Below are 125,334 nucleotides of genomic sequence, written 5' to 3'. Positions count from 1 at the left end.
GAAAGAAAGAAAGAAAGAAAGAAAGAAAGAAAGAAAGAAAGAAAGAAAGAAAGAAAGAAAGAAAGAAAGAAAAGATACACTCCAACTCCTGAAATAATGAACAGATGAGGACTTCCTGTGTTGTTTATAAAAATTCTAGCTGATTTGACTCATGCATGGCATGGTATTTATCGGTAGTTTAAATAATAACAATTGTTTTTACAAATATTTATTAAACTTTTTCTGTGTCCTAGGCCCTGCTGTAAGAAACTTATACACACTGACTGATTTAATCCTCGCTACAACCCTATGACCAGGTACCTGGTTATCTCATTTTACATACAAGGATGCTGAAGCACAGAGAGGTTACATCACTTAACCAAGCTCGCAGAGCTATTAGGTGGTGCAACAGTTTGGCTTGGGAACCACTGTGGTCTACTATTTTACTCAACTTATTTTGTGACATTGGCATATTTTGAAATCTCAGTTAACTCCTGAGATTCATAAGCTCCTTGAAGGTAGGCACCAAGTCTTATTCATTTTTATTTCTCTCACAGTGTCTACTCCTAGCAGTTTCTCAAGAGAATTGTTGACAACTAAGCTAGTTGGGGATACCTTTCTCCATTGGTTATTATTGTCCATCATACACAAGGTTTCTAAGTTCCCAGAATGCCCCCGAGGGACAATTTTTAGCGAATGTGAAAAATATCAGCACTATAAATGCCGATTTAACCAAAAGAACAGAAGAGTGGCCGGGAGCACTGGTACTGGGGAGTCCTTTTAGCTTACCTGCAGCCTGTAGCAGGTCTTGGCCCCACTCAAGGGATACCTTATATATCTGAGGCACTTTCTTTGTTCTGATCCCACCCATTCAACTAGCAGCCTTGTCTCTGCTCTAAACTACCTGCCAATCACTGCAAATTATAGTGGGGCCAGGGACACCGTGTGGGATATGGCTTTTCCTTTCCTTGGAGTCTTTTGCCGCAGGGTAGGTTGGGAGCAGGTGAGGAGGTTGATGCTTGGACGCTGCCTTTAATGTGTGGGGGTCAGCTCGTTTCCTCCCTGGCCCTGCTACTAATGTTCAAGGCATCATTTGTTGAAGCCAGCAGCTGCCCAAGGAGGCTGTTAGAGGGGAGCAATGTTGACAAAACTAGATACTAATGATGGAAAAGGAAATGGAGAGGCAGGAAAGTGCAAGGAACCTGTGTTGGAATCCAGGTTCTGCCACTGCCAGGCCTTCATGAATTTAGGCAAGTTTCTTAAGCCATTTGCCCTCAGTTTCCATAAACTGTATTAAAACAGAATAATAATCTACCTCACAAGGTTGTTATGAGAAGTAAATGAGGTAAAGATTCTGCCACACAGTCATGCTCAATAAATATTATTTTATTTTCCTCCTGTACTTCTGGCACATGAAAAAATAGGTAGAAATAGGCTGAGTGCAGGAGGAGAAAATAACCCAAGCTTCCTGGATGACATTTGTATGTGGATAAAGATCTTTGCCTCTGCAAATACAAGCAGCACTTAGTACCTTCTAGATATTAATGATATTTTTCTCTGAAGTTTTTTCAGTTCCTGAGGGTCACTGTGGGCTGAGGGGACAGACTTTGTGACGTGCCTCATGAGCCCCCCTCTCAAAAGCAGATACGACCCGATAGGCAGGACTCTAGCGACGGGTGATCTTCAGGTGTTGTAGAAAAAATAGAGTGCTAGTGTGGTTGACATGGATATTTCTTTTCCATTCTAGAACTAAGCATCGGTTTCCTCTCCTGAACAGGTTGTCATACAGGTTACGTTAAATACTTCATGCAAAGGACGTGAAACGTAGTATAGTCCTGTGCCATACGATGAAGTTCCAGTCAACAATGAACCGCATAAACAACAGTGGTCCCATAAAAATAATGGAGCCGAAAAATTTCTATCACCTGATGACATCGTAGCCATCATGACATCACAGCTCACTGGCATTACTCGCAGATATCAATATAGAATATGGATATAAAGAAATAATATTTTTGTATGGCTGTACATTGTGTTTGTGTTTTAAGCTAAGTATTATTGCAAGAGTTGAGAAGTTAAAAAAATTCAAAAGAAGTTGTAGTAAGCTAAGATTCACTTACTGAAGAAAATATTTTCAATGAATCTAGTGTAGCCTAAGCATTCAGTGTTTACAAAGTCTACAGCTGTGCACAGTGATGTCTTAGGCCTTCGTATTCACTCACTGCTCAGCCAGAGCAACTTCAGGTCCTGCAAGCTCCATCACAGTGGATCCTATACAGGTGTACTACTTTTTTAATCTTTTAAACCATAGTATTTTTACTGTACTTTTCCATGTTTTGCTATGTTTAGACACACAAATAATTACCATTATGTTACAATTACCTACAGTATTCAGTACAGCGACATGCTGTACGGGATTGTAGCCTAGGAGCAACAGGCTCTACCGTAGAGGCTAGGCGTGTAGCAGGCGAAACCACAAAGCTTTGTGTCGGTGTACTCTACGATGTTCACACAGTGACAAAAGTGCCTAACAATGCATTTCACAGAATGTGTCCCTGTTGTTAGGCAGCACGTGACCGTACACGGATGATACCAGGTCATGATTGCATCATCACTATTAACAATGGCTAATTATTAATTTGGATATCTAAATCTGTCTGATGGAGACAGGGAAAGTTGGTGAGGATGACTGGGCTATCTTTCCATCTTTTCAAAATGCATAAGAAAATCCAAAGTAGTTTCAGCTTGGTGATGAAAAAGTTTTTCTTACCAATATTTTACAAAATTTACTTTTGCTCCCAATGTTCCTTACTTTCTGTACTTTATCTTCAGAGGCCGTGAACATGTTGAGAGCCACTGAGCTGTGGTTTTTTATTTGTTCCTCCTCTGACCACACATCTATGATGACTCCCAATTAAAATTTCTAGTGGAATCCAAGTCTCTAAGCCTGGTAATTGAGACCCCCAACCAGCTGGTACCACCCTATCTGTCTCCCACTCCCTGGCACCTGCGAATGTTCCTCTCTAGCCAGACTGGGCTCTTTATCCTCTCCGGAATGAACCTGTGAATGTTTGCCTTTCTTCTGTGCTTGAAATATCTTTCTCCTTTCTCATTACTGAGTCTAAATCCTTAAAGGCTAAGGGAATATAGCCTGGTCTTAACATGCACAGCTCTGGAACCAGACTGCCTGGGTTTGTCATCTCAGCTCCACTCTGGATTATTTATGAGACCTTGAGCATATTACTTGACCTCCCTGTGCCTCCATTTCCTTACCCGTAAAGCAGAAGTCATAATAGCACCTACATTCTAGACTTATTTTGAAGCTTAAAAGAGACAGTTTATGGAAAGTATTTAGAACAGTAGCTCGTGGGTAATATGTGATCAATAGATGTCAGTCGTTGTTGCTAATGTCGCATTCTTTGATTGGAGCCTTTTCTGACCATCCAGTTTCACAGTAATGATTCTTTTTTCTAAATTCATGTATCGTCTCTGCTACTTCTTTGCCACAAATTCATTTATATCACAGATATTTGTTGAATACCTATTATGTGCCATGCAAGTTTCTCAGTGCTGTAAAGAAAGTGAAGTTCCTGTCCCCATGGAGCTTATATTCTAGTGGGGGAAGACAAGCAGTGGACAATTAAATAAGCAAGACACGAGTATGTCAGATGACACTAAGCGGAACAGAAAAAAAATAGGCAGGGGATTGAGAATGCTGGGATGGGCATGGCAGTGTTTTCATCTTATATAAAGTGAACAAGGTGTCATGTGAACAGAGACATGAGAGGAAGCAAGGTAGAGCCTTAGATGTCTGGGGGAAACGTGAAAGAGCCGTGTAAGCGCTTTCTTGGCTTATGGGAAAAGCAGCAAGAAAGCCAGGGTGACTAAATCCTCAAGAGGGCAAGGGGAAGAGTGTCGGGGATAAGATCGAAATGGTAGTGAGGGCCTTGAAGTCTATAATAAGGATTTTGGCTCTTTTTTCTGAGAGGAAAACCATTTGCACATACGCATCTTCCCCCCCAACGCCCTGCGAGTACTTTCTTCATCAATTATTCCCTGTATCTGTAGCTTCTCCCTCTTTATTGTGTTGTTGTTGTTGTTGTTTTTGTTTTGTTTTGTTTTGTTTGTTTGTTTTACTTTTTATCAGTGTCATGAAGAATTTAAGGATCTTGTCCTCTGGTTCGTATTCCTCATCCAGGCGCTGCACTGTTTCTCACCCTCCGCTTCCACAGCAAGCTCCTTGAGAAGTTATATGATATGTGCTTTCTCAGCCTTCCTGCAGCAGGATGGCTTTCCCCAACATGGCTTAGCTAAAACTGCCTGGTCAAGATCACCACTAGACATGAAAACATTTGTCCTCCTTGGCCTCTGTGCAGCGTTTGCAACTACGGGCTCTCCTTCTCCTTAGTTTCTAGGACACGACTCTTTCTGGTTTTCTGACCACTTTTTTCTCTTTCCTTTTTCCAGCTTTGTATCAGCTAGGATGGGTTGGCCGCTTTGAGAGGCCATCAAGGATCTGGGCTCTTTCAGGCATGGTTCAGAGGCTTCTCCCTCTGTGGTCACCAGGTGGTGCTGAAACCCTTCCCTGACCTCTCTCTATAAAATATTATTGTACCTCAGCCCATTTTTCTCTATTCCTTTTATTCTGATTAGGAATAATGAATAGCTGACATGTCTTTAATTCTTCATTATCTTATCTCTTCCTACTATAAAGTAGTCTCCACAAGGGCAAGGAATTTGTTCTCATTGTATCTTTTCAGTGTTGGCACCTGGTAGGCAATCAGTCACTGTTTGCTGAAGAAATGAACGAATCTCATTTTCCAGAGTTGGGTCACATGTCCACCCTCAGACCCATCACTGGCAGAGGGGGAAAGGATTGCTGTGATTGGCTCGGACAAGTCACGGTTCACCCTCAAAGCTGAGTCCATTGCTGCCCAGAATAAAAGAAGGGAGAACGGCTACTGGGTGAGCAACCGACAGTGCCATACAACTTCGGCCAGTTTTTTGTTTCTCCACCTTTTCATTCAATGTTAGTATTTCTTAATACTATTTCTCAAAACTTTTCATTGAATGTTAGCATTCCTCAGATTTTTTCTTTGGCAGCATTCTCTGTACACCACATTCTTCTTGGGTGATTCCATCCACTTCCTGATTATCACTTATAGGTCAAATGTATATTTTTAACTCAAGTCTCTCTCTTGGATCCCAGACCTGTACTAGGGTGACCAGCTGTCCTGCTCTGTCTGGGACTCTCCTGGTTTTAGCATTGAAAGCCCCATACCCCAGGACGCTCCTCAGTCCCAGGCAAACCAGAATAGTTGCTCACCTACAGACTGTCTACACAATATCTAATCCAGAACTCTTTTGAACTCCAGGAGTACATCCTAGTGCCTCTAGAACTTCCCATAATGCCAGAGTTCCTTAGTTCACACAAACTCAATGTAAACTCAGATAACTCAAATTTATATCTTCTATCCAAAATATATTCTTTTTCTCATGCTTCTCTAACTAGGGGAGTATTACCACTATGTATACAATTCTTCACGTCAGAAAGCTGGGTGTTATCATCAAAGGAAAGTGTCTACAGTACATTTGCCTTAGTTCTCTGTAAAATTTCTGTTTTTTATGAAAATCTGAGAAGATTCATTAAAGTGTGTTGCTCAGGTAGCAAAGCAGCTGAGTGTAAAGTCTCTGTGTCTCCTGAATCTGTCCTCCTCCATTCCTGCTGCAATCTTAATTAAGATCGTCCTACTTGCCGAATTAAGTAAGGTGTATGAATTAAGTAACTGTCTGTTGAGTGGTCTCTTTGATCTTTCTCTGCCACAATCCATTCTGCATACACCTTCCCCACAATCCATTCTGCATACTTTCTAAATCTTATATTAGCTCGTGATGCTTAAAATCTTCAATGGTTCTTTTTCATCATATAAATCCTATCTACCCCTTCCTCCTCTTTTCCAACATTTTCTCCCTTTACCCTCTAATCCAGACATCCTTCAGTTTCCGGAGCACATCCTGTATTCTCGCCCTGACTGCTTTGACTTGAAGCTTCCCTTTCCCATTGCAGCCTAGTGAACTACTAGTCATCTCTCACGCTGCACAGTGGTTATGAGTGTTGGTGTTTATGAATATGAGTGGTTAAAACTCATTATGCCTGATTATGACTGCTCAGCTTTAGTACTTCGAAAGTATATAAACTTTGGCAACTTACTGAAATTCACTGAAGCTCAGTTTCCTCATCTGTAAAATGGGGATAATAGTTGTACCTACCATGTAGGGTTATAGAGATGATTAAATGAGATAGTAATCTGTTAAGTATTTTCACTATCAAAAATTAGGCTCCTTTCAGAAGACTTTACTGAGCACCCTTCTTCCCTGGCCCTGAGTTTGGATGAGGAAGACCTACCTGCTCTGAGTGCCTGCAGAACTCTATGATTAGCACTAATATTGGTCAAACTGTAATATAATGGTCCTCCTATTAATTTTCTCCATGAAATGACCTTTCCCAAGGACCTTGACTTATTTATCATTGACTTTTAGGGAACACCTTATGGCCTAAACACAATAGGAACTCCCTTTTGCTCAATTTATCTTCCCTGTCACTTTCCTGAAAATAAGAACATTTCATACTTCTTTGTATCCTTCATGGGGCTTTGATACATCATACCTCTCCATGCATGGCCTTATCTAGATCTACCATCCATTTCACTTAATGGAAAATATGTTCCCTGACAGCTCCTAGGAGTCAGTTTCTTTCTTGGTTCCAAGTCCACATTCAGACTACTAGCTCTCATAGGCCATTTGAATCAGGGGACAGAGTCACAAAGTGTAGACCAGCTGGTGAGAGACCAGCACTCTAGATCAGATTGGGATCCCCTTTGTGGCCTGAGGGAAGGGTGGATTGTGAGGGGCCATATCACAATTTACAATGCTTTGCATAAATATTATCTCTTGATTGGGAAATCTCCCATACAGAAGAATTTCAAATAATTTATGGAGATACTCTGCCCTTGAGAAGGGGCAGCAGAGCTCCCCACTCCTTAAGTATGGGCTATGTATAGTGACTTCCTTCCAAAAAGTACAGATTAAAAGGAGAAAAATAGTAACTTTCCTGTTTCCAGTTTCCAAATATTACCTCAGCCACATGATCAAGGTCAACATTAACAGTCAAAAATAATTTTGCTAGAAGATGACACTTTAATTCTATGGTCTTCCTTATCCAAACCCATAACTCCAATCATATCATGAGAAAAACATTAGATAAAATCTAACAGAGGGCACCCTGCAAAATACCTAACCAGTATTCTTTAAAACTATCAAGGTCAACAAAAACAGGAAGTCTGAGAAACTGCCACAGCTAAAAGGAGACATAACAACTAAATGTAATGCTGTATCATGGAACAGAAAATAATATTAAGTAGAAACTAAGGAAGTCTGAATAAAAATGGACTTTAATAAATAATAATAATGCTTCAATATTGGTTCATAAATTGCAACAAGTATACCATACTAATATAAGATGTTAATAGTTGGAGAAACTGGACACAGGGTATATGGATACTATCTTCTCAATTTTTCTGTAAATTTAAAACTGTTCTAGGAAAATAAAGAATATTTAAAAAGCAAAGGAGAAATTAAGACATTTTTAGATAAAAAAGCCCAGAAAATTTGTCAATAGCAGACAAATAATAAAAGGTATCTTTCAGGTTGAAATGGACACTGGAAATGTATTTTTTGTTTGTAACATTTTTTATCCTATGTGATTTAAAAGGCAACTACATAAAGCAGTAATTATAAATCTGTGTGAATGAGATAGTAATCTGTTAAGTATTAGGCCTACTATGTATAAAGATGTAATAAGTATGACATTAATAGCACAAAGCAGAGGGGGGAAATGAAGTTATATGGAAGCAAAGTTTTACTATGCTATTGAAATTAAGTATTAATCTGAACTAGGTTTTTATAAATTAATATATTAATTATAATTTCCAGGGCAACCACTAAGAAAATAACTCAGAAAAAAATACTAAAACAAATGACAAGGTAATTAAAATAGTACCAGAAAACATCTACTTTACACAAAGGGGGCAACAATGGAAAAATAAGAAAACAAAAAAGACATGAGACATATAAGAAATAAGTAACGAAATGGTGGAAGTCTCTCCTTATCAGTATACACTTAATGTAAATGGGTTAAAACTTTAATTAAAAGGCAGAGATTATGAGAATGGATTATAAAAAATGATCTTGTAGATATATGCTATCTACAAGAGACTCACTTTATTCTTTCTCTCCTTTTTTCTTTCTTTCTATTAAGTTTATTGGGGTAACATTGGTTAACACAATTATATAATTTTCAAGTGTACATTATAATTTAACATCTGTATATTCTATTGTGTGTTTACCACCCAAAGTCCAGTTTCCAGCTACCATATATTTGATCTCCTTTACTCACTTTACCCTACCCCTACTCCCCTATATTTGACCCCCTTTACTCCATCTACCTCCCTCCTCCTCCCCCACCCCCTACCCTCTGGTAACCACTAGTCTATAGTCCATGTCCATGAGTCTCTGTTTGTTTGTCCTGTTCATTTGTTGTTTTTAGGTTTACATCCCGCATATAAGTGATATCATGTGATTTTCAACTTTCTGTCTGGCTTATTTTGCTTAGCATGATTATCTCAAGATCCATCCATGTTGTCACAAATGGCAATATCTCATCTCTTCTCATGGCTGAGTAATATTCTATTGTATATGTGTACCACAGCTTCTTTATCCAATCATCTATCATAGGACACTTTTGTTGCTTCCATGTCCTGGCCACCGTGAATAATGCTGCTATGAACATTGGTGTGCAAATATCTTTTCACGCCCATATGAGTTTTCAAGTCTTTGGGGTAAATACCCAGAATAGGGGTTGCTGGATCATATGGTAGATCAATTCTTAGTTTTTTGAGGAATCTCCATACAGTTTTCCATAGTGGCTGTACCAATTTGCAGTTCCGCCAGCAGTGTATGAGAGTTCCTTTTTCTCTGCACTCGCAAGAGACTCACTTTAGATTCAAAGACATAAATATGTTGAAAGGAAAAGAAGAAAAGATATTCCATGAAGAAAGAAAGCAAAGGACAGCTGGGTAGATATAACAAAATTAGACAAAATAGACAATTAAGATGAAAATATAGTTATGAGAGACAAAGAAGGCCATTATATAATGATAAAAGGGCCAATCCATCAAGAAAATATTACAACTGTAAACATATGTACACCTAACAATGAAGCCCCAAAATATGTGAAGCAAAAACTGTGACAGAATTGAAAGAAGTAGAAAATTCAATATAAGTGGAGATTTCAAGACCTACTTTCAATAACAGACAGAACAACTAGAGAGATCAACAAGGAAATAGAAAACTTAAACTACACTACAAAACGACTAGGCCTAACAGATATCAATAGAACGCTACATCCAATGACAGAAGATAATGTGTTCTTCTCAAGTGCACATGGAACATTCTCCGGCATACATAATATACTAGGTGAAAAACAAGTCTCAATAAGTTTAAAAGTATTAAAATCATACAAAGTATGTTCTCTAATCACAGTGGAATGAAACTAAAACTCGATAATAGAATAAAATTTGGGAAATTCAGAAACGTGAAAATTAACACAGAAAAAAACTTTAAAATTCATCTTTCTGCCTTCTCCAATTCTCTGTACACTATCTAGGTGTTCAACAATTTAATTCTATTCTGACACTAACTACCTGGAGTTAGCATTGGACTGCACAGGTTTAAGGGCTCAGTCCCACAAGACAGCCGTAGCTTCAGACATCAGTCACAAGTACCTCAGGTTATTCACTCTTCTGTCTAACTTAACTATAAAATTGGGGGTTCCTACAGTCCCCCTCCCAGGTTTAGTAATCACTAGAATGACTCACAGAACTCAGGAAAGTGCTTTACTTACTGTCCTTGGTTTATTATAAAGACTACGTTGCAGGAATAGTCAAATAGTGAGATGCATAGGGAAGGGATGGGGCAGGGAGGGAAACGCAGAGCTTCCATACCCTCTCCAGACATGCTACCCTCCCAGCATCCTGGAAAGTCTCAGAACGCCATTGTCAAGGAGTTTTGATGGTGGTTTCATTAGGTAGGCATGATTAATTAAATCATTAGCCATAGGTGATTGAACTTGATTCCAGCCTCTCTCCCTTCCTCTGAGTTCTGGGGGTGGAACTGAAAATTCCAGTCCTTGAATTACATGATTGTTTTTTTCTGACAACACGCCCCTACCCCAGCTAGATGATCTAGGGGTCCATCAAAAGCCACCTCACTCAGGAATGGTTGAAAAGGACTTGTTATAAATAACAAAAGATGCACCTATCACTCAGGGAATTACAAATGTTTTAAAAGTTTTGTTCCAGGACATGGGGACAAAGACCAAATATATATTTTTAAATATACCACAAGTTTGAGGATCCTAGCTGTTAAAAGAAACCGGCACATTACTAAGGTCCCATTTAGTCATTAATAATTAGTCCAGCCTGTCACCCTTATTCTATGAAAATACCTCCCAGAGAGAGCATACTCAGGTTTGCAGGCTTCTGTTCAATCTTGTCAGATTCCAAAAGCAAGACTGGTCTCAGATATTTATGGCTTCACCATTTCAGGCATCTAATAAACTGAGCAAAGAGAAAATATAATCTCTAGCTCTAACCTCTTTTGAGGTATCAGTGTAATACTGGATTTCTTTTATTCTGTAACTTATTCATTCATTCCTTTACCCTTAACTACTAGTCCTCCTTCTCTTTATTTATACTCATACTTTTCCACTTTTGGAAGGGACATTAGGTTTGGCTACTGTGCTAGTTTAGATGACAGGCAGCAATCCTGGCCTAGCAAGTACCTCCCTTCAGGGCACACAGATTCATGGGGGGTAAGGTTATAGAACTAGTGGGCTACATCCATCACTAAGGAATACAGCAGCTTCACTGTTTGCTCCAATTTTAACAGATAGGGTGAAGGCACAACCTGAACCAGGGACAAAGACCAAATAAATAGTTTTTAAAAAAATTATTATTGTTATTATGTCACAGCCTTTGTGAAAAATCTCCCGTAAGATTTCAGAGGATATCTCTGGAATATGATCCATCTGTCTGTAAAGAATATCGATAGGAGCCAAAATCTTCATGCCCTTTTAAGCCTCTATAAATTGGTTTAATTGAGTTTCTTCCTTGTGGTGTTGTAAATATGTTCCTACCACTCTGTCTCTGTTTTCTGGTTGGGTAGAAGCCTCCTCTGGGTGTGAAACAACTGCTCCAATAGCAAGCAAAGAAACTTAGTTTTAATGTTTCCCACTTGCGGAAAACCCACTTAATTTGTGTAGCGATAAAGGAACCCGATTCGCTAAAATAGATAATTAAGGAACTCTCTTAGGCACTGTTACCTGCAAGCTTTGCTGTCCTAACCATCCACAGTCCTCACAGAAAATCGGATGAATGAATGGTAACTTACGAAACTATCAGAGATGCTTCAGTTGCAGTTGCCTGAGGTCCTTTCGGAGTCACCATCTGAAAGTCTGATTAAGGTAAAGATAAAGAAACAGAGCAGTTTACCAAGACCTGGGGGAGATCATTCAAAAGTTAACACTGATGAAAAAATGAAAAAATGAAGAAATCTTAGATCTGGAATGCAGAATAGAATCGCTTTCAAATTGTATTTGAGGATCACTGTCTGCCAAACTTTTGGACAGCTCGTCATTTGTGTTCCTTGCAAAATAGATTCCAGGGTTCCATCCCAAACCTACTAAATCAGCCTCTCCCAGTGAGAGCCTGGGAAATTGGAACTAATCGAGCGTCTTATGTGGTTCTTATCAGGGAAGTTTGGAATAATACATCGTTCTAGAAGTCTGTAGACAGAACTGGCACTAGGAGATTTAAAACGACAGCTCCCAGATTCCACTCTGAGGACTCTGCACCTAAACATAAAGTGAGGGATGTGCTTGTGTGATTTAAAAACTCTTTTCAGGTGATACCTACGGATGCCACTGCCTTCCCTGGGAGCTCGTTAGAAATGCAGACTCTCAGGCACCACCATGACCTGGACCAGAATCTGACCTTTATCAAGATTCCTAGGTGATCAGTATGCATACGAAGGTTTGAGAACCACTGTTCTGGGGCACTGGGAGGTACAGGTATTTTGATTCCAGTTCCCTTCAGAGGGGAGGCACAAGGTGCCTGTGAAGAAGAGCCCACTGTGCCCTCTTGGTTTCTGGATAATGCATTTGAAAAAGTTTTTTTCTGATGAGAAAATGGAAAGTAGGCAAAGGCAAAGTGCTGCTTTGGAAAGAAAACTGAATTAAGAGTAAACAAGGTTTGGAGTTCAGAACTGAGGGGCTATAATATGCCTAGAAGGATTGTTGGAGACATGCCTTGAAACTGTATTTGCACACTGTTTCTCCTTAAGGTGTGTGCTTATTTGAGGCTGATAGAAGGGGTTTATGGCCAAGACACTCAGGCTATCCTTGGAGTCCCCACAGGCTGTTAGGCAGATCATTTTTTCTCCCTAGATCTTAATCTTCTATAAACAATGAGAACTTTGGCCAGGCACATGTCCCTTTCAGCTTTAAGACTGGGAAACTGGGGACAAAGGACATTTTTCCTGTACTGAAAATTAAAAACATGTTCATATAAAAGTTTCATTTGTAATACTACATTTATTTAAAACAAAAATGATCGGCCTTATAATTCAACTCTCTCATTTGCTGTCCTAGAACTTTTCTGTATGATTTTATATTAGTAATCTAGGTAAGGAATTTCTAATCCCTTTCTGATCTCTCCAAAGAACAAAGGAATCTGTCGTTTTCTGAGTGCTTCCTCTGGGCCAACAATAAACTCTTCAAATAAATTTCATAATTCTCTAGTGAATAAATGTGTATATTGTGAAAATAAATGAAGAGCACCCAAATAAAAACAAATAAGCTATGTATTCTATGTATTTAGAGTTTGCTATATACCAAGAGAGTCAGCCAGCATCACTTATATTTGGCAGAAACTCACAGGGAAGTGGGAAGTCTCCAGGTGTGCTGTGATTGGAAGTTGCTGGCCTGGAGCAGGAGGTAAACTAACGAGAAGTAGGGCATCTTATGAGGTTGTTTGGAGAGCATATTTGGCTTTCTCTGGTTGGTCCTGAGTTGGAAGTTGGGCAAATATTAGGGAAGCTGACAGTCATTAACCTAGTCTGAGTGTTTGGGGTTAACTGGTTCGGATTCTGGGACTGGTTGCTGCAAATGTGGGTCAGAGTTCTATCATCAAACAGGCTGGCTACTGTCCGTTTATATATTCAGTCTCTCACTATGAAATTGTTGGAAAAAGTTAACAATTTTTTTTTTTGTTTCTAAGAATAGCTCCTATCTGTCACGAGCCACATTTAAAATATATTTTGGAGCATAGAAAATATATTCTAGAGCTAGTCAATTCTAGACAACTTTTGCTTTTAAAGAAACCATGCCTACTGACTAAATTTCTAATCAAATTGCACCTTAATTATCTGTTCATAATCTGATCAGCTGGATCAATGGGTAAGTGTGGGAAGGAAAAACCCAACAAAACTAATTCTGGTTACACTAAGCCAGACACCAGCTACTAAACACCCTTTCTTTGTTAATGATGCACTAGGCATACCAGACTCCCAAATTTAGAACTCATTTAATAAGCCTTCTTGTGCAGTTAACTAATTCTTTCACTGATTGACCAATTACTTAATTAAAGGATAATTTTCCTAAAAAGTGTAAAATCATTACTGTCATACAGGTATAAAATGAACATGTGTGAAAGATTTATTTAGGTATTTTTTATTATAGTTGACATACAGTATTGTATTAGTTTCAGGTGTACGACATGGTGGTTCTATATTTATAAATCATTCAAAGTGATAACTACAATATATCTAGTACCCATCTCTCACTAAACAAAGTTATTACAATATTATTGACTACATTCTCTATGCTGTACATTACATCCCCGTGACTTATTTTATAGCTAGAAGTTTGTACCTCTTATTCCCTTCACCTTTTCTTTTTTCTTTTTTTATGTATATCTTTATTTATTTTTTATTTATCATGGTGATATTAGTTAACGAAATCTAGTAAATTTCAAGTGTATAATTCAACAGTAAGTCATATTTATGTTGCATTGTATGTTTGTCTCCCATAATTAGATTTCTTTCTGTCACCACATATTTGACCCTTTTTCTACCATCTACCTCCTCCCTCCCCCCAGCTTCTGGTAATTTTTAAAAAACGCATTAATGAGGAAACTGTTGTTAAAGAAAAAATAAAATGGAGGCCACAATTTGAGCATATCCTTAAGCCAGTCATTTGTAGCCACCAAACTTCAGCTGTCCTGATTTTTTTGAAATGCTCACTCTGACCTTAAATTAAAAAAAAAACCAAGCTTTTCTTCAAGTCAGCATGACTGTGCAGCTTCTGAGACAATCGGCCAGCCACAAACAAGTAAGCTTATGCAATGGTAGTACTCTAAAAGGAATGTAAGTTTCTAGAAACCAGTCACGATAGAAAATGATGTACTTCCTCATTCTTGCTTTATAAACAGAGCTGTAACTGCTGAAAGCTGAGGTTCTTACCGCTTGTGATTTTGAAGTCTCCCAGTTTGTGAAGTTTGTTTCTTGCTCAATAAAATATTCCTATCAAGTAAAGCTCTCTGAATTTTCTTTTGACATTGGTAAGGAGGTACAACCAGCTATAAAGAAGATGCTAACAGATTCTATTATTATAGATCAGGAATACTGAGAAGAATCTGCAAATGGAGGCAGAAGTAGCTTATTTCTCTACGGAGCAGGAGAGAAGGCCTTTGGACAGGACAGAATTCGCATGTTTACAGTCAGGATTTATTTAAGATTGCTATTAGCTATCTATAATTTACAAAATTGTAAAATAGCTCTCAGAGAGTCAGAATCAGATGACCCAGAGAGTGTATGTGAAGCAATGAATAGTTTTGCACTGAAATATAAAATTTTCCTTACAGTCATTAGACAGAAATTCTAATCACAGAGATTCTTATAGTTAATACCTCTATTCACAGCTTAATTTTTCTTTACTAAATAGTGGTTTATGTGAAAGCTCATGCACATGTCAGTCATTATACGGTAAGACTTCTGAGCATATAAATAAGTGCTCATGGAGAAAATAAAAACCCAAGGATAATTTCCAATTAGTTACATAAATTTTATTAAAACTTGTCACATTTTTTTTTTTCCTACCCAAGCTATAAAAGACCAGTGATGTTTGAATGTACCACACAGCCCTATGGGCATAAAAATTTTTGGAAAATTATAAACAAATTTTTAGGGAAGTAAAGTATTATGGTAAGTTCTAATTACTACGACTATCAGCGTGATATCAGTTCAGAACGAGAAAATCTGAACTGAGTTTAATATCATTCCTAATCAGGAAGGCTAGGATAACTGTTTTTTCTCGCTTAAGAAAGATTTCAAAATTCAAATCAGAGAGCATGTTCTCTGTCTTATTATCAAGAGATAATCTTGAATCTACTCTAATTTGTTTATTTCTTACAGTAAATTATTTACTAATTCATTTAAAAATACTATTTGTTGTCTTAGTTTGAGTGTCACCTTGTTCTAACATGCAGGAAATAAAGCAATAAATAAAATAGACAAAACTCCAGCTTTCAGTAAGCATTTGGAAGTAAGTCATAGGGAAACGCGAATTTAAAACCACAGGGACCTGCATTTATAAGTTTGCCTGATGACTAACTGAAGGAGCATCAACTGCAAACAGTAGATAAGAAACCAAAAGGAGGAAACCTACAAATTCACACAGATGTGCATTGATTTGCTGCAAGGGCAGTTTGGTGCAGAGAGAAGCTAGAAGGAAGCTGAAGCTCTAGAAAACTCAAAACTTCAAACTTCATTCAAAAATCTGAGAACACATTCTGGGACTGCAGAGGCAAATCACACTTGCTTGGGTACAATTTATTTGTTGTTTGCCTCTCAAGGTTGACTTTAAAACTAATTGAAATGGTACAATTTATTTGTTGTTTTTTTCTCAAGGCTGACTTTAAAACTAACTGAAGTGGTAATATTTTATTAGAAATATATTTACAAATTTATTTAGAATTTATATTTATAAACATTTATAAATTACGTTATGTTAATAAATAATATTCTCCAAAAGTGTCAAGGGAAGTTATTTTTTTCTCATCATTCCAGATAGTTCCATTAGCTTTATTGAATTATTCTCCCAGTACTTAGGAAAAACATAGATACAAAGCCCTTAGTTTTAATGTACTTAAATTATGTAAGATCGGAAAAATAATGCAGCAATTTGGATTTAAAATGAGATACAATTTGAATAGAAGATGAAAGGATGGCAAATAGGCCCATGAAAAGATGCTTAAACATTGTTAGTCATTGGAGAAATGCAAATTAAAACCACGATGAGATAACTCAGATATATAGCTTCACACCTACTAAGATGGCTATAATCAGAAAAGACAGACAATAACAAGTGTTGGTGAGGATGTGGAGGAACTGGAATTCTCTTACTCTGATGGTGAGAATGTAAAATGACAACTGTTTTGGGTTTGCAATTGATCGCACCGCCATATAATCTTGCCATTCCACTCCTAAGTATTTGCCCACTGGAAAAGAAAGCATAGGTCCATAGAAAGACTGTACACAAATGTTCATATCAACTTTATTTGTAATAGCAAAAAACCCTCTAAAACAAAATAAAAAAAACCCCGGCCCTAAATGCCCATCAATAGATAAATAGTAAATAATTATACACACACACACACACAATATCACACACACACACACACAATGGAAATACTATTTAGCAATAAAAGGAGTGAACTATTAATGCCAAACTACATAGATAGATCTCAAAATAATCATGTTGAGTGAAAGAAAAGACAAAAAATACCTACTGTATGGTTGCATTTACATAAAAATGTAGAAAATGCAAACTAATCTATGGTGACAGAAAACAAATCAGTGGCTGCTTGGGGTTGGGGGGATGTGGGAAAGGACATGATGGAGTGGTAACACGCAACATTAAATACGTTCATTATCTTGATACTGATGATGGTTTCATGAGTGTACACATATATCAAAACATAAATTTAAATTTATGAAGTTTATTGTATGTCAGTTATACTTCAATAAAACCGTTAAAATTTAATGAGACACCGGTGTGATATTTGTGAATTTACTCATTTGCTTTTCTTTCATTTAACAGAATTTGTTGAGTGTCCAACTGTGCCAGAAGATAAAAGAGGAATGAGATGGTTTGCTTTAAAGTCCAGTCCAGAGGCCAGATAATGATAGTTCTGTGAGATAGTCTTGTTAGATATATCCATAGGAAGCTAAGAAAATGTCAAGATCAGTGTGTGTGCCGGGGAAGGCTTTTCAGAAGACCTTAAGCCTGAGCTTTGTTCTGAAGTCTATAGAGGTGGTTAGGGACAGTGAGGAGGGGTTGTATGTTTGTCTTTAGCAAGGCCTAGGGTGAGAGAACAGGTCCTGCGCAAGAAAAGCAAATTATAGAGGAGAGGAAGAAGGTTTTGAAACAAGACAGGATAGTAACTAGACACTGATCACTAATAGCCGGGGACGCTGTGATCAGGAATTTGGGTCTGATATTGAAGGCCTGGGGGCCACAGAGGATTTTAAACAAGGGAGAACATGATCAGATCGCATGGTGACTAAGAGCACAGGTATGTTGAGTTGAGAAAGAAAAACTGACATTTTACTCTTAAGTTGTCTATAATTATGGTTAAGTAAGCATAGTTAGTCTTTAAGTTCTGCTAATAGCTTTTCCTGTCATTTTCAGATGTGTATAATTCTTTCCATCCCTGCTGCAATTGCCCTAGCTCTGATCCTCATTATTGCTTACTTGGTTTACCACAATATCCTTGAACTGGTGCTTCCCCTGTCTTCAGTCCTGCCTCTCTCTAAACCATTTGCTACCGGCAGCTTAAAACATTTTTCTAAAATTCAAATCTGATCCTCTCATTCATAACTGAAAACCTGATCTTCAGCCTCCAGTCTTGCTCCTTAATCAACACAATCTCCATATTCCCAATAATAATCACAGTCATAGTGCACTTAAAAAGCATCCACTATATGCCAGGAACTGTGCTAAGCTCTTTACTTTTACCTCATTAAATTCTCTCCATACATTATTATTATTATTATCATCATTATTTTATAGACAAGATAACTGATTCCTAGTATAAAAGAGGAGAAATTTTCCCCTATCCTCTTATATTCAGTGTTTGGGGCATGTGAATTAAATCGACAAAAGATTAATGAGGGAAAAAAACAGAATTTACACATGCAGCACACATATATGCAGGAGAATTCAGTGATGAGTAACTCGATGGTGGAGTTTATATACCTAACTTCTTAGGTAATGGGGAATAAGAGAAAGGGCACTTTTTGAAAAGATAAATGAAGAATAAGATAAATTCTCCCTTAGGAGAATACATGGGCGATATGATAGATATCTGTTCGGGTGTGCTGTCTACTTAAGTCAAGAAGATAAGAGTTGCTCCTGAATAGGGGGTTATGACAGTTGAGCTCTTTTGGAAGGCCCTGCTTTAGGCAGATAAGGGATTTCAGGACCTCAAATGCCTTGAGCTCAAAATAATTCTTATGCAAAAGTGGCATATTTGGAGGTAGCATAGCCTGATCTCCTTCATTATAAAAGTTTAATAATGTATCTGAGTTCATACAGCTAATAAGTATAATTGATTAACCTGTCTAAAAAAAAATTAAAGAAAAAACCTTTAAATTTGTCTTTAAAGATAAATTTTGTATGGAATAGTTTTTTTTTTTTACTTACACTTGCAAGATAGACCAGTTATTAGAGGACTGGCTTTCTGAACAAAAATGCAGACAGATATTTAAAGGCAAAAATCGCAAGGTCAGAATACTTCAAATTGTTATCAGTTGATAAGTCTGCTTGGTTGCATTTAGGTCAGTTTTGATAAAAGCAATTTAAAAATTTCTCTCAATTAAAAAATAACACGTCAACACCAAACAACAACAGAAAAGAAAATCCAGGTGTCTGTTTTTCATGGCTTATGTGGTACTATAGGAATGTAAGGCCTTTTCTGAACTATGAAAATGTAAATTAGGAAAAAACTAAGCTGCAGTATAAAGAATAGGTTAGAGGAAGGCATATTTGGAGAGGGAAACCAGTTACAGCAATTCAGGCAAGCGATCTTAAGGCCGGACTAAGGCAATGGCAGAAGGGATGGAAAGAAGTGGATCAATTTTAAAACTATAAATGAGAGGAAAGGACATGTAGCAATTGCTTTAGCCTAGTTCCGAGTTTTGGATAAGGTGTCTTCACATAATTAAATGCATCTTTAATGATGAGCATCAAGATTTTCAACAAAAACCCTCTTTCGTAGAAATGTTAGACTTGCCTCCTCTCTCTGGTTTCTTGGGCAATAATTGGGATGTTTTTGCCATTCACTGGGATAGAACACAGAAGCTGGTCAAAAACAACAATTCTTAGACAAATTGATTTAAACATGTATTACGGTTTATTGCTAGCAAGAGAATGGTGAGTGTATAGAAATGAGGAGTTATAGTTGAGAAAACAAAAGTTTACACTGGCAGCTAATTTTTGGAAAGCAGCTAGTAACTTAATGAACACAGCTTTATTCACAGTCATAAAAACACCATTTTGGTTATTATAGAGGAAATCTAGGGCAGAATATTGAAATGCCAGGTGTATTGCCTATCAGAAATAAATACACCATTCATCTAAGAAGCAAATGATAAGGATACATCTTGGGCTGTTAATTGGAATGACAAAGTTTCATTCCCCTATAGTAGTTCCTAGAAGTTCCAGTGTACGGGGAAAGCAGGAACCCCACTTAAAGAAGGAAGAAGCAGAGACCCCAAGCAACAAGTTCTAATTTTGAACAGGTGGCTTCCAGTTTATTTCTCAAACTACCAAGTCAGAAGCAGAAACAAGGTTTGCCTAGTTCTTGGTTTAGGGCAACTTCCCCCCACCCCCCTTTGTTGTGCAGGTTCAGGTTTTAATTGTCGTCAGGTGAGATGGTGAGTTAATTTTGGAATGTGTTGAGTTGAGGGACTGGCGAGATGTCTGAAGTCTAGTTGGAAGATGGACATATGAGTCCAGAACTTGACTGACTTAGGTTGCAAATCGATTTAGATTGTACATTTACTAAAATTATTATGAAAAGAAGGGCTTACGTTATGGTCTAATCGCAGTTCGACGTAGCGTCATAAAGGGCGTATACACTATTTTGCAAAGCACTCTATGCCTAGTGTCTAGAAATGTGATTGGCACAGTGTCATAAACAGTTCCATAATGACTATTTTAGAAATCAGAACCTGACGTTCCCTTCTTTCGCACCTCTTGCCCCTTTAAGAAAGACTAGGAAAGGGAAGAGAATGCGCTGCTGGGAAGGAAGGCGGGGCCTGCCGCCCGGGGTCCCGCTGCCGCCGTCCTGCCCGCGGCGAGCCTCAGGCTCTAGAAGCGGGACCCACTTGTTCTAAAGAATGCACGAAAAGACGAGCAAAGCAAGTGACAGACGTGCCCTGTGCTTTAGCTTCCCAGGGTGGTGTAAGCAAAGCCAGGTAAGGCGCAAAAGGCTGGCTGTGCCTGTCCCTTTAAGACCGACTCCTGTCCTTAGAGGGAAATAACACGGTCACAAACACGTTTGGAACTTACCCATCTGAATCTGTCTTCTTATCATTTAATGCATATACTAAGTGTCCACTACAGAAGCACATATTCATACCCGATTGGTGCTGGGGTGGTAAGGGCAGGCGCTGGTGTAGATGACATGGTGTTTAAAACCAAAATCTTAACATTTGTCTTGCTGTTGTTTTTACACCTTAGGCATGTGAGATTCAAGGGCTCTAGTGCTTCCTAACAGAATTAGTCCAAATGAGTTGTCAGGCCATTAGCGACCCCTGAGATTCCCCAGGACATAAACGTGGGGGTAACTAACACTCACTGAAGTCTTCTTGAATTCGCACACAAGTGGCCTGACAGGCATTTTGGCCTGCCTGGTGTTTTGCTATTTTAGTCACCAACGTTTAAAGGTGGGAGCTTATGTGTAAATAGCTGGCTTACTTTGAGAAATTGGAAGATCTGGCAAGGCGGGCATTCCTGCCTGGCAGCATTTTGCTGGCCCCTTTGAGCCAGTGTTTAGAAGCAGTCTCGTTTGCCACAGCCCCTCTGTTAATCTACAGTCAGCTTGCATCACTCATTTGTCACCAGTTTGGCTCATGGTAGGCATTTGGGTTTTGGGTCCCTACTCTAAATGCTTAGGCAGATAAGACAATTTGAAACTTTTATGCAGAACAGACCAGAAGTCCCAAACAACTGGGTGTATGGATTTGTTTAATCTGCTGTTCCTCATTCCCACTTTCTTTTCAAGGTGTTTTTTCTTTTGAAACAAGTGTTTTCAGCCCAGGCTTGATAAAGATGAATCATCAGAGATATTTACAGAAAGAGATTTGGAAGTCGCTACTCTTTTATTACAATTAAATCCATAGATTAAGAAAAACATCTGAATCTTGTTTACATTGTTTAATGCTATAACAATTGTTATTGGAGTATAGTCAGTGTAATTTGTATACCTCTGCCCACAATTATAGTTTGTAATCTCCACAACTCTTGACTAGACTTCATAAAGGCAAGAACTGTGTTTGCGTGTTAACAGTTCTGTTCCACTACTAGAATCTACTCCCTGGAGACAGGGACTTTTATTTTGTTCACAGTTGCCAAGTACAGTGCCTGCTTAAAGGTGAGTGATTAAATTATGAAAGAACTTTAAAAGATACACCTTATTTTATGTAACAGGCATTGTTCCTGAAGATTTCTCTCAAAATCAAATGCTTTTATATTTGTTCGAAATTGAAAGGATTGTTGTGAAAAGGCATCCTTTTAAAAGATTGATTGTCCTAAATTGATGACCAATGTTTTCATCTAAAATGAACTTGTATTTGTGAATTATCTGCTACAGAGCTTACATCGCAATACTTTCTTACTTCATAACAGGATTTGGAAGTCTGGGTGAGCCTTGGGATTTTCGGTATTATTTCTGTTTTTAGAGATCTAGAGATTCCAGTTGAGATCAAGTTGGCAGCCAGATCCTTATTCTTTGCCCACGAGAAGCTACTCTTATCAACAGCAACACTGAAGGAACCTGTGTTTTGGAAAAGGACTGATGGCCTTGAGCCTTGGTTGGAGAGCATTTGCACTGTTTCCCATGAACCACTGTGGTGTCTTTGTGAAGGCTATGAGAAGCAGTGGCCTTCCCTTGTTTCCCTGGGGCCATGGTCCCCGGAGGGGAGTTAGAAGCCTTTTGGAACCTGAGATGAAAGCTTTCCTGGAGGAGAACACTGAAGTCACCAACAGTGGCAGCCTGACCCCCGAAATCTGGTTGCGGCTTTTGACCCCCAAATGCAAGTTCTGGTGGGAAAGAGCTGACCTGTGGCCCCACAGCGATCCTTACTGGGCAATCTACTGGCCAGGAGGCCAAGCTCTGTCTAGGTACTACCCTAAATAAAATGGGAACCTTTAAGGTTGCTACAGATCCTTTCTCTTTTCAGCTCCTTCCAACTCCACAGTCGTCATGTCCCTCACAAAAAAAAGAGAAAAACCCGGCATTCTTTTCTTAATTTAGAGTAGTTTAAGCATAATTTTTGGTTGCTTTGTTGCATAGTTTTACCTTCTACTCCATGCCTATCAAGGTATTTCCCCAATATATTTCTTTCCTCAAGAGAAATCCTAGGGTCAGCTGCTGTCAAGACCCAAGATAGCTGTAAATGATCCAGATTTCACACTGTTCTCAGGTTCATGGTTTCTTATGGTCAGTGCAGAGATCCTACATGGAACCTAAAGCCCCTGTCCTTAAGCTCTTCTAGTTTAATCCTGTAAATGTTACTCCTTAAGTCTCACACCCCCTCCATCATTACCTTTTCTCAATTTCCCAAAGAACAAAAAATGTCAGTGAATGAATGGGCTGTGCAGATTCCCTCTTCTCTAGTGGTTTATTGACGTCCCAGGTGCACGTGCAACTTGAACCTGCATTCTTAAGGTCCCTCCTTCCAGTTCCCCACACTGCAAAGGTCTTTAGGACATTTTCTTACACATTCACACTATGCTTTTTATTAAACTACAGCTGCTGAAACAAAGGCAAGAACTTTCAGCTTTCAATCTAGTCTTTGCTTTTCAACTGGTAAATGATTTCATCTGTTTGTGCCTCAAGATTGCAGAGCTGTGAAACAAAGGGGATGATTTCTTTTTCACATGAATGATATGGCCTAACAAAATTAATGTTGTATATAGTTGTAAATGCAAAATAAATGCACACCTAGAGCTTTTGAGAGAATCCCGAGAACTGGAAAACTTTTCAGGTAGAATCAAACAATTCCAATTTTCTGGTTGTACTGCCAAATTTTCAAACTTTATTGTTTACACCATTTAAAAATATACTGACATTTTAAGTGACTATTACCTATTAAGTTATTATTTATCAACTCCAAATGTACAATCAAATTCCTTAAGAGACTGTCTGAATCAGAGTACTCCAAAGATTGGTGTCCTACGGATGTGTTTTGCGTGGCCTTGTGATTGTTTTTCTGAGTTAATCCCTAGGCATTTTACAGTGTGATAGGGAACCATCCTAACACCCAGCGTCTGGGCATTTTTACAAGGACTTGAGTTTAGGATGCCCGCCCTAAGTACCCTCTTTGCTTTTACCAGGGTTATTTTAAAATAACTACTTAGAGTTAAGCCCTTGAAAAGTTAGTGACCTGTGCCCCCAGTCACCTTCTAAGTAATAGGTGCTTGTACTCTGCTTTCTATCCCCTGCTTCTGACCTGAGAAGGACGGCTCTTCCTCCAACGCATGGTGCCTCTTTGCTTCTGGGATCTGGAAGTAATAAATCTTGTGACTCTATTTCCTGTGTTGGTGCATTGAAACTGCGCCTTCATCAAAATGACCCCGTGGTTTTTACCTCCCCCAAGTGGGAGCTCACACATGGAGGGAGGTACCTGATGCCCCAGTGTGGGTGGCTTGTACCTCTTTATTTGGCAGGCTCTAATCTGCACATTCTTAAATCAGCTCCTGCTGCTCAACACAGTTGTAAACTTTTTTAAAAAATCAGTTGCTAACATTTAAAACTTGAGGGATTTCATGTAAAATCTACATTGATTTGAAAAACAGGAACAATCTCTTGTAACAGGATTTCTGTGTGGCAACAATTAGCTGAAGATGGGTAGCAGCTGTCCCTTCTAACAGGGCATTACACCCCTACTTTGACACAGTCTCTGCTATTTATTATTCCAGTGTTAAGATCAAGTGTCAGTTGACTTTCATTATTTTAGGATTTTCTCATTCATCTTCACGTTTGGTAACTACTTAGCCTTGAGCCAAATTCTTTGATTGAACTAGACTTTGATCATACCTTATCAGAGAGGCCACTGTAATGGAATTCAAGGAGTGGGCACTACTCTATAATGAACATTCAAAGGAGATGGTGGATTTTGGATCTGGCATATTGGGTCCTGATTATGGTGCTATTTTGTCTGTCTATATTGTTGATGTTTGGTAGTTTGTAGATCATAGTAAGCGCTCAATGTTTTTTAAACGGTGACTTTAAGAGCACAATTAGTTTTATGGAACTGCTCTCCACACCTGCTGAAGAGTAAGGTCAAATGACTAGGTCCTTTCTCTGCCACCTCTGTCCATCTCTTAAGATTTACATTTTGTCTCTAGTCAGGCCAAACTTGCCATGGTTGGACCAAGTTCCTCTGCTACATTCCACTATTTCTTTGTCTAGTCAACCCAGAGAAATTTTTCTTGGTTACCTCTTACTGAGTTTCTTCCATCTCTTAGATGTTTTTTCACTTTCTTTCTAATTTAGGTATCTTTTGGATAATCCTGATGTCGTCAGAGGAAAATCTGTGTTAGACCTTGGGAGTGGATGTGGAGCTACAGCTATTGCTGCTAAGATGAGTGGGGCATCAAGGATCTTGGCCACCGACATAGACCCTAGTAAGGATTTCATATTTAAAAGTATTTATAGCTCATCTTTTAATTTTTTTTCTAGGACAAATATCTACAGATGCCTCCACATGATAGTTTATTTCCATGTGTATAACATATCATGAACTATGTTCAGTGGCACATTATTTGTGGGGAATCCTGTGTGGCCTGAGTTGACAGTACATTTCCCCCAAGAGGATTTGTATTTGTGTCTGTCAGATATGTCCAAGTGATACCAACCTGAGAACTTACTGTTGATTTCTGGGCTAGGAACTTCCTGAAATATATAGGTAGTGTTTATTTGACTCAAAACCCAAGTGAGGATAGGCCTGTGTCTTTGAGGGTGATTTTGTTCCATTAGAACCCAAGTTAAGACAGGTAAGTTTTAATATCTGATTTTCTTCTAGTCTTTCCTTTCATTGAGGATCCAGCCTTTGAAGGTCTTTATTTGATACAGGGACTCAGTTCTAACTTGCCATATTGCTGAAGCCTAACACTTGTTTCCCTGTCCCCTGTACCAACCAAACCTCTTGGTTACAGAGATTAGCAAATGTTCCTTAAAACCCCAACATTTCTAGGAGTTTTGTATTGATTGTTTTGTTTTGGGGATATCCATTCAAATATTTTAAAATTGCAGTAAATAGCTTATACTTGTATAAACTTTAGTCTTCTTTACCTAAAAATCATCTTTCAACAGAAAGGGGAAAAAACATTATTTGGAGGTTTTCTAAATTACTTAAATGAATCAACAGGGAATTAAAACAGCCTAATATATACCAGTTCATCATATGCTTTTTTAAAGTTGCAGGAATGGCTATCACACTAAATTGTGAATTGAATCAACTGAATCCTTTTCCAATCTTAACCAAAAACATTTTGGATTTGGAACAAGATAAGTGGGACCTTATAGTGCTTGGAGATATGTTTTATGATGAAGACCTTGCAGATAGTCTTCATCGATGGCTGAAGAATTGCTTTTGGACCCACAGAACTCAAGTACTGATTGGTGATCCTGGACGACCCCAGTTCAGAGGACATAGCATTCAGCATCAGCTGCACAAAGTGGTAGAATATTCACTTCCGGAATCTACTAGGCAAGAAAACAATGGACTGACAACAAGCACAGTGTGGGATTTCCAACCTTGAGTTGTCAGATTGCTTCTAATAACTATGTTTGGGTTTAACTCTAAATGACTCTCCAGTTTAAAGAATGCAATTCCTATGAAATGGAAAATCTTGTTTCCAAAATATGAATGTTTAAGTTTTGTCATGTATCTAGTTCTGCCTTATACCAAATATACAATCCTCTATCTGCCATTTTTTCTAGTTTTACTGCTATAGGAATATAATTATAGAAGGCATTATCCAGTAATAGCAACATGTAATTTAAGTAGTAGAGAGGAATTACACATTGTAGCAGAGTCTGTTTCCATAGTTGAGGACACCTGTATGATGTATTGTTGAATTAAACAAAATACAAAATATGGAATATAGTATTCAGAATATAATAGGGCAACCATAAATAAAATTGACAACCATGGATAAAAACAAGATTTTAGGATTTCCTACATATTCTGCACTGTGACACTTAGGTTATACCAACGCTTCGTTCCCCAGGTTTTTAAGATCTTTTATATTAAAAACACTATGACATAAATAAGAAACAATGTGAAAAATAATGTGTATAGTATACCACTTCTTATGTAAAAAAAGATGTACGTATATATTGAGGAAGAGACTGAAGACAGGGAAAATACAAAGTCACTTTGACCAAGCTGCTAAATTATTAACATGAAGATGGAGGGATAAGGAAACGATTCTTTTTCTTGTCTTAACTAGCCTGGGAACTTAAACTTTTGGATTTTCCAGTCCTATGTCAATGCTGGGACATTTATTTACCTGTGGGTAACCCCCTGGCTACCCCCTAAAGGACTCAGGATGTGACCAGACCTCCTGGTGCTCACCCTCCAGACTCCCTGGCATCCACCATCCAGACCTCTGACATCTGACTGATAACTGTCCTGGGCCAATTTTAGGGCTAAGGATGCAGGACTGATTATTCCCAAGGATGTGACTTTTACTATAAGAACTCTTAACTTTTCTTCTTTAAAACACTTTTTTTTTTTTTTTTTTGCCTAGCTGTGCTTCCAGTTTGTAAACTCTAAGACCCTTGGATAAATCTTTGTCATTTTTTTCTAGCAAAGCCTCCAGACTCTTTTTGAGTCTGTTTGACAACACCTACATATATATGTATGTGTATAAAATACATATTTGCTTGCAGCATACATAGAATATCTCTAGAAAGATAAGAAACTGGGACTAGTGGTTGCCTTCTGAGAGGGTACCAGATAGCTGGTGGACAGGGATACCTGGTTTTTACCTTTGGGTCTTGTAATTTTGTACTAATTATATATTTGTATTTCCTATTCTCTAAAAGTGCTGTAAACACCACCACATATATGTTCTAAGTTAAGTATAAAATGTAGCCTGATAGTGGCTATACACACACACAAATATATATGTACGTATATATACACACATATATACGTGTATATATTTCCACACTATAAACATAGCACATTTATAAAGTATTAACAGTAAGGACAAGAAATAGAGATGAATATGTAAACCCTACTTCTAAATATGTACAAGGAATTTAACATACCACACTTTCCTAGTTTTTCACTACATCAAAGTTAAAATAGGAAATCTGTAAGAAAGTACCACTGAGATAGGCTCATGACACAGGGAATATGCTGAATTTGGGGGTAGGTTAAGCACAGTATACTTCAGAGAATTTCGTGATTACAGAAGAGTAATACATTTCATTTAAAAACGAAGAGCTGTGCTGTTTATTTTACAATGTGAAACCAATAGTGCTTCAGGATACTACCTCTGTAATGAGAGTTTATATTTACTCATATATTCCTGAATGTAGTTTTTAAGGAAGAAAGTTCATAGATGGAGAGCACATATTTTGGAAATGTGATATTGTGATTTATAGGATATATATAAATATCTTTGGTCATTCAGATGACCAAAATATATTTCTCAAATGTACTGGTCTTCATCCATAGTTCCTGGCTTACACCTCCCCACACTTTTGGAATTTCCTGAACAATAAGCAATGTAGCATCTTTTATTATAATATTTGGTCTCTTGTCCTCAGTTCCTGAAAACAGAGCCATAAAGGTGAAAGGATGTCTTGTTATTCATAACAAACCTTTTCCACCATAACTTGGTTTATGTTAATGAAGGTGACTTTTGCAAAGCACATAAGGATAAGGGCTGGTTGCCATGAGCCAATCATGAACAGAGGGTTGGAACTTGCAGTTCCACCCCCTGATTTTTTGGGGAGGAGAGAGGGGTGAGAGGTTGAATCAATCACCAATAGCCAATGAATTAATCAGTCATGCCTACAAAACGAGGCCTCCATAAAAAGCTACAAGGAGGGGGTTTGGAGAGCTTCCAGGCTGAAGAACCAGAAGCCTTCCATCTGCCAGAGCTCCAGGCCCCAAACTCCAGGAAGACAGAAACTGCTTCTTTGTTTGGGACCTCTCCCTACGTATCTCTTCACCAGGCTGTTTTATGTAACTAATTGATATTCTAGTGAGTAAACAGGTTTTCCTGAGTTCTGTGAGTGGTTCTAGCAAATTAATCGAACCCAAGGAGGGGGTCGTTGGAACCTCCAATTTGTAGCCAGTAGGTCTGAAGCACAGGTAACAACCTGGACCTGTAACTGGCATCTGAAGTGTGTGTGTGTGTGTGTGGTGAGGAGAGGCAGTCTTTTAGGACTGAACCCTTAACCTGTGGACTCTGATGCTATCTACAGATAGTGTCAGAATTGAGCTGAATTCTTGGACACCTTGCTGGTGTCTGAGAACAGTTTGTTGATGTGGGGGGACTCCCCACCACACACAGAATTAGGTCTGGGAATTCTTCAGAAAAAGTAGCCATAAAAACCAATGAGATAAGTGGCTGGGCAAGGGCTTCGGTAACATTCATATGCTGAATGGCTAAGGTATTTGATGTCATAGATTATGATATTATAATATTGCTTTGTTTCATTAAATATTAAATTAAAGAATTCTTTAAATTAAAGAATTTACAGGCCAGATGTTCAGCTTTGCTTTTGGCCAATGGGCATTTAAATACTTCAGGAAGGGAGGAACCAGAAAATAGTTAGAAAGGTATTTATACTTTTAGAAATACCTTTACTTAGAATTCTAATGTCTAGCCATATTGGTAAATTTCTCTTATAATATCTCAAATATCTAGGTAGGAAAAGGAAATCTCCAGGGAAAACAGGTAATTTTAAAACTTAGTTATTTGAGAAATAAACACAGTACCCACCCCCACCCCCCACCCCCAACATCCATCAGAAGGCATGCTAGGATTACCATTTCAAAAACAATGACTCATCAAGCAAACAGAATAATAGCACTATTAGCGTGTTTAAGAGTCTGGTTAAAGCATGAACCATATTATGTATTGGAAAGCCAATCTCCAAGACCATCATTTCCTGATAGTATGAAGATCACAGCATCAATAAACAGTCCATGTCACTTGCTTTAATTTGTTTGGGCCTACTAATTGCTCCAAGACTTCTCGCGAATGATCTACGAAAGAAAACAATGATAATACATTAATTCACAGTAATCAGAGATATTTCATGTGTCCTAATGCATAAACTGGGAATGATAACTATTATATCTCATAGGGTTAAAGGATTAAATAAGATGACATGTAAAGAATAGCATACAACTAAAAAAACAATTAATGGAAACCCTCACTATTATTAGCTGCAGTGTACATGCCATAATATACTTAAAAACAACAACAACAAAAAAACACAAGCATATATTGTTTTCTCTATAATTTCACCTACCAGAGAGTAATGGTGTAATTTTATCATTAACCCATGTATAGCCTTTCTCAGGCTCCTAGCAAGAAACAGAAGACACACTAAAGTGGGGTATGTGAACAGGGTTTACTGAAGTGACTACTTACAAAGGAGTGAGCAGGATTAAAGAAAGCCAGAAGGTAAGGTAAGCACTTTGGAAGCTGAAACATGTCCAAAAAGGTTAGAGGGGGAACTAGTTATTAGAGCAGAACAGCTTGCTTTCCATGTCATTCAGTATTATTATAAAGCATGATTTTTAATATTATTATATGAATTAATTAAAATTTAACCAATGTTTATTATTGGATGTTTAGATAGTTTTCAGTTATTCACAATGTATAGTAGTGATTTTAATAAGGTTTACATCTTTTGCAAAGTCAGTTTTACAATGTCTTAAAAATATGTATTTGAAAACTGCTAAAATTTTATTACTTTGAAAATTATTCAGAAGTTTAACAAACTTGTCTCATAGATACAATCTATGTTTTATGTACAACATATCTCTAATCTAGTCTTGGAAATTTTCTAGTTTAATGGTTATTGGATTTACAGATTTCACAGACTAGTAGGAAAAAAAGTGAGCCCAACATATGGTTACTAAATTTTATTTTAAGTAAAACAAAAATAAGCCCAAATATCAAGGTTTAATGTAAGCAAGAGAACCAGAGAGTATATGGAAATAAGAACTTATAGTTGGGAAAACAAAGGTTTACAACAGCAGCTAATTAAAAAAAAAAAGCTAGTAAGCTAACAAATATAATTTTATTCATTGTCATAAAAATATCAGTTATTATAGAGGAAATTGTTATATAGGAAATCTAGTTTAAAGAAAGGTTTCTAATAGGTTGAAAGTAAAAGGATGGAAAAAGATATATGATGCAAACAGCAAATGCAACAAAGCTAGAATGGCTATGCAAATAACAGAAGAGAAAACACAACTCATTCTCTGAGGCCAGTATTACCCTGACACCAAAGCCAGACAAAGGCATCACAAACACACAAAACTACAGACCAATACGTACTTGAAAATCCTCAACAAACACTAGCAAACCAAACCTAGTAACATATAAAAAGGATTATATGCCATGATCAACTGGGATTTAGCTCAGGAATGCAAAATTGGTTTAATATCTGAAAATCAATTAGTACAATACACTGTATTAGTTTCCTACTGCTGTTGCCATTAGAACACAGACGTCTTTGGGTGGTGGCATTATTCTGCCTATGACATATAGCATATCAATAGACTAAAGGACAAAGACCACACAATCTCAGTAGACACAGAAAAAGCACTTGACAGAATCCAACACTCATGATAAAAACGTTCAACAAACTAGGAATAGAGAGGAACTTCCACAACCTGATAAAGGGCATCCATGGAAAACCCACAGTTAATATCATATTTAATGGTGAAACACTAAATGTTTCCCCCTAAGATCAGGAACAAGACAAGGATGTCTGCTCTTGCCACTTCTATTCAACAATGAACTGGAGGTTCTAGCCATGGAAATTAAGGGAGAAAAAGAAATCAAAGGCATTCATGTTGGAAAGGAAGAAATAAAACTATATATTTTTTGTAGATTATATAATACTGTATATAAAATGTTCTAAGGAGTTTTCTAAAAAATTAGAAATAAATGAGTTCAGTAAGGTTCATGGTAGAAAGTCAATATACAAAAATCAAATGTGTTTCTATACACCAGCAATGAACAATTCCAAAATTAAGAAAGTAATTCCATTTATATTACCATCAAAAAGAAAAAAGTGGGAATAAATTTGACAAGTGAAAAACTTATACTCTGAAAACTATAAACATTAAAGAAGTTGTAAATAAATGGAAGATATACAGATCAGAAGATTTAATATTAAGATGGCAATACTCCCTAAATCTACAGATTCAATGTAATCCCTACCAAAATCTCTTTTTAAAAGAAATTGACGAGATGATACTAATATTTATATAGGAATTCAAATGACCCAGAATAGCTAATATAGTTTTGAAAAAGAACAAAGTTGGAAAAGAATTTCATTTTAGCTAGTGTTTCTAGGATTATTTTGCCATTTTTACTAGTTACGAATGTTACCAAACATTGTATATAAATATTTTCTGACTACATTTATATCATTTTTCTGTAGGAATTTATTCTTGCACATAAATAGGAAGACACTTTCCCCCCGAGAGTAAGCATACAATATATTTTTATGTAATTAAAAAATTTAGATGCTAGATGGCAATATTACTCACTCTCCTCAGGCAACTTTTCCCCAGGAAAATATAGAGCATTTAAGATTGTGATTTTTGAACAGTAGGAATATTCAATGCCTACGAGTTTATTACAGTATAAGGAAAAATTGTAGGGCTCAGGAAATTCCTCTATTGGGAAAAGAACTAGAGATTGTGGATCTGGTGACTTTCCAGTTCCACTATCGACTATTTGTAAGATCTGGTGCAAGCTACTTACATTAACTCTATCTTTGTTCTAAAACAAGAGAGTTGTTTACATGACTTCTAAGGAAACTTTCACCATCTTTCTAAAAATCTATGACTTTTTAAAAGAGATTTCATTCACGACAGTCTCTTTATGAACACCAAGAAAAAGAAACCATGGGAAATATAAATTAACAAGCAAAATATTTTCACATTATCAAGGAAAATTTCGACATTTTTTTAGAATGCACAGTGAAAAAAGATCAGAGTTCTAATGCTTCATTATGGTGTCTGGCATAAAGAAGTTTTGTTATCCTGGATTAGTAATGAATGACTAAAATAAGGATGAGGTAACACAGTAATATAAGGTTTAGAAAATGAAAAATATGAAATAAAAAAAAGAGTTGTCCTTTAAGCAAGGAATCAGCCTCATTATAGGGAAACTGAAGCAAACCACTTGGGTCTTAAAATACTTTGCTTTGGCTCTTTATGATAAATCTTAACAATGTTATTATCTAGAAATCTATTAAAAAACTTGCTTGTAAAACAATTAGGTTGAAACAAATCTACAGATATCACTAAAATTCTGAGTCAATTCAAAGGGGCAGATTTCCTGGCCTTTCCTACCTCTTGATGTGAATTTAAGGACTCTGGTACTGTCTAATTGCTTTATTGCCCTTTTAAAATTTAAGCCCCCATGCCTGTGAATACTGTGAAACATGTTTAGATAATTATGAGAAACTAAAATACATGTCCACTGTAAAAGATTAGCAAAAGTGTGAGTTGAACTCACTGATAATCATTGTAGACATAATTAAATTAAAAACAAGTTTAAAAATTTTCCTGTTTCCATGTCTATGATTTACAACATTTTAAAATAACAGCTTATTTTTTTGTTTTTCTTTGTCTCTCCTACAGAAAAAATCAGAGTGGTTCTAAAAGTTGTAAGACCTAATTTATCATATGGAGTTCTGTTTACTGTCTGACTGTAAGGTTAGAAAATTTTATAAACTTAGAAATATAGTAGAGAAAATAAACCTGTTAATTCAGGGAATCTGATGGGTAACTACAGTGTACACTGCCAATTTGGGGGACAGATTGCTGTGAGGATAACGTATATTAGAACTGTATAAACATATGTCCGTACATATATTCTTTTTTGTAAAATACCAGTAATATTGTCTTATATAGGTCAAATTACATTTGAACAATTACAAGAAGAAACATATAAGGTGTCATGAAAGAAGAAAGAACTTACATTTTTCATGACCCCGAAGTATTTGTCTTTGGAGAAAAAAAAAATTAAAAACATACAATGGTAGCAGTGATGATGGGAAAGGGGAAGAGTAGAGATAATCTGGGTATTGAAAAACTTCAGCCTTTTCTCTGTAAGAATCTTTATTGATAACAGCCATTGTGTATGAACTCTTTTGCATTTTTAGCAGGTCTTCCAATTGTATGACTGATAATTATACATAAAGGAAAGCTGAGGTCCATAAAAGGTAGGTAATTCAATGTTTTGGAGAGATGGCAAGAGACTGAGGATCAGTGTTCATTTCACTACGTCTTGAAATTTTAGTTTTAGTCTTAGCACTATTATTAAAAACTGTGTTACAATGGGCAAATAACATTTCAGTGTCTCACCTTCCTATTCTGCGAAATCAGGGATTGGAAAAATAATATACACAGTATTCTGGGCTAAAAAAATTGACAAACGCTTGGATAAAAAAGTTTTAAGTTTCATAGCTATCACATTTTTCAGAGCCTTTGATAAATTAGTATTCACTATAGTGTTGTGTTGCATTTCTCAAGCTTTTTGGACATATGAACATTTTTTGTTTTATGTTATACCTCTGGTGTCTTCTAGAACACCATGCATATAAACTATAGTGAAATCAAAGGATTTAGGAACAGATCAAGGAAAAAGATATGACCACAGGGTGGCAGCAGGACACAACGACCTTTATTTGGGCCACACTTTGAAAGGTTTGTGTGCAAAGGAAGTCCCTCACAACGTGAGACCTTCCCATAGTGTGTTTGTGGGGTGTGGGGGGACACTACTCAGAAGGGGCTAGGGTAGTAGGGTAAGGGAACTCCCAGAGCACTGAGGAGGGGTTTACATTCTGGTATTACTCAGCAGCAAGACAAGGAACCTCTGGGTCACAGAGCTGCAAAAAGCAAGAGTGGCTTGGGGTCTTTTATAGCCCTGGGTTTTACCTTATTTATGGGTAGTAAATGTTGAGTGTAGTTTTTCAGAGTATGCAAAGCAGGCAGGCTATAGATGGATAGATAAAAATCTGCTTATTAAGTTATATTTAAAACAAATGGATAAATTAGAATTTGAGTTTGGTGCAAGTGGGCTTTTTTGAGCTAATAGTTACAGTCTGCTGTGAAGAAGAAAACAATATGAGGCCAATATTCAGAGGCCATCTTTGGCTCATTTATATAACTGTAATATAGGTGGTAAATGCTGGACTAGGTAATCTTCCAGGTCAAAAATATCATGATTCTATCCCCCAAATTTTGAACTCCTATCATTTCAATGTCTGCTTCTATAACGTCCAACAGACACATGAAAATATAAGAATAGGGATAATTGTGTTCTTGCTCCAAATACTCAAGTTGACTGGTAATTTTTCTTTACTGTAAAGCAATGTTTCTCAAAGTATGATACACAGATCCTTTCAAGATTGTGAGCTGAACTAGTCATTTTATTCATGGAACACAATTTTTAATTGCCGACCTAAGGTTATTCAGACTTGGATACTTCACAGACTATTTCTTGAAAAAGAACAAAATAAGCCTGTCACTTCAAAGAAAATAAATGATAGGAGTTTGTTGTCAGTGATAAAGTTTTAGCTTTCAAGTGAATTTTGGAAAACTTGTAGCCGCCATTCTGATCTTGAAAGATACCCATACCTTTCTGATGAGATCAGTGGTGATATTAACAAATGTGATTTTTAAAACATAATTATCTGTGATGACATTTGAAAGATCTATGTAACTCAGAGGACCAATATTTTCCAAATTGCCAAGGCATGATATTACAAAATCACATGGGGGTAAAAGATTCATTCAAAATGCAAGACAAATTGTAATGTAAGTGTATGAAAATTTCATTGACATGTTTTCAACTTCCACACTGCAACTAACATTTAAGAAATTACCACTTGTTGAGTTTGGGGTAATAGCAAAGAAGAGTATCCACAATGGCTTGAAAAGTGATGATCTGAATGAAAATAGTTCTCTCTTCTTCATGTAATAGGTTTATTATTTTAAAAAATGAGTTAATAAATCTATTAAAAATTCTCAGCTTTAATATTTAATTTAATAATATAAGCCACATAAACAACAAACTCTTTGGGATCCTCAGTTTTTAAGAGTGTAAATGGGTTCTGAGATCTATTTGAAAAATGCTGCCATAAAGTATTATCTCAATTACTAAAAACTAAAAATGGTTGTTTATGTCATCTCCAATTAGAATACAAAGAAAAACCAATAGAATTTATTCTGAAACATAAAGAGGGTATACGAAATCTAGGAGTCTTCTAGAATTACATTTCTATCATTTATCTTTTAGAGAGAAGATAAAACCAAAATACTAGAGAGAAGGAGAAAAACATGCTTTTAACATGCACACAGGTCAACATCCATCAGAACATTGTTTCTTACAAAGAATAAACCATGGGACACATTTTGCTTTCAGATGAACACAACTGTTCAATGATGCGTGTGAACCATTCTCTCAGAGGAAGCTGGTTCTGTTTTGGGACTCAGTGTTTAAATATTGTTAGTTATATAGACAAAAAAGAGTCTATGTGAATTCTCCAGCCTACCATGCCCCTTAAATTCATAAATTCCAGATCTATTTAAATAAGCAATCTAAACAGACCCTTTCTACTGTCAAATACCATTACCATGTTTATGAAGAGGTCTGGTTTAGGCAATTGTTCCCTTTGTGAACCTGAGTTGAAGTGGGTGAGTTTTAGGCTGAATGGTCACTCTTTCCAATGCAATATCAAAAGGACTAAACTACATAGTCACAAAATTCCCTAAACTTAAAATAAAGTGGTCGGTATTCAGTGCTAAGAGAATAAACAATATATTCATAATTTGACTAATGTTTACAGATTGAATAATCTAATAATTCTATAGATAATCTAGAGATTACAAGTAAATAGCTTTATTTGATCATGTTTCTAAACACATTGATTTGGAAGTCTACTGAATGAATAAGAATTCCTTGAAGTAGGGAATGGCTACATAAGCCTCTTGGTATTAAGAATCAGTTTAGTTTTCTGTACTGTATTACATTTTCAGATGTTATGACCTCTGACTAAATCAGAATATTTAAAGTTTTTCTTTTTTCTGTAGAAAGGGAGGTAATCTTTAATTGACCAGTTATGAAAAGGGTTTTTCTGATTGAAGTATTTTTACTTTTGTAACTATAATTACCATTTTTATTTGTGATTAAAAATATTTCTAAATATATCATGACATTTTTCGACAATGGTATTTTAATTTGTATGTTGAACAAGCACAGCTCTTAAGGTACAATGTTGATATCAACTCTATTTTTGTCTCCCTTTGTCTCTGTTCATTGAGGGATCATTCTTCTGCTTCTGGATGAACATTTAGGTAATACTATGACTTTCTGGTGTTTCCTACTATAAAATGTCTAACTACACTTTAAGTTGCAAAATACCTGAACCCTCCCTCTGCATTCATCCCTCGAGGATGGCTCTCCCTCCCAACACGCTCACATCTGGTCTATGAGCAACACTTACACATCCTCAGATTCTGAGAGTTCAGGCTGATTTTAATGCAGCAGCAACCTTTCCTTTTCTCCTACTGTCAGCAGCTAGCTATGCAGAGGGTACATACCAGGCCCAAGTAGTCCTGCTGAAACTCCTCTGACTGAGGTCTAGGTGAAAGGTCAAACAGCAACAGTCTCCAAAGACGTCCTCACCAAAATCCCTTCTTAATAATTATCATCTCAACCCTTTAAATACTTTTTGTGGATGATGGGTTTCTAGGGTTGTGATATTTCTTTTGAAATTTATTCAGATATTTCTTTTGAAAATTGGCATCTCTGGCATTTCTCTCACTTGAATTTTATACTGACTATTTTGTTGCCTTAGATGAAACTTCCAATTTAATGTCTCACAAAAGTAGCTATGCCATATAGAAAAATATAATTAATTTTACTTTTGTAATCTAGAATTCATTTTACATATTTATTGAGTATAACACAGCTAGATATGGAAGGCCAAAAGAAAAAAAGAAAGGAAGAAAGGAAGTGAAGGAAGGAAGGAAGGAAGAAGGAAGGAAGGAAGGGAAGGAAGGAAGGGAAGGAATGAAGGAAGAAAGAAAGAGAGAAAGAGAGAGGAGAGAAAGGAAGAAAGGAAGGAAGAAAGAAAGAAAGAAAGAAAGAAAGAAAGAGAGAAAGGAGAGAAAGAAAGAAAAGAGAAAGGAAGGAAGGAAGGAGGGAGGAGGGAAGAAGGAATGAGGAAGGAAGGAAGAAGGAAGGAAGGAAGGAAGGAAGGGGAAGGGGAAGGAAGGAAGGAAGGAAGAAAAGAAAGTTGTTGAAAGAAAAGAAAGAGAGAAAGAGGAGAAAGAAAGAAAAGAGAAAGGAAGAAAGAAAGAAAGAGAGAAAGGAAGAAAGGAAGGAAGAAAGAAAGAAAAGAAAGAAAAGGAAGGAAGGAAGGAAGGAAGGAAGGATGGATTAAGCTTTCCTAGTGTCTGGAATCTTACTAGCCAGGCATTTCTCTTGAATTCACCAACTGATAATATATCTTTGGTTACCAGTAATCTCAATAATTATGTCATTTATCTCAAAAACCTCTGGGTTTAAAAATCAGATTAACCACTACAACATATTTTCCGGACACATTTGTTTAAATAAAGAGAAATGCAGATAAGAGACATATGCAATGAAGAGGAAGGAAGTAGTAGGAAGTGGGCTCTGGAGAACCTCCAAAGTGCCCGGCTTTTGGGAGAGCATGGATCAGGACCAGTTCATCCACAGAGCGCAGAGTGTGGGCACTAGATAGCAGTAGTAATGGTAAAGTAATTTTTTTTCTTTCCTTTACTCCCTCTTGCTCCCCCAATGCTACTGTGCACTGACATTGGTGGAGTCAGAAACCATGGCGGGTCGGCTGGGGAAGAGAGAGAAGTACAAGCTGGTAAAACAGAAAACGAACAACACCCCCTTACCGACTGCAACCTACCCACCTACAACAAACCTAAGCTGACTGGAGGAGCAAAGCTTTAACTACAACTTGTTTGAATATTATACGGGCCTAAGACATTTTAATTACTGAAATGTGAAGGATTCAGTGATATGAAATGATGAGACATATCTATCTGAGAATAAGAAAAGTTGATGATACATGTCTGATATTTCATCTGGCTTTGGGGAAAAATTAGCCCCCTTAGAGCAGATCTGTAATTAAAACAGTGTGGGGAAATAGAATCATTTTAAGAGTACCACTTGCTCGATCAGTGTATTGATGAAATATACACATCTCAGTGGTAGATTTACACACTTTTAGCTGGTATTCTGAAAAGATCTATTATCAAAGGTTGCTGTTACTACAGTTCACATACTGTGGTCTCTTCCACCTTATAACAATAGCCTACTTATTAGAATACAATTTTATTGTTGGATGACCATTCGAGAGCCTTTGCTTGCCTTCTCACAACCCCCAAAGCAGTATACACATGTACCAATCCCCTGCACTCAGTCCTATGAGTTTTCCTGGTTCTAAATTATTTTCTTAAAATTATTATTAACTTTAGAAGGTAAAATTAGTCACATGATACAAAATTCAAGAGGCAGAAAGAGTATGTATATAGTGAAGGTTTTTTCCTCTTCTTGTCCTTCTACAATTTTCCCTAGAGGTAACCACTGTTAACAATTTCTAATGTCCCTCTTGGCGTTAGCTTTTTGAGAGATGTTTTGCCTAAAATTAGATATAGTTTTCATTATAGATGTCACTGGTAAACAAATATAACCTATTATAGGCTTGATTTACATTGGTGGTCCAAATATAAGAAAAAACATCAGTTGTCAAAAGGACTTCTAGGACAGTAACTCAACCTAGAGAATAGCTGTTTAGACTGTAGTTAGAGAAATGAGCCAGAAGGACTTGGCATAAGTACTGATTTACAAGTGAGATCTAGATTATATTGTGGCGTAGGTAAGGATAATGTCAAAGGGGCGAGGTGCTATGGTTTCTGGGGCACAGTGATATACAGTATCATGGTTCTCATACAGGCCAAATGGGCTATGAGTACTTTGTTTTCCTTCAGTGAAGAACCACATTAACCTAAGAGTCCAAATTATTCTGAATCTCAACGGCTACAGATTGATGGTTATTTAACATATTTGATATATGTAATATTACAAACTTGATTTTTTTTATTGTCTACATTAAGCATCATGTATTGTATCATGACCACTATCACTGCCATCGCCATCATCCTCATACTAGGTAACATTTATTGAGTGTTTACCATCACCATCACCACCACCACCACCACCACCATCATCACGACCAACATTTACTGAGCCATTACTATGTGTTAAGCACCATATATATGGTGTCGTCAGATAATCATCGTGACCGAGTTTATGAGGTAGGTACTGACATTATACCTATCTTACAGATGAGGAAACTGAATAATGGCACGAGTTAAGTAACTTACTCAAGGTCACACAATTGCTAAAAGATAAAACCAGGATTTGAACCCAAGAAGTCTATCATACTAACCTGTTATCAAGGGGCACCCATGGAACAGTAATATACGTATCTGAGGACAGCAAGTAAGGACAGCTTCTACAGCCTCATCAGTCAGATTCACACAATGTCCCATATGAATCTCCTATTTAAAAATAAAGGATATTCAAAAGAAAAAAATAGGTCTATGATAACCATATGAAAAAAAAACTTGAGAAATACTCTGATACAAAAAGAATCAAATACCTACTTGTAAAGAAAACTCTATAGAAAGTACTATTGCAAGTCTGCAGTAATTTGGAAGGTATAGCAGCTTTCTAAGTTAAATGCCCAACCATTCTATAAAGCAATTTGGCAATATTTATTAAAGTTGAAGATGAGTATACCCTAGAACCCAGCAATTCCAACTCCAGATGTCCAGTGTATAGAGAGAAACTCTTGTACATGTGCACAAGGAAACAATTTACAAATATGCTCATTGTAATATTATTTGTAACAGTAAAGAAGTAATGACTGGGAATCAAATGGTGATTCATTAATATAATAGAATAAGATAAAACAGTTAAAATGAAAAATATCTATTTGTATTAATAGACAAAAATTTTAAACATAATGTTAGTTTAGCCACTTTGGAAATCAGTATGGTGCTATCTTATAAAGTTAAACATGTATGTACTATATTCCCAACAATTCCATTCCTGGGTGTTTATACAAGAAAAATAAAAACATAATATCTATATACTTTTATACAAATATTCATAGCAGTACTTATAATAGTCCAAATTGGAACCCAAATGTCCATTAAATGGTGAATGTATGAACAAATTGTCATATCCAGTTTGTAATATTACTCAGCAAAAAAAAAGGAATGAAATATTAACACATGCAACAACGTGGATGAATCTCAAAAACAGTATACTTAGTGAAAGAAGTAAAAGAAAAAAGTAAAGAACCAAAGACTATATACTGAATGATTCCATTTATATAAAATTATATAAAAGGCAAAACCACAATGACAAAGTATTGTCATTGGCACTGATTGCAAAGGTGCAGGAGAAAACTTTTTAGGGTGATGGAAATGTTCTATACTTAAAAGTGGCCGTAGTTACAAGTCTATATAACAATTACCAAAATTCAAACTGTACACATAAATGGGTAAATTTAACTGCATGTAAATTATACTTCACTAGAGCTTGAAAAATTGAAAAACAATTTTGAATTAAAAAAAACTGTAAAAGAACACATACATTATGAAACTACTCTGTAAAAATTTAAAATACTAAATCTTGTTTATGGAGATTTAGGTGCCACATTAGTCATTGAATCAAAAGGCCGAACACTAATTTTAAGATATTTTTAAACAGCTGTATAATATGGCTATTGGGGTAAAAAAAAAAATCCTTTTCTTTATCCTGTCTTTGGAGACTTGCAAATTAAACTAACAAAAAACAGATTAGCAAAAAAAAAAGATAGAGTTTACTCATATGTGTGCTCACAGAGAAAGTGTCTCCAAAAAATGGCTAGGATTTAGAGTTTATATTCCATCTTAACAGGGAAAGGGGGTGGGGTTAAAAGGATACTTATAGAAAAACAAATGACTTAGTAAAGACAAGAATGGGCCTTTCGGAGAGTAGATAGCAGGTATGATGATCTTATGACAGTATTTGTTTATACAATTTCTCATTTGACTTCTCCAGTGATAGGAGTGATCTCTACTGGTGTGGGAAGTCTTCTCTGAAGGGGGTTTGATGACAGGTGAATCCTTTTGGAAGGCTCTGCTTTTAGGCAGATTGGTGGTGGGTGGGGGGGATGTTCAGACAAATCCTCTTTTATATGAGTTGATTTTCAAGTATCTTCAGCTCAAAATAACTTTTATGGCACAGTAGTATCCTTTTCTGGATCCCTTCATGGATCCAGAAAAATATGATGGCAAGAGAATAAGCAATCCTGGTAGGAATATTAGTCAGACATGAAAATTCTAAAAAATATCACTTTACATTGATAAACTTTCAGTCTTCATCCAAAATAAGACCATCCTTAAATGTGTTAGAAGCTAAAACTTCTGGAAAATAAGAACTTTCATTGGAAATAAAATGGGTTTTTATTTTAAAGCATACTTTTTATCTTCTACTCTATCAGTTTTTCTTTACTCTGGAAATAAAGAGGTAAAGACAAAAAAAAATTCATGGAAATACTTAATTGATAATAAGGCACTGGTTGTCTGCTGGGTTTAAAAATAATTTCTGAGGATAATATAAAAAATTAGTTAACATGATCTTTATAGATATTTTCAAATTACCTCTAATTTCTTGGCACAAGGTCCACTAACAAGCGCAACCACACCATTGTCAGATACCTAAGCAAAGGAAAAAACAATACAGCACATAAATGAAGATGATGGAAGTAAAATTTTCTAAAAATTATTCATCATTTAGATATAGTTTTATTGTCTCCTATTCAGCAAATGTGTTTTAACCACACATACCTTCCACCCTTACTTAAAATAATGTGCAGAATGTGCCAAATTATATTGCAATTACTTAGCCACCAAAGCATGAACTGGTCAACAATTTTGCCAACAAAGATAATTATGTTCTTTTGATGAGTCATTGAAAATACTGGGCAAAAACATACAGTTTCCATATTTCAAGTCTGTATTTTATTTACCTGAGTAGCTGAAAAATCAACGGACTGCAAAAATAAGCAGTTTTCTCCTAATGCATGTAAGGACACATCAGTAATTCCTAAGCAGCCACCTAAATCAATGATCTTTAGCAGCCGGCAATTGCGTGCAAGAGCAAGGACTCCCTCATCAGTGAGATTGCAGCATCTTTTCAAAGAAGCTTCATGCAGAAATGAACAAGATGAAGCCACAGCTTTTATTCCTGGGGAAAACACAATTGTGTATTAATGAGCTATACATGTATATATGAAAGAAATGTGACTGATTTGCATTTTAGCAATCACTGGTACTGATACATGCATTTGTATGATAGTCTTTTTCAAAGTAGTCCATCTGTGAGGATATACTTATTTTCCAGTAATGCTGTCATTCCAAAGTCTTTGGAATGTTGTAGGAATTCTCTACACAGTCTGTAGTATATTCTCCAGAATATCTGCATTTAACAGTAAGCCTTTATTGTTTATGAATAGAGAGTACATTGGCTTTTAGGAAATAGCCAAGTCATTCATGACCAAATTAGGTAACTAAATAGGAAATGATTCTCCTTTTTGTTAAAACAAAAGTTTTAAAGTAATAAAATTATTTTTCTTATGGACTCTGAAGAGAAATCAGTTAAATTGACCAACTGCCTGAAGTAATAGTTTCCATGCCTATCCTTAGGCATCATATCTATGTCTATGTATTCTCTCTTCTCCCTTTTCTACTGTCATGCTCCTTTTGTCACCCTGAATCAATCTTACTGAGGAGCAAGAAAAGAGAAGTCCTTAAATCCAATTAACTGATGCAAATGCACGTTGGACATGGATATATAATGTGCCACATAAATAAAAGAGTGCTTTGGGGATCCTGAGCCCTTCAATCATGAACAAACATTATAATACTGTGAAAAGAATTTTGTGGAAAAAATACACCAAAAGGGAGATGGGAATTTTATGTGTAGGTCATTTTTATTGTTTTCTATAACTTATTTTATTCATCATTGTCCAACATGAAAAGTTCTTTTTAGTGAGTTATTACTTGTGCAAACATTAAAAAATTTATGCTTTTTGTTGTTCAGGCCAGGATGCTTCCCAGTGGGGGCTGGGAAGGGTGCGGGGGCTAGGTGAGGTAGAAGAAAAAAATAAAATAAAAACTCATGCTTCTTTGCAATATTATGAATATCCTAACTTGCTAACCAAGATGATTGCAATATAGAGCCAACTATCCACAAAATTTTCCAGAAACTTAGCCAACTAAGTCCCTCTTTCTTATATTCAAGAAAAAGGTAAAAAAAAAAACCAACCTATTTTTTTTAAAAAAAGATAAAAATCCACTAATTCATGTAATAGTGACGCTGAAAAATGTAGTCGTCTGGCCATGAAAACCTATGCATTGTACAGACTGATAGGAGAGTGCCTAGTAAGTTTAATCTGATAATTTTCTGTTATAATATTGCATCAAAAAAGCTGTAACAAAGTATGAACTAGTCATTTCTTGTTCCACTATACCAGGCAAAATATTTAAAATACAGAAGTATCCAACTATGTTTATTTTAAATGTTTAAACTACAAGATAGTGACTTACCCAGTGTATTTCTTAACTCTCAGCCCTGTTTACAAGCAAGAATTCTAAATTGGGTTCGTTACCTTAGTTTGAATATTTTTATTGATATAGTTTCTATTTCTTTGACATCTTCATATTCTCTTTTGACATATTTCCCCCCTTTTTTTCCTCCAAAATTATACCAGATGGTGAACAGTAATCTACGAATTCATTCGGTGTTAATAAACATACCTTTTGTAGTTATAGAAATTCTGTTTTCTTTTGAGGAATTTAAATTTAATTTCTTCAGTTTTCTGCAGTTACACAGGTGCAGGAGAGCAGTATCTGAAATATCACAGCTCCGTAGATCTAGAGTTTGGACTTCAGGATGTAAAATCTGTAATAAATACATGTTTTGAAAAGTCCATTTTTCCAATAAATATGTTTATTTCACATTCAGTGTTTTGGTGGTCATAACAAATAGTGAATGAAAAATACAGCAAAGAATATAGAAACATGTCTGTATGGAAAGATACAAAAAGCAGAAAAAAGCCAAGCCTACTTACATCTTGAAGTGCACCTTCTAGTGCCCCTAAGTCTTTATTGGAACACACAGAATGTTGAGAACAAATGGCTGGTACAGAGAAAAGTCCCACTAGACCTGAGAAGCAGAATCGGGGTGGTGAGGTGCTTATCCTCTTCCAGTAATTCCTGCTTATTATTAGAGATTCCAGCCGTATGCCTCTTTGCTCAGCAGGTATGAGTCTTTAATCACTTATACAACAAATGATTATAGGGTGGGTATTAATATTGCTTATCTAGAACATTTACCTCCTTCATTCTTATTTTCGGGAGCTAGTAAAAATAAACCCAGTATTATCGAATGTTTACTCAGGTCAACAAGTAGCATATCAATTTCAAAGCATTCTGAACTCTCTTTTTGGGGTTATTTTACTTTTACTTATTTTTTCCCAAAATATAAATGGCTTTACTTTTCTGAATATAAAAATAATGTATTATTATTGTAAAACAGTCAAACATATAGAAAAATTATAAAAATGATAATAACTATTTCTCTTTATTGGGCACTTACCAGGAAGGATATATGTTATTTAATTCTCTCCCTCCCTCTCCCTCTCTCTTCCGCCCCTCCCTCTCCCTCTCCCTCTCCCTCACCCTCTTCCTCTCCCTCTCCCTCTTTCTCTCTCTCATACACATACCCCTGACATACTGACATTTTATAAATGAGGAAATTGAGACATCCAGAGCTTAAACAGCAACACAAAGTACACAGCCAAAAAAGGAGCAGAACTACACTTGGAAACCAGATCCTTCTAATTCCAAAAGGCTTTTAACCACTATAACTAAAATTATGCATAATACCAACACCCAAAGGAAAACATAATACTAGTTTTGATTTTTCTGAGTTTTTAAAAACATTCTTTCAAGAAAAAATGGAATCGGATTATATATACTTATAAAATGAGCATGTTTTACAAAAATAATTTACTATAGTTGCATACTATTCCATTCTATGCATGCACCATAACTTATTAAATGCATCCTACACTGGCAAACACTTAAGTTGAACATTTAGGCTGATTCAGGAGGCAATATAGTATAGTGATTAAGAACACATACTCTAGAGGCAGACCGCCTGCATTTCAAACCTATGAGTGTGATCAAGCTCTGTTTTTTATTTGTTTTTGTTTTGTTTGCGCCTCACTATCCTCATTAAAATGGGGATAATATTTTGTGAGAAATAAAGGTGGCTTGCTTATAATATATGCAGTATATAACTATCAACTATTTCTATTATTATGAATGACATGATGAACGTACTTGTGTACTTTCCCAATTATTATTTTCTTGAGATTAATACCAGAAGTAAATGGTAATTCTGTGAGATGATGGACATGCTAACTAACCCTACTGTGCTAATTATTTTGCAATATATGAGTATATTGAATCATCATCTGTGTTTTATACTTTAAACTTATATAATGTCATGTCAATAATATCTCAATAAAACTGGAAAAAAATACCAGAAGTAAAATTGTTGAGTCAATGGTAAGCAAAAATTTAAGACTTTTGATAGTTAATGACAAACTATCCTCCTAAAAGGATTTTATCAATTTCTGCTTTCTTAAGCAGGGTATAAAAGCAACAGTTCCCCACACTATTGTCAACGCTGATTATTATTATTTTTTAAGTCTCTGCCAAACTACGACTTTTGTTTCTAATAAGGTTAAATATTCTTTCATATGTTATTGGTGATTTATATTTCTTTTCTTTGAGTATTTCCTGATTCTTCTACTTTAGCATATGTTTGATTTTTCTTATTGGTTGGTGGAGATTTTTTAAATTGTCAAGATAAAAAAAAACGCACAGAATTTCGTACATATTGCAAATGTTTTGCCTGGTTTGTTACTTGATTTTGCTTCTTTTTTTTCTTCTTGACATAAAGCAGCTCACATTTTGACATAATCAAATACATCAATCTTTTTCTTCTTGGTTTCTAACTTAGGTGTCGTCAGTCAGTTTTGACCAAAAACTGCAAACAGAAGCTTTACTTGGGGTCCTTAGAAATTACAATTCTAAACTTATGAATTTGGGTAGAAATGCAACTGTATTCCAAGAGGGAAAGAAAGAGACAGAGTTTATGAAGACAGAAAAAGTGGGGGCTTCCAAAGGGGTTACACAGTTTTTTTGAAAGAGCTGTGATTGGTGCTGACAAGCTGTCTTACACTGTGCTATACATGTTGCTTATGTCTATTGCCAGATGAAAATTTTATTTCCTAATAAAGAATTCAGTGATACAGAGCCAGAACAAAGCCAGGTCCCTATTCCTGTGGGCAGCCAGCTAAATACATCTGTCTAATCCCAATTTATAAGGTAATATTATGCCTATTCAAGGATTTTATATTTTGTTTCAGAACCTCAAGCTGTTGTATTATTTTACCTGATTCGCTGACATGGAGACAACAATCCTCTCCAAATAGCGCACAAGTACCATCTTGTTGGGTGGCTAACACATCTACAGCTCTGGTTTTGTAGTACTACCTCAGCCAGACTATCAATCATTTCTTGTTGTTCTCCAAAGGCAGTAACTGTAGCATTCTATGATTGTGCTACAAGAATAGAAAGAATTCTGATAGGCTTTTCTAATTTGGCTACTTCAAACCAAGAAAGGAAAGCTCTAGCAAGGCATGCCCAAAGCCTTGCTCATTTATAATGTGTGGAAAGAGGATCGAAAAGACCATACCTGATATTCCAATTCCATTTGGTTTGTTTTGGTCAAAGTTTCTAGACAAAAGAGCCTGGATTGGGGATAAAAGCAGAGGAAGGAAGTCTTTCTGGTGACAATATCAGTTAGTAACTTCGCCATCAGCTTGGCAAGGTGGCATATATTTGGGTGCCACGTGAGAAAAAGCACCCAGTGCCCTCAAGTGACAGCATGTAATTAGGCCCTTCAATCCAAACTCTGAGGGAAGTATTAAGCCTTACTTCTGAGGCAGGGACTTCATGTCCTCCCTATGTTGGATGTTCGTAATAGCCATCAATGCAGAAGACATTAAAGTCATCATAAGACTTAACATGAGAGGGATTAAAAGAGCACTTGCAGATTCTATATATTTGAGTCAGGATTGAAAGATTAGCATGGGTTTTGTTCCAAACTTTGGGGATGGGATTCCCTAAGAAACAGATTTCATTTGTTTTTCACCAAATATGAGATTTTTAAAATCTAGTCCCTAAGTAGTATTCAAGAGTGGGAAGACATCTGCTTTTCAGGATTGAGTGGTATTATTCCCTGAATTTCCCCCTATTACATAGGCATTATAAGAAGTAACACTGTAATCACTTATGGCCAATTCAGGTGTGAACTCACAGTCATCTGAATCAAATAGAGTGTAGTTATACATTTTTAAAGGGACATAACCCAAGATTCTGCCTGAACCATTTGTATTTTCAAAACAGATAAGTTTTAAGTAAGTCCAGATTGTATTTATGGGTATTCTCTTGTGGGTTGGAGGTACCTTACAGATAGATTTGGCTATAGGAAGGTCACATGTTAGGTTTTGTAAGCTTTCAAGGCTTAGGGGCGAAGACATTAATTCTGGATCATCATGAGTATGGTTAGCTTGGGTGCATATCAAAGTCAGTTAAACTGGCATTGTTGGATAATCACTGTATGGTGGCAGCAAAAGAGTGTTGAAAGGCAAATAAGGTTGTCATTGCAGCAAGCAGACATAAGAATCTGAATATGTTCATCTTGAAATTAGACTAAAGAGCTAGGATAAGAAAGGTTGTTTTATCAAGAGTTTTGTTCATGTAAAAATTAGGCAATGATTACAATGTAATTAGAAAATGAAACAAAGGTGGTCCAAGGGAAGACCAGGAATAAAGCTACTGGGTGGAATCAAGTATGACTGGCCTGGTCCAGGGTCTTGAGAGAGCTATCTACATCAGGTGTCATCTGCTTCAATCTCAGAATGAAAATTCTAGTGGTGGCCTTCGGTTGTTTAGAGATTTTCAGCTTAAGCTCTCCAACAGGCTGAGATGACCACTCAGGTGTGGGTGTCCTTTTTAAGTGAAAAACATGAATCCATGAGTCAATATGCTTAAGCTTAGCAGCACAAGGATTAGTTAGTAATACCTGATAAGGCCCTTTCCATCGGGGGCGAAGGGCATCTTTATGGAGATGGCATTTCCAATAGACATAATCTTGGGGGTGGAGACCTTGAGGCAGATCTTCTCCCAGGAGCGCGCTATGGAAAGATTGCTCTATGAGCTATGAGTTAGTCTCAAGGGCACCTATGAGTTCTTTACAGCAGAGCAGGACGTCTCCTTTTAGCAATGCATGTTCATATATCCCTCGATCTAATCTCATGGATCTGCTGGTAATGATTTCAAAAGGAGAAACAGTCTTTGTTTGCTAAAGGGAGTAGAGCTTAGGTTGAGTGACACCAAGGGAAGAGCCTTACACCAAGGCAGATTAAAAGTCTCTACAAGTTTTGCTATTTTGAGTTTTGGTCATCCTATTAGTCCATCCTACAAGACCAGAAAACTAGGGATGATAAACACAATGAAAATGTTGCAAAATCAGCTAGATCTAGAAACAGACTGTATAATTTGTCCTGTGAAAGGAGTTCTCTGGTCTCTGTGGAGCTCCAAGGTCATTCCCCAGGTGTGGGAGATCTTTCCTAGGGTATTTTACATACTATTGAGGCTGTGACTTTGCAGGATGGCAATGCTTCCACCCAATGAGAAAACCTGTAAGTCATTACTAACACATATTCGTATCCTTGAGAAGCAGGCAACTAAATAAAGTCCATTTCCCATACCTCAAAGGGTCTAAAGGCAAGGGAGTTTTATAGAATTGAAGTTTTTCTTTAGATACCTATGTTCTTTTTTTTGCTAGTTCTTATAACCAAGAGATGCTTCAGAGGGTAAGCAGAGGACAAGGTCATCTATGTAGAGTAAAAGGGTGGACCGATAAGGGATATCTGCCTTTAAAATTTGGGAAAAGTAAATCAGCTTTCAATGTAGTTCTGAGGCATTACTGTCCAAGCATACTGTTCTTCCCATGTGAAAGAAAATAAAAATTGGCTTTCAGAATCAACATAAATGCTTTTAAAAAAAAAAAGAAGAAGAAGAAAGGAAGAAGGAGAAAAGGAGGAGGAGGAGAAGGAGAAGGAGAAGGAGAAGGAGAAGGAGAAGGAGAAGAAGGAGAAGGAGAAGAGGGAGAAGAAGAAAGCACTACAAAGAGCTGTAACCAAACAGAATTTACTTTTCAGTGGTATGGCTGAGAGTAAGGTATGAAGGTTAGGCACAGTTGGGTACCTAGGTATGATTACATTATTTATGGCTCTTAGATCTTGAGCAAATCTCCATCTCCTTCCGGGAGGTATTTTTAACAGGTTGGATAGAAGTATTACAAGGGCTTGTGCAGGGAAAGATGAGGCCTTGTTTGAGATATTTTCAATGATAGGTTTGCTTCCTTGAATGGTCTCTGCATTAGAGGGTACAGATAGATGCTGGGCAAAGGTTTATTTTTGTCAATTTGAATTTTCATTGCTAGTATGGAATGAATGCAACCAATGTCCATGGCATTTTTTGACTAAAGTTCATTTGGAATGGAATCTAAAAGAAGGTTTGGATCATTTAAGGTAACTGAAAAAACTGGAATAGTTATGAATGAGTCCATAGATGAGTCCTCTTGAAGGTCTTTAGAAGCTCAAGATGTAAGCATATTTTCCCCTTCTGAAAGATGAAAATATAGGTTTTGTGAAATTCAAGAAAGTCTCGTCCTAGGAGATGAAAAGAGACAGAGAGAACTAAAAGAAATCAGTAGGTTCCTTGAAAAGGTCCAAATTGAAAAGGAATTGGAATGGATCTGGAGATAATCATGGGCCGATTGGAAACTCTTACCATTTGTATGGTTTCAGTACTCTCAGGAAGAGAAATGGAGGCTGGCGGGGTTAAGAACTGATAAGGTGGTAAGGTGGCTCTGATATCCATCAGAGACCTAGTTATCTCATTCTCATTAGATCAATTTTTCCTAAGAAATTAGTTAGGAACATGGGGAAAATCCCTTTTTAATCCCGGAGCAACCCTATTGCTGAGAAAACTGCGGTATTTCCCTGAGGGGGATTCACAAATTCTATGAGCTGTTGGCCTTGTAATTGCCTTTTGAGCTCTATATAATCTTTTTTCTAATACCCAGGCCTTTTGCAATAACTACAAACACCTTTAAATGGTGGTTTGCCTTGGGGACCCTGAGAAGAGAATTTAGCCATCAATTGTTATAATTGTAGGTTTATTACTCCAGTTGCCTAAATTTGGGCATTTAGGGCTGTGTAGCTTTCTGTTTTCTTTTTATATAGCCCAGGAGAGTTTCTGAGCATAGTTTCCTAAGTCATGAGTTTGCATGGTGTCCCAATTAAGTTGTAATTTTTTTAACCTGTTGTTCAAGTTTGTTTTGTAGGCCCTTAACAAAGAATGAATTAAAAAGCATTGAGGTGTCATCAATGACTTCATCTAGGCTGAAATACTGTTTAAACACCTTTTCAAATCTATCAAAGTAATCAAAAACAGTTTCATCAGGTTTTTGAATACATTTTAAAGTTTTCTTCCAATCAGTAACTCAAGGAAAAGCCTGAGGTATCTTTTCATAAAGCTGTTTAGACAACTTTGAACCTGAGTTCATGGCTTTTTGTCCTTGAAAGTAGTTGTTCATAGGGTTTTTCCATCCCACTTTGGTCCTTCTCCTACAAGCAGGTGGATAAGCTGATAGAGGTCAGAGAACTCTGGCTCATATGTTTGAACAGTGAGCAGAAATTCTTAAGCAAACCCAATGAGGTCCTCTTTGGGATTAGGAAAATATTTAGTAATGGCACAGAGCTCAGCTTTAGTCCATGGGATATTAGAAATAAGAGGCTCTCATCCAGGGCCAGGCCTATCTGATGGCTTGACTTTAAATGAGGTGGTAAGAGTAGGGTGTGTCTAATGGAACCTCAGGTTCATCATTATGAAAAAAAAGGGGGAGTTCAGTGAGTGAAGGATAAAGATGGAGAGGAAAGGCAAGCAGCAAAGGTGCAGAGGTGTAGATTAGGAGACACTAGAAGTTTCCTCAAGTTTAGCAAGCTTCTGAGATAACTGGGAATTTGCTTTGGTTAATTTAGAATCTGTGGAATGAAGCAACTTTTGAATCACTTGTACATTTGGAGGCCTCAAAACGCCAATTAAAATACTCTTCCTACAAGGTTGCTTATTTGTAGCCTTTTTTCAACTTACTATTCAGAGAGACTGAATTAGGGATTTCAAAAGAGCTCCAAGTTGACCAGTTTAACTGTAAACTGTCCTAAGTAATTATGGTCCAGTAAGACAGAAATTTGCAAGATGAGGAGGGCTTATAATTTTTATACACAGATCCAGCACAAGTTCTAGAAGGCAGCTTTTCAGCAGCCATTCCCTTAGAAAGTGAGCTTTCTATTTTGCAAGAGTAATTACTCACCAGACAGGCATTTTAAGTTCCATAGACAAAGCCACCAGGGAGATGACAGAGTGCATTGGACTCTTGTTGGTACCTTAATCAAATCAACAGAGGCACCGGAAAAGGAGGCAAGTCACTCTGGATCCCATTTCTCTGATACCATGTAATGTCAATTAATTTTGACCAAGAACTGCAAAGCAAACAGAAGCTTTATTTGGGGTCTTTAGAAATTGCAATCTGCACACACAGATTTGAGTAGAAACTCAACTGTGTTCTGAGGGGGAAAGAAAGAGACAAAGTTTATAAAAATAGAAAAAGGGGGGCTTGTAAACGGGTTACTCAAATTGTTTTGAAAGAGTTGTGATTGGTGCTAGCAAGCCAACTTACATTGTGCTATACATGATTATTGCTTAGTCTATTGCTAAGTGACAATTTTATTTCTTAATGGAGAGTTCAGTGATGCAGAACCTGTTTCTAGAACCATATCAGAATACAGCCATTTGTGGTTTTGCCTAGTTCAAAAGTTCAATTTCATATGTAGGGAGGGTATGTTGGCTCAGCTTCCTGGAGGCCTCCTGGCTCCATTTTAGATTGCTCTCTTGAGAGTATCAACTCCACTTTGCTATTTTTTTCTTTCATAGTGTCATGTTTAAAAAGGCCTTCACCATCCAGAGACTATAAAAAGATTTAGGAAATATTACAAAAAAAAGCGATCCAAAGAGGTGTGCAACTTTGCAACAGATGTTAGATTTGGCTTTTATAAATAGTTTCATAAACGGCACTCTTGTAAGGATGGAGATTGGAGGGAGAGCACCGAGGAAAATTATACTTTTGTTTTTTCTATCTCATTCATCCCCTTAAGCCCATTTCTATTCAGGTAAAATTAGGTTTAAATAAATGTTAAAGATTGCCATAAAACAAAAATTTAAGTCACTAAAATATAGACTAAAGGGATAGAATGAAATGGAGATGATAGGAAAGAGGAAACTCATGTTTTCTGTAGTGTCGTAATGTTTCATCTGTTAAGTCGTGCATAAATTATATACATCCATAGAACCATCAACAATAAGAATGTGAAAGTATTATTCTACCTCCATAGAGCCAAGCAGACTACAACACTAAAATGTCTATGTTTAAATGCAAGCTAACATGAAGAAAATAAAGCATTAAAGGTGCATCAGGTTAATGCAGAAGAAACCCTAAGGCGCACTGAAGCACAATTACAATGTGAAGTCACAAGAATAGTCATATGCTGGAGTGCTGTCATCAGAGTTTGCTTCCTTTTGATCACAGGCTTTGGGCAGAATGTGTGGTAAAGACAACAATTAGTACATTAGTCCCCTTTATCTGTGGTTTCACCGGTTTTTGGTACCTGTGGTCAACCATGATCCAAAAATATAAAATGGAAAATGCCAGAAATAATTCGGTAAGTTTTAAATTGTGCACTCTTCTGGGTAACATTATGAAATCTCACACTGTCCTGTTCCATCCTGCCTGGGATGTGAATCCCAGTATTCACATCCACTGTATTCACACTGTATATGCCACCTCCCCATTAGCCACTCAAAAGCCATCTCAGTTATCAGACTGACCATTAGTCCTTATTTTACTTAATAATGGCCCCAAAGCACAAAAGCAGTGAAGCTGGCAACTCAGGTGTGCCAGAGAGGAGCTGTAAAGTACTTCCTTTAAGTGAAAAGGTATATACATATAGGAAAATAACATAGTATATATAGGGTTCATTGTTAGCCACAGTTTCAGGCATCTACTGGGAACCCTGGAACATATCTCTTACAGATAAGGAGAGACAATTGTAGTTCTAGTCTCTATAGAAAGTGATGATGGCTACAAATCCATTTTACAGTAAGAGAACTGAGGCTCGATGTCAGAAAGAGTGACAAAGGTAGGATTTTAATTCAGGTTGGAGGCCCTTACTATATTTACTGCCTTATAGAATAGCCAATTTAGCTTTGTTGTAGGAAAGGGGAATAACTGCAAATTAGCAAGTGTGAGGAATCCAGAAGAATGAGAAGAGTTTAAAGAAGTCATTTTTAACTGCTGATTGTTATCCAAGAATGGATAAAATCAATTTAATAGGCTACGATTGACATTTTTAAAGAAAATAAGACATAATAGAATAAAATACAGAATATCCAAGTATACTGCACACAGTATAGCGAGTCCTCACTTAACATCATCAATAGGTTCTGTGACTTTAAGCCAATGACATATGACATATAACAAAACCAATTTTACCACAGGCTAATTGATACAAACAAGAGTTAAGTTCCAATGGCATCTCATCAACATTATAACAGAAGGATGTTATTCGAAGACCTGCTGTGTTGTTACACCTGAGTGTGCTTTGTGTACTAGAGTCATGATGTAACATATATTTCTTACTATGGGTCTTTTTTTTTTTTGGCCAATTGTTTATTCATACTGCATTTTACTTTTTATTTTTTTCCAGTTTTATTGAGGTATAATTAATCAAAAAGTTTAAGACTTTTTGAAAACACAGAGATCAATGGTGCTGGTACTATAAAGACAAGGAAAGTAACTGAATCCATAGCAGGACATTTTTAGGGAGCTATTACATATAAACATTTTGATTATGAGAAGATAAAAAGAATGCTGATGCTTTATTATATTTTAAAATTATTACTAATTGTACTACATACCATTGCTCTAGAAATCTGAAACCATACCCAAACAGTAAAATATAATATGCTTGCTTTACAGTTAGTTGTACATACTCTTACCTCACTTATATTTGAATCTGTTATCTGCCCCTGCAGGCTCATTATTTTAATCAGTCTATCTTTTATGTTGGGAGGCAAAGGCTTAATGTCTGTGATATATCTGGAAATATTCTTCATGAAGCACCAAAGGCATCTAAAATAAAAATATAATATAGTAAATTATACTGTACCAGTACTGATTCTTAATATTTGTTTAATGCTGTTTGTTAAACACTTAGTCCTTTCATAAAGAGGATGTACATTTTACATTAATATCTATAAATTAAGGTTCATAAGATTCGAAAGCCTAGTCTGTGTTCAGTTATGAAAAAGTTGCTCTTCCTCTTAGAAGAGTGATTTTTAACTGAGGTGATTTTAACTTTTTTCTCAGCATACCTCATTTACTAAAATGCATTCTAAATGACCAAAAAAGCATTTTTTCTAAATCAGTCTCTTTAATGCCTAAGACATAAGATTTCAGTCACATATTCCTAAATAAACATTAAACTAGGACCTACTAATTGACAAATTTTATCTGTTAATCCATCATTCTTGTTTTCATTATTTTTCTTAAAAATTATGCAGGTAAGGAAATCACTAGAGAAAGAACTATAACTACAAAGATTCCAAATCACAGAGATAAACTTAGTGTATATGCATAAAGTAGAGTTATCACAGCAAGCAACAATCAAGACCTATACGACCAACATATCTCATACGTGGCCTGAAATTCCAATTATCTGAGAAACTCATGTTTTAAACAAATACATGTAAATCTTATTTAATTCCTGCCTGCAAATACCCCTACATATACACAATTTTACATTAATGAATAAATGTGGCCATTCACTTGATTTTTTTGTTTTTTTAGTAGAATATTTTTTCTTTTCCTCTTTTGGTTGTCTCTGCCTTTCCCTCTCTTATCCTTCCCCCTTCCATTAGTTTAATTCCTCATACTAACTTAGTATATGTTTATTTTTCTCTGTGCTTATACAGATACACACATACCCACACATACATTTAAAAGATGAGAGGAAATCATTGTTTCCTTAAATAGCAGCATTCTATTCTCACTTTTCTACATCTCGTTTTATTTGATAGCTTATGAAATTCTTCAAAGCATCAAGTATAATTTTAGTTCACCTTTAATAGCTATCCAATATTGCACAGTGTGGATAATTTATTTAGTCATTCTTCCATTGATAAGCATTCCACCATTTCAAGGATATGTTAACATATGTTGTCAGATTGTTTTCCAGGAACTCTGTTAATACTTCATTATTCTGTCATCTGTGTTGTAGGGTTCCCTTTCATCTACATCCATCAAGCAGTAGGTATTATTGTTCATTTTATTCATTTTTTCCATTTATTTCCATTATCTCCATTTTCCAATTCTATCCCCCATCACTCCAGCAAACCACTCTAATGTCTAATGTGTATTCTTCTGTTGTATTTGTCCGTTAAACACGATTGTTGTATGCATGTATTTCTAACTCATGTATGTCATAGATTTGTATAGTTTTTCACTCAGCACTATGTTTTTAAGATCTACCTATTCTTAAATGCTGGAAGATCTTATGGGTGAAAAGTAGCATGTCATTATTACTTTAATTTGTATTTCTCTAATTATTAGTAAACTTAACATTTTTTCATGAATTTGCTACCTGGATGTGCTTTTCTCTAAATTGTCTATATATAGCCTTTGTCTAGTTTGCTATTTTTTGACTTAAATTTGTAAGTGTTGCTTTTGTTGCCAAATACATGATTGACTTTGCACATACTCTATATTCAGAGACTGTATATTCTCTATTTGAGAGATGTAATGTTCTATTACATATATGTATCTAAATATCTCTGTGTATGTACACATATGTGCAAACAAATTTATTATACAAGTATATATGATTGTTAATAGTATTATTTAATTCTTCTATGTTCTTATATTTTCTACTGAATCTGTAGAACACTTAGTTTGCAATACTTGTATTTTGAAAGTTTTCCTTTCATCTGTACTAGTTTTTGCTAGTTTATGAGCATTACTGTTTTAAAATGAAAAATAAATACAGAAAAATGAAATTGATATAAATTCGTGTACCCAAAATCTAGAATTTTAAAATGTTACTACTTTATCATATTGTATCAGACATCCTTCTTAGAACTTAAAACATTTCAAATAAAATTAAAGCCTCCTTTTGAACACCTACTCAAACTTACTCTTTTTATCTCCCTTTGCAGAGGCAACTACTACCCTGAAGTTTTTAAGTTTCTGTCCATGATTTTATTATACATTTAATAACTAAACATGTAAAAATAAATCCACAAATAACATAGAGTTGGCTTTCTATATTGGTAAAATGCAAACTAGTGTATTGTTTCTAACATGATTGACCTCCTCAATTGTCCATGTAATTGTGATATCATTTTTTATATTGTGTTAGTTGCATATTCATGATCATTACATCTTCCTGTGAAATATTTCTTTTATCACTGAGTAGTGTCTCTGTCTACCCATATTATTCACTTCAGAGTCTATTCAGTCTCGTTTTAATATTGTTCCACCATCTTCCTTTGGCTTTTTTTGTTAATATGTTTGTGAAATTCATCTGCATTCATGTAGATAGCTATAGTTTGTTTAGCTTGTTCATGTCCATTTTCACTGCTGCATTATATTCCATTCTTTGAACAATTTATCTATCTCTTCTACTGCCGATATACAGTTGGGTGGTTTACAATTTTTTACTATTCTGTATAATACTAATATAAATACTGTTGGACATGTCTTTTTGTGCACATGTATCTATGTTTCAGTTGGCTATATTTCTAGGAGAGCACATATTAGCTCATAGGGTATGCATACGCTAGCTTAATGCCAAACAGTTTTCCAAAGTGGTTATACTAATTCACAATCCTACCATCAGTAAATGAGAATTCCTGGAATCCATGTCAACACTTGACATTCTCACTCCTTTTAGTTTTAGCCAATTTAGTGAGTGTATAGTAGCAATGCAATGTGGCTTTAAATTATAGTCTCTGATTATTAATTTGAGCACATTCACAATTCTTTTTTTTCCCCCAAAAGTACAAAATGCTTTTTTTCATTAGTTAGTTACTTGTGAACTTGAGTATGCGAACTTTTTTCATTAGTTACTTGAGTATGGGGCTCATAAGAGAAACACTGATATTAAATATAAATGAAGATTGAACTGGTTGAAGTCTCCTTAATTTTCCTTTATTTTAAAAAAATTTTCAATTACAGTTGACATTCAATATTATTTTATATTAGTTTCAGGTGTTTAGCATTATGCTTAGACATTTATATAATTTACAAAGTGGTCCCCTGTTTAGTCTAGTACCCACCTATACATAATTATTACATTATTATTGACTATAGTTCTTATATTGTACTTTACATCTCTTTTGTAACTACCAATTTGTTCTTAATCCCTTCACCTTTCTTACCCAGCGCCCCAACCCCTCCCATCTGGCAACCATCAGTTTGCTGTCTATATCCATGAGTCTGTTTCTGTTTTGTTTGTTTGTTTATTTTATTCTTTAGATTCCACATATAAGTGAGATCATATGGTATTTGTCTGTCTCTGATTTAGTTCACTTAACATGACAACCTCTAGGTCTATATCTATGTTGTTGTAATTGGTTAAGATTTCATTCCTTTTTATGGTCAAGTTATATTCCATTATATATATGTACTACTTCTTCTTTAATCAATGGTCTATTGATGGACACTTAAGTTGCTTCCATATCTTGGCTATTGTAAATAATGCTGCAGTGAACATAGGGGTGCATATATCTTTTCGAATTACTGTTTTGGATTTCTTTGTATAAATAACCAAAAGTAGAATTGTTGGGTCATAAGGTAGTTCTATTTTTAAAAAATTAATTAATTATTTTTATGGTGACATTGGTTAATGAAATCCAATAAGTTTCAGCTGTACACTTTAACAGTAAGGCATATATATATATATTTACACTGTGTGTTCATCTCCCATAGTTAGATTTCTTTCTGTCACCACATATTTGACCCCCTACCCTCCGGTAACCACTAGTCTATAGTCCATGTCCATGAGTCTCTGTTTGTCCTGTTCATTTGTTGCTTTTAGGTTTATATCCCACTTGTAAGTGATATCATGTGATTTTCAACTTTTTCTGTCTGGCTTATTTTGCTGAGCATGATCATCTCAAGGTCCATCCATGTTGTCGCAAATGGCAGTATTTCACCTCTTTTTATGGCTGAGTAATAGTCTATTGTATATATGTACCATAGCTTCTTTAGCCAGTCATATATCGTAGGATACTTCGCTTGCTTCCATGTTCTGGCTACCATGAATAATGCTGCTATGAACATCGGTGTGCAAATATCTTTTTGGATATGAGTTTTCAAGTCTTTGGGGTAAATACCCAGTAGAAGGATTGCTGAATCATATGGTAGATCGATTCTTAGTTTTTTGACGAACCTCCATACTGTTTTCCATAGTGGCTGTACCAATGTGCAATCCCATCAACAGTACACGAGGGTTCTCTTTTCTCCACATCTTCACCAACAGTTGTTTGTTGATTTATTGAGAATAGCCATTCTGACAGGTGTGAAGTGATATTTCATTGTGGTTTTAATTTGTATTTCTCTGATGATTAGTGATGTTGAACATCTTTTCATATGTCTATTGGCCATCTGTATGTCCTCTTTGGAGAAATATCTATTTAGGTCCTCTAATTTTTAATTAGATTGTTTTGTTGTTTGATGTTGAGTTGTATGAGTTCTTTATAAATTTTGGATATTAACTTCTTATTGGATGTATCATTGGTGAATATCTCCTCCCAATCTATAGGTTGTCTCTTTGTCTTGCTGATTTCCTTTGCTATGCAAAAACTTTTTAGTTTGATGTAGTCCCGTTTTATTTTTTCTTTTGTTTCCCTTGCCAGCTGAAGTATATCAGAAAAAATATTACTAAGAGTAATATCAGAGTTTACTGCTTATGTTTTCTTCTAGAAGTTTTATGGTTTGGGGTCTTATATTTAAGTCAAGTCTTTAATCCATTTTGAACCTTTTCTTGTATACAATATAAGAAGGCAGTCTAGTTTTATTTTTTTGCATGTATCTGTCCAGTTTTTCCAATACTACTTATTGACTAGACTGTCTTTACTTCGTTGTATATTCTTTCCATAGGTTAATTGACCATATAGGCATGGGTTTATTTCTGGGCTCTTCATTCTGTTCCATTGATCTATGTGTCTGTTTTTATTACAGTACCATGCTGTTTTGATTACTAGAGCCTTGAATACAGTTTGATATCAGGTATTGTGATACCTCCAACTTTGTTTTTTTCTCAAGATTTCTATGGTTATTCTAAGTCTTTTGTGGTTCCATATAAATTTTAGGATTATTTATTCTAGTTTTGTGAAAAATGCCATTGGTATTTTGATAGGGATTGCTCTGAATCTATAGATGGCTTTGGGTAGTATAGACATTTTAACAATGTTAATTCTTCCTATCCATGAGCATGGGACACTTTCATTTATTTTCCAAGTACAGGTCTTTTACCTCCTTGGTTAAATTTATTCCTAAGTATTTTATTATTTCTTTGATGCAGTTGTAAATGGGATTGTTTTCTTAATTTCTCTTTCTGATAGTTTGTTATTGGTATATAAAAATGCAACTAATTTCTTAGTTAATTTTGTATAATGAGATTTTACTGAATTCATTTATCAGTTCCAATTGTTTTATTGGTAGAATTTTTAAGGTTCTCTCTATATAGTATCATATATTGAGATGTGCAAATAATGACAGTTTTACTTCTTCCTTTCTAATTTGGATGACTTTTATTTCTTTTTCTTGTCTGATTTCTGTGCTTAGGACATTCACATTTTCATTTCTTTATTGTTCAGTTAGATAGCCTCTTGTGGAGTATCTATTCAAATATCTTGCCAAGTTTTCTTTTCGGTTGACTGTTTTACTTGATGGTATGTAGGGGTTCCTCTTATATTCTGAACACGAGTCTTCTATTGGTTATATATGTTGCAAATATATCTCCCATGCTGTGAACTGCCTTTTTACTCTTAGTCTTTTTTTATTTTTCTGAAGAAAAATACATCTTAATGTAATCTAATATATCAGTGTTCTCTTTATGACAAGTATTTCTTGTGTCCTGTTATGAACTCTTTCATGTCCTAAGTTCATGAAGATATTCTATGTTTTCTTCTAGAAACAAAACCTATTTTTTGTTTTATCTTTCCCCTTTTGACTTACAAACTTCCAAGAACTGATTTTTGTATATGTCAAGAATTGTGCAGGGTACGAGAATTTGCCCTACTTACAGGCTTAAAAATTAGCCTATTACCATTTCATGAATGCTGGCAGAAGACATGAGATTGCTGGATCAGAGAAAAAGAACTTTATTACTCATGACAAGAACAGTAATGCAGAGCTTCATGTCTGTGTTGGTTCCTCATGCCCTACAAGTCCTACGGTGTAAGGTAAGTGGGTCCAGATGGATGCTCGCCCATGCAGCACTTTGTATTACAGGAGGGAAACACTGAGTTTGGGGGATTCACTACTTCTATAGCAAACTGAAGCAAGCTCACTCTTTTTTGAAAGGAGACAACACTTCACCCTTAAGGTTGCTTGCTGCAAATGCAACCTTGAGAAATGGCCTAGGTAAAGAATAATCAGGGCCCTGTATTCTTGGCATATCCAGCAAGAACGTGCAGGTCCATGGAAGAGTGCCTCTCAAAACTATCTACCCCAACATGTTCTTGGATGAACCCAAATATTTATATAACTGTATCACTCTGTCTGCTACTTAATTTGACCAACAGAGGCTGAACCAAATCTGTTCAATTTGTCTCTTAAAGCATTTAATGAAGGCTACTATCAACAGTGGGCCAAGTAGCAAGATAAAGCCATCCTGCAGTATGACCTCAATAGCACCCACCAAGGTCCCAGACTCAGCTAACTGTAAATAAGTATGGGAGAAAGGGAAACCAGTAGGTCTTATTTTAGATAGACAGGATGTATCAAAGTCCAGTGTTTTAGATTGTTAATTCAATGACTACATTTTTCTTTCCTGGAGCTTTTAATTAAAAAAAAAAAATCTGTTATTTTATCTGTATTCTTCCTTAAAGAGTAACTGTTCCTTCATTTTTGAACATTTCTAATATATTTGTTTAAACATACCTTTCAAATTGTTCTATCATCTGTAGTTCCTGAAGTGTCAATTCTATTTCCTGTTGAGTCTCTTTCATGCTATTTTTTTCCCTTACATGCTTTGTAAATTTTGACTGCTAACTCTTCTTTTCTAAAAGTAATTTTGTATGACAGTCGTATGTTGTTTGTGTTATGAAGGCATCCCCATGTGAAGGTTTGAATTTTATTTGTTTAAGGGCTGTGTCTTAGTCCATTCAGGCTATTAAAAAAAAAATACCACAGACTGGATAGTTTATACACAACAGAAATTTAATTCCTATAGTTCTAGATGCTGGAATTATGAGATCAGGGTGCCAGCATGGCTGGGTGAGGGTCCTCTTCTTGGTTCACAGCCAGAACTTTCTCTGTGTTCTCAGATGGTGGAAGGGACTAGGAATCTCTCTGGAGCCTCTTTTATAAAGGTATTAATCTCATTCATGGAGGTTCCACTGTTATGATTTAAATACCTCCCAAAGTCCCTAACTACTAATACCATTACCTTTTGGGGTTGGGACTTCAATTTATAAATCTGAGGGTTACAAAAACTTTCAAACCATAGCGACTCCATGAGTTTTCACAAATTCCAAAGCATAGTTAATGTTATTTATTCATCTTGAGGATTCTGCAACATATTCACAGTGAAAATTCAAATGATACAACTGTGCATATTAAAGTCAAGATAACAGTTTTTCCACAGGAATTCTACTTTTGGTTGGAACTTTATATCCTTGTCATTGAATGTGAGCTGCCCTGGAAGAGTGTGCTCTCAAGCTAGATGACTCTGAAGTAGAGGTGTATTATGAAGGGGCTGAGTAATAGAAGCTACCTACTGACCCTTCTCCCCACAAGCAGAAAGTAATCTCCCTGATTAGTCTAGTACCCACCTGGCACTATACATGGTAATTACAATATTATTGACTATATTCCCTATATTCCCTTTGCTGTACTTTATAATCCTGCCATAATATTTTCATTACTTTAAAATCTTGAACCCATTAGCAGTAACCTGCCAATCTTCCTCATCTCCCTCAGCCAAGGGAACTATCAATCTACTTCTGTCTCTCTAGATTAGCCTATTTTGCACATTTTACACAAATGGAATCATACGACATGTAGCCTTTTGTAACACATACTGGCATTTTGTTCCTTTTTGTTGCTAAATAATATTCCATTGTATAAATATGCTACTTTTTGTTTACCCATACATCAGTTTATGGACATTTGGATTGTTTCCACTTTTTGGCTATTATGGATAATGCTATTATAAACATTCATGTATAAATTTTGGGGTAAACATGTTGTTTTCATTTCTCTTGGGGACATATCTAGGAGTTCAATTGCTGGGTCACATAAACTGCTGGGTCATAGGATAATTTTATGTATACACTTTTGAGGAACTACCAAATTGTTTTCCAAAGTAGCTGTACCATTTTACACTCTGCCAGCAGTGTATGAAGGTTCTAATACTATCCTTTTCAACATTTGACATTATCTGTCTTTTTGGTTACAGCTATCCTAGTGGCTACGAAATAGTATCTCACTGTGGTTTTGATTTGCATTTCACTGATGGCTAATGGTGTTGAGCATCTCTGTATATGTTTGTTGGCCATTTGTGTATCATCTTTACAGAACTGCCTAGTCAGATCCTTTTTTCATTCTTAAGTTGTTTTGCTAGTTATAGGACTCTTAGCTGAGTTTTTAGTTCAGCACTTTGAATATGTCATCCCACTGTTTTCTGCCTCCATTATTTCTGGTGAGAAGTCCACTGTTAATCTTGTTTGGGTTCTCTTGTACATGTGTAATTTTTATTTTGTAGCTTTCAAGATTTTCTTCTGGCCTTTGGCTTCAGCCAATATTTTTACTATAATATTTCTATGTATAGATTACTTTGTGTTTACCTTACAAATTCACTGAGTTAATTTCAATTAATCGAGTTTCTTGGGTGGGTTGATTAATGTTTCTCATTAAATCTGACTTTTAGCTATTATCTTGTCAAAAAGATTTCTCTTCCTTTCTCTTCATTCTAGTACTCCCATTGCATGTATGTTGACATACTTAATGAGGTCTCATACTTGTCCAAGGTTCTGTTCCATTTTCTTTATCTTATTTTCTTTCTGTTCTTCAAATGCATACTTTCTATTGATTTATTTTCGAGTTCATTAATTCTTTCTTCTGCCAGTTCAAATCTTCTGTTGAGTCCCTCTAAAGTATTTTTAAAAATTTCAATTAATGCACTTTTTCAATTTCCATTTGGTTCTTTTTTTACATATAATTCCTATCTATTTAATGATATTCTCTACTTTATGAGACAATGTCATCATACCTTTCTTCTCTTATTTTCCTTTTTAAAAACTGAAGTGAATCTACAGCCATGCCACCCTGAACAAGACTGATCCTGTCTGATCTTGGAAGCTAAGCAGGGTCGGACCTGGTTAGTACTTGGATGGGAGACCACCTAGGAAGACAAGGTGCTATAGGCGTAAAAAATGAAAAATAAGGGATTGTAAGCTGACAAGGTCCTTGCAATCTGTGAGGTTAACCAAGGGTTGCCTTGCCTAAAAAATAAAAAATTAAAAATTAAAATTGAGGTGAAAATCACATAACATAAAATTAATCATTTAAAGTGTACAATTCAGTGGCATTTTGTACATTCACAATATTGTACAACAACCACCCCTATCTAGTACATTTTCATTAGCCCAAAAGAAAACCGTACCAATTAAAGAGTCAGTCCACATTCCTTTCTTCCACTAGTACCTGGCACTACCAACGTGCTTTCCGTTGCTATAGACTTATTTATTTCAGATATTTCATATAAGTAAATTCATACAATATGTAGCCTTTCATGTCTGGCTTCTTCCACTTAGCATAATGTTTCTAAGGTTCATTCATGTTGTAGCATGGACTGGTACTTTATTCCTTTTTACGGCTGAATGACATTTCATTTATTGTTTCATTTGGTGAATAACATTTTATTGTTTCATTTGGTGATGTATATTTTGGTTCTTTCCACCTTTTGACTATTGTGAATAGTGCTGCTATGAACATTTGTGTACAAGTTATTTGTTTATCTAGTTTCAATTCTGTTGGGTATATACTTAGAAGTGGAATTGCTCAGTAATGTAATTCTATGTTTAACTTTTTGAGGAAGTGCCAAACTGTTTTCCACTTGACTTCTTTAAGTATAGCTTTCTTTAGATCTCTGAACTAATTTATAATAGTTTCTTTGAAGTCTAACATCAGGGTCCTCTCAAAGAGTTTCTGTTGCCTGTTTTTTCCTCCTGTGTATGGATGGATCATACTTTGTTTCTTTGCTTATCTTGCAATGTTTTTTTGAAAACTGTTTAGATAATATAATGCAGTAAATCTAAATACAGATTCCCCCGCTCCTGACTTGTGATTGTTTACTTGTTTAGTGACATGGCAGGACTATTTTAGTGAAGTTTATTTCCCTCACTGTATGCAACTTCTGATGTTGCTCCTTGGTGGGCATAGCCTTGGACATAAGTATTGTCACCCTGGGATGACAGTGGTATTAGCTGGGCTCTCTTTGACTATCTCTTTCTTTGATTATTCTATTACGCCTCTATTGGTATCGCACCAAGCTGTTAGCCATCATTCATTGCAGATTGATTGCTCTAATGTTTTCAACACTGCCTGGGAGTATAAATTGCTCCAAAATGTCATCTAATTCACTTTGGACTCCTCTTTGGTTAGTTCCTAAGGTTTGTTCTGATCTCAAGACTCTTCTTAGATGTCTCTTTCCTGGGTTTTCTCTTGTAAACTTGTTGGCCTATGTTTAGCTTGCCTCTCACATGAAGCTATTAGCCTCTTTATAATTACTTAATATCAAAATCTCCATTGATTTTGAGAGTCCTTAGGCTTGAACTTCACCTGCCCTCTATTTCAAATAAAGTTAGTTTCTTGAGACTGTGGTATTCTTTGTTTTGCAGCTTGCCTCTCTCCCTGGAAAAACCTCTGAGCCACAATTTCAGAGCTGGGAGCAGGGATAATGATATGCTTCTCTCTGAATGACAACGCTGATTTAGGAGCAGGATGCTGGGCAATGGCCTCTGGTCTTCTTGACTTGCCTCTTCTAGGATAGAACTCTTTAGCCAAACTTATATTAGACAACTGCATAGCCTTAGATAACCTAACTGCCCAACAAGGAGGTACATGTGCTGTAACTTGTAAAAAAATGTTTACATGTAATAAATCAAGAATTGTTACCCCAAATCTAAAAGATCTTAAAGATCAGATACTAATCTTTCATCAAATAGGCAACACTTCTTCTACTGATGTATTTCATTGATTAAATCTCAGCTCCTGAGATTTTTTCAATCCTTGGCTATTATTATTCTCCCTACAATCATATTAACCTCCCTAGTGCATTGTAGCCTCTCAAGAGTTTTAAATGCCTTTCAGCAACCATTCACACATCCAATATTATCTACCAGGATTAGACAACTTGAAGCATTCAGTATCTCACCGCCCATGTCCAAGATGACTAGGCAACTATAGGTAACAGTGATTACATGACCATTGATCCCAATGACTACATCGACAGTGGTAGCGAGAGTAACAATATATTTGTTCACACTCTTAGCTTGCTGAATGACCAAGAGGGAGAAGCTTTTAAAATAAAATAAAATGGAGTCCAGGCTTGAAAATCCCACAAGCAAACCAAACCAGTTAGGACACATAAGTGAAACTTAATCTACTTTATTTCATGAACAAAGCAAAATTTAACAGGTTATCTCTTGTAAATACCTCTGATAACTTAAATAGTCTTCCTAAAATAGTATAGGATAATCACTTTTAAGAACTCCCTGCTGTTTGTAAACTCCTATTGGAATAACTATCGTTAAAGGTTAACAACTTCCTCGTTGTCACTTTATAAACCATCCTGTAACTACCTGTCTCTGAGCTACTTGTTTCTCTCTCAATGAAACATTCATATCAAGTAAAGCTCTCTGAAATTTCTTTTGACACTAGGTATCCCTCTAAGGACTTTACATAAGTTAAGTTTATTACTCGCTACAACTCCATGAGATAGGTACTGTTATACTAATTTTATAGATCGAGAACTCGGGCACAGAAAGAGAATGCTACTCTCCCATGGCCATACAGCTGGTGAATGGCAGAACTGGCAGTTGAACCCAACAATCGCAGTCAAGAATCCGTGCTGCCTCAAAGAATCAGTATTTATCCCAGTTATAGTGACTGGGTGAAACACCGCTGAAGGCTTTTGACAGCCCCACTTAGTGTTTGTTCCACCAAGGCCTTCAGCTCCCGTCACAAACAGGCCACTGCCAGGAACTACCGGGGCGTCGAGCTGTCAAGGATGCCTGGGAATTCGGACAAGGGCAGAAAACAGAGGGGCAGCCCACTTGGACACAACTGTCCTCACCGAGGGATGACAAATCAAGAATCTAGGAAGAGAAACAGCAGCGGGACCTCTACGGAGGTCGGGGGATGGGAAGGGGACAGAAGGGAGAGAGGCGCAGCCCCCTCCTCCCTCCAAGCGGGGGAGGTGCTGGGCCAGGGAGAAGGGGAGGTGGGGCAGGGTGGACTCACAGATCCAGGAGCTGACTGACTGGCCGCGGGTGGGGCATCGCGGCGGTTATCCAGGGCCTTTTCCGCGGTCCCAGGGCCGCCGGAACCAGCCAGAGACCGTCCTTCAACTCCCGCCCCTCACACAACGCCGTAGGACCTGGAGCATGGGTTTTTCCAGTGACTGCGGCGGGACCACGCCGGGACTGCAGAGCTAAAGAAAAGAAAACCCTCGAGGCGGAACCTCTGCGGGATTCACGGAAGGGGCTGGAGGGTGATAAAATATAGAGTAGCCCTATGCTCGCGTGAAGCACCACGGGAGTTGTAGTTCTTCCACTCAACCAGCGCCCGCTCGCGGCGGTTTCCCTGGAGATTTAGCCCCACACGCCGCCTGGCCTTGAACATCTGAAGTCCCATATTGTTGAAGAGGCGCAGCTCTTACTACAGGGATGCATTTGATGCAGGGCCATGCATTTGGCGGTACATATCGGAGAACCCTTTGGGTACAGACTCCATTAATTACGGGCATACAGCATTGTAGATGACCCGGGAGTGACTGCCCTTAACAAGTACTTTCTGTGAAGCGCACACGCTGAGCTACTTGCTTTCAATAACGAACGAACCGTATTAATTTAATCCTGTGAAGTAATTATTTAGCCTTATTTTACAGACAAGGACATTATATGTAAACAAGAAAAGCTCTAATAAGAATTTCATCATGGAAGTAGGGGTTTTATGTTCAAATCAGAAAGGATTCTACATGCCCACTGAGCACAGCCAGGAGGCTTTGGCTAGAAATAAAATGACAAAGAATTATTAAAGGGTCTTAGGCTATGCAAGTCAGAAACACAATTAGGCACTACTAATAGTGTGAAGAAGAAAGAAAAGCTGAGAGTTTTTATTTTTTATTAAAAATATTCTTTTATTAAAGTATAGTTAGCATACAATATTTGTTTCAGGTATGCAACAGAATGATTTGACATTTATGTACCTTATGATGTGATCACCACACTAAGTCTAGTAACCATCTGTCACTGTGCAAAGTTATTACAATATTAGGCTGAGAGTTTTTATAGTAAAAAGTCACATTGTTGAGAAGAATCAGTCCTGCATTCTCAGCCTTTGGGTTGGTTCAAGATGATAATCAGCCAGATGTCAGGCAGTCTGAATGATGGATGTCAAGTGGTCTGGAGTTGTGAACATTCTTTCATAAGTTCTTCAAAGGGTTATCAAAGGGTATCTATAGGGTTTATTTATACTGTGGATGAAAAAGGGGCCACATACTAAAACTGACAAGCTCAGGGGAAGCCTTCATGGTGGGCCTTACAAACCCAGAGGCTTAAGGTAATCACGTGGTGCTATGAAAGTAAAAATTCCTAAAAGCAGATCATGGTGGGTAGACATGCCCTAGGCCTGTAGCTGCCTTAATAAAGGTCAATCTTCACCTTTGAAATTGTCTGTTATCTTTATGCATCTAAGATAACATACCTTTGAATGTCAAAGTAATTTTCTTTTTCAGGCCTCTTAAAGGCACAACCATGGGCACCAGAGCACAAAACCCATCATTGTTGACTTGTTGTCCACGTATTATCTGTATGTGCTGTAAATGTTAACTATCCTATACCCACCAATGTAAAACAAGTATGTGTCTTCTCATTTTGCATTTTATCCAATCTCAGAGATTTCCCTGCTTTGCTTTCCCCTGCCTCCTTAATCTACCACCTATGAATTTCATGTAACCTTTCCTACGTCTTCTCTTTTAATTCTAATGTACAAAAGAAGCTGCAAAACTGCCATTCTCTGGAGCATTTTCTCAATCTGTTGAGATTTTGCTTCCTGGTAATTGTCAGTTTGGCTCAAATAAAATCTTATAAGACTTTTTCTTAGGCTGGATGTTCTTTTGTATATATATATATGTATCTTTTGTCAATATATTTGTGTATTTATATATATCTCCAGGCACAAGTGAGAAAGTTCAAAAGTTTAAGTTCTCAGGCTAGTTAAAGCAAAATAAGAACCACTTTGTCACGCCTCAGCCTACTTGATTTTAAAATTTAGCAAATTGACCATAGTGACTCCATTTTATTTCTTCACTCTTTCCTTATAAAGAAGGGGCACCTTTTCCCAGGTGGAATTATTTCTGCTTGAATATGTTGCAGAGTATGTGCTACTTTTTAGTGCTTTTTTTTTTCTTCTTTATAGGTTAATTTGTTGTTTATATTGCTGTCTTCCCTTTTTAAGTTCTTGAAAATTGGAACCCAGGTTTGTTCATCTTTTCAGGATGCTGCTCATTCATCAACACAAATTTATCAAGCACTGAAGAAGGACAGGGATTGTGCTGGGTGCTGAGGATTCAGTGGTGAACACTTCTGCCAGACGAGTAAAAGGACAATCAGAATAACTGTTAAATGCTTAAATGGAGTTAGTTCTGTGAGAGCTCCCATGGAGGGGCGGGCGGAGCAGGTCAAAGAGAAAAGGGTGGCCTCTTAGGAACTTCAAGTAGTTCAAGATGGCTACAATAGAGAGTGATGAGCAATGAGTATAGAGCAGAGATTGGCAGACTTTTTCTATAAAGGGCCAGGTAGTAAATAGCTTAGGTTTTGTGGGCCATACTGGCTTAGTCATGACTACCAATTTGTATCTCAAAACCAGCTACAGACAATAGGGCTCTATTCTAGTAAAACTCCATTTATGGACACAGAGATTGAATTTTATAGTTTTCAGTGTCATGAAATATTTATCTTTTGAGTTCTTTCAACCATTTAAAGATGTAAAAATCTTAAATTGTATAAAAACAGGCAGCAGGCTGGATTTGGCTGGCTGGGGGTTTGCTCTCTCCTCATCTAGAACGCTAAAATGAGGCCTTATGGCCTGTGTTATGTTTTACAGATTAGGCTTTGTCTGGAGGACTTTGGGCAGAATCATAAATAGGTTTCAAGCAAAGACAGTACATGCATTGGAAAGATGAGTTTTAGAAAGAACTCTAAAGCTGGTAAGTGGTTAATGAATTGTAGACATCACAGGTGGAGGCTCTGAGACCTGATGGGAGTCTTTTGATGATATCTTAAGCTAAAATAATAGTAGTGGAATGGACAGACAGATTCAAGAGGTAATAGAGGTAGGAGTGATAGCATTTAGAAATTGATTAGGGTTGGGGTAGTGGAAAGTGAAGAGTAAAGGCTAATTTCTAGGCTTTGCATTTGGAGAATCGGGTTGGCATATGGTGTTGCCATTTATTGAGCTAAGAGCTTAGAGGAATTTTTGGAAGAGGAGGAGATTATTTAAATTTCAAACATGTGGCTTTTGAGGTGTCTATGGAAAATATAGGTTTGGAGCTATAAATCGGGAAATTGTGCTCATTTGCTGTTAAAGAAAAAGTCAAATAGCAGTGACAGCATATGCATTTACTTCCAAATAGAGTAATTTCTTACAAGAATCCTCTGTTGCTCCGTGAGCCAATTAAACCTCAGAAGACCATGGAAGATCTTGACAGAGCAGATAAGGACAGAACTTCATGGTTCTTCCTATCTGTTGAATACTGCACAGCTGCCCATCTAGGCCTTTTCATTGGTTACTTGATTTTTCAAGACCAAGAAAATGCAGGTCCCTGCCCCAGTATTGTGAAGTGTTCAGCTTTGGGTGCCTGCATTCTTCTACTTAGTCAAAAAAGTAATCACAGCTGGTTTTTTTTTTTTCTTTTTCTCTTTTAAGAAAATGTCAATTACATAACAAGCTAAGTCCTAGTTATTTCTAGCCAATTATTCTAAAAGTCAAAGATGTGTAAGCCCTCATGAGATCGCAATTGTTAGAACTATTTTACAATGATTTCCTGTAGATTTTAGGGCCTGCACTAGCTACAAACCAGCTTTTCAGATGCTTAGGATACTTGTATCAAGAATTTATTTTGAGTTTCTTGCCACCGAATAAGAGAGATCTGATGTACGTTGTGGTTGCCTTGACATATTCATTTCATCCCTTATTTTATAGCTGTCACATGGGTTGGGGAGCTGACCTCATCTTCAGAAGTGGGTCTAGATTAAAGTAATCAGTGACTACCACAGTGACTGATTAAGGGATTGGCAGGTCTCAAGCTATCAAGAAATCACTATTTTCTCAGCCACAGGGATGAGTCCAAGAATAGGCATGTGGGCATGTGATTTGTTTGGAAACAATAAGAAGCAGGAAAAGTTTTGCTGAAGATTTGTAGGAGAGAATTTTCCTCAAATTTATGACTATGTTTTGTTAAGCAACACTCTTTTCTTGGCATTGTCATGTTTAGTGAAATTAAACAGAGGAAGACAGAGTGAAAGAATCACAGGAAAAGCGTCAGGTTTCCTGATTGAACTATGCTTGAACAGTATCCCTTCTCTCTGCTGTCAAATGATGAAAGTAAAACGATTTAGCTGATGTGGCACCCTGGACAGGACTGGCTCCATCATGGGCTTAGAAACTTATTCCAACACTACCTTCTGTTACAAAATTCAGTTAATGCCCTCTGTTGTTGATAAAATCAGTGGAGTTGAATTTTCTGTATCTTGCTATCAAAAACACCTTATATATTCATAGTAGGAGTAACCAGCATATAGATTGAAGATATAGGAATAGATGAATGTAACAGGTGTATCTAAAGTGAGAACAACAATAAGTCTTTGGAGAGAGAGCTGAGAAATAGCAATTGGCTGGTAACTGACAATGCGAAGCAGTGCTTAAAGGGATAGGAGAAAGGTAGTAGGGTGCTACAGAAGATAAATATCATCAAAATTGTTACAAGATTACACTTGAAGGTGATTTAGCAACAAGAAAGTCATCCATGGCCCTTGAGGTGGTGGTAGAGGATGCAGTCTGATTGTACTAGGAAGAATGAATGGGAAGTGAAAAAATGAACACAAAACTAGCCCAACTCTCACAATTAATACTTGTTCAAATAAATTGCTGCTTCTATTTAGACTCTTGCCAAGAAGAAAAGTAGATTGTACGAGGGCATAGTTCTACTTCAAAAAAGTAAAACGGGACAACTCAGAATTATTATTTATGAAACTTCTAGATGTCAAATGTGGTAAATACTTATGTAATCATCAAACATGAGGTATCATGCTATTTTACAGATGAAGGTAAGAGCTTTTCCAAATAAAAAGTTCTGTCAGACTCATTTGGGTGCTCAGGAGAGAGGTTTATGGTGCATGCAAGACCAGCAATATAAATTGCAGAGATCTTTTTTGAAAAATTACTAAGAATTTCAAGATGGTGATAGCAGAACATTAAAACAAAGGCAGGGCCCTGTGCAACCGCATGAGTGGTATACCCATGAAGATGGCTCTTGGTGCATCCAACTACTCAGGACTCCCCAAGAAAATCAGTTCCAACTACTGACTTTTCAGGAACTCTGTCAAAATAAAATTTGGAGACAGGGAAACATTTTTACTAGCAGTTCAAAGGAACCAGTCTTTCAGAAGTAGTGGCTCATCAAATAAAATAAGAGGAATTTATAGCTCAGATGATATGTCAGATATTTATAGCTCAGATATAGCAGTTGACAGTTCGGATTGGATAAGAACAAGATGTTCCCGTTTTTTGGAAAGGAAAACAGGATGTTATTGTTTTTATGGCATATCTTGGGAGGCAAAGCTTTTAGGATTTCCTTTGAGTCAAGGCTTTTAGAAAGTTCCTGTTATTCATTGTTTATCTTAGAATGCAAGGTTATCAAGAACGAAAGTGTTTTCCGGTACATGGTAAGTGATTTGTGGACAGGGTGAGGTTAAGGTCAAGATATCATTTTTCCTTTCTCACTTCTTTGCTTGCTATGCCCACTTTACCGTAGTTTCCTCTAACTCAGACCCTCTTCCATTTCTTGCTCTAGGTACCATATAAGGAAAACTTTATTATAGTTTGTTCCTCTGGGTAGGTTATATAAAAATAATAATACTACTTTCCTTAAATCATGCTTTTCATTCCTGGTGTGTGTGTATAAAAATATATAATAAATTATATATATTAAATAATTAAGTATAACTCATATATATATTTTTTTGGGGGGTCAATAAGAATATATGGGCACACAAGTCGATGGCAATAAATTGTTGTCCAGATGATCTTTACATGTCATATCTCAAATTATAAGACCAAGTTATGAGTTAGGTTCTTCACTCTTAAGCCATCCTGTTTATATTTTGATTTAAAATAACAATTGCTCTTCGAATATTAATTTTTAATTCAATATAACGTATACATTATCACCTATTACTAAGTCCAAATCATTTCAGTTGGGTATTGTTAAAGTGTCCAGACTAAGCCTAAGATGGAGTCACTTATGCTAAGCCCCACATCTGCAAACTGAAACCTAACTAAATTTCTATTCTCACCTTTCCCAGAAAAGGAAGTCCTAGGCCAATCCATCAGTACTTGCCTGCTGAGCACAAGTTGCCTGACCCCACTCCTAGACTCCTCTTTGTTCCATATAAGGAAAGTAACCCTGCCTTAACCAATCAGCAGATGCCCAATATAACTTCTTCCTCACTTTGGTTCGTAAACATTTCTTGCCTTGTACAGCTCTTTAGAGCTCCTTTCTATTTGCTAGATTAGATGCTACTCCATTCATAATTTGCAGAATAAAAGCCTATTAGCTCAGTAAATTGTGGAAAATTTTCTTTTAACAGTATCAATAATAATTGCAAACATTTAATAAATGATTAAAATAATGCCTTGCATACAGTAAACATGTTACAAATTCTAACTTATTTAAGCCTCAAAACAACCTTGATCGATAAATATTTTTACCGTTATCACCCAAATTCCAGGTGAGGAAATGGAGGCTCAAAGAGGTTAAGAAACATGCCCAAGTCCACAGTGACTAGTCAGTTATAGAGCTGGAATTTGAAACCAAGCAATCGAGATGCAGAGCTGGGTTCTTAAAGCATGACTATGTATACTGTCATCCCTGCATTTTTAAAACAAAAACTTTTGACAGTCTTCGCAATGTATAGATATCAGAAATTTAGAGCTAAATGATATCTTAGTTATCAATTGTTTCAACATCTTAATTTTATAGTTTGGAAACTGTCAGAAAAATTGACTGATTTTTCAAGATTTCTGAGACAAATGATAAAGGTGGGACTAGAACTGCGGTTTGCCAATTCAATATATTTTTTTAAAACCTGATCTTTAGGTTATATATAACTCTGAGGGGAGCTGAAGATAAATAGAATAAAGATACGCCAGAGGAGCCACTACTTTATTATCCTGCCATGTGCGGGTTATTTCCAAGTAGGAGCGCTCTTAACTCATGCAAAAAACTCATGAAAATGGCATTTGTTCTTTTTATTTAATTTATTTTTATATCTCATATTATGTCTTACTCCAAATTGGGAGCAGTATGCTCATGAATTCTTGTGCATTGTTAAAATTTTCCATTGGTTGGACCCTTGATTTAATTTAGTTCTAGGCTATTGTGGAGGCTAAAAAAAATTAATACTTTTCCTCCCACCTTTTAAGTTCTTTTAGCTGGGTGAATAATCAAATTAACAGAGACAGATGAATAGGAGAAAAATCAAATTTTAATACACATGGGAAATTCACATAAGCATGTAAATTCCAAGACAGTGAGGCAACATTGGGCATCTGTGATGGCTGACAAAGGAGAAAGGTGGGGGATGGGGTCTTAGATTTCAGAAGTGAGAATGGGCTATTTACAGGTACTTGAGGGAGAACTAAACATACATGGAAGGCAAATTCTTCCTAGGCAACTCAGAATCAATGGGACACAGTGGGTATCTAGCTAACAGGCCCGTGCCTGAAGCCCTCCTTTCTATCATACTTAATTCGAATTAGGCTATTCAAGCTAAGGGGAACATCCTAAGATTTTCCTTCACCCACTTTTTCATCTGAAACTCTTAGGAAGAGGGAGGGTCAAAGGATTTTTCAGAGTCATGTTTCTTAATTACCAGCTTAAAAATCAATATCCAAAAAAGTCAGCTTCAGGGTGGCAAAACTTTGGTTCCCTTTACTACAGACCTGTGTCTTTCAAATTCCCAGGAGTTTGAGGCATACAATGTATTACTCAGGATCCAAGCAAGAGAAAGCTGAGAAAGTTCAAACAGGGTGAGCAAGGAAATATTAATAAAGAGGCTGTTTACAAAGGTATGGGTGGAGTTAAGGGGTAAGCGTGGATCAGTACCCTAGGACCAGCAACAGCAGGAAGCTCCTACCTCTCCTATTCCTAAAAGGGTGGGAAGGGAGCACTTACCAAAACCTGGAGAGAGTGGCCATAGGTGAGGGTACCTAAAAGGAGCTATGGCTTTCAGTCAGTAAAGGAACATAGCTAGCCTATGGCAACCCAGCTAGGAGAAAGCTGGAGAAATAATCTGACCCCCTTTCCAGTCTCCTATTGCTCTTCTGCTGGTGACTTTCAAAGCTTCAACCCAACCAGAAGTTAGAGGTCAAGGATCCCAGTTTATGCGTCTATAAATTCAAGCTATTAGAGCCCAGAGTAGGGAAGGGCAAGAGTGGAAAATTTCAAACTCATCAATAGACCACTGATTTTTAAATAAAATAGTTAAATATCACAAACATTTTGAAAATTAGTAAGAATAATAGCTTACTCTGAGCAAAAATAATAATTATTATAGTTTCATAACAGTGAGAGCAGTGGCAATTTTGATCTTTCATCAAGATGCTGAGAGCCAGGGCAATGGCAGCTTAAGCCATTGTCTTTTTATAGTTAACTTCACTTGTTATTTTTATTTTTACAGAGTTATATAATTTCTACCTCACATTTATTGGTCATTTGTAATGGAATTAAATGTCTGATATTTCTGTAAGGTAATGAAACTTTAAAAATTCATTAATTACATCCATTCGAGCAAATCTTTAATACATATTATATGCCAAGCAGGAGATATCAGTAAACAAACATGTCCTCTTCAAGTTTACATTTCAATGTAAATGTGAGATATAGAAAACAAGCCCACAAAACAATATGTGGAGATGAGGACTATAAAGAACAAGATAGAATAGGGGAGAAATAAAGAAAGATTACAAGTATATCTTGTTTTATTGCACTTCACTGTATTGTATTTTACAGGTGTTGTGCTTTTTACAAACTGTAGGCGAGACCTCCCACCAGCAAAAAAATTACCACTTGCTTTATTGTGATACTTGCTTTACTGTGGTAGTCTGGAACTGAACGTCCAGTATCTCTGAGGTAATGTAGGGAGGAGACAAGAGAATTAAATGTTAAATCAAGTTATAGTCAGCAAAATGCTGATCAGCCCTACAGCCAGACCACAAGGTAACCTACAGAACAAAGATTTCTGCTGGGATTCCTAACAAACTATTTACTCATACCATGAAGGGAAAACAGAAAAACAGTCTTTAAGTCGGGCCCCACACAAAATAAACAAAAGCATTCATTCCTTATGGCTAAAAATATGGGGAACCTATGGATCAAAGGCTGAGAATTGCCAGCAGGCCTCTTCACAGGTAGATGCTCTTACCTTTCACACTGCATATCCACACCATCAAAGGAAAATGGGTAAACAAAGTCTTTAAACTGTAATTCATAGAAATGAAAAATGATGTATAAACTGAATTTTTCAAACACTCAGGGCTTTTCGTCTGTGCTTTTTGTCTTGGTCTTTTTCTCCGCCCATCTCTAACAAACTTTCTTTTTGACTCTAACTCTGGTGTGCACTTGAATTCTTTCCTGTGCTCAGTCAAGGACTCTCTTTCGGAGAACTTTGCCCCGTCCTGCATCAGATGTATACCTATAATTTTGCTCGGGTGGAATCCAGCAGTACCAAACCAGAAGCAGGAGCTCTCTATGGACACGGTGGCGGTGGGAATGGGAGGGAGATTAATATAGAGAAAATGTGGGAGCAAAGTAAGGAAATTATTTGTTTGGTTATAACATAAAGCCTCATTGGTTGTTTGTAATTAGTTGCCCTTAGTGTTTTGATAGTGTAACCTTGAGGCATTTACAGGCTTAGATTTTGGTTTGCTTATGCAGGCCACTTTAGTCTAAAGCCTCCTGTTGAATTAATTTAACAGACCTGAAGGATAAAGAGGAGCTAATCATGCAGAGATTTGGGGACAGAAGGAAAAGACTCTGAAGCAGAATATGTGCTCAGTAAAGGTTGAAAGACTGAAGGAGTTTGTGTGGCTGAATAGAGGGAGCAATAGTAGGAGAAAGGGTCGAAAAAGCCAGGGTCTTTTGAACTTGAATATTATTCAAAGGAAATGGAAAACATTGAAAGTTAGAAGGAGATTGATACCACTTGATCTGCAGTGTGAAGAATGAAGGGGGCTGTGGAGAATGAATCGAGTCATGTCTTGAACAGAGCTATGCCTGGTGGTGGCTTTCTCAAAAGCGACTCCTCTCCTTAGGCCCCACCTAGCATCCTCAGCCCCCTCCACAAATAGGTGTAAGGTGCCCTCCAGGGAAAGAGAACTGTGCTGGTGGCAAGCAGCAAGTGCATCTACAAGTCCTCTGGGGCTCTGAATCCTTTAATCCTGGGTTGCTGTCATGACGATGATAGCTCTTGGAATCTATGTATTATAGACCCTAAATCTCAGAACTCTGGAATTCGCATGTATCCAAAAACTTAGGCTCTGATCTCAGAGTCTGAACACTTATTTTTGCCTAAGGTGAATGTGGTATTATTTATAATATAAATTTGGTCTTCATCTTGCTTCTGGCGCAGAGCTCCTAAAACCTTTGGAATGTCCTAAGAGCAATGGGAACATTTTTTGTTATAGTATTTGGTCTTTTGTCCTTGCTTCCTGAAATAGCTCCAGAGCCTTAAAGTTTAAGGGAGTGTCTTAGTATTCATAACAAGTCCCTTTCAGCCACACTTGATTTTATGTTAATGAGGCGACATCTGGAAAATCTCTAAAGTTGGGGGCTGATTGCCAGGGAAACCAACCATGTGATTAGAGAGTTGAAACTTGCAGTCCCACCCTTCCTATCTGGGAAGGGATGAGGAGCTGGAAGGTGAATCAGTCACCAGTGGCTAATACTATTATCAGTTGTGCCTATATAATTGTTACTGTTGCGGGTGATCTAAATCCATCATTGCCCCAATGTTGCTGAGGGACCTCGGTTCTTTCTGCTGATGCAGTGAAGAATTACAGGTCAGCGAATTTTAGAAAAAGTAAGATTTATTAAAGTACATTTCAAGAGAGAAATGGGCTATACCAGTGAGGGCTATAGCCTTGTAGATGTGGGGAGGTCTATATTATATCTGTATATATACATGGAAAGGTTACAAGAGTGGTGCTAACTGATTGGCATGTAAAGTCATTTTAATTGACTGATGGCTGTTAAATAATCTTATGTCTACTGCACATATACTTACCCAGAATTCAGTCTGTTGTAATTAGATTCATGAACTTCCAGGCATATGTATGATATTATAATGATGGTATAATGAAGCTAAGGTAAAAAGAAGGTCAGTGTAGTCCTCACTGCACAGGCATTTGTGGCTGGCTTAAACCAGTGGCTGTTTATGGCTTTTTATTTCTTGGTTCTTCAGGATGTAGGAGTATTGTTAATTAAAAATGGGTGTTTCTGGGAGGTCCTAGGGGTAGCTTTTGGCTTAGGCTATCATTCTTGCAATTCTCGTGGTTTGGGAGTTGGGCCTTTGCTCCTGTCGCTCATGGCTACCTAATTGCATGACATATTGAAGCCTTCATAAAAATGCAAAGAATGGAGTTTGGAGAACTTCTAGCTTGATGATCATGTGGAGATTTGGGGAGAGTGTTGTACCCAGAGAGGGTATGGAGCTCCATGCTCTTTCCCTCAGAACTTGTCCTATGCATCTCTTCCATTTGGCTGTTCTTGAATTATATTCTTTTATAATAAACTGGTAATATAGTAAGTAAAATGTTTTCTTGAGTTCTGTGAGCTGCTCTAGTAAATTAATTGATTCTGAAGAGAGGTTCGTGGGAACCTCCAATTTATGACTGGTAAGTCAGAAGGCAGGTAACAACCTGGAGTTATGATTGGCATCTAAAGTAGGGGCAAGGTTGGGAGAGGACTTGTGAGACTGACCTATTATCTCCAGGTAGAGCTGAACCTATCTCTAGGTAGATAGTGTCCAAACTGAGTTCATTGTAGGACACTCTGCTGGTGTTGAAGAATTGCTCGATGTGTGGAAGATCCACACAGCTGTTGTCAGAAGTGAAGTAGTGTAGCAATGAAGTATTAAGAACAGAGAAGAAACACATGGAATTGAGTTTTCTTTCGATTGAGTCACTTCTTGGTAAGTTTCTTCACTTGTAAAATGAGGATAGTAATATAGTACCTTATCCAAATCCAGGAGGACAGAATTTTAAAATTTTACCATTCTAGAAAGCTATTATGGCACATATACCAGATATTATGAGATACCCTCAAGAGGGTCTAGGGCATAATCAAACAATCTTTCTGCATTAAAAGGTATTATTGTAGGTCACTCTTAAGGTGGTCCCACAATCCCTACTTCCTGGTGTTCATTTCTTTATGTGTTCCTGTCCTTTCAAGTGTGGGCAGACCTGTGACTTGCTTCTAACTGAAAGAATACAGCAAAGATAATAGGATGTATGTAATTATGTGTACATGATTATGTTATATAAGACTGTAGTATTCATCTTGCTGGAGTCTCAGTCTCAGTCTTTCTTCCCCCATCCCTCTCCTCCTTACTGGTTTTGAGGAAGCAAATGGCCAGGGTAGGGAATCCCATACAGCAGGGAATGTAGGAAACCTCTAAGAGCTATGGGCAACCTCTGGCTGATAGGCAGTGGGGGGAAAAACACCAAAAAACAAACTGAAGCCCTCAGTCCTATCACCTCAAGTAACCGAATTCTACCAATAACATAAGTGAGCTGGGAAGTGGATCTTTCCCCATTTGAATTCAGATGAGGCATCACAGCACTCCAGTGAGCAGACTTGCATCTGAATCTTGTTCCACTAGGGATGCTGTCTAAGCCTCAGCTTCCTCATCTATAAAGTGGGACAAGGACCTGCCCTGTGTGGCAGTTTGAGAGAATTAAATGAGATAAAGTGCGCGCGTGCGCGCGCACACACACACACACACACACACACACGCACACACAAGCCCTGTGAGGCCCTGAGCAAAGGATCCACCTTGGATTCCTGACCAACAGAAAGAGATAGTTAATGTATGATGTACATAGCAATAGAAAACTAACAAAGGTATGGCTGGCTATTCATGCCTTTATGTCTTGATTTTAAATTTTATAATTTTCAATAACTTTGCAGTTAGTTTTCACAAACCTTTTGACAACAGTAAGAACTACCTGTTTTAGGATATAAGGAGTGCAACTTTGAATAAAGTATTAGTTTTGGCCTCTTTCTGACTTTAGCAAAGATAATTATTTGATTTCATACCATATTGTTTATTCTAGTAATGAAAAATTTAATTAGGCTGCCAGAGGTCACAGTGTCTTGTTAGAAATTTCTTGCCAAAACTTGACAAAGTTTCTTAGAAGATACTAGTGAGAAAAAATAGCCAGGTTGCTAATTTTCAGATATCCACTCTCAAACTTCTATTTATATTTTTCTTATTCACTTGTTTTTATGAAATTATCACATTTGCCTCTTCGCTTATCTAAAAATAAAAGTCTCATTCATTTTTTACATTTATGACACTTTGAATTTTAATATTTATATTACTATTTTCATCATTATGTTTTTGCTTTAGTAAAACACTTTCAAAGTCCTTGATAATATGTTTTTAAACAATGGCGAGGAGACCACACGATGGTAAACAAATGTAAAGTTAAAGTTTAGGAAAATATTTTAAACCAAGATGAGTTGCCTCTGGTAATTGAAAACTGCCAAACAGTTTTATAAGTGTATTTGATAACTTCAAAAATGAAATTATCACAAAGAATGTCATAGGACCAAGAATTTGAAGACAGTAGTGTAAAGCTAGCATTTCTCTTTTTGGGGGGAGTAATTACCCAAAAGAAACAAGCAGAATGAGAAGGAAAAAAAACCTATGAGATAAATCCCAACATTACAAAATTAGCGAAAGGGTTGCGTATGGGAGGATGTTAAGTGCTGCGTCCAGCAAGCGGTAAATCCTGCCACGTCCAGCGAGGCTCTGGAAAATAATCCTGAGTGGGAACGGTGGGAGGTTGAATAAAGAAAGAAGACAGAAAGCTGGGATCGGGAGGCCCACTATCCACTGATGATGGAGTAGAGGGCAATCTTATTTTTGCAAGTTGCTTTTATAGGCGAGCATACATTTGCTGGCTAAAATAAGATTATCCCCGCCCAATCTACATAGCCTACTAAAGTCATTTGCATTTCTGTAGATTATCCCCACCCTACACACCCTGCTATAATCATTTGCATTTCAACATCCGCATTGTTCTCCTATCAGTTCCTACTTCCCCATTCCTAGGAGGATTTGTGGAGGTGAGTCAACCCTTAGTTGGCCTCACAGATTGCAAGGACCTTGTCAGTTTACAACCTGCTCTCCACAGGTAAGAGCTCATATTTTATAGAAAGATGTCATTAGATTTAGGGTTTGGGATTGGATTTGGGTCATGGTTAGGGTGAAATATCAAAATATACTGCTTGAAGGTTAAGGACATAACTTAAATTTCTTGTGGAAAGCCTAAATCTTTTGTTTCAAAGGCAGAAATGAGATTCATGGGCTGGTTGCAGAAGCTTCCTTGAACCCCATATGATTCCAAGAAACAGAGAAAGTGCAGCAACATATGTATCACACGGACAAGTTGTATTTTCAGAAAACAGTCTACGTCTGTGACAGTGGGGGTGAAGAGAGTTTGCATTATGAACATTCCTGTAAGGTCCTATCGCCACTGGCTGTGGAGAAGTCAAGGTCAAACACACTCAAAATACTGTGTCATAAGCCAAATTTCTGTTGGCTTGGAAAACAGTAGAGAGCCAGAGAAACAGGAAGCTATTTGGATGGGCAAAATGCCAGGAAGTACAGTGTTGACCTGAGAAAGTGTTTCTATAGCAACACAAATGTTGTGGGTACCAAAACTTGGAATGGCAACCATGTGGACAAGCTGAATATGAGGCACCCTAAGCCAAAGACCCCAGGGAGGATTGAGGTGGTGTTGTTTACTGACAGAAATAGAAACAAACCTTGTCTAGAGGAGAGTTCTCCAAATTTAGTTTGGGAGACTCCCGCAGATTATGATCAAGCAATAAACTCACAAACAAGATTACCAAACACACAAGACAATAACCATGAGTGAGAGTCAGCAGAAACAAGAAACGACAGATTTAGATTTCCCCCAAATTTCAAGGATTGGAATACAATTACATATATCGGAGTCCCTAACCTCTGGGCCTCAGACCAGTACCAGTTTGAGGCCTGTTAGGAACTGGGCCACAGGAGGTGAGTGGTGGGCAAGCGAGGGAAGCTTTATCTATATTTGCAGCTGCTCCCCAGCACTAGCATCACTGCTTCAGTTCCATCTCACATCATCAGGCATTAGATTCTCATAGGAGCACCCATCCCTGGTGCCAAAAATGTTGGGGACTGCTGAATACAACATAAAACAGCTGTGTGTGATGTATTTAAATAAAGTACGCAATTAAAAAAGTGATTCAGCTAGAAACACTTTGGAAATGAATGAGCAGAAACATTATGGAAACAATTCAAAAGAAACCAGAAATAAAAAATACAATTATTGGCAGAAAAAAAGAACCCTCAGTGGAGGGATTAACTAGATTAGATAACTCAAAAGAGAACTTGAGAACCAGAAGATGTATCTGAAGAACTGATCTAGAATGCAGTAAAGAGAAACAAGGAAATGGACAATATGAAAAATGGTTAAAAGATATGGAAGATAGAATGAGAAGACCTAACACTTAGTGAGTGTTCTGAAATAGAAAAATGAGAAAGGAGGAGAGGCAATATGTAGAGATGATGGTGTGAATTGGCCAGAGCTGAGGAAAAACATAAATCTATAGATCTTGAAAGCAAAGAAGAAAAAAATAATAAAATAGGAAAAAATTAAAAATATAACTCGAGAAAAAATGCAGAAATAGGAAACTTGAGTCCATGTGGTCAACACCAATATATGTGCTCATAAAATTATTAGATTTCAAAAATAAAGTATTCTTTGAAAGTCAAAGAAAATATATCACTTTACTTATAAGGAGGAAAACTTAGGCCTACTTCAGATTGCTCCTCAACATTCATTCGTAGAAGACATTGTAGACAGAGAAAAACAGATGAAATTCTCAGGGAAAGAGGGGTGACCCAGGGATTTCGTATCTAGTCAAACTGCTGCTTAAGTGTAAAGGCAAACAGTTTGGGAAACACAATATCTTAGGGATACTGTTTTCATTAGCTCTGCAGAATATGCAAGTGGATGAATTTTATCAAAGAGGAGATGACTAGAAAGCATAAGGTAGATAGATTACATAAGGACTGCTGATAAGTAGGACTAAGACAAGCAAATGTGCTGGCTGGAAAACTACTGCTTGGCTATTGCCCATGGGAACATAGGTTATCACTCATGGGAACATAACATTCTAACAATAAGCCTTCTGCTTCTGTACCCCAGCTTGCACAACCTACCTGTGGGTTGACAGTAAATAGAAGAAAAATAGACTTTTGTGTTCAGACAGAGTGAGGAATGAGGTTTAGGGCTTAAAAACACTGTACCTCTACATTTCGGGGCTGCTTAATTTGAGGTCTGCGTACCCCTGACAGACCCAGCTGGCTGAATAAAGAGCGTGTTTCCTATAACTCACTGGTTTCTGGTGGTCTGTGTGTCTATCGGGGGCTGGTGGCTACAACACAAACATGAGGGTTATTGTTATTAAACAGAAAGATAGACATTTAAAAAGATAAACATTAAGAAAGATAACATAATTAACTAAAATTGAGAAGTAGTGGAGAGGTGAAAGGAAGAAGAAAGCTATTAATTTCATAATTGTTCAGACAGTATTTATAATGCCGTTTAAAGAAAGAGAAGATTAGACATAATGTTATGGCGCAAACAATTCTAAGACCCACGGAGCCAATTGAGATTAATTATGAGCCTTTATTAGCCGGCCAGTGACTGACTCTCCACCATGCAGGGTTAGAGGAGATCAGCCCCGAGCTTCTAGAGGAGGCAGCTTATAAAGCCTCCAATTGCATCCTTGAATAAGCAGATTATAAGAAGTAGAAGTTAGCCGTTAATGTTTTGTACAAAGATAAATGTATTTGGGGGACTCCCAGATCAAACAGGGCCTAGTAGACAGTTTTATCATCTGCACCTTGGAACGTGGCACTCCTCCTGAGGCTGGCGCTTGGAGATATCACATCCCCGTAACTGAATTACTGCTTTCCCTGGGGGCTGGCGCCTGGAGATACCACTTCCCTGAAACTGGAGAATTTCCACTTTCACAATTAGACAAAAATACAAACAATCATCAGAAGAAATACACATATGAACAAGCAAAATCTCACACAGGAAATGATTTTTAATTTCAAAAACGTGAATCGTAACACAAAACATGACATAACCACGATTAAACATATCTTTTATATCAATAATTATAATAATTATAAATGAGTTATATTCATCCAGTAAAAGGGGAAAAGTCATATTGGGTACCAAAAAGAAAATTATATTGTAAAAAGAGAAACTTAAAAATAAGAGATTCAGTAGAATCAATGGTGTTCTAGAAATCAAAGTACCTTTCAAATTCTTATGGTAGCGAGCAAAAATTCATATCTGGATAACAGCAAGGCAAGACTTAATTAAGGGAGACGATTACAATAGGAGACATTCAAAACCTAAGCTAGAAACATCTCTGAGAAGGAATGAGCAAGCAAAACTTTTATATGCAGAGACCAGGGGACAGGTGGCTGTAGAAAGAGGAAGGGTGTACTAAAATTGCTAGGGGAGGGGGGCGAGGGGGTGCGAATCTTGAACTTAATGGACTGTGTCAAATATTGCAAAAAACAGTAAGGTCAAGGCACACAATTTTAGTCAGTGTTAGGCACATGGGGTGGCGTTTGGGTCTGAGATAAAATAACAAGTTACTGTGCAAAAGGTTTACATAAAGTTCTAGCCATCCTTTAGCAAAGACTAAAGTTATGTCAAGCACTTCCAAATTCTTTAAATAAATTTATTTATTTAAATTAGTTTCAAGTATACAATACATTGGGTAGACATCTATCTATAATGTTCATAAAACGATCGCCCCAATTTGATCAGCCTTGTCATTGGCTATTAGTGCCTGTTTAAATGATTCTGGTTTTTAAGCAACTATAAATTACTTATACTCCAGGTCATGCTGACACAAACATCATAGAAACTAGATCTACGAATATTCCAAATTAGATCTTATCCACAGGTGAATAAATCACAAAGCAGTTGGAAATTATCACTACATTAACCATTAAGGAACAATGAAAACAAATGAAGTAAGCATTTAAATGAAGTTAAACAAAGATCAGCTAAATAAATCTAAGAAAGCAGAGACAAGAGGTTAAAAAGATAAAAGTAGAAACCACTTAATTAGAAAACAAAAATTAGTAGAATTAAATAATCCAAGAGCTGGTCACTTTAAAAAAAAATAGATAAACGTTTAGCTAAGTTAATTAAGAAAAAAAAGCAAAATATACCTAATGCAATAATTTGGTTTCTTTAAGAAACTATAAATGGGTTCTTTAAGTAACTATAATTTACCAAAAACTGATCTTAAAAAAAAACAACAACACAGGTTTAGGCAAATCAATTACCATAAAAAAAGTACAAAGAACTAGCCCACAAAAGCACCAGGTGCTTTCCATTAGTGGTTACATCTTTAAGAAAAAACTATTTAAGCTATTCCGCTACATCAGGAAAGAAAGAAATCTTCCAAATTCTTTATCTGAAGCAAGAATGATTTTGATACTAAATGTGACAAAGACTATAGAGGGAAAAACTGCTCATTAATTTCATTCGTAAATATCGATAGAATAATACTAAATAAAAAATCTTAGGAAAAAGAATCTTGTCATATCTTAAAAAAAAATGACAAAATGGGGTTTATTTCAGATATATAAGGATGATTAAATATTAGGCCATCTGTTTCATGAATAGATCTAAGGAACATCAACTCTACAGACTGAAAAAAGTTGATAAAAACTTTCAACATCCACTTTTGAATCAAAAATGTTTGTAAAAGAGTAAGAATATATGACCCTTCCTTAACATGAATCTATTTTAATGCCCAAGCCAACTTATGTTCAATAGGAAAATATTAAAAGCACTATTAACTATAGTTTTAAAAAATGATGACTACTATCACCAGTAAAAATTATCTTTATAATTTAGAGGAAAATTAGAAGTTAAAAAATATTGGAAACAAGGATGCCTACTCTCGCCACTTGTATTCAACATCATATTGGAGGTCCTAGCCAGGGTGACTAGGCAAGAAAATGAAATAAAAAACATCAGGATAGGAAAAGAAGAAGTAAAACTATTTCTGCTTGCAGAGGACATAATCTTATCTACAGAACATCCTGATTAATTTTTAAAAAATCCATTAGGGCTAATAAATGTTGCAATGTTGCAGAAATATAACATCAATATACAAAATAGTTGTATTTCTATACACTAGCAATAATAATCAAGAGATGAAGTTAAGAAAACAATTTTATTTATAACAGCATCAAAATTATAAAATACTGAAAAATAAATTTAATGAAAGAAGTGGATGATTCATACTGTAAAAACCAAACACCATAGAAAGAAATTAAAGAAGATTAATTAAAAAGATATCTGTGTTCATGGTTGGCATACCTAATATTGTTAGATGACAGTACTCCCCCAACTTAATCTATTAATTCAATACAATTCCTATTAAAATTCTATAGCCTTTTTTGCAGAAATGGAAAAGCTGAACCTCAAATTCATATAGAATTGCTAGGGCCCTACATAGCCAAAAAATCTTGAAAAAGAAGTTCAGAGTTAGAGGACTCACACTTCCCCACTTACTTCAATACTACAGTAATCAAAACTATGTGAAACTGGCATAAAGATAGACCTAGGAAAATGTAAATCAAAAATATGATGAGATACCACTTCTCACCCACAATGATGTCTATAATAATTTTTTTAAATGACAGTAACAAGTGCTGGCGAGAATGTGGAAAAATAAGAACCCTCATGTATTGCCAGTGGGAATACAAAAATAGTTCAGCAGCTGTGGAAAACAGTTTTGACAGTTCCTTAGAAAGTTAAACCTATAGTTACTATATGACCAAGCAATTCTTCTCCTAGGTATATAAGAGAAATTGCCCTCCATAAAGGGTGATTTTGACAGTAACTTTAAAACTTACATATTCACATACCTTTTAGCCCAGCCATTCTGTTTCTAGGAATTGATCCTACAGGCAGATTTAAATGTGTATGAAATGTGATATTTGTACAAAGTTATTTATTAAGACCTTTGTTGCAATAAGAAAAGAAAACAATCTTTGTGCCGTTTCAAGAATTCTCTGTAGCTGTGAAAAACCATGAGACCATTCTTTGTGTATTGATATAGAAAGTTGTCTTAGACATACTGTTGTGTGTAATTAGTGGGTGCAGAAGAGCGTATAGCCGAAACTATCATGTCAAAAGAGGTGAAGTGGTGTGTATGTGTGTGTGTTTGTCTGTATTTTCTTGTATATTGTAAAATATTTCTGGAAGGATACATAAATTGATCAATATTGGCTAGGGAATATGGTTGGAAGGAAACCTTTTACTGTTTATTCTTTGATTTTTTGAAATTTTGAATTGTGAAAATAAAATCCATTTTAAAATAATAAACTAAGGATATAAGAGGATTTCTGTAAAAGTACTAATTACTCTTAATTTCACTTTTACAAACTATGTATGAACAAAATTACCTCTTTGCGTATTTCTCTGAAATGGCAAACTCTCCTGACTACTTGACTGACCACCATTACTACTCTTGAACAATACTGTCTTAGAACTTCATATGTTCAGATCCCAAAGAGTCTACTACAGTTGGACCCTGTATCTGTATCCTTATCCCCTTAGTATTATATTCTTACACCAGAGATTAAATGGGATTTTAGTAGAGAAACTCAGTTATTAATCCAGTAAATATTTGTCAAAAACCTGTTATATAACATACATCACCTGTTATGCAGAGGTAAATATATCATGGTTCCTGTTCTCAAGAAGCTCATAACCCTGTTAAAAGTAGTAAACCATGCCCAACTATATAAAATACATTTCAAAACCCCAGCAACACCACGGCAATTCGTTTATCAATAACACTCCTGTGCCGAAGTTTACATCTGAAAAGATACACATAAAATTGTCAGTAGCAACTACCTCTGTTGGGTGGGATTGGTAGGAAGATTAGAGAAAACTCTTCTTTAAATATTTCAAAAATAAATCTAGTGGGATCATGATCAATTTTATTTACTTTTAGGGTATTTGTTTTCAAATAAAAAACATAGGAACAAATCAAGAGTTTTAAGTAAACACATCAAGTTATTTCTTCACTTAATTAAAACAAATGCTCATATATCGCTTTACCACCTTCCTTTGCTTAATACTATAGTTAGTACCAAAACCTGGTACTTTGTGTTTTCCTTAACTCTTATTAAGAACAAATCTCTTCTTTTAAGAAAAATGTACAATATATCAAAGGATGAGACCATAAGCACAAATCTGAAACCTAGACACTGAGTTTACTTACTTTAGAAAAGCTATACTGATCAGACAGTCTCTTTAAGCAAAGCAGATATGGGTTTTATGGGAAGTATTGGTTACTGAGGCATTGAAAATCAGCCTTAAAAGCATGGGTTACAGAAGTTCTTTACATTTCCTGTTACTGAGACATGTTTACTTAAGCAAGTTGTCACTGATCAACTAAGGTTTTTTAAACCAGCATTAGTATTTATTTGTTACCACGGTTATAAAAAGGTCAGTTTCATGGGGATTTTTTTATTCTTAAAAAATAAGTTATTATTATTATTTTTTGCCTGTCTTTGATTTAAAAAGTAGAGGTGTTATTAAAAGGCTGTAATATAGGGTATTATTTTTCTATTTCTGCTGTAACAGATTACCACAAATACAGTGGTTTGAACAACACAAATATGTACGGTTCAGTAGGTTAGAAGTCTAACACAGGCCTCGCTAGGCTAAAATAAGGTGTTGAAAGGGCTGTGTTCTTCCTGGAGGCTCCAGTCAGTATCGGCTTTGTTTCTTTTTTCAGCTTCTGGAGGTTGCCACATTTCTTGGCTCATGGCCCCCTTCCTCCTTCTTCAAAGCCAGCATTGTAGCATTTTTCTAACCTTGTTTCTGTTATCACATCTCTTTCTCTGAGCCTCCACTCTGCCTCCCTTTTTCATTGATTAGGACCTTTGTGATAACACTAGTCTCACTTGGATAATCCAGGGTACTCTCCCCACCTGGAGGTCCTTGACTTAATCCTGGCTGCAAAATCTTGTTGCCATGTAAAGTAATATATTCACAGGTTACAGAGATTAGGGCACGGGCATCTTTAGGGGGCCATTATTCTACCCACCACACTTGGAAATGGAACTGATAAATACCAGTTAGGATTGCATTTGACTGCTTAAAGAGATAAGGGGTCCCTGTCTCACACACCAGGAAGTCTGGGGATGGGAGGTCTAGGACTGCTATGGTAGCTCAACAGTGCCATCAAGGAAACAGATTCTTTCTGTCCTCTTATCATACTTAGCAATGACTGCTAAGCCTCAGGCATCACACGTGTTCCAGGCAAGAAGACTGAAGCGGAAAAGGCAGAACCAGAAAAATTCCATTTACATGTCATTAGCCAGAATTGAGTCATGGGGCCACTTCTAATAAAAAGGAAACGAGAAGGTAAGCTTTTAGCTTTTCTGTTTCTCTAAAAAAGGAAGTAAAATTGAAATAGGGTCAGAATGAATGATAGATGCGTTAACCTACAGAATGACTGCAACAACTAAGTGAATTTAACAAAGAACTTTTTCCAGTTTTTACAGAGCAGGTACCAGGTGTTGGGACTTGAGTGGACTACTTGCTACATGTGTTTCTCAATATCAGTTGGTCCTAGGTTCAAAATGATTAAAAAAAACAAACAAGCTCAGGAGTCAAATCAGTTTATTAGCTTTAAAAGATACACAGTAAACAATGCACATGGCCAAACAGCAGAGGCCTTCTGACATCTGGCAACAGGTTAGGTGCAGCTTCCATTCCCTTCCACTATCCAGGGCTCAGTTCCAAGAAATGAGGTTGAACCTGGTACAGCTGGCTTCACCTTAGGGCGGCCACCCATTTTATTCCCTATGTGTGTGTATCCTATGCTTGGTGCAGAGTCCCTCTAGGAATATCAAGTCACATGCCTCCCAGTACAGCTGCAGCTCATCAGTGAGAGGTTACACCGTGAATGCTTCTGTAAACCAAGTACAACCTGACCTGCTCACATTCCACATTTATCTTCTCTACATGCTGGAGAGCAGAGCGACAAGGCAAATCTAAGGTCATATGTCTAGGGTCCCTTGGTCTGAGATAAGAGTTTGGATCGTTTGAAAACTCTTTTCTTGCATGGGCTAGTAAGTATTATTCCTTTTTTCCTCTTGAATTTGCAACCAATCAAGAGAGAGACAAGAGACAGATGGAAGTGAAAATGTCACCTTAATAAAGTTGACTGGAAGATGTGGCCAAGTGGGCATGCTCATACTTTTCTCAGACTTTTCCACTAGTCGCAGGCACAGTTGAACAACAAAGTCTTCCCAGGCCTGGGCTAGGAGAGCAGACCCACTCTATGCAAGATACAAGTCTAAAAAGCGGCAGAAGCGTTGAGCTATTTATTCTCCCCGATTCACATGTCCAACTAGTTGCTCCTCCTCTTCTAGGGAGGAGTAAATGAGAGACAGGAAGAGGTTCAGTTATTCTCAGCCCTCCTGACAGTCAAGGTCACCCAAGGAACAAATGTGCAGTTGGGGTACAAAACCACTGGTCTAGTCAAAGTTACTGGATGTGGAAATATCAGGCGTGGAGATAACTGTTCTTCTCTATAACTAAGAAAGTTCAGTGTGTGTGTGTGTGTGTGTGCGTGCGTGTGTCTGTGTATTGTTTTAATTTGCAATGAAACTTTTTATTGAAATAATTTTATTGAAATTGAGATAATTATAGTTGTAGGAAATAATACAGAGATCTCACGTAGCCTTTACTTAATTTTTCCCAGTGGTAACATCTTGCGAAACTATTGTACAATATCTCAACCAGGATATTGGCATCGATAGTCAAGATATAAAACATTTCCATCCCCACAAGAATCATTCATGTTGCCCTTTTATAGCCACACCCATTTCTCTCCCACTCCTACCCTTTCTAGGAAAATTCATTTAAACTATGTTCTGCTCTTTTCATAAAAAAGCAGGTTTCCTCTGTTATATTTTCTTTCCTTTTAATATAAAGCAAATAAAAACACTTGTTTTCAATTTCTTTAAGCAGTAAGACTATCTTTAGGCACCTAAAATCTTCTGCTTCTAGGTTTGTGTTAACACTCTTGTTTGAGCAGATTAGCTGGAGTCATGAAACAATTTTTTAGGAGGAAGGGGTGGGTAGCAAAATAAGTTTGTTCATAAAATATTCTTGAGACTTCTCTACTTAGTTTGTAAATACCATCATCAATATAGCTTTTGTTTTTCCTTTGTTCAGCACAAAATTATAAAAACTCTGGAGCAGCTTTTATTTTTCAGATGGCTATGGCAATTAACTGTCTCTCTCTGGGTTAAGTTTTCAATAAACCAAATAGTTAGTTTGCTTCTGACTGTATCAGATACTAAAACATAGTTGGAACTTTACTTGTTCTTTGACGACCCTTCATGACATACCTCAGCTTCTCAGGACATGTCTCTCACTTGGTTTACATTATTGAATTTCTGGCATTATCTTAGGAAATTCTCAGGAATGGCCTCACCTCGGGCCTTACCACCTTGTCTCTCCAGTTCTCCTGGTTTTTGAGTCCCCTTCTGGCCTCACTTTCTTCCTAGTTCAGAGGCCCCATCATCCATCATTATTTCCAGCATTCTCACCTCTCTCACATTTTTACTCTTCTGTTTCATTTGTGCTATTAGCTACCCCCCACCAAGAACAATCTACTTTCTCCATTTTTAACTGGAGACAACTTGGAAAAGAACATACAACATTAAGTTTTATATCTGACAAATACAGATTCAAACCTTACTTCTGCTGTTTCATCTGCACCGGACACTTGTGAATTTTTTTTGCTCACCATCATTCAGTCCCTTTTTATTGGAGACAACATCCCAATTCCCTTTTGTTGAATTATGTCTCCAGCACTGTACTCCAGTCTTGGAGGCAGCTCCCCTAAGTAAACATATGACCCTTGCTAGGGCAGAGAGTTTCTCTTTCTGGAAATGGACTCAGGAGTAGAGTGATCCAAAGACATTACGTGATTCACATAGGAAGCTGTATCCTAAATAATCAGTCTATTCATTTCTACTAGTGAGACCTGTGAAAATGCTTTGGTTTCATCCTTTACATAGTGGTTCATTAGTCTCCCCTTTGTTTCATCAGCTTCACTATTCTTTCAATGAAATTCCTTTATCTTATATTAGCCAGAGTAATTTTATTGTATGTAACCACAAAACCCTAACTAACGGGCTGTAGAAGCTTATATTAGTGACTTAAATTCTATATAATCAAGAAAAATTTTTTTTATATATATGGATGTCATGAGAATTAAATGTGAAAAAAACCTAAGGGGTTGGGCATGCCATAGCCACGATAAATTCATGACTTCTAAATTCAGGTGAACCTCCAGCAGAGCTTGACAATCTTTTGTTGTTGTTGTTCTTGGCCATCTCCTTCCCCAAAATGACCTCAGCAGGTTTTACAAACATTTGCAATATTCTTCAGGCTGCACATTCAACCTCCACTTCAACTTCAACAGCCTGTCTGAAGAGTTACAGGGGAATGTCAAGGAGAGAGGTACCTGGCTTGCAGAATCTTGGAAGGTTTGATTGACCATGTGATTCATGCCAGTGTCATGATGTCTCAAATGCAGCTTATAAGAATAAACTTTTGAAAAAATGTGTAATCGAAGCCATCCCAACATTGATCAGAGTCTGCTTACCATCACCTATATTCTGTACTCAGAGGGACTCAGAGTTTTCTTTTGTACATATGTCTCACTGTATGATATGCAGTCAGTAGATCAATGGAGTGAGATTGTAATCCACTCTGCAGCTGAAATTCTTCCCCCTAATTTGATAATGTTTGACTTGAAGGTCATATCTGGTAGCTTATCTTCTTGCCCTGGGCTTCCTTTGGAAGGCGGCCCAATCCAGTCTTTGAACAACTCTCAGGATCATAATACTCCTAGTTTGTCCTGGTACCAGAGATACTATTTGAAATGTTTTGTGCCTTCTTTCCGGTTGGTCATGAGAACATTAAGATTACAGGTGGCTCCAGATAATTTATGTAGTAAAGCATTTGAATTATGTCTTAATTTTGAAGAATCTGTAAAGCATTTTCAACATAACAAAAAACAAACATATCAATATAAAAACATCACCAGCCGTAAATTTATGGGATACCAAGAATAGCTAATAAGTAGCACTGAAGAGGAATTTTCATTAGAAAGGTTGACCAACTCTTTGTTATAATCGATTTTCATTCGAAAGGTTATAATCAACTCTTTGTTCTGCTTCTGTAGATATGCTTGCCACATAGGCTGAAGGGCAGGGTGACCTCAAAATTAACTAAAGACAAGCTCCCTTTTGCTTATTCTGTCTAGATAACAGATGTATTGCCTAAGTTCCTGTCTGAAACTCCCACATTTTGTAACTCTTTGTAACTGCCTGTAACCCATAACAACTTCCGCGCTCTGTAACTGCCTGAGGACAAATTAACCAATAGGCCCATGCCAACTGGCCAAATGTAACCGCATGGATAAGTCCTATAAAAGCAAGGTTGCATCTGAGTTCAGGGCCCAGATCTTCAGAGTGCTAGCTCGTCTGGGACCACTGAGTTTCTTCCTGTGGTTCTGCATCAGCTTTAAACCTTAAAACAGCAGTAGCACTGCTGACTGGTTCCTGGGAAGTTTCTGACTAGATGGGATTCGAAGTATAGAGGTCTTAGAATGGAAGCTCTGGAGAGTCAAGCATGTAAAGTTCTGAGTACTCAGTCTCAATACCAGTGATCTCACTGGTAAAAATAAGGTCCATGGTTTCAATAAGAGGAAACAGCTGTCCACCTGATATCTGCTTTTGCCCTTGAGGAAGAGCATATACCAACATGCAAATATTAAGTTTCTGATCTTGTACATATGTGGACAGCATGCTGCTGCCTGGGAGCCTGTGATTGGGCATTACAGTGTTGTTGAGCATGATGGACTCTTGCTCACAGCATATTTATAAGGTGGAAATGTGAAGGCAGCTGGAGTAGCTGTAGTAGTAACAGTTGCAGGACTTGGACCAGTGTCTATGCTAACAATACAGTATGAGACATGACTCTCAGAACTTGGTCTTATAACCATGGTTCAGGAGAGATTTAGGTCTCCAACCTCGAATGTTCCAGGGAGAAGTTGGTCTTAATTGAGCAATTTTGTCTAGAAGGACAGAACGTGACATGTCTTGGGACAGCTATCGTGAAGTATCTGAAAGATGTGTTGGCAGATAGGAGTTGATTATGAGGCAACTAGGTACAGTTCTTATGTTTAGCATTCTTTGCATAAAGTGATTTTAGGGTGACCTTCTGCTTCTTTATGTTAAACTATAAATAATGACTTGGTGGACATACTTGTGGAAGGGAGGGTTCACATTCCATCATGCCTTTGCAGTAAGGGTTGTACTAAATGAATAAAGTTCTTTTTGAAGATAAAGTTCCATTTACAATACTTCATTTTTTTTTTTTAAAGTTTCTCTTCTCATTCATAAGTTCTCAGTAGTAATTGATCCCCTCAAACTGAGCCAACATATCTATCAATTTAGAAACTGGTGGAGTTTTCACACTCTTAAGCAAGGAGTTGATACATAATGGTGTGGAACTCAAGAAAGAGAACTAATTTGGGAATTTAGATTTGCCAGTTAGCAGCATACAGATGGTAGCTAAAGCCACTGGTATAGAAGTTATAAAGGGAGAGTGTTTAGAATAATGAGAAAAAAGAGGAGAGGATTGAATTGTGAAGAATACCAATATTTATAGAGAGGTAAAGGAATAAGATTAACAATCAAGGATGAGAAAGAGTCATGAAGGGGTTAGGACAAAAGCCAAAGAAGAATAGTGTCGCAGCAGCCAAGGCAAAAGAGATTCATGGAAAACAAATGCTGTAGAGATTAAGTAAGCTGAAAAATGTGTTGGAATTTTCAACCAAGAAGTCCTTGCAATGTCCCAGTGACGTGGGTTGTAGTTCCATTGGAGAGAGTGCAGTCCAGTCAAATTGTTATGGACCAAAGAAATAGCAGTGAGGAAGTGGAAGTGTGTGTGGATTTCTTTTTCAGGAGTCTCAGCTTTGGAGAAAGAGTGGTAACTAGAGCAGAACCTATCGTCTAGGAAGGGTTTTGGTTTTTCGTTTTCCCCAAGAAGCTGTAAGAAGTAAAGCTTCAGAATGTCGTTTCGAAGTATCTAGAACTGAGATGGGGAAGAGCTAGTAAAGGAGAAATAGTTAAAGTGTAAGAGCAAAAGGGTGACTGCTGAGAGTGGGAGAAGATAATAAAGGATACAAGGGAAGCGCAGTAGCTAGACTCTAAGATGACTCCCAGGGATCCCTGCTTCCTGGTATTTACATGCTTGTGTTTTCCCCTCCCAGGTTGTACCAGGGATGGTCTGTGTGACTGATTATATGTGGCATAAGTGATGATTTATTGCTTCTGAAATAAGGATATGAAAGACACTGTGGCATACATCTTGGTGGTGAGCACACCCTTTCTCTCTCCTTGTCTCCCCCTTCATTCACTCTGGAGGAAGCCAGGTTCCATTTCATAAGCAAACCAATGGAGAAGCACACATGGTGAGGAACTGAGGCTTCTTGCCAACAACTGTATTAGTGAGCTTGGAAGTAGATCCTCCAGCTCAGTTAAGCCTTCAGATGACTGCAGCCCTGGCTGATATTTTGGCTGTAACCGCATCAGATACTCTGAGCCAGAAACACTCAGCTTGGCTGCTCCCAGATTCCTAACCGTCTGAAATGGTGTGAGATAATAAGTGTTTATTGTTTTAAATTGCTAAGTCTCAAGTAATTATGCAGTGTAGGGGAGGAAAAGGTTTTCCTTTGCCCTCTGAGGGTCCCTGGCTACATAGACAGATGAGCAGGAGAAAAGCACACAGATTTATTTAATACAAACTTTATGTGACACAAGACTCAACCCCAAACCAGTTAGAGCTGAGAAATATGATAGGTTGAGGAATGAGATAATTGTAGTAAACTGGGCATACTTATCAAGACCCGTTTGTTTGGATTCTTCTTGGCTCCCTTATTCTTTGGAGATAAAGATGCTGTTTTCCTCTGGGTATAGTAGGGAAGGCACTGCTGATGTGAGGATTTTATGACCTGTTTCAAAGAAGAAGGGCAGAGGTAAAGTCAGAGTGACCTTCCTGCGTCTGCTGTTTTCTCAAACTCCTTTAGCTTAAAATATTCAATATGCCATGGTGCCATATTTTGAGGTAGTGTGACCTGAACTCCATCAGCAGAAGTAGATAAATAGTACTGGAGGGATTAGCTTTGGGCAGAAGGATGAACTCTGCTTCCTCTGTGAAGCTATCATGTTTAGACATTTTTACAAATTTTTTAAGCTTACCTCTTAAAGTGATTAGTAGAGTTATAGATGAGCTATCACTTTGCTAATATATCCAAGTTACCCAGCAACAAGGAATTACTGAACAAAGCAGTATGGGAGTTAGCATAAAAGCATGAACAAATACCCAAATAGTAAGAAGTTAATTATCCAGGCAGAAAAAAAAAAAATGATGCATACAAAAAACTCATGTATGCGTGAAGAACAATCTGAGAATGTATCAAATCAAAATTGTGTTCAAAGGAAAAATCATGCTTGCATGACGAACTGTAGAGTCTCAGTTAAGACAAATGAATACCCTTGATCAGAGAACAATGAAAAATTCTTTCAGCAAGTAGGTACAACTGCCAAATGGGATCATCTAAAAGAAGTATGAAGGGAAAACTAATTTTTAGGTTATAAACAGGTGGGACTGAAGGTGGTCCTTGAAGTTCTGCTTCAGGTTATCCACAGGTGCTCCCTTTTTAACCATTTATAATAAGTAAAAGATTCATGCATAAAAATTATTCTAGTGGATGCAACTTATTGAAGTAATACATTTATAAAATTTTCAGTCATTTCCATTATTTATCTCAGACCTTTACTCTTATATTCATTTTATGAAGGAGTTATGTGTAAATCATTGTGCCAAGTTTAAAATGTCAACATATGCCCTGAAGAAGTTAAAGAAAGTTTGCTTGTTTTTTAACGAAAGTGTTTTTAACCACTTTCTATTCTTTCTTGTTGTATTTTGGGTTTCACTGGAGCAGGCTGGACCCCGGTGACAACCTAGAACTTGACTAGGTCATGGGGCTGGGCAATGGTGGCAAGATTTATAGGCCCCACTGTCAGTACAGAGAAAGATCTAACCCTGCTGGGCAAGGCATGGCTGTCCTGGTTTTCTATTTTAAAACTGTAGAAAAAAATTACAGTACTTGGAGATGGAAGACTTTGATTTGAATTCTGGCTTCACTATTTAGTAACTGTGTGATACTGAGCAAGAGACTTTATATCTTGAACTCAGTGTCTCCTCCACAAAACAGGGCTAAAATAACCTGCCATTATTGCATACTGATTTTTTTCTTAAAGAGCAAATGAGCCTTATATTGATACTATTATCGTTCCCTCTTACCTTCAATCTTTATGTTCTTTATGTTCTTGGCAAAAGTTGAATATAACTTGAGAAAGTATAATAGCTAATGCCTAAAAAAAAATCTTTTGTAAAATAATTATTAACACACTTGAAATTAATTTTGAATCAGAAAATAATGCCTAACACAAACCTATATTACTGGAAAACATTAAATATTTATCTCCTTGAGATTGTAAGGACTTTGTATCTAGGACCCTAGGCTAGGATCTACTTTCCCAAAATCTAATGTGTTAGCATTTGCTATTGCAAACAGTTGTCACAAAAACAAAACAATGGAGATTTAATTTGTGGATTATGTATAAGGCAAGTCCCTTAGGATACTTAAACAATTTTTTTCTCATTATCAGTATAGCACATTTATTGTAAAAATTTTGGAAACTCCATATAGGTATAAAGGGAGAGTTATTATAACTCATAATCACATTACTCATAGATAGTCACTGTTAACATTTTGTATAGTTCTTCCAATTTCCTTTTCCCTCTCGTCTGTTTTTTCCTCACATATTTTTAATTATAAGCAGTACCATAGCATTACATAATCTTTCAAAACATGATTTTTACTATTGTATTCTACAATTGTGATTTTTGCATATGAAATTTAAATCTTTTAGATCTAAAATCTAAAAATCTTTTTTAGAAATCTAAATTTGTTTTAAAAGTAAATATTTTTGCTCCAAGTATTTTTCTAAGGAACCACATTCAAAATCTCGCATTACTCTGGACTTTTATTTTTTCTTATGCGATATTGCCTGAATTGCCTTGATTCTGAATCAAATCTGAATTCTATCACTGAATCCTTTTAATTCTCTTTTCTATTCCTATTACCATGGCCCTGGGTCCCTGTTTCCTCAGCTCTAGATTATTGAAGTAGTTTTCTGAGTGGTCTTCTTTCTGGTCTCTTTTCTCTAGAAACTATTTTACAAACCTCTTTAATGCATCATTACCCTGCTCAAAAATATTGACTGACTCTACATTCTATAGTAGATGTCCCAAACTGGAGCTTCAAGGCTGGATATAGTCTGAACATTTATTTTATTACAACTTCACGATGTTCCGAACATACCTGCCTGGCCTTTAAGATTTCCAAGTATGGCTGAGCTAATTTTGCATTATATAACTCCAGGGGGCACTGTGCATTTAGCACCCCCTAGAATTGTACATGGCACAACCTGTATGATCAGCCCAACTCTACCTGAAGGCCTTGCTGAAGCCTATAAACATTTGAGGTTTTACACCGTAGTCTATACAATATAAGAAAAAAAAAACCAAACTGATCTTATCTGTTATGGAACGAACAATTCTAAGACCCACGGAGCCAATTGAGATTAATTATGAGCCTTTACTGGCCGGCCAGCGACTGACTCTCTACCACGCAGGGTTAGAGGAGATCAGCCCCGAGCTTCCAGAGGAGGCAGCTTATAAAGCCTCCAACTGCATCCTTGAATAAGCAAGCAAGCAGATTACAAGAAGCAGAAGTTAGCCGTTAACGTCTTGTACAAAGATAAATGTATCCGGGGGACTCTCAGATCAAACAGGGCCTAGTAGACAGTTTTATTACCTGCACCTTGGAATGTTATGCTTCTCCTGGGGCCTGGCGCCTGGAGATATCACCTCCCTGTGACTGAGTTACTGCTCTTCCTGGGGGCTGGCGCCTGGAGATACTACCTCCCTGTAACTGGAGAATTTCCACTTTTACATTATCTAACCCTGTCCACTATAAGGAAGAATCAAGCCCATCCTATACCATAGCCTGGAAAAGGCTGACCTTGCTAAAAGCCTTGCACTCTAAGATAAGCCTCAAAAAGAAAAAAAAAAAGAAAAAAGAAAAAAAAGAGAATATTCTAAAAGCCTTGAATTACAAGATAAGACATAAAGTTATTTTTTATTCATAAGACAGAAACATATTGTTTTTCTTTTTATCAAAAATGGGCCCAAAACTTATCCAGTCAGAATTGTCCACTACCATGTTACTTACAATCTCAATCATTCCTGACCTTGTGATTTTCTACTCAAATGCTTCTTATTTTCTTGATTAGGTGAACCAGTTCCATACTAATTTGAATCCCTCGCAAAGGCGCTAATCTATTCTTAAAGTTATTTCTGAGTTTTGCAGAATGATAAAATTCCTTCAAGCCTAAATCAAAGCTCTGTACAGTGTGTACCTGACATCCCAAAGTTCCCTTCTTTGCATAAATATTACACTTTAGACAAACTGATTTATTTCCCCTTTTAATATAAATTTTACATTTCTCCTGCCCCTGATCCTTCTGCTCTCCTTTTCCTCTTTAATTTACATCATTTCCATTCATCAAGGTCCATTTCAATCCCACCTCCTTCACGAAGCATTCTTAGCCACCTTAGTTTTCATCCTTTTTTTTTTCTGAACTCCTTCTGCCCTTACTGTCCACCATAGCATTTATTTGACACTATGTAAATCCGGTATGTATATGTACTTTTTATTTATTTTTATTGTTTTTTTCTTTTTATAAAAGTAAAACTTGTTTGATTTCAAATATAGGAAATATAGAGGAAAAAAGGAAATATTGAAATTCTTGTAATACAACAATAAATACAAAAGGAAAAAACACTAGTTGAATATTTGTATAATCTTGGGATGAGGAAGAACCATCTAGTCTAATGACAAAAATATAAACCTTAAATTCAGAAACTTTGTGAAATTTTTACATTTCTATATGATACTTGTTCCATGGAGTAAAACAAAGGATCTTTTTTTGTTAGGTAAGTTTTTAACTTTTAGAATTCTACCATGAATTTCTGTTGATTTCAAAAGAGGCTGATTTCCTTGAATATAGGAAAAAATGACCAGCCCTTCCAAACCTTTATTAATAGCAGCATGTTCTCTACAAAGCACTTTTTATTGTTGTAAAGAAGAGAGCAAAAATGTGTAGGGCATTGACACAATATAAAATGTCAGATTGCCAGAGCCTTCGGTTCTAAACAGAATTTGAACAGTTATGGTGAGAAGATGAAAAATTTGTTAATGCTGGGAAACTACTAAACAGTAAATGGGAATTAATCACTACTCTTAGTTTTAGAGCTAAAGAAAAGCTGTTGGACATGTCATTAATGCTTTTGACATCTGAAGAAATCATCTTTGTTTTTAAAAAGCCAAAAAAGGAAGATTTTTTTCTCAGGGAAATATAGTAAAAATCTCTGAGTAATGTATAACAAATAAAGCACCTTTAAACTACCATGTCAGCACCACTCCATGATCAAATCTGTTGAGTGGTAAGGCCCAAGTATGGCTTGGGAGGTTCCCTTCTTCCATAATCTCTATGCACACTCTCCATCCCTCACCCAGATGCCTTTTGGAGTTTTCACTCTTTATTATAAACAACTGATATTTTCTCAAACCTATGTAAAGTGTAAATAAAATAAAATCCTCTTTAGTAATTTGTTATATTTATTGACCTATAATATATAATCTCAGTAGAAACAAATGAACTTATTATGCAAACATCAGAAAATTTCCAGAGAGTCCTTTAGCTCTTTCTTCTAGATCCAGAATGTTAGCATTTAGTGACAGCATCGTGGTTGGGGCGAGAGAAGAAGTAAATGGTGCAGCCTGATGGGGATTTGTGTTGGGCTAGTTCTTTGAGATAAAGTCATTTGTCCACATCAAAGGATGTATGTGGGAGAGTTCATTAAAATTATGGAGTTGCTAATGTCAGTCCGAGCCCCATCTTTTTACTGTCTCCTTTCCAAGCAAATTGTCAGCCCTAAGCGCAGCTACGTATAAATTCTGGAGATTGCATTGCCGTAAATCTTTCTGCAAATATATCTTCACCCTCATTTCCATTCCACTCTCCTTCAGAAAGCAGAAGTAAGTGAAGAAAATAATAACATTTATTAAGCACTTAATATGTGTCAGATGCTATTATATCTGCTTTATATTTAATAACATACTTACTCTTCTCAACAGCTTGGGAAGTATGTATTATAATTGTTCTTATTTTGCAAATGAGAAAACTGAGGCACAGACAAGCTAAACCACCTGTTCAGCTTCACAAAGCTAATACTCGGTAGTGATAGGATTCTAACGCAAGCATCTAGGCTTTCAGAATCCATGCCCTTAGCTACTACATTAGGGACCTAAAGGTAGATGGGTGGGGGAGCAACTCAAAAAAATCATAATAGCTATTGTTCATTGAACAATTATGTACAATTAAGTACATTCAGTCCTCAGAACCAACTTATAAACTATTGTCATCCTTATTTTACAGATGAGGAAATTGAGGCATGGAGAGGTTAATTAGTGTAAGAGACCCTGAAGTGCTGAGAATTTTCCTTGGGGCCCTTGTATGTCTACTTTGCCTTAAGTTATTCCTCCCATTCCCTCTGGCACAGAATCTGAGCCCCTAGCTGCTTCTCCCATCCATTTTGATAAATTCAAATTGTCCAAATAGTGGCTGCTAATCTGCAATAATTCCTTCCTTTTTCAAGAAGCTTTTCTGACCAACTATTCCCCCAAAATTGGCTGACAGTTTCCTCCCCTCTTCCAGTTAAAATTCTATGATTTTTACTCCTTCCATCTCCAAGATAGACCATTCCTTAGCTTCTTCAGGAATCTTCTCAGGCTGCATTTTTTAACATATCTGATGCTAATGGTGCTCTGGTTGATTTTTTTTTCCGCATCAATTTCTCCAACGCCACATAGTTAGGAAGTAGTAGAGCTGGGATTCAGACCCTGATCATTTAACTGCTATACTATACTGGTAATTTTCAATTTTAAAGGTTACTGGTTGAGTTGTTTGTTTGCAAATTAAAATGTCCTTTCTCATAAAAGTGATTTCATGGTCTAAAGCCAGGCCTTTAGGCTATTATAACCACCCTGAGCTGCCATAAGTGGAGGAAACAAAGCAATAATGAAATAAGAGATTGGAATAGAGTGAACGAAAGAAGTAGGTTTTAGTAGAGTGATTATAAAATTTATTGTTCAATTAGAGATTTGGAAGAGTGAAATAAGTGTATTAATTATTACATTGGAACAATAGGCATATACTGGGGCTGTCCTGGACACACCAAGACATACCTTCACTCTATTAGGTCACAACTGAATTACTTTGAGCAAGTCGTATTAACATACTTGAGCTTCAGTTTCTTTATTGAAAAATAGGATTGAACCTAGCTTATGGAGTGGTTGTGAGAATGAAATAAGGATCTATAGTGCACACTTGAATTTGTAAAGCACCATGTAAATATAATTTTTAATAATTATTATACTAATATTACTGACCTGATATCTTTGGTACATCAGGAACACTATGACACTGCTTGTGTGTTTATGTAATTGAGGTATAATTGACATATAACATTACATTAGTTTCAGATATATAACATAATGATTCAATATTTGTATATATTGCAAAATGTTCACCACAATAAGTCTATTTAACATCCTCACACTGTATATATTGTTGTTATGTGATAAAAGAGTGTTCCAAATATAAGGAAGAGTTGGTGCAAAGTCCCGAGGTGGAAGCATGCTTGCATTCAGGGAACAGAAAGGAAGCCAGTGTGGTGGGAGCTGAAGTACCAAGATGATTAGGTCAGGGATGTTAGGGCTGGGTGTTGGTTTTAAGATCATGAGTGAAGTAGGATGTCCTTGGAGGTTCGGGAGCAAAATGTGATGTGATCTGCCTTACATTTTAACAATATGAAGAATGGAAACAGATTAATTAAGAAGTTATTGCAATAATCTGGGAAAGAAATGATGATGGTTTAGAACAGAGTGGTAGCAGTGAAATGGTAAGAAATGGTCAGATTATAGATATATGACCTTTTGAAATTAAAAGCCAATAAAATTCTTAAAGTATTCATGTAGATTTTGAGAGACATCAAAGATGACTCCAAGATTTTTGTCCGAAACTTGTAAAAGTTTTCTTCATTGAAGTGGGTAATGGTATAGAAGGAGTAGGTTTGAAAGGTGGTCAAAGGTGTTTTTAGATAAGTAGAGTATTCGATGACTATCTGACATCCAAGTGGAACTGTTGAATAGGTAAGAGTTCAGAGGAGAAGTCTAGGCTGAAGGTATAAACTGGGGAGTTATCAGTTTATAGATCATCTTTAAAGCCATACAACCACTGCAGGCCACCAAAGGAGCAAGAGTAGATAGAGAAGAGAAGGGGCCCAAAGAGTGAATTCTGGGGCACACCAGGATTTAGAGTTTGGGGAGATCTAGCAAAAGATACTGAGAAATAGCCAGGGAGAAAAGAAGGGAGTCAAGAGAGAGATGTCACATAAGCCAAGTGAAAAAAATGGTCATAATCATACTCTAAAACAATATACTTTTTCATTTAATCCCATGCTATCAATTTACTTGCTTATCTCTTTCACTAGACTAATGGATTTTTGAGGCCTGGGATTCTATCACATCTATTACTCTGTCTCTAGGGCTGTAGTTAGCTCAGTGCCTGCCACATATTAGACTTTCTCTTGATGAGAATAGTTTTCCTTTTTTTAATTTTGAAAACAATTTTTAATTAGAGAAAATTTTCAAGAATAGTACCATGAACTCTGTAACTCCCTTCACTTAGATCACCAATGTTCAGTAAACATTTTGCCACAACTACTTTTTATCCTCTCTCCCTTTGAAACTGATACAGATATCAGTTTTGTTTAGACTTGTCTCGCCTAAATAATTTAGCGTCTATACTCTTAAGAAAAATATTTTTCTTTCAAAACCATAGTATAATTACCAGCTTCAGGAAATTTAACATTGATACATTATATTATCAATGTTAAATTTGGTAACTTAACTGCGTATTTTTAATATACAGTCCATTTGCAAGCCTTGCCTATTGTTCTAATGATGCCTTCTATAACAACCCTTCCCCCTTCACACATTTCATTAAGTTCCCATGATTTTTTAGTCTCTTTTAACCTGGAACGGTACCTCAGACTTTGTCTTCTAGGACACTGACATTTTTGAAGCACACAGATCAATAGGTTTTTAGAACGTTCGTCAATTTGGATTTTTCTCAACATTTCCTCACGTTTAGATTTCCTCCTTTTAAGCAGGGAATTAAGCACTTAATATGTGTCAAATGCTATTATATCTGCTTTATATTTAATAACATATTTACTCTTCTTAAAAGATTACGTCAAGTCAGAAACTAATGGGTCTGAAACGTTACCCTACTTGCACAGAGGTAGGTAGGTAGGTAGGTAGGTAGGTAGGTAGCAAAAACACCAGGTCTCTGGTTGAGAGATAAAAGCTTTATTTACTCACAGTAGTGACACCTGGCAGAGTTACACTGCTGCCTGTCCTCAGGCCTAGCACCCCACGCAGTGAGAGCTATATGTATAGTGGGATCACACTGTAGGAGAGGGACTCTGAAATATGGATCTGAAGTTTATATATGTAGAGCGATAACCATTCCTCTTTCCCCTCCTTGAAGGAGGGAGAAATATCTTTGCCCCTAATGTAAACTAATTTTCCTTAGGAACAGAAGGGGAAGAATCTTGGATTCTTACCCTATAGAAGCAGCTAAATTATCTTTGGAATCTAAGTTATCTAAATTGTCTCTAAGAGAGGGTAAAACCAGACTCTTTGAGATTACAACCAGGGTTTTCTTCTCTTTTATGTATAAACACAAAAGGATATATTTATCTAAATCCTTCTGCTCTCTCTAGGGAGGAGGGACAGCAATTCTCTATCCTGGAATGTAAGGCTTTGACTCCAGGTAAGATAGGGAAGTTTTATGATACTTTCAATGCCAGTAAATGGCTCCACAATCAAGGCTATAAAGACAAATACTCTTGAGGGACATATAAGCAAACAGTCTCATCTTCATATTTGACCAGTATCCATGACTCAAGAGGCTGGGGTGTAGCAGCAACGCAGAAATATAGGGAAAATTAAATTTCCACAGACAGCAGTGCAAGTTTTCAGAATATATAAAATTTGTCTTTGGTAAACATGTAGCTATTCTTTCTGGACTCTTTCCCTTCCGTTTAGTGAATCTTTTCTTTGACCTTTGGTATTCTCGGGGGACCTTACCCCATTACTTTAATTTTGGGGTATGGGCCCCTTCCCAAAGTACACAATGCTACAAGGTTATTCTTGTTCCATATCCCCAAATTTAAAAGTTCCATACTTTTACAGTAGCAAGTCTTAGCTAATTGTTAGGAGGAAAGCAAATGAAGTCAAAATTAGCCATCAATAAATTATGTGCTCTTGATATTGCGGGAGACTTTTTTCAGTACTGATAACTATCACATAAAGGTGGTGCGATTCAAAGAATGCAGTAAGATAAACTTTGTGAAAGTATCTTGTAATTTGTAAAATAACATGTAAATGAGCGTCAATTTGTATAATAATTATTACTAATACTACCACAGTGGGGGCAGCTACTCGAAGACATATATTTCAATTCATGACTTGTGTTGACTTTCCCGGTTTCAGAGTGTTGTAGCCGCCAGCCCCCGAAAGACACACGGACTACCAGAAATCAGTGAATTATAGGAAACACACTCTTCATTCAGCCAGCTGGGTCTGACAGGGGTATGCAGACCTCAAATTAAGAAGCCCCGAAATGTAGAGGTACAGAGTTTTTAAGCCCTAAATCTCATTCCTCATTCTGTCTTAACACAAAAGTCTATTTTTCTTCTATTTACTAACTGTCAACCCACAGGTAGGTTGTGCAAGCGGGAGTACAGAAGCAGAAAGCTCATTGTTAGAATGTTATGTTCTCATGGGTGATAACCTATGTTCCCATGGCGATAGCCAAGCAGTAATTTTTCAGCCAGCACATTCCCCACTGGCCTTAGCAAAAAATCAAATCCTTGATTCTTCATATAGAATTTGTTCATAGCCTCTATTCTGTAATACTAAAAGTCTAATGGAATTCATTCTTTTTCTTATATATGTAAACAAGAAATTAAGGAAACATGGGCCGAAAGTTAACAAAAGGAGGAGGAGGATTAAAGGTCCAGCGACAGCAGATAGAAGAGTTGTTAGCCACGGTGACTAATTGAACATCCTATGAAACCAGTTATTTGATTCTAGTCTCTGTTTTTCCCTGGCATCTAAATTTCTCTGTACTAGTTGTAAGCTCTCTCCAATTACTCCAAAGTTATTAGCATAGAAGCAACAGGTTTCACCTAGAGCTATACATAATCCATCTTGTTTTAAGCATAATAAATCTAAACCTCTTTTATTTTGGAGGACTACTTTTGTTAGTGAATTGACTTGAAGTTCTAGCCTGCTGAGCTCAGGTAAGTTTAAGGGAGTTCCTATCCCAACATAGTAAGGGGGATTTGGGGTTTAGGCACAACCCGCCATCTTGTCCTATGTCTGGGGTGGTCTTATTTAAGATCTTGTGTGTTGTCGTTAGCAAAGTTATTAATGCTCCTTCTCGTTTTGGTTGTGGCTGGTCGAATGCCTGGCCTAATGAGGAAAAAAGGAAGAAACAGAGAGTTAGACTTATGTATGCTTGAGTCTTAGTCTTAAGGGCCCATCTTCCTGAGCTGTCCACTCTCATGCTGCCTTCACATGGGAGTGATGAATCCATGATGGGACGCCATCTACTTTAACTGCAGTGGGCATCGTCAGGTAGACAATGAAGGGTCCTTTTTATTTCAGTTCTAGTCCCTTGGAAGTGAACTTCTGGATTCACACAGAGTCCCTAGGCTGAAACTGGTGGGGAAGTCCGTCCTCCGGAGCTGGGTGGGCAGCACGAACCCCGGACCAAATCTTTTTCTGTACACTTTGAAGGGCCTGTAAAGACTTAAGTAAGACAAGGTTACGTAGTTCTGCCTTTTTCTCATCTTCTATTCTAGGTACTAAAGGTGGGGGTTTTCCAAAGAAAATTTCAAATGGGGTGAGTCCTTTAATATATAGAGTACACCTGGCTCGGAGAAGAGCCAAGGGGAGAAGTTCTAACCAGGTCCCACCAGTTTCTAATCCTAACTTGACTAATGTCTCTTTTAGGGTCCGATTCATTCGCTCTACTTGGCCCAAACTCTGGGGCCGGTAGGCACAGTGGAGTTTCTATCGCAAATTTAGGTAGCTAGCCAATTGCTGTGACATCTTTTCTATGAAGGCTGGCCCGTTATCTGACCCTAAAGTTCCGGGGAGACCAAATCGAGGGAGGATTTCTTGTAGTAGTTTCTTAGTAACTACTAAGGAAGTTTCTTTTCTGGTGGGGAAGGCCTCTACCCATCCTGAAAAGGAGTCTATAAAAACAAGTAAATATTTTTAGCCCTCCACAGTCGGAGTTACCTCAGTGAAATCTACTTCCCAGTGGTCCCCCAGATAAGTTTCTCTTTCCCTATGCCTAAGTTCTTCTATCTTCCTCTTCTTTGGATTAACTTGGGCACAAGCTGGGCACCGTGAGGCAATCTCTTCTGCAGTTCTTCTCCCTTTTAAATAGTGAAAGTTGGGGTCAAAAGCTTGGAACATCTTAGTTCGCCCTAGGTGTGTGGTCTGGTGTAGTTGGTGGAGGAGAGTCTTTCCAAGGGCTGTGAGAGCCCGATTTTTCCATCTGAGGTTCTCTACCACCCCTGTTAGTTCCTAGTGGCTCCCTTATCTTGAAAATATATGTTCTTCTTCCGCCATATAGGTCGGAGATGGAGGCAGTTCTGGGTAAGGGACAACAGTCAGTAGATGTGGTGGGGGCCCCACTGGCCTTGTGGCAGCTGTTCTTGTCTCTGCATTGTCTCGTCAGTTTCTCTCGGCCTCAGGACTATTTTCTTTTTGATGTCCTTTACAAAGGACAGTAGCAAGAGTCTTAGGCATCTATATGGCTTTAAGTAAGGCTAAGATCTCCTCCTTGTTTTTGATGTCCTTCTCAGCTGAAGTCAGAAGCCCTCTTTCCTTGTAGATGGCTCCGTGTACATGTGCAGTGGCAAATGCATATCGGCTGTCAGTGTATTTTGTGACTGCCTTATCCTTTCCCCATCTTAGTGTCTCAGTGAGGGTGATGAGTTCTGCCTTTTGAGTGGAAGTCCTATGGAGAAGAGCTTGTGACCAGATGGTGCCAGTTAGAGTTACGAGCACTGCCCCAGCATACCTCCTTCCTTCCTGCATGAAGCTGCTCCCGTCTGTGAACAGAACTTCATTGGCCTCAGGCAGAGGGGAGTCTTTGAGGTCTGGCTGTGAGGAACACACAACTTCAGTGAAATCTATGTAATCATGAACGGGGGTCTCGGGGTCTGGGTCTGGCAACAGATTGGCTGGGTTGATGACAGTAGCTTTGGATTTTAGCCATATGTTTGGGGTCATCTGGTGCCTCCCTGTTGTTGAACACCTTCTGGGCTATCTCGACAAGTTAGGACAGGTTAATTCCTGCAAAACCTTCTAATTTTTTGTAATTTACATCAGATATCAGAGGCTGCCTGAGTAGCAAAGGCTATATTAATTGCCCGTTGGTTCTCAGGGGCCTCAGCATCAATGGGGGTATATACCCAGTACGCTTCATTCAAGAAATGCTCCAGGGAATTCCTGAGGTCCCTCCCTGTATAACTTTAGTTACCTTAGAAAGGTTAGTTGGCTGGCGAGCAGCCATCCTAATTCCCCCAGTTAGAATCTGGTGGTACCGATCTAATGCCATTCTCCCTGCCTTAGAATTGTGTCCCCAGTCTGGGCAGGTGGAGGGAAACTCTTCCTCAATCTGTTCCCCTGCTTTCTCAACTTTCCTCCCTCCTGCACTTTTGTGTTTCAGTCCGAATATGTCCCTGTTCCTCGGTGAAGGGGGTAATTAAAAGCTGTAGGCAATCGTCTCAGGTAAGGCAGTGAGTCTGAAAGACACTTTCTAAGAGTCCCATTAATGCCTAGGGTTTCTCATAGAAAGGCAAATTCTGTGCCTTCTAGTTGTACAGGTCCCTAGTCGAGAAAGGCACATAAACCATAAAGGGCCTGTCTGTGTGATGTCTCTGGGGTGGTGCTTCTCGCAAGGGGAGGATGGCCAGGGTGGTGGTATTGGCTGGTGCCCCGCCCGGAGCGGGAGCAGAAGGCCCATAGGGGTTGCCTGCCCACATCTGAGGAGGTGAGGCGGTGCTGTTGGGCCTCTGTTGTTCTGGATTATAGGGTGGGGGAAGGTCACTGTCCTCCGGTGGAGATTGGAGGACTGAGGGACTGGGCTGTCTTGTAGATTCAGTTGCTGCATGTTTCGGGGGGCCCGCAACTAAGACTCGTGCCCCTAGAGAAAGGGCACACTGGTGGAGCCAAGGAGGGGGTGTCTGAACAAGATTTAACCATTAATTGATGTAGGGAAACTGATCGAGATATCCCGGGTCTCCCGTGACAATCTTCCAAACATTCCTCACTAAACCCGTGTCAAAAGAATCATCTGGAGACCAGTTTACATCAAAAGGCAGCCACTCAACTTTACACAATGTTCTTAGTTTGCCTGGAGAAAACTTTATGCCATAGTCAGCTCCTTCTACAAACACTTCTTTGAAATGTTGCAGGAGACAGCCCAAGGTTGTCTTTTGTGAACTCAGGCTTCTCCCCATTGCTTGCACAGAAAACACAAAACAGACACTCAGACAAGAACAATTACTGGGGTGTAAGTAGTCCCAGAGAAGTCCGCCACCGACAACCTAGACAAGACCAAAGACAATAGACAGGACCTGAAAACAGGGCACAGGAGGCAGCATCCATCGGCCTGGCCACGGTCCAGGAAATATGACTGTGTCCAGTCTCTCCACGGACCCCCACTGACCGGTCAACAGAAACAGGAACAGAAAGGTACTTTATCCAGATGCCGAGGCCTTGGACATTCCAGATTCCCATTGGGACCAGGAACAAAGTGTGTCCTGAAGGTTGCGTCCTTGATGATTGTACTGACCCGTCACAGCATTCAAGGGCCCTGGAAGGTCTCAGGTTGGCCACCCCTTTGAATCCGCAACAGGGACAGCAACCGCTTCGGAGGCTGGTCCAGTCTTAGATCCCAGGGCCACTCCCTGAGATCTCGCTGGGGCCTCCAAATGTTGTAGCCGCCAGCCCCCGAAAGACACACGGACCACCAGAAATCAGTGAGCTATAGGAAACACGCTCTTTATTCAGCCAGCTAGGTCTGCCAGGGGTACGCAGACCCCAAATTAAGCAGCCCCGAAATGTAGAGGTACAGGGTTTTTAAGCCCTAAATCCCATTTCTCATTCTGTCTTAACACAAAAGTCTATTCTATTTATTGTTAACCCACAGGTAGTATGTGCAAGCAGGGGTACAGAAGCAGAAAACTTATTGTTAGAATGTTATGTTCCCATGGGCGATAACCTATGTTCCCATGGGCAATAGCCAAGCAGTAATTTTCCAGCCAGCACAAGAGCACTGGCCTTCATTTTTCTGTTTTCTGTCTCACGGCCACAAGATGGCTGCTGCACCTACAGACTCATACTTACATGCATTCCTGGCAGAAAGAATGATGTGAAGTAAAGAGTGAAGAGGGCAAAATAAGCTTTGTCTTTTTATTCAGAAAGAGACACCATGCCCAGAAGCCACTGCCTTCATCTTATTATGCAAAATTGTGTTATAGGACCAGCCAAGATACCAGGGAAGATGGGATGATGTTTTTTAACTGGGCAAACAACCCATTCAAGTAAAATCGGGGCTCTATTAGGAAGAACAATTGGACAGGAGTGAGGGTGAACATTTTTTGAGTAGGCAACTAGCAATGTTAGCCCCATATGGCACTTTTACTTATACAAATTTATCCTACAGTTATACTCACTGTCACGGAATCTGCTGGTAGCCTCACTAATTCCTTAGGGATTCCTGCTATCATTTTGGTATGCCCATCCTCCCAGTAGTGTGGGTGCTGCTGGGAATGGCCTACAATGCAGAGGATTGCCCATAGATGATTAGAGCCACCAGGACATGAAGTGCCTGGAGTTCTGTGCTGATCTCTCATACCTTACCCCTCCCTTCCTCACCCTCTTGCCTGGGGACTAGCCCACAATGGGAGGTGGAGTGGTGGGTGACTGCTAAAAAATGTTCTGGTCTCTAGCCTAAGGGCAGACAGATTCCGCATGCAGTTTATGCTTCAGAGCTCCCTGTAGGAACAGACCGAATCCAGACTTCATCTGAAACATTCTTGCTTTACTTCTTCCCCTTCCCTGTCCTGCTTCCCTCATGCTCTTAGGTTCTTCCTGAGACTGTTCTTCTAATAAATCAGGTGCACAAGAATCTCCACCAAAATCTCTGCTTCTGGAGACAAAGACCTAAAACACTCACATGCATGTGAAATGACACAAGATTATTCATTGCTTCATTATTTGTAGTAGGAAAAGACTGTTAACAAACTAAATGTCTACCACTAACATACTGGTTAAACAAAGCACAATAATATGTATAATCGAATACTTACCATTGTTAAAATTCAATGGAGTAAATTTGAAGATCTAGTTGGCTTCAATTAAGCAATTCATGAATTGAGCAGCATCCCATCTAGCAACTAAAGGTGGGGTCTAGAAGAGCTGCACAAATGGAAGGTTTTTGTAGGCAAAAAGAGGGTGGGACTAAGAAGTTAAGATAGTGGATTGGGGTAGGCTAAGAAGTTAAAAGGGTAGATTATTTCAGGCAAGAACACCTTACCTTAGGGGAAAGCAGGGGATCTTATCAGACAATACCTCGCTAGGTATTGATCAGGAATTCCAGACTAATTGATTAAGATTGTTTCTGTTAGAAGTTGAAACTGCATTTAGATCAGGTATTAAATCTAAGTTTGGTATCATGGGCTTTCAGCATGAGCGGTGCTATTTTGGGCCTATGATTTTCTGTTTAACACCACGTAGCTTTTGAAAAGAATGAGGAAGCTAAACTCACATTGGTTCCTCTGGGAAAGAAACTGGGTGAGGGACAGGATAGGAATTTGGAATCATTTGGATGTATTGCATATTTTAAAAAACATAATTAACATAAAAATTTAATGTGTACTAAACAAGTAAATTTGATATTTAAGTGAAAATTCCCAAGTACTTACAAAATTTATTAAATGAGAGATTATTTATTGAGAGATTACTCTGCCTATAGCTCTGCCTTTTATATCTGTAATTCTCAAGTTTGTCTATATTCTCTGTGCCCTTATACTTATTCCTCTGCCATTGCAATCTGGCTTTGTCCTTTCTCTCAAAATGACTCTTACCAAGGAGATGTCAATGACCTCTTGTCTTTAAATCCAGTGGCACTTTCCCTTTTTTGTAAATTAAAAAAAATTTTATTTTTTTATCACCCAAAGTCCATAGATTTATTATAGTTCAATCTTGGCCAGTGGTTGCTTTTCATTCCTCATTTTCCTTGTCTCTCAGCAGCATTCTGTGACATTATGCTCCCTGGTTTTCTGTCTACATCTATACCCATTTCTTCTTAGTCTCCTTGATCAGTCTTTAAAAGTCCAAGTTTCTCACAATTCAGGCAGGCAGGTTTCCCTTCTTATGTGCTGGCTGGAAAATTACTGCTTGGCAATCGCCCATGGGAACATAGGCTATTGCCCATGGGAACATAGGCTATCACCCGTGGAAACATAACATTCTAACAATACGCTTTCTGCTTCTGTACCCCCGCTTGCACACCTGACCTGTGGGTTGACAGGTAGTGAATAGGAGAAAAATAGACCTTTGTGTTTAAGACAGAATGAGGAATGGGATTTAGGGCTTAAAAACCTTGTACCTCTACATTTCGAGGCTGCTTAATTTGGGGTCTGCGTACCCCTGGCAGACCCAGCTGGCTGAATGAAGAGTGTGTTTCCTATAACTCACTGATTTCTGGTGGTTCGTGTGTCTTTCGGGGGCTGGCGGCTACAACACTTACTTCATGCTTTCTTCCTATGTGTTATTATCCACATACATGCTTTCAAATACATCCCCTGTTTTATAAAAATCTCCTCTGAGCTCCTATTTTCAATCGCATGTTTCCCATTTTCATTTGGATATCCCCGCGAATGGCTCCACCATTCACCCAATTTCAAGAGTCTGGGGATTATCTTTCTCTGATATTGCTCATATCTAATCAATCACCAAATCCTATCAATTTTGACTTTTAAATATCTCTCTTCATTTCCTTCCATCTTATACTGCTGCCACTCTCTTCTAACTGCTTCATAGTCTCTTGCCTGGATTAGTATGAAAGCCTTTTAACTTTTCTTTCTGCTTTCAATCTTGTTTTCCTCTATTGCGTTCATCACACTGTGGCCAGAATAAACTTTACAACATATAAATGTAAATGTAACTCCCTTCAATAAAACTGCAATAGATTTTTAATGCATTTCAAATAAAACCCAAATTTTTCACCAAGGACCTCAAAGCAACATGATTTGGCCTTTGCCTACTATGTCTTCATCTATACCATTCTTCTTTTGGTTCTCTCTAGGTTTCTTTCTTAATTTTGGTCCTTCATTGTGTCAGGGCATTTCCTTTTGTTGTTTCACAGTTTTTAACATTCTTCTTTCTGCTTTCATGTGTTTGGCCTTTTCTCAGTGTTTAAGTTTCAGATCAAATATCACTTCTTCAAAAAGTCTTCTCCAATCATACCATCCAAAGTGTTCCCATGCTGCTTTATAGCGTAGAAGAAAATTTTAATTTTCTTCTCAGCACTTAACACAGTATGTAATTATGCTCATTTATACATGCATATACATTGTAGGTGCCAGGCCTGACTGGTCCAAGGTCTGGCTGGCCCAAGGTCTGGCTGTGATCCAGGTTCCCGGCTAGGAATAGGGCCCTGGATTTAGCATTAGTGTAGTTGGGCACCTGCACCTAAAATATGTAAACATAATTCAGCTTATTGTATCATGCATGTGTGGCTGAAGGCACTATTGTATTCTGATCTGCGTGGAGCCATACGGTCCCCTGGGGGAGCAAAAGGGAGCACAAGAAGGGGAGCAGAAGTGCGTGCAATACCATGCTCCACCTGACAGACTGCACCTCCAGAAATAAAAGTGTTCTCCGCACAATAAAGTTTGTGCTTACAGTTTCATTTTCATGTCTGCCTCTTGTGCGTTCTTCCAACTGGGTGTCACACCATCGAACCTTCCCTTCTCGATCAGCTCGGTGCTGACATACATACATACAATTACATATTAAATATATAACTATTTATGAATTAATTTATTATCCATTCGAACACCCACCTCTACCTCAAATGTCAATCTCATCAGGGCAGGGACCTTGTTTGTCTTATTCATTAGTGTACTCCTTTTAACTAGAACAATGCCTAATACTAATAAGAAATTAAAAAAACATTTGTTAAAAGACTTTCACATTACTCTTCTTATGTTTTTGCCCTCTAGGCTATATTTGAGTTTTTAAAAAATGCTATGCAACTTTCTCCCTCAGTACCTTAACACGTCTTATTTGCTCTGCCTGAAAAGTTCCTTACTACCATATATTTAGTTAATGGCCACCTATTTTTCAGGTCTTAGTGTAAATGTTACTTCTTCAGCTTTATTATCCCTGATATTCTAGACAAGATAAGGTCACTGTTAAATAATTTTCTAATATGTATATTTTTCCTTCAGAGCATGCATAAAAATTTGAAATTATATTTATTTGTTTTTCTGTTTAGGGATCAACAAAGTATGGCTGACGGGCCAAGTTTACCCATAACCTGTTCTGTAAATAAAGTTTTATTGGAACACAGAAACCCCATTCATTTATGTATTGCTCGTATGGCTGCTAAAATATTTACATTCTGGCCTTTTACAGAAAGTTTCCTGATATCTACTTACACTAGACTGTAATCTGTACTAGGGCAAGGATATTATCTGTTTTGCTTATATCTTCCTAGCATACTACTAAAAGTTAAAGGACTCCAGTAAAAACTAGTTAAATGAATGGTAATGACTCTGTTATTATCTTATTGTCATCTTCAGAACAACTTAGGAGGTAAGCAGTAGTATTTACAGTTTACAGATGAGGAAACTGGGGTCAGAGCCATCAGTGAGTTGCTCTAAGGCTACATAACTGATAAATAGCAAACCATATTTAAACCTAAGATTCAAAATTTGTTTCTTTTATCAACTTTATTTAGAAATAATTGATACTAAAACTAGTCAGTAAAAGTTTAATAAAGAACAACATAAAATCACACAAATGAATAATCACAAAGAAAGAGAGGAACTCTACATTGGTAATGCCACTTGATCAAAGTTATCACCACCAATAATGAAATAAATTGACATTATTTCCTCCTGATGTAAAGTAATGAGGTCATAACATCTCTTATACAGTGTTTAGACTGAAAATATATTATCTGAATCTAATCGCAAGGAAATATTAGATAAACACAAATTGAGGATTATTCTACAAAACATCAAAATGTCAAATTACTCAAAAACAGAATTCAAAAATATCAATGTCATGAAAGATGAAGAAAAACTAAGAAACTGTTCCAGATTAAAGGAGACTAAAGAGATATGACAACTAAATTCACTGTATGATCCTAGAATTGATCCTAGAACAGAGAATCTTTTCTTTTTCTAAAAGGACATTATTGGAACAATTGGTAAATTTATGTTAGAAATATTGGAGGATTAAACATAGCTACAGATTATTTGTAGCTCCTCCTGAAGAGATGGAGTCTGTTCCCGCATTGTATTAGTCAGGGCTCTCCAGAGAAACAGAGCCTATAAGATAGATATATAGATAGAGATATGGAATTGGCTCACGTGGTTATGGAGGCCAAGAAGCCCATGGTCTGCCATTTGCAAGCTGGAGAACCAAGTGTAATTTAATCTGAGTTTGAAGACCTAAAAATTGGGGGTGAGGTCAGTCCTGGTCTGAATCCGAATCCTCAGTAACCAGGAGTGCCAATGTCTGAGGGCAAGATGGATGTCTCAGCTCAAGAGCAAACTCATCCTTCTCTTTTTGTTCTATTCAGACCCTCAATATATTGAATGATGCTCACCCACATTGGTAAGGATGATCTTTACTCAGTCTCCTGAATCAAATGCTAATCTCTTCCAGAGATATCCTCACAGACACACCCAGAAATAATGTTTTCCCAGTTATCTAGGCCTCCATTAGTTCAGTCATGTTGACATGTAAAATGAACTATCACATCTAACTCTTGAATCTTGGGCTGGTCTTATGACCTTCCTTGCCCAATAAAATGCAGAAGCGATGTTCTATTACTTCTAAATTTCAGCTTCCAAAGGTCTAGTAGTTCTGCTCTTGCTCTCTTAGACTGCTGCCCTGAGACTACCATGTTAATAAGCTCAGTCAAGCCTACGGGAGGATGAGGCCATGAACTGAGGAGCACTAGTTGACAACCAGCACAAGTGCCAGGTGTGTGAACGAGACTATCTTAGAGTAATTCCAGGCAAGACCAGCAGAAGAACCACTCAGCTGATTCTAGACCAAACTGTAATCCACAGAATTATGAGCTATAAGTGGATATTCTTTTAGGGTACTAATTTTGAACATGATTTGTTATATACAACAAAGGCTAACTGAAACAGGTATATCTGAGATCAACTGGCTGCGTGGGTAAGGACTCACAAAGTAAAATCACTAGAGTCTTCAGTGTATAGAAAGCATTTGGTCCTCAACTCACAGATGCAGAAATTTAAAATTGTTAATGAATACAGAATTGAACAGACTCCATGAGTATCATGATAACCAAACTCACAAGAAACTGTTAGTAAACCAGGACATCTATCAGAAAAACTTACAGTGAAAACTATATGATTTTTCCCCCCACTATTTATATATTCGTTTACTTACTTATACAATAAATGCTGGGAGGCATTTATACCATCAGATGTTTATTTAAAGGAATATGGAATTAGAGCAATATATAGTTTACTCAAACTAAGAAATACTGTATCCAAACTATAATGAGGTAAAGTAAACTATTCTTATCCTGTAATAGTATATAACTATGTCACAACCAGAGTATTTATGTCAATAGTCAATTTTTCTGGACTCTGAATAGTGCTAGGTAATCAGTATCAAAACCTTGTTCTTTTACTGTCCTTTACTTATTAACTCTGACTTTTCTTTTTATTGCAAAAATTCTTTGGATGGTAGAAAATTGATATTTTAGCATATTGAGTACAATTACATTCCAATCCTTTCTTGCTGATATTACACCCCAATCACCTAATGGATCTTGGGTGTTTCTAGGTATTCTTGTTTCATAGTTGTTTCCCATTTGTCTTTTGACTTTTTTGGTAAGTCTTTGACTTATGCCATGCATAATTTTTTGGGGGGTAGTCAAATTTATCATTTAAAAAGATCTCTTCTGGGTTTTGTATCATAATTAGAAGTCCAAGGACCTGAGAGATATACCTCTGGCTGTTGAAATAGGCTTTCAAAGAAGAAATTTCATCCCAGGGTCAGCACTGCAGGAATAGGCTAGTTGACCCAGTAACAAAACACATGACCGCAACATAAATAGGAAAAACTCATGTCAATTATATCTCAATAAAGCTGGAAAATAAATAAGTAAACAAACAAGGAAGCAAATAAACAAGCAAATAAGTAAATAAAAAAGTAAATGAACAAATAAATAAATTAGAAAATCTCTTGAAGACAATAAGAAACAAGAAGTTGAAGTTGAAGAAAAACAATCTTCTTTATTCTTGATCTGTGAAATAATTTACTGGCTTATAATAGAGAATTGCCTCACCAGTTTTTGTTTTATTTTGGCAGAATCAAGAAGTCATTACTTTATTCTGTGTAATAAAGTTTCGGGTACATACCTCATATACCTACAATAGAGATTATTGCCTTCAGAATGATTTATTTTTATACATAAAGCAAAAGAAAACAACATAGAAATATTTTTATTTTACTTACCTGCCACTTAATTTAATATTGCTTATTTGTGGTTAGACAGGAAAGAAGGCCTTTTGTGAAAAGTAAAGAATTTGTTTCAGAGAGAATTTAGATAACTCTGTGCATTCTGGTGAACAACCTCAAATTTTCACACTGTTGTTATATACATAAATCAACTTAAGTTTATACTCCCTGGCAATGACACAAATTTATTATCTTTAACCTCATGGCCTATTATCTTGTCATATCAAAATAAAATTTGTCAGTCCTTACAGAAAAGCATATGTAAATACAAAATTATGTAAAAGAAATAAAGCCGCTTTTATGATATTTTTGTATATATTTCCATCAATTTATATAGAATAGCATTCTAGTGATATTTCTCTTATCATATTTATAAATATGTGATCATACATATCAAATATGTGTGAAAAAGTAATGCTGTATGCTCTTTATTTTACTGTTATTATAAGATATTATTCATTTTTATTGAATTTATGCCAGTACAATTATCTCCACAGGCCTGCTTTTTGCTTATAATGCTAACTAAAAAAATCCAGAGTTTGGCTTTATCAAAGCAAGCCTTTCTAATTAACAAAAAGTCTCAGAAAGAGGTAAAGGGTATGCCCCTATGCCCAATAGTACAGAGGAAAAGATATCTCTCTGTGGCATAAAACTTGTAAAATGTTAAATGGTAGCTATTTACTAAAAATATTGATTTTTTTTCTGTGCTATATAGAAATTGTGTGAATACTCATAATTATATCTAGCATGTTCTATTTCTTGTTATTATAAAGGTGTTCTTAGAAGTTTAATTTTTAAATAGAGTTTTATAAAACTACTAAGATTTTGAAATTTAATTGCTATGTCCCTAAAAATAATCTCTGGAGAAATGCTTGCACTTTGACGGTCCCAAGAATACATCTAGTTTGGAGATTTGTTAGAAGGACTTATCTGACTAAGTAACAGGTTATAATCATGGCTCAAGTTTATTACAACAAAGCATATAATATAGGATCAGCAGAAAAAAGATAGGCCTAGGTGACTTCCGGAAAGATTAGGCACAGACTTCCAGGTCCTTCCTCCACGCAAGTCACACTGATGTGCTTTCAGTCCGGTAGCAAATGACAAGACCGCCAATGAAATGAATGCCCAGGTAAGCCCATTTAAGGTCTCAGTGCCCAGAGTTCTTATTGGAATCTGGTCATGTAGGCTCATTCCTCCTACATGACTATCCATGGTGCAGACCTCAAACCAGGAGGCAGATGCACATAAATCTTGCTATGTATGTTCAACAAGACTGACAATCTGATGTCTTGTCTCAATGCCTCAGAAGTACAAGACAACCTCATTAACCAGTGACTATGTTAAATCCAAGGGTTTTACTCCCAGAATTTGGCCAAGTGTTGGTACCATTACTCTATATACTCCCGGAAACAAGCAGACGACCTACATGAACTTCTTTCTTGAAGCTTATGATTCTGATTGGTTGCTTTACTTGAAAATTTATTGCCCTGTTAGTAATGTTGTAACTGATATCTCTTCATGTGTAAGTAGTATAAATTCTTATAAGATTGCTCTGCAAAGCAGAAGATCACTGGTTCTTCTCCTTTTTCATGCTTGGTAGGGAAAAAAAAGCCTGTGACTTTGCAAGATTCTTTATTTTAATAAAGAGTCTACAAGTCTTATCTAGTTAAAATTAATGACTAGCAAGGGATTCTAGCAGCATATGATTAAAAATATTTTATTTAAGAGTAACTTATGTTTGTAAAATATTCATAATACATAATACAGTCTAATAAAAACACATTAGTCTAGAAATAATGAATTAAAGGTTCTAGTGATTGGCTTTTTAGAAATCATGTCTCTGTTGAGATGTAAGTAATGTATCCTAGAACTCACCTATTTAAAGTGTACAATTCAATGGTTTTTAATTTATTCACAAAATTTTGCAGCTATCACTGCAATCAATTTTAGAACATTTTCATCAACCCAAAGGGAGAGCTCATACCCTTTAGCAGTCTCTTTCATTCCCCCCACCCCCTGCCAAACCCTAAGCTCTAGGCAATCACCAATCTGCTTTCTGTCTCTATGGGTTTACCCATTCTGGACATTTCATATAAATGGAATCATATATTATGTAGTCCTTGGTGATTGGCTTCCTTCACTTAGCATGCTTTCAAGCTTCACTCATGTTGTAACATGTATTAGTACTTCATTTCTTTTTATTACTGAATAACATTTCACTGTATAGCTATAACACATTTTATTTATCTATTCATCAATTGATGGGTATTTGGGCTGTTTTTACTTTTTGGCTATGATAAATAGTGCCGCTATGAACATTCATGTATAGTTTATTTTTTTCAAACATATGTTTTCATTTCTCTCGGATATATACCTAGGAGTAGAGTTTTCTAAGTCATATGTAACTCCGTGTTCAACATTTTAAGGAACTGTCAAACTGTTTTCCACTGTGGCTATGTCATTTTACATTCCTACCAGTGCTGTATGAGTGTTCCTATTTCTCCATATCCTCCCCAACACTTTTTATTATTCATCTTTTCATGATTGCCATTAGAGGTAGATTTTTTTCTTTCATACTTTCAGATATAATCTCTGATGATTATATCTGAAATCATAATTATCAACTTGAAGCTCTTCTAAATTCTGAAAAAGAATAGCGCCCTATCTGAGAGAATAGTTCCTTGTTTATCATTCATCTTTTCTGTTCATGTCTTAATTGGGAATATTGCATTACATAGTTGTTAAAGTCAAATGATTTCTAAATTTATGTGCCACCAAGAAGTAGTGAATTCACCACTACTGAACATATTTAAATAGAGATGGGACAACTAGTTAGCAGAGACATTACAAAGGCAACATATACATGGGATGGAATAGATGGTGTTTGGGGGATTCAAAGATCACCCCAAGTTTGATGACTTCCAGAAGACTCACAAGACGTAATAACAAGTTAAACTTACAGCTAAAGTTTATTCCAGCATAGGATAAAGAGCAAAAGCAATAAGAAAAAGACATGAATCAGGTGGTGTATAGAGAGACCCAACACATGTTCTGACTCCTACCTCATCTGAAGCCACACAGGACATGATTTCTAGGAGCAAACTATAGAGTCATAAGTGGAATGTCTCTGCTGAGAGAGGCCCATTCAGAATTCAGAATATGAGACTTTTTGTGGGGAACTGGTCACATAGGCATATCCTGCTATGCTACCAATGATAGCAACCAAAACTCAGGACCTTAACAGTGAAACCAGGAGCACATCATCAATCTGGATTTTGTGCTAAGCAAATTGACCAGCTGGTATGACACTGTATAATGCTCCAGGTGTACACCATAAATCATCAATGATTTAATTGTATAAAGAGTATTCTGAGGACCACATTTCTTTGGGTTGGCTAAGGGTTGGTCATTGTTCCAGGCTGGCTTCAAGATGTGAAAATTGAGCAACTAGATCTGCTGTATTGACCCTACTTCACAGATAGTCTCCTAAAAAGAGTTCTCATCATTCTAGAATCTTACTTATCAACAAGATTTACATACTAAAATTTAAGACACCCAAGGAATTGAGGACAAATTTATTAAGGAGAAAACGCATATTGCAAAGAAAATGATAAGCAAGTAAATGGAATTATTCATGAAGAAGACCACATAAATATTGAAGATTACAAAGCAGTTTTAACTTTCTTAGGAAAAAGAGTGGTAAGTAGAACTTAGATATTAATATTGTGCTGTTTATTTTAATTTGGGATGACATATTAAGTCTATTCTATCTTTTAGAGCAGGAAGTTTAACTTTTATCATGGGATAACCTGAGAGATGACCAATAGGAGCCCAGCATCTAGGCATACAGAAATAAGAAAAATAAGCATATAATCAGTGGAACTACAATGTAGATGAGGAAATAAAAATGCTTAGAAGAGGAAAAGGGTAGAAGCAGAAAGGGAAATGAGGCTTACAAGGATTGCTTTTTATGTTCCTTCCTCTTCTCTCTCAACAAATACTTATAGAATACCTACCTATAAGCACTAAGAGCATTTAATATGTGTCATGAGCGAGTGATCTCCAAGTAAGCCTGAGTCACATGTGTCTAGATGTTTTCCTAATGTGTGTAAACTCCTCAGTTTGTCAAATTTACATGAAGCACTCTTTAAAAAATGCCCACTTATTGGGAATGTGTTGATGGACAATGGGTTAATGTATAGCTTTGGGGAAGCCAGGATGTCTGATTTTTGACTCTTGGCCAACATAAGGGCAGTGGAATTTACAAAGTGTTTTTTAAAATCTGAATCTCCCATGACAAATCCTAAGGTCAGTTTCTCTCCTGATGATTTTGACTAGCCTAACAAGTTAGATCACCTGACTTGATTATGTATGTGACCAGAGGGACAAAAACCCTGCTGGAAACTTCTGCTTTTGCCTCTTCTGAAGCCAAGGTTCCCTGCACATACCTTGATGGTTCAATCTAGTGACAAAGCCCCATTCCACAATGAATGAATAAGGAGAGCTTGTGTTTATTGTTGTTGTAAGCTACTAAGTTTTGGTTTAATTTTCTATGCAATAATAGGTAAACAGCTAATTAGTCAAGGAATAAGTTGTTTATTTGGGTATCTGGATGAAATAAAGCTGAATAATCTCTCTATTTTGTATTTCAGAGAGCATTTTTATGAGTCCCTACCCCCACACTTCACACACCATACACATTTTGGGATGGATGAGAGATATTTTATGTGTTGGGGAAAAGGGTGATCGGTGTATAATTTTCTCCAAAAAGGGTTTGTACACCTGTTGTTAGATTTATTCCTAAGCACTAGAAATTTCTTGTAAAATATCTTTTTTAGGTGTATTTCCCCAAATTTTGGAAAAAAAATTCTAAACACACAGGAAAATTACAATAATACAATAGATATCTATATGACCTTCGCCTAGATTCAATCACTGTTAATTTTGTCATATTTGTTTTAATATCTGTGTGTGTGATTTTTTTTGGTGTTGTGTCATTTTCACAAACTTTGCAAGTGGTGGAGTCATCATTTAAAACTAGAGAATCTAATTTTAGAGTCACATCAAGACATTCTAAGCTAACCTTGTATTTTCTGACCAAATGTTCCTAATTGTTCATTTTTTTTTTACCCTCTAGTCAAACTTTAGTCAGGCTTCTCTTTTTCCTACAGGTCCCTGAACTCTGCTTGGTCCCAAGCCGAAGCAATCACACACACAAAGAAGTGGACATGTCCCACTTGATCAGGTTTTCCTGGAAATTGGTTGACACAGCCAGACCCTTTTCCTCAGACCCCACTGGTCTTTCCTCTTGCATATCCAGCTTCCCCTTAAAAGATTCTGCTTATCTCTGCTTCTCTTTCTTTATCCTATAAAAGATAAACCTTTTTATGTTTGAATTTTAAATGCTTGCAGATTTCTGAGATCAATGTTTTCCCTATTGCAATTGTCTTTATTTCTAATTAAGTCTCCCCGTATCTAAGTCTGGATTTGTTTTTATTTGACATCTCCTTTTCCACATCTGGAATCAGCCACTATTTTCACTTAAAAGGAAATTATTCCGTTTAGTGTATACTTTGTGTGTGTGTGTGCATGTGTGTGCTTTCATCTAACTATTAGAAAGAAAGTTGCAGATACCATGACACTTCACCTCTAAATGTCTCAGCAATCATCCTTGTAACCACAATCTGTTATCCCATTCAAGAGAATTAACTGTAATTATGTACCATCTAATATCTCCTCCATATTCGAATTTCCCCAAGTGTCCCCAAAGCCTTTTATTGCTTTTTTTTTTTCCTCTCTTATAACCAGAATCCAGTCAAGGTTCATGTATTATATTGGATTGTCTAGT

The 125,334-nt window shown here is 36.9% G+C and overlaps 2 protein-coding genes and 1 pseudogene across 4 annotated transcripts; 2 read left to right on the top strand and 1 right to left on the bottom strand.

Moving 5' to 3' along the window:
- Positions 1–20,459: 20,459 nt before the first annotated feature.
- ETFBKMT (electron transfer flavoprotein subunit beta lysine methyltransferase) lies at positions 20,460–26,611 on the top strand. 2 transcript variants are annotated; one of them, XM_039882364.1, is made up of 4 exons: positions 20,460–20,634; positions 22,120–22,561; positions 24,939–25,069; positions 25,863–26,611. In XM_039882364.1, exons 2-4 carry the CDS (start codon positions 22,236–22,238, stop codon positions 26,204–26,206), a joined length of 801 nt encoding a protein of 266 aa, XP_039738298.1. In that variant the 5' UTR covers positions 20,460–20,634; positions 22,120–22,235; the 3' UTR covers positions 26,207–26,611. The 2 variants fall into 2 exon arrangements, with proteins under 2 accessions (XP_039738298.1, XP_039738299.1); XM_039882365.1 differs by having other exon boundaries at positions 22,067–22,561.
- A 2,881-nt stretch (positions 26,612–29,492) lies between these two features.
- AMN1 (antagonist of mitotic exit network 1 homolog) lies at positions 29,493–68,107 on the bottom strand. 2 transcript variants are annotated; one of them, XM_039882367.1, is made up of 7 exons: positions 67,850–68,107; positions 55,096–55,228; positions 44,590–44,734; positions 42,801–43,018; positions 42,433–42,489; positions 40,167–40,278; positions 29,493–29,679 (listed from the first exon to the last, which is right to left on the bottom strand). In XM_039882367.1, exons 1-7 carry the CDS (start codon positions 67,885–67,887, stop codon positions 29,606–29,608), a joined length of 777 nt encoding a protein of 258 aa, XP_039738301.1. In that variant the 5' UTR covers positions 67,888–68,107; the 3' UTR covers positions 29,493–29,605. The 2 variants fall into 2 exon arrangements, with proteins under 2 accessions (XP_039738301.1, XP_039738300.1); XM_039882366.1 differs by lacking the exon at positions 67,850–68,107 and adding an exon at positions 64,596–64,638 and having other exon boundaries at positions 29,496–29,679.
- Positions 64,634–64,752, top strand: LOC120618744 (uncharacterized; annotated as a pseudogene).
- Positions 68,108–125,334: the final 57,227 nt, after the last annotated feature.

The sequence above is a fragment of the Pteropus medius genome, unplaced genomic scaffold (assembly GCF_902729225.1).
Source record: "Pteropus medius unplaced genomic scaffold, Ma_sr-lr_union100, whole genome shotgun sequence".
NCBI classification, from domain to species: domain Eukaryota; kingdom Metazoa; phylum Chordata; class Mammalia; order Chiroptera; family Pteropodidae; genus Pteropus; species Pteropus medius.
This window is presented reverse-complemented; position numbering and strand designations above follow the sequence as displayed.

Bases quoted from the DNA above. Each gene is read 5' to 3' on its own strand.
- AMN1 (XM_039882367.1), bottom strand. From the start codon at position 67,887: ATGCCCCACCCGCGGCCAGTCAGTCAGCTCCTGGATCT. The intron at 43,019-44,589 runs GTATGTTTATTA...TGTTTTCCCCAG, and splicing joins AATTTCTATAACTACAAAAG to GAATAAAAGCTGTGGCTTCA. The intron at 42,490-42,800 runs GTAAATAAAATA...TCCTTTGCTTAG, and splicing joins TTGATTTTTCAGCTACTCAG to GTATCTGACAATGGTGTGGT.
- ETFBKMT (XM_039882364.1), top strand. From the start codon at position 22,236: ATGGCCTTGAGCCTTGGTTGGAGAGCATTTGCACTGTTTCCCATGAAC. The intron at 22,562-24,938 runs GTACTACCCTAA...TTTCTAATTTAG, and splicing joins GGAGGCCAAGCTCTGTCTAG to GTATCTTTTGGATAATCCTG. The intron at 25,070-25,862 runs GTAAGGATTTCA...GCTTTTTTAAAG, and splicing joins GGCCACCGACATAGACCCTA to TTGCAGGAATGGCTATCACA.